Source organism: Silurus meridionalis, chromosome 2 (assembly GCF_014805685.1).
Source record: "Silurus meridionalis isolate SWU-2019-XX chromosome 2, ASM1480568v1, whole genome shotgun sequence".
NCBI lineage: Eukaryota > Metazoa > Chordata > Actinopteri > Siluriformes > Siluridae > Silurus > Silurus meridionalis.
The window spans coordinates 33,971,766-34,089,294 of NC_060885.1; the positions used below are offsets into that span (position 1 = coordinate 33,971,766).

A 117,529-nucleotide genomic window follows, 5' to 3' on the forward strand; every position below is an offset into this window, starting at 1 on the left:
AGGTGGATGTATTTGTTGTACAGCAGGTGGATGTATTTGTTGTACAGCAGGTGGATGTATTGTTGTACAGCAGGTGGATGTATTTGTTGTACAGCAGGTGGATGTATTTGTTGTACAGCAGGTGGATGTGTTGTTGTAGAGCAGGTGGATGTATTTGTTGTACAGCAGGTGGATGTATTTGTTGTACAGCAGGTGTATGTATTTGTTGTACAGCAGGTGGATGTATTTGTTGTACAGCAGGTGGATGTATTTGTTGTACAGCAGGTGGATGTATTTGTTGTACAGCAGGTTCTGTATTACTGAGATCAGGTGGAACTGTTAAAAGTAATCTTCTGAAAGGTGGCCATGTGAAAGTATAGAATTGTGTAATAAAGTTTCTGACTCTCTTCTAGTAGGAAACCAGTGCTGCAAATCAGGTCAAATAAACAAACGGATTATGCAGAATAATAATAGCCTTAATAATGTCCAGGAGATCAACATAACAAACAAGACATGGCTGTGTTTTACAACCAGAACTATTTATGGAAAGGAAGAGGATCATTAATGATGAGTATTTGTTTGATTAGATTATAGGGATTGTAATGTCAGACTTCATGGGTTGGAGGCTTGGCAGTTATTGGTGATGAGTTGTTCATGAACGAGTCTTTAATGCGACACAAACGATTCATTTTATTTTTTTTACTGGATGCACACGAGCAAAGCATCGCAAAATCTCCATAGATTATTTACAGGAAACAGAATTGAGTAGTTCACCTCTTGACTCTTCTAATCCGAGTCATTCGTTCTTTTGTCATGTGACTCCCAGAGACGCAACACAATGCAACAGATTACGGGTTTTTTTTGGTCTGAGAGGAAAAACCTATCAGACATACTGATTAACTTTACACAGAGCAACACATCCCCGGAAATCTTCCAGCAAAAAGCTCTCGTCTGAGGCGAATATTAAAATTGGAAATGAATTATCGTGGTCAGTGGAAGTGCGTGGTTTAGGGTTCACTAGCGACAAGAACATTTTCAGTAAAAACGCCACAACTGCCAGATTGATTGGATATTCTTGGGCTGGAGCCTGTTTCAAGTCATTTTGAATAAAAGCCAAATGAATGAACACGGCCTCCTCTGTCGTTCAGGCTCACGGCGTGTAACTCGAGGTTCGATGTAATTTTCTGGTGAGTGCAAGATGTCAAGATCAAAATGATACGATTTGAAAGAATGTCAATGGACCTGATCAAGAGCGAAGAGGCTGAGAACCAAGTCATCACAGTAGATCCAGATGAACACAAAATCCCAAGTATGCAGTAATACAGTCAACTAAATCTTTAACACACACACACACACACACACACACACACACACACACACACACACACACACCAAAACACATTGTATTTCTAAAAACCTTCACCAAACTATCCATATCTCACAATCGAATTAATTAAGATTAAAGGCCTTCACACTTTATTTGTGGTCTTGAGGAGAAATGCATCAATATTATTTTTACATTCCACCGTTTTTATTTATATTTACTGCAGTTTGGCAGACACCATTATCCAGAGCCAATTACCATAATAATCTCATCGACTGAGCAGTGGATTAAAGTGGCTTTATTCAGAATTAAACCCACAACCTTCTGATCCATCATCTTAACCACTGAGCCACCACTTCTTCAATAGGATCATTATTCTTCTTCTTCTCCTTTCAGCTCTGTCCTCTACATCTGCCCCTTTCAAACCAACCACCTGCATGTCTTCCCTCCCCACATCCATAAACCTCCTCCCTGGCCTTCCTCTTTGTCTCCTACCTCAACCAAATCAAACCAGCTTTCTCACCTTGTCTCCAAAATGTCCTACCTGCTCAACCCCTTTAAATGAACTCACTTCTAATCCTGTCCATCCTCGTCAGCATCTTCAACTCTGCCACCTCCAGCTCTACCTCCTGTCTTTTTCTCAATGCCACTGTCTCTAAACCATACAACATCTCAGAGAAACTTTCCCTTATACTCTTGTAGATTCCCTTCTATCACAGATCACTTGAGCTTCTCTTCTTCACCCACTCCATCGTGCCTGCACTCGTTTCTTTACTTCTTGAACCCAATAGGATAATGATGCTTCATTTTTTATAAAAAAGGTGAAATCGTGCATGGAGTTGCTCGAGACACGCGACCTGGGGCTCAGTTTCAGTGGTTTAGCTTCATGCCGTTTGGAATGTAGAGCCGAACCCAGATCTGGTGTAGATCCGGTCCAGAGGTTGAGGCAGCTTAAGCACTTTTAGGCTTAGGCCAAATACTTGTGGACCGATTGTGGTTCTGGTGTAGATTGTTCCAGGCTTGTATTTATATAGTAGAATTGTGTTTCCAGGATACGATTATGCTCTGTGTAAACAGGTTTGAACAACGGTAGGCTGCTGTATTTTTAATAATTTATTTTTTTACTTGTTTTCTTTTGGTACGAACATAAACTTTGAAGGAGAGCACTTTTTATATTCACAGCACGCCAAAGCCCATATAAGGATATATAGTCATGCGGAACAAGAAGTGCATTACTCACAGTGCAAGGGCTTGCATTTAAAAGCCATTAAATGGGCGGTCTTCGCTCTCTGTTACTTAATGGAGTGCCCTTTTACAAGACTATATTACTAAAATTTGGCCATTAGTTTCCTTTTTTTTTAAAATGTTCTGTAACCAAGGATACCCGTTTATTTATTTATTTATTTATTTATTTTTCTTTGCCTTTCGGGGCTTCTGCTGCGATATGAAAACAAATACTCCCCACACTGTGCCATGCTTCATGCTGTCATGTTTTTTTTCCCCTGGTGTTGCCCTTTACCAGCCGGCTGCATATGAATAGCGCTGACATAAATTACTGTGACAGTCGCTGCTCGCTGCATGTGCAATGTTGGGAAAGAGACGGTTTTGTTTATGTTCTACCGGCTTGTTTGGTCTCGTTCTTCTTAAGTCAAGTTTCATAAATGCTTTCGCTTGACTCAGAACAGAATTTGTAAATTAGGGTACAAACCGATATTTCCTTACATACTGTTATTTCTAGACAAATATATATACAGTATACACATAAGTACTATAGCAGTGTAATACAGCAGTTATAATCATAGCAGTAGAATTAGGGAATATTATGTGTATTTACAGTTGTTTTATAATAGATAATGACTTGTATTTATGTTTACAATTTGCTTAACCCTTTTATAAATGTTTTAAAGATTTATTAGTAATGCATTAGAGCTTAGTGAAGCTGATGAATGCTGCATTTTGAGATGTGAAACTGAACGGACACTGAGAGAGTGAATGATAGTCTTTTCTTCAGAGGTAATAGAGATTAATGGCGTATTCCCTGGAGACTTTAAAGCCTTAATGGCATTTAATGACTCTCATCCCAGTGTGTGAAACCTTCTTATAATTATTACTCATCATCACCATCAGTAACACGAGTATTACAGCTATAAACAGTCACCTGACCCAAAAAGTAAAATTGGAGTAAAATTGACAAATGAGACCAATAATGGGACATTTTTAACAGGATGTATTGTATGAGCTGGTGATATTTACACCATATGGCTAAAAGTGTGCAGCGTAGTGACTGAATTTTGGTCCCATTCCAAAACTGTGGGCATTAATATGAAGTGTTGTCCAATAGATTTGGGTCCGTGGCTGTAGTGAATTGTAAAGGCCCTAGTGAAGCTACAGTAAATGTCATAATTGTGCACAGGGACGTTGTCATGATGGATCAGGCTTCACTCTCCAATAGTTTGCTCATCAAGGATAAACAATTTTAATGAACTTATCGGCAATAAACCTACACATTATTTTATACAGCCTTATAAGCTGCTTTGAGACAATGTCCATTGTAAAACACGATTTACAAATAAAAATGAATTGAATTCTTAGTTCCAATGAATTCAAATCCTGATGCTCCAGCATACAATAACATTCAAGATAACTGGGACGAATAATATACATTTTAGTAGCTCTCAAGTGTCAGCCATATAGTGAAAAATCTGCAGGTTCTCTTCTCAAAGCCGCCTTTAAACCATGCATCATGATATCTTCATCCCTCTCCTCTGAAGGTTGTCACTGATGTCACACTCACTGGGTTTTTTACCTTCAAAACCCTACACAATGTTTCAGTCATCAACTCATCAGCTGTTTTCCTCTGCCAGATGTTTCTGTCTGATGTCTGTTTATAAACACGCCAGTGGTTTCTCTGCCTAGTGTTTGTGTAATGCTTGTGAAACTTTTCCTCCTGTTTTTCTCCTTTTCAAAATGATCTGTTCTTCTCTGCCTGGGCATCATTTTGGTTCATACATCTAAGCGATGTCAGGAGGAGGAAAACCCAGTGCATGTGAACAGAACACACTCACATGTAGTCAATGTTTAATCAGGTGACGTAACAGGACACACCTGGGCAAGAAGGAGCGGCACCGGTCAGTCACATGGTCACTTGAAAAAGGGGTGGGATCAAAAAGATGCAATTATAAACGGAAATACATGGAACCACAACATGCAATATTTAATAATCGCCTCAAAAACAAAAATTTTTATTATCTACGAAAACACAGATAATTTGAGAGGAACGTGGCGGAGTTTAAGGAACGAAGGAACCATATGTGCGAGTAGTCGTTTCCTGACCGAAACCATACAGTGACGCACCTCAACTTACTTCCTGTTTACAAGTCAATCTGACAGCCATTCATTTTTAAAACCGAACTCAAATCCGGTTTCTTTCATGCAGCATCGAAAACATTTAAAGTCATGATTCCTTACACTGTAAACATTAAACTCGCTGCACGGACTCTCACCGGGACTCTCAATCTGCAGAACAAAACTGCAGTGGACTGGTGAGCGGTGTTTCCTATGTAGCATAGCGGCTAATCGGTGCTTCTTGGTTTCAGATCTGCTCGTGCATAATGTTTTATTATTATTATTATTATTATTATCCCTTGTTTAAACCGTGAGCGATGCTGGATCATTCTGAGATCCGTGACAGGTGTGTTTTCAGCGTCTATGAACGCTGTCATTCTGCGTCTGTATCATGTTTTCCATCCAGCTGGACTCATGGACGTGTTTCTAAACACCTGCCATTTATTTACCTTCACTTTATTATTTAATTTATATAGAACGATTCTCTGAATAGAGCTACAAGTGCTGTGTTTCAGTGTCAGATGATTTGTGATGTTTGTTCAGAGTTCAGAATGGGAGATGAGATCAGAGATCAGTTATTTTCTTTATTTCTTTATTTACCTATCCATCTTTTAATCTTGTGTGTATATATATAGTCCTTGCTGCAAAACCAAAATAGAAGTTCCTAACCCGGATATAACAACTCCCCAAACTGAACAGGCTCCGCCTATGTGGGCGGGGTTTAAATAGTGATGATGTTGGACTCCACCCCTGGACTATTTTCTGAATAGTGTATGCAGATTTACTCTAATTATTATTTTTTTCAAGTTAGTCTATTATTGATATTTTAGACACCCGTTATAAAGAGGTTTTGCAGGCAGTTGGAATATATAAGTTTAATGCCTATAAGTGTGTTCCTTATGAGTGAAAAAAGGGAAGAAACCTTAAGAGGAACCAGGGAACCTGATCCTCAACACTGAATGTCCATTTATTACAGTTCCACCTTTCTTGAGATGTCATGTTCAGTAACAGATGCATTCACATTTACTTGTGTCTTTATCCAAAACAACTTACTTTTATCTCATTTATACAACTGAGGAATCGATGGTAAAGGGCCTCGTTTAAGGGCCCTGCAGTGGGATTTGAACTCCTGACCTTCTGATCAGAAGGCCAACATTTTACACTGAGTTACTGTTTCTCTTTTTCTAACATTTCAGGTTAAAATTCTTTACAGATTTAAATTGAACAGAGCCAAAAAGAATAGAAGGCAGTTAAAAGTGTCGAAACTGAAGTCATGTTTTGGTTCAGATTCTGTCCAGTTTGGGGGCGAAGAAATTCAAAACATAAAAATTCTTGTTGTTTTTATTAACACACTTTATTATTATTAACATTTGTGAACATCAACAGTTTACATTTTTTAAAACAATTTTAAATAAAAAGCCTGCTCGTTTAAAAAATTATAATAATAATAATAATTATATATATATATATATATATATACACACACAGTACAGACCAAAAGTATGGACACACCTTCTCATTCAAAGAGTTTTCTTTATTTTCATGACTATGAAAATTGTAGATTCACACCGAAGGCATCAAAACTATGAATTAACATGTGGAATTATATATGGAATTATATACATAACAAAAAAGTGTGAAACAACTGAAAAATGTCATATTGTAGGTTCTTCAAAGTAGCCACCTTTTGCTTTGATTACTGCTTTGCACACTCTTGGCATTCTCTTGATGAGCTTCAAGAGGTAGTCACCTGAAATGGTCTTCCAACAGTCTTGAAGGAGTTCCCAGAGATGCTTGGCACTTGTTGGCCCTTTTGCCTTCACTCTGCGGTCCAGCTCACCCCTAAACCATCTCGATTGGGTTCAGGTCCGGTGACTGTGGAGGCCAGGTCATCTGGCGCAGCACCCCATCACTCTCCTTCTTGGTCAAATAGCCCTTACACAGCCTGGAGGTGTGTTTGGGGTCATTGTCCTGTTGAAAAATAAATGATGGTCCAACTAAACGCAAACCGGATGGAATAGCATGCCGCTGCAAGATGCTGTGGTAGCCATGCTGGTTCAGTATGCCTTCAGTTTTGAATAAATCCCCAACAGTGTCACCAGCAAAGCACCCCCACACCATCACACCTCCTGCATGCAGAGTCCATCCGTTCACCTTTTCTGCGTCGCACAAAGACACGGTGGTTGGAACCAAAGATCTCGAATTTGGACTCATCAGACCAAAGCACAGATTTCCACTGGTCTAATGTCCATTCCTTGTGTTCTTTAGCCCAAACAAGTCTCTTCTGCTTGTTGCCTTTCTTTAGCAGTGGTTTCCTAGCAGATATTCTACCATGAAGGCCTGATTCACACAGTCTCCTCTTAACAGTTGTTGTAGAGATGTGTCTGCTGCTAGAACTCTGTGTGCCATTGACCTGGTCTCTAATCTGAGCTGCTGTTAACCTGCGATTTCTGAGGCTGGTGACTCGGATGAACTTCTCCTCCGCAGCAGAGGTGACTCTTGGTCTTCCTTTCCTGGGGCGGTTCGCATGTGAGCCAGTTTCTTTGTAGCGCTTGATGGTTTTTGTGACTGCACTTGGGGACACTTTTAAAGTTTTCCCAATTTTTCGGACTGACTGACCTTCATTTCTTAAAGTAATGATGAATGCAATGATTTATATATTTAACAAACTCGTATTTTATTCACAAAAGAACATAGAAAACATTTCGATTGTTTAAACAGAGGAAATGCACCAGTATAAGGAGCAGCCTGCTGTAGAGCACCAACTCTGTTACAGATCTTTGGGATGAATGTGAATGTGTGGAATGAGAAGTTTAAAAACTGGTTGTTTGTGATGGAGACGTGTCTTTAATCACACGTATTTTAATGATATTTATGTTTTAACATATGAATCTGCTAAATCTTTACTGACAAATCAAAATGATGAAATCTGACCAGTGTGGAGTTTAGATGGGATTTACTGGTCATCTTAATTCCATTAAACCAATACTCCTCTTCTTTCCTCCTCTCATCTTCTCTCCTTTTCTCTCCTCTCCTCCTCTCATCGCTTCTCTTCTCCTCTCCTCTCCTCTCCTCTCCTCTCCTCTCCTCTTCTCTCTCCTGCTCTCCTCCTCTCATCTCTTCTCCTCTCCTCTCCTCTTCTCTCTCATGCTCCCTCCTCTCATCTCTTCTCCTCTCTCTCCTCTTCTCTCCTGCTCTCCTCCTCTCATCTCTTCTCCTCTTCTCTCCTCTTCTCTCCTGCTCTCCTCCTCTCATCTCTTCTCCTCTCCTCTCCTCTACTCTCTCCTGCTCTCCTCCTCTCCTCCTCTCATTTCCTCTCCTTTCCTCTCCTCCACTCCTATTCTCTCCTCTCCTCCTCTCCTTTCCTCTCCTCTCCTCTTCTCTCCTCTCCTTTCCTCTCCTCTCCCAGGGGTTGGCAGGGTTTGATTGCTCAGGGATGCCACTCCAGCATCCTCGTTATCGACCCAAACACCGCTCAGACCATTCAGGTCCTGGAGAGACACAAAGCCAATGTTGTCAAGGTGAGTTTGAATCTCTCTCAGCGATAACAAGGTCGAACAGAAGTGTGATTTTATATATATTTACATACTGAAACGGGCAAAAAGATTTAGAGTTCAAGAAATATGCAGTTTTGCTGTTTTAAAATTGGGAGTTTTTATAACCAGGATTTGTTCAACAGGACTGTACACCAGAGAGAATGTGGGATTCATCAAAATCCAGTTATTTGTGAAAAATTTACTTAACTTGAGATGAGATCAAATCGGCAACTCCATAGAATCAAATAAAGACAATAGAGACTCTGTAACATGTCGTAGTGTTGAATGAAGATTCTTTTATTTAGAATAAAGATTCCTTGAGAGAGAATAGAAACCTTGAGAGGAACCAGATTCATAAAGGAACCCATCCTTATCTGAGTCACACTGAATATTCATTAATTATAGTTCCATCATTGTCGAGGTTCTCATCTGTTCACTGATAGACATAAGTTCACCACAAAAGACATTTGTCTCCCTTTAGCTTTGTTCTCCACGAAGAAAGAGATTAAAAAATAAGTAACACGAGTCATATCGCTGTGGAGAACATCTAAAGAACGTCCTGAGAGAGAGTGTGCTCCAGGTGTGCTGCTTATTCCGATCAGCTTGTTTCAGCCGGATGTGTTTTCTCTGTGAGTCTTCACGCTGAACTGTACCGTCTCCTATTTATTCATTTGTGTTTATTAAATCAGGGCCAGTGTTCGGGAATTAAACGTGACTTTAATGTTATCCGGCATGACAAACGTCCCGGAAGAATTAATCCCGTGTCATTTACGGTCACGAGCACCTTCTGCACTTTATCACTACCTTTCTGGTGCTGAAGGGGTTTTGTGTGTGTTTTTGTGTGTGTGTGTGTGTGTGTGTGTTCCCATGAGTAACGACCCATAAACTAGCCGCTGTTTATCAGAGACGGTTTCGGGCTCCGGCTGCTATTTCTCACCCTGCCATGCATTTTAATCCTGTAAACCTCAACACCACTACGGTGCTCCATTTCTCATCGTCATCCCGTGAAAACACGAGCAGGCAGATGGGAAGAGCAGACAAAACATGGCCCCCTTGTGTTTACTGTTTCAGCATGATCCTCAAACCCAACCCTTATGTTCTGTTCAGGTCATCATGATGTTGTCCATGTGTGTGAAGTGAACAGAAAAGTTAAAGAGCTCCAGCAATCCCACGTTTCCACCTTTACTGCCCGCAGTGTTAAAGCCGGCGCTGATCTTTCTGCTCCTACACTCATTTTGGGAGTTTGCCAGAGTTCGAAAGCCCAATTTTCAAAGTTAAATGAACTGCTTTTAAATCTTATGTGTGTGTGTGTGTGTGTGTGTGTGTTTAGGTGAAATGGTCCAGGGAGAACTACCACCACAACCTAAGCTCACCGTACTCCCTGCGCCTGGCCTCGGCTGATGCCGCAGGCAAAATCATTGTGTGGGACGTGGTGAGCGGCATGGCACATTGCGAGATTCAGGAACATTCCAAACCCATCCAGGGTAAGACATGAATCTAACATCTAACCCTTCAAAATAGTCTCCTTGCACAGCAATACAGCCTCCCAGCGTTCTTCTGGAGCGTGTCCTGAAAGGCTTCTTTTCCTAGCGTGTCAAGCACCTTTTGCATTTCGCGCCACGGTGTCCATACTGCGAGCCTGATCTTTATCTTCGGGTATAGGGCGAAGTCCGTAAATCTGGCGAGTAGGATAAATGTGGAAGTGAGATCATGTTGTTTTTGGTGTGAAACTCACGTGTAAGGAGGGCATGGTGACAGTGCGTACGTGGTCAGAATAGCAGGCGTGGTAACACGTGATGAGAACAGCACCAGCTGCACAGTGCATGTACACAGGATGACGTCTTTTTACACACTGACTTATGAAGGTCGGTGCTCCCTGTGACTGTGCGTGCAGCCTTGTGCTGCCACCTGTTGGCATGTTACAGAACTAGTCTTGAATATTTTTAAAACCACCTCATATACACAGACAGGATAATATAAACCACAAAGGTTTCTGAATCAAGATAAAGCTCTTCTAAAGTAATGGAAAGGCCAGAGTTTTGCTCATATACCTTCAAGTTTATCTGTCAAGCACGGAGGTGATCGTATCATTCTTATCAGGGATTATGTCAAGTCAAGTCAAGTCAAGTCAAGTTTATTTGTATAGCGCTTTTCACAACAGACATTGTCTCAAAGCAGCTTTACACAAATCAACAGTGATGGTGAATGGTGTGCATTTGTCCCTGATGAGCAAGCCGTGGCGACTGTGGCAAGGAAAAACTCCCTTAGATGTTATGAGGAAGAAACCTTGAGAGGAACCAGACTCAAAAGGGGAACCCATCCTCATCTGGGTGACATCAAGAGTTTGATCATAAATCTTTCAACAATACAGAACACTGGAGAGTGGGAACTAACATGATTACTGGAGTATAAGATTATAAGTAATGTTCTTTCTGCAGTCTTAAACAGTCTATATGGTTAGTAGCTCCGAGTTTTATAAGCTCAGCATTTGTGATCACCACAGATCCAGCATCAGCTTCTCCATGCCAGAGCCTTTAAACACTCCAGGAGGTCCAATGTCAAAACTCCACACATGTAGCGGGATCCAAATGGCACTGGTACGTCTCTAGATGGTTCAGGATGTTTGTGAGTTCGGCATCTACTTCTTTAAAGGTCCGTAATCATCACGAGGTGGGAGGTGACTGAGCTGGAGCAACCTCAGGATGCCTCGGGATGGGGAGAGAAAGAGAAGCAGTGGAGAGGAATTAGCGTAGCTGCTGTTCATGATATTAACAGCACAAGTTGATAATGTGCATGTGATCAGATGTTCTGGAGCACAAGGTTATGATGTGATGTGTGTTATGTGTAGGCTTTGCTAAAAGATACGTTTTAATCTACACTTAAATTGGGTGAGTGTGTCTGAGCCCCGAACACCGTCAGGAAGACTATTCCAGAGTTTAGGAGCTAAATGTGAAAATGCTCTACCACCTTTAGTGGACTTTGCTATTCTAGGAACTACTAGAAGCCCAGAGTTTTGAGATCTCAGGAGCGTGGCGGATTGTAGCGTGTTAAAAGACTGGATAGATACACGGAGCCAAACCATTTAGTGCTTTATAAGTGAGAAGTAATAGTTTGTAGTCTATTCGAAACTTAACAGGAAGCCAATGTAGGGACGATAAGATCGGGGTTATGTGATCATATTTTTTTGACCTTGTAAGAACTCTGGCTGCTGCATTCTGGACTAACTGAAGCTTGTTTATTAATGAAGCAGGACATCCACCTAGTAACGCATTACAGTAGTCTATTCTGGAGGTCATAAACGCATGGACGAGCTTCTCTGCATCGGATATAGACAACATATTTCTTAGCTTAGAAATATTTCTAAGGTGAAAGAAGGCTGTTTTGTAACCTGATTGATGTGATTTTTGAAAGACAAGTCGCTGTCTAAAATAACACCCAGGTCTTTTACCGTTGAACTAGTGGTTACAGAACATCCGTCTAAATGCAGGTTGAGATGCTGGAGCGTCTGTATACCAGTTTTGGGCCGATGAGCAAAATCTCAGTCTTATCAGAATTTAAAAGTAGAAAGTTATGGGTCATCCAATCTCTTAGTTCCTTAACACACTCAGTCATCCGGGTTAATTGAGCTGTATCGCCTGGTTTAGATGAAATATATAGCTGAGTATCATCAGCATAACAATGGAAGCTAATTCCATGCCTTCTAATAATATTTCCTAACGGAAGCATGTATATTGTGAAGAGCAGGGGTCCTAGAACTGAACCTTGCGGCACGCCATAATTTACTTGCATTAGCCTGGATAGCTCTCCATTCAAATCTACGAAATGGTAACGATCGGACAGGTAGGATTTAAACCAGCTTAATGCCTGTCCCTGAATGCCGATGTAATTTTGTAAGCGATCTAGGAGGAGATCATGGTCTATAGTGTCGAATGCAGCACTAAGATCTAGTAAAACCAACAGCGAGATGAAGCCTTGGTCTGAAGCTAAAAACAGGTCATTAGTTATTTTAACTAGAGCAGTTTCTGTGCTATGATGGGGCCTAAAACCTGACTGAAATTCTTCAAAGATATTGTTCTCTTGCAGGTAGGAACATAACTGTGCAGCGACAATCTTTTCTAAAATCTTAGACATAAATGGGAGATTTGAAATTGGTCTGTAATTTGATAACGTGTTTGGATCCAGATTAGGTTTTTAATGAGGGGCTTAATAACTGCTAACTTGAGGGATTTAGGGACGTGACCTAAAGATAGTGAGGAGTTAATAATATTTAGAAGAGGCTCACCAGTTGTATATAACACTTCCTTCAGTAATTTAGTAGGAATTGGATCTAACTGACATGTTGTCGATTTAGCTTTGGCAATAACATTATACAGCTCTTCCTGTCCTATACATGTAAAACAGTGGAGTTGTGGAGTTGAAGGTAACACTGTCTCAGGAGATGCTGTAAGAGGTTGAACTGCCACAATTGTTTTTCTAATGTTATCTATTTTTTCAGTGAAGAAAATCATAAAGTCCTCACTACTAAACTGTGATGGAACACAATTTTCAGAGCCCTGATTTGTAGTTAGTTTAGCTACTGTACTGAAAAGGAACCTGGGATTGTTTTTGTTGTTTTCTATAAGTTTGCTCAGGTGTTCAGCTCTAGCAGCTTTTAGCGCCTGTCTGTAGCTGAGCATACTGTCTTTATACGATTCTAAATACCTCCAATTTAGTTTTCCTCCATTTTCTCTCCAGATTACGTGCTGTTCTCTTGAGGGCATGTGTATGACTATTATACCAAGATGCAGGTGCTTGGTCTCTAACCTTTTTTAACCGGATAGGGGCAACGGTGTCTAATGTGCTAGTGAGGATAAGGTCTATGTTCTTAGTTATCTCATCAAGATTAATAGTAGTTATGGGTTTAGTGAGAAATTGAGATAAATCAGGCATGTTTTTTTTGCGGTGCCTTGAAGATGCAACCTGGCTCAGGAAGGACCAATGAAAGTTGGGAAGCGCCAAAGGTGCGGCTGCTGGGTTTTATTGCAACTAAGCAGGAGCCACACCAGACTGGTTAAACAGGTGGAATCAGGTGTGGGTTCAGCTGGATTAGAATAAAACATCACTCTGAGGATCACATTTGATACTCCTGACCTAAATTAGCAAGATGTTCATTCAAACCTGTTCCACAGAAGCTCTGAAGTGAAAGCTTTGAAAAAAGTCTGAGAATTGATACAAGTGCAGATTTTACTTTCCTACAGACAGATATGAAGCTCACGGACTTCATGAATCTTCATCCTTCATCCTTAGTACTTACCTGGTCAGGGTCATGGTGGTCCTGCAAATATCCCTGAGAAGGTACTTGAGAGAGGTATTCCATGTTGAAGAATTTATTAGAGACAGAATCCACCCTCCTCCTGACTTGTGTTTTTCCATCTTCTCTTTTTAGTAGTAGTGGTAAAGTTCAACAGCCACAGGTGCTAAACTTAAATACCATGGAGGTGTTGGGAAGATCGTTCTTTACCTGTGATTATTGCAAGCTGTATTCCTAAACCATAAACCCAAAAAAAAGGCGTGATGGTGAACAGTGTGACGGATGATTAGGTCTCATGACTATACAGTGCCTCGCTATCAATCTTCTGAAAATGGTTTTATTTGTTTCTCAGCTGAGGTGTGAATTGGAACTGCACACTGGTGTTTTAGAGAACTGTTCAGCTAAAACCTCCTGAAGAAGAAAAAGTTGATCTCATATGGACGCAGATCAGTCTTTACCATTGCGAGACGAACACCATGTAACACACCACATCAGACATTCTGCTGCTGTTGTCTGTCTTTGGATTGGATCCTTCATTTTGGTCTGACCTTCTTAGTCTTCAGACGTTTGGAGAGTATTTTGAACGTCTGAAATCTGGCAGATGTCAAGAAGCAAAGATAAGTTCAGCTCGAGGTTGATCTGGATGTTTGGAGACTGTTTTAAACACAACTCATTCTCAAGTTATAGAAACTTGAAATTTTGTTATTTATTCCTATTGAGTGAGCCAGAGGCTCAGGTTCAGGGAAAAGCTTCCTGAGAAGAGGTGAGGACGGAACCTCCAGAGATACAACCCTCAAAAAGGTTGGGGATTTTTAGGGTTGGATCTCTATAGATGAGATCTTCTACTCCATGGAGCTGGCTTTGTGCACAGGGAAATTGTCATGCTGGAACAGGTTTGGGGTCTCCTAGACATCCAAAGACCTCCAATATGACTGTGTGCCTCAAACTTGTGATAACAGTATGATGAAGAACGACATGCGTCTAAAAAAATCAGGTGTCTCAATAGTTTTTGTCCATACTGCGTATGTATGGATCTAAAAACCAACATAAACTCAGACCTCATGTGCCTTGAAGATGATCCATGGCTCTAAAAGAACATCACAAATGTAAAGTGGATAGTATCCCAAATCTCTGCCTCTTTTTTTTTTTTTTTTAAATAAATGTTTGCATCATTACTCCAATTCTGATCTTTTTTATCAATCATTTTCTTCATGGTCGCACAAAATTCTGATGAAGCCAAGATCATGTAGTTTGAGTTTCATTCCGATGTATTAGGTACGGATACAAATCCAGGTTTCCGAAATTTTCTGATTAAAATCTACGATGTGGAAGATTTTCTCCAAAGGAACCGACCAAAGGGGGTGCTGAAGTTCTTCTTTGGTGCTTAAGCTCAGCATTTTGAACATTTCAGCTTTTAATAATCTCACACCAGTTCAGGACACAGTTGTATATGTTGGGTCCTGTGTCTCACTTTCTTTCTCTTTAAAACGCCTCTTGAATCTTTTTTCATTTTCCACAGAACAGCCTCCTTATTACGTTCTTCAATTTACACAGGCATTATTCCCTATAAGCAGATTTAGCAGCTTTGGAGACCTATAAACTCAGTAGATGCAGGGCTCAGAGGAGATTTGTGACGGTTATTGCATTCTCTCTCAGTGTTGTGCGGTAATGACTTTGCTTATTTTTTACTCTGGCGCATTGCCACTGCATTGCTTTTCTTTTTTTATAGAGACACGTGCTGTATGAAGCTGTAATGATGTGACTGGGTTTTAATTTTATCCAAAACAATGTTGACTTTGATGGCAAGATTGTCATAATTTATAACACTGTGTGTAGCTTGGATTAACCCAGTCGTGTGTTTCCTCAGGGCCGAGGCAGTAACACTGAACGACTGTCTCCAGTTGTCCTACATGCCCTCGAAGAAGAGTCACATGTTGCTGCTGTACCCCAGAGAGATTCTCATCCTGGACCTGGAGCTCAGCCAGACGGTCGGAGTCGTGGCCATCGAGCGTTCCGGCGTGCCCTTCATACAGGTCAGTCCGATCCCAGTCTGATTCCAGTGTCAGACCTGTCATGCTTTCACACAACACCGCCCCCTAGCTGTTAAAATCTATGCACAGCTAATAGTCATATAAGAACCCGTCAGGGGTTCGCCTTCAATATGATTCACTGATTGACTCCGAATACTGAAATAACACATGGTGGTTCAAACAAAAGCTTTTTTTTTTTGTAAAGAAAAACGATTCGGTTTATTTGTGAACATAAACATTTTGCATTTTGTAAATAATTTAAAACAAAATGCCGCTATGGTTAAATAATATAGAAAATAATGATTTAATATTAATAATTAAAAAAAAAGGAAAAAAATTCAATAGAATTCATCAAATTAATCCACTAAACGAACTTGCGGTCCGCCACTTAATACCTTCCTGAGGGAACTCTGTTTTAAACTCTGTTCCGGGGGTTAAATAAACATAAAAAAGGATTGCATTTGGTACACATGTGCACCCAAATAAGTTTGGTACAAATATGTGTACCGTTACACCCCCAACAAAACCCCTGGAAACACACACACACACACACACACACACACACACACACACACACACACACACACACACACACACACACACGCACACATGCTGTTCTGCAAGAATATTTTAAATTGAAATGTAGAAAAGGTCAGTGACCCCTGTGGTGTCGTTAAAAAAAAAAAATTGATTCGAAACTTAACACACGACACCATTAGAGTTTTCCTGTAGACGTGTATATGATTAATGGGCAGAGGCGGTGAGTATTGATTGTTCTGACTCTTGCAGAGTCTCTGGTCTTTGTTTCTATAGTTACAGCAGACGCTGATGAGTGCAGTACATTTCATACCAAGTGAACAGTGAATTACTGTAGCCTACTTTCATGATGTGCACATGACTTTACACCACTTTTATGAATTTTTGATGAAGATTGGTTTGTGTTTTATGACCATCCCATTCCACATTTAGACCCCATGTTCTGTTATAATGAGCTCCACTCTTCTGGGAAGATGTTCGAATAGATGTCAGGTAGTGATGTAGGTGAGAAGGTGAGGAGGGCTTGGGGGGTGCAGTCAGCGTTCACATTCATCCCAAAGGTGTTTAATAGGGTTTATTGAACGAGATCTTCCTCTCCAACCCATGTAAAGCAGATCTTCATGGAAAAGTCAGTGCACAGGAGCATTGTCATGCTTGAACAGGTTGGAATCTCCTAGACATCCAAAAACATCATGTACACTTGGGTGCCTCCAACTTTGTAGTAATAGATTGATGAAGAATCACGAGTTAATATTTTTTGTCCATATTGTGTAGGGATCTAAAAACCAACATGAACTCAGATCTAATGTTTCTCCAGGATGCTCCAAGGATTCATAAGAACATTAGGTAATGTCCATGATAATAAACCTAACCTCCATTGAAAAGTATCCTATATGCATGTGTTAATCAGGAGGTCTGTTGCATCATTACCCAATTCTGCTCTTTCTTATCCTTCATTCTTCAATTTTCCTTCATGGTTGAACAAAATTTGATTGGAGCCAAGATCATGCAGTTTGAGTTCCATTCCACACACATGCAGAAGGCGTTTGAGTTCTGATTTGATTTATTAGATACGGATACAAATCCAGGTTTCCGCACCTCATACAAAAGTGTCTGAAGTTGGAATTCAAATTCTGTGATTGAATTGAAAGAACTTAAGTGTCCTGCATGGATCCTCATTTGGAATGAACTGCACCCACACCCTCCTGTAGCTGAATATGCAATAAGTCACGTTTTAAAATTCAATGTATGGTCTTCCCTGAAGAATGGCTTTTATTATAACCACTACATGTGGGACAGTATTATGGGATGTTATGTTATGGGTTTAGCTGTATGGCATGCGGTGTATGTCCTTATTTTATTAGTCTTTTAATTTTATTTTAAGTTTGAGGTTGTAGGTCCTGAGTTAAGTGCAGTGACACACACACACACACACACACACACACACACACACACACACACACACTAGCTCGTGGGCTCGACCTCTGTATCACCGCGTGTTTTGTAGGTGCTGTAAAGCTCGTGTCTGTCAGGAAGAACATTTGCATGACTAATGGTGCAGCTGCAAGAACAAGGCTGGAGCGAGCGATCGATCGTGGGAGCGGGCAGCTGGTCAAAAAACCGACACACACACACACACACACACACACACACACACACACACACACACACACACAACCCTCTTTCTCTCAAAACACACCGTTTTTCCTTTTTTTTGGCTTTGGACTTTTCCTCATATTTCCCCTTGATTAAGATAAGCACATGGAGCGAGAACGCGTCGTTAACCAGAGAAAAGATGTTTTCCTGTTTCCTTAATGACGTCATAATGTCAGGTCCGAGACCTTCGCCTGTAGCCACATTGAAATGATATAAAGATATTAAAACGCTGTTATTCAGACAGCTATCGTCAGCGTTTCGATGGAGCGCACATTAAATTCTTTACTATACGCAGCTCGGGTACTAATAAGTGGACTCGTGCTTTTGAAATGGAAAACCCAAATGACCCGAAAGCTTTTAATGCTTTTTATGCTTTTTTTGGTACCATCATCATGTCTCTGCACAGAACGAATGCTGATCGAGTCGCAATCTTGAAAAAAAAATTCATGCGGCAGAATATATTCGCTTTGTGGAAATGTTTAAAAAATAAAAAACGTCATCTTGATCATAAATCGGTATTTCCTGTGTTTTCTATGGTTATAGATGAATTAATTACAACTTTCATTTAGCTCCGCCCCCAGGATGTTTAATAACCCTTAGAGTCTCTATGGAATGAGCAGGAGTTCCCACGCTATGTTTTTGCGTCCACGCAGGTGATTCCTTGTGCTCAGAGGGACGCTCTTTACTGCCTGCACGAGAACGGCTGCATCACGCTGCGTGTCTGCCGATCTACTGCTCTATCAGCGGAGGAACCAGGCAAGAACCTTCACACCTTTTTAGAACTTCCTTTTTCTTTTCGACCTGTAACAGTTACAGCACCATAATCATCCAGACTCTATAGTGATGGAGCCACATGGTGGAATGGTACTTAGATTAGATTTGAGCATTTTATTTATTTGTGCTGAGTTTTCACAATGTTGGAATATGGTATTTGTTTTGTACAGAAAGATCACCACGAATGCAACGGTTACATTCTTCTAATTCATATCATCTGTTGTTCATTTCTGAGCAGTTATGATACGAATTGTATCTGTATATGTTTCTTTTGGGCCAGTGATCTTATTGTAATTCTTATGACTCACTTGATAAAGTCTAGTGGAAATCAGTAGAAATGAAAAGCCTACAGTTTTAAAACCCGGAATAATAAAACTGTATAATAACGATCTCTAAATCTTCTCTCAGTTTGGAGTCTGAGCTGTAGACTGAAATCTCGCCCCTGCTGTGATTACATTCCTGCAAAATATCGACTCGGGATTTAATGCTGCGAGCTGGAGAACATGACCTCCAACACGACCGCATTGTCAAAATAACCTTAAAGGCCACTTTAATTATCGCCTGCCGCGGCACTGCTACGGTCTGATCCACAGGAGCCCAAAGTTTTTTCTACAAAGGGCCAAAAATCCAGCTTGAGTGAGGGGCTGAGAATAAAGTTTGCCAGATTCCTCTAATTTATGATTTTTTAATATTTAAAAATTAATAACTAGAAAACACCTCGGTACAGTTTTTATTTATTTCGGTTCAAGTTATGTGAAACATGAAGTACAATAAGAAACAATTTAACTAATTTTACAATTAAATTTAAAGCCGAATACAGTTTATTCAGTCACTTTCAATCAGAGACATGAAGCAGCTTCTTATTTTCAAAGGTTTACTATAAGCAATTTTTTCCTAAAAAAAATTTTTAAATTAAAATTCAAAGGTCACCATGGCCCTGGTTTGGCCCCCACAGGCCCTGGTCTGGCCCCCACAGGCCCTGGTTTGGCCCCCACAGGCCCTGGTTTGGCCCCCACAGGCCCTAGTATGGGCATCTTTAGTCTAATATATCTCGGGTTTGAGAGAAGCTTTGGGCTGAATAACATCTAATGAAAATGTATGAGCAAATGTATGAGCAAATGTATGAGCAGCGATGATCAGATTCCAAGCACTTTATTTTTTTATTCTAAAAAACTCTAGATTATGTATTATTTTGTATTCATTTATTTTATGTTCTTATTCCATCTGCAATAAATTTGCATCGATTTCCGTTTTTTTTATTTTGTATTTTTTTATTTTTTTGTTTTAATAACGATGGTAATAAAACTAATATTTTAATGCATATTTTATATTAATGCATTGGGATGAGTTTTTATCATTTGACCCTAAAATTTAAAGATATTCGTTTATTAATATGCAAAATCTGATTAATGATATGCAAAAGAGATTTGAAAAAATAAATGTTGTACTTACTTGTGACCAATAGGTAGCGCTGTTTGTGGTTATTGTACAACAAAGATTGTTAGGAACAAGCATTTCAAAAGACATAGCAAAAATCCTTTATATTATACAGTGAAAAATAAAAAAGTAATATTTTTTATATAGTAATAAAAATGTAACTTGCTCAGCTGCAGTGGCGTCTGAGATGGAGCAGGGAGTGCAGGAGCTGTCTTATGATCTGCGCTCTCAGTGCGACGCCATTCGAGTGACCAAAACGGTGCGTCCGTACCGCGCGGTGATCTGCCCCGTCAACGAGAACAGAGCCGCCCTGGTGGTGAGCGATGGGCGCATCATGCTCTGGGAGCTCAAAGCTCACGTCGGGAAAGCATCCAACCCTGGGTACGTCAGATTACACCCTCATACACAAATAAGCATGATTAGATTTCTACCATGTATCTCTTCATGAACCCTGTGACTTTCATCATTCTTTCCGCATCTTTGTTTTGGACTTGCCTAATTACCGGCTTAAATCAGGCAGGGTCGCATTAGATAAAACTCACACACCATAACTGTCCCTCATATATCGTAGAGCCAGACTTCCTTGTGGGAAGGAGGATCAACGTTGGATCAGACTTGCAGTTGGTTAAGGACCATTTTCTAGATTAATCAGATTTTTTTCTGTGCAGGATGATTAAAATACTTTTTTTGAGCTTGCAACCTGCTTTTATTGTTCATCCTGATTACTGATGAGCAGTTGGGTAACATTTATTGCATAAATATGTGAACGGAAATAAATATGAACATATTCACTAATAAATATAATTTATAAAAGATAAATAATAAATATAATATAGCGTGCAGTGTGCAGCGATTCGCCTCTAGAGGCCGCTTTTGTAATGACGGTAGGAGCCGGAAAAACTATCTATGGATTTTTGTCAATAGCCAATAGTGCCAGCGATCAACTCTAACTTGTATTTGTCCTGCGGGCGTTGTTTAACCCCTGCGGTAGGAAAAACAGTATAATTTAACTAATCGGTCCAAAAAGTGTATCTGACTTTTTTTTTCTTTCTCTCTGTTTTTTTCTACCTCTTTCTTTGTTTGCTGTTTAAATACAGTTCAGGTTTGTCCCCGCTCTACTCCCCAGTTCATTTTTGTGGGACTCCGTTGGGTCAGAACCAGAAACGAATCCCAGACCTCTCCCTCAACACTATGATCGGTGAGTCTTTCCTGCTGCAGAACGACGCTACACTCATTGAAATGATTTGTACTAGAGCTGGAGAGATCTGAAAATAATAAGCACCACATTTATATATGAACATATTGTGATAATAGAAATAAAGGAGGAAAAAACCCCCGGTGAGCTTCACTGACATCCGATTATATTTATTCTGTTACCCAGGATTCATATAAACACTTGGTGAGAGAATTCACCCATACAGAAACGTCTAGACATCAAACACTGTTTTATGTTTCTGCAATTATATTCACTTCTTGAACAAGGATGGTTCTTCTTTATACTCTGGGTCAATAGTTTCCTCATGGAAAAGACCTGTTGGCAAATCAAGTAAAATAGACTTTAATATCCAGAAGCAATCCTTACTGTGATCCAGATATTGTAAAAAGAAATCACTCATTTACTGAATTTTACAAAACCTGGTCCACAGTGGGTCATAGTGAATCAGAGTGGGTCATATCATAGTGGATCACAGGAGATCCCAGTGGGTCATAGTGGATTGTAGTGGACCGCCGTGGATTACCGTGTCTCACTGAGGATCACAGTGGGTCATAGTGGGTCACAGGCTATCACAATGTGTCACAGGGGATCATAATTGGTCACTGTGGGTCAAAGTCGATCACAGTGGATCTAAACAGAAACACTCAATAGGATTGGAGCTTAATAGTGGGAGATCTTCCACTCCAACCCATGGAAAGCAGATCTTCATGGTGCACAGGTACATTGTCATCCTGCAATAAGTTTTTGTCTCCTAGTCCAAGTGAAGGGAAACTTGAATTCTACCATGTCCAGAGACACCTGATACAAATGTGTGCCTCCAATCGTGTGCTAATAGTCTGAGGATGGAATATGACTGGAAAAGTCAGGTGACCAGTCATGTTGTGTATGTAGTATGTGTGTGTGTGTGTGTGTGTGTGTAGGCACTGAATATAAAGGCTTACCTACATTACTACACTACACTATGAGAACGTAGACAAGATCAGACAGGATCACATATTAATTTTACTGATAATATTTGAGTTTCTTTATACTGAAACTTTGGCCTGAACCTGTTATAAGACACTTGAAAACCTTCTTAATGAAAAGCCCCCCAAAAAATCCTCCGTTTGTGGAATTTTTGCACCTAAATAGAAAACAACCAGGTTTCTTTTCCTCCTCACATTTCTTCTTTATCTCCAGCTCTTCACTGACTCCTGCATGGAATAACATTAAGCATCTTTCTGTACAGTATCTGCATCTCACCCTGTCTAGCTGCTCTCTCTCTCTCTCTCTCTCTCTCTCTCTCTCTCTCTCTCTCTCTCTCTCTCTGTCTGCCTCTCTCTCTCTCTCTCTCTACCATGGTCTTGCTCTCTCCAAATCTTTTTGTTCCAGTCGGTGGCCCAACACTGATAACCTTCTCAAAGATGGAGGGCTCTTTTATCTTCTTTATCTTTTTTTCAGCTTTGTTACAGAACTGATACTTCCTGCTATTTGCCCTAAGGTTATACTAGCTGTGTGTGTGTGTGTGTGTGTGTGTGTGTGTGTGTGTGTGTGTGTGTGTGTGTGTGTGTGTGTGCACATTGGTGATCATTATCACATTTATAATCTTTTATCTTTCGTTGTTTATTCCGCTCTCAGACTTACAGTGTAAAATCCCATTAGCAGGATCCGGAATTTTTGCTGTCTGTAGCATTTTTTTTTTTAATTAAGTTACTATCATTATTTATATTCTTCTTTTTTTTACTATGCAGTTTGATATCTAAGTCCATAAACCCCAACTTTTTTAATCTTGCATCAAATCTAATGCCATGCCTGATCCAACACAGCGTCTAATCTTACACAGAGTCTGACCTAACATCACTACATTTGACACAGGTTCCAATCTGATCTATCCCAGTCTCTGATCTAAGAATATAATGGTGTTAGATCAGACATTACGTTAGATCTGACACACGGCGAAGTCAGATAAGAACTTCTGTAATGAGGAAGTGTTTGATCAGACACAATGTAAGGTAGCGTGAGATCAGTCATGGTGTAGACGAGATCACAACCTCCTATATGTGGTGCACTCCTAGATTGGAATCCATGCAGAACATGGTGTTTGACCAGACCCAGTCTTTAGATTAGACACAATGTTTTTAGATTGGACTGGGGAGTTAGATCAGATCAAAGCTTTGTCACGTGGAGCGGTGCAGGATCAGCTGTTGTGTTAAATCAGACGTATTGAATCCTGTGATGATCCTATGTTAGATCTGACGGTGGAATAGATCAGATTAAAACCTCTGCCAAATAATGTGGTGTTAGATCAGAAAATAAAGGTTTAGATCAGATCAGAACTGTTCTGATGAAGTGTTGGAACAGATGCAGTGTAGTTGGAGGTGGTGTTTGAATAGTCAGAGTGTTGGGTCTGATCAGAGGTGGAGTGGTGTAGGATTGGACGCACTGTTGATCAGACACTATCTAATGTGTGTTTTCCTGAGACGTCTTGCCTCAGACTGGTTGCTTGTTAATAGGTTGTAGTAATGAAAGTAATTTTTCCACCATATAAAAGTTTTTTTTATTTTATGTCTCTCTTTATCTCTTTTTACCTGGTGCTCTTACACAAGGAGCTTTTAGTGTATGAAATGCCTTTACTACGTCTCATCTCCTTTTCCCCCTCAGGTCCCACTCTGATCTCGGGTGTTGATCCCCCATATCCACAGTGGGGCAGCAGGAGGTGCAGCTGAAGTTCCTACTGACAGGGTTGTTGTCTGGTTTGCCTCTGCCTCCCTTCTCGCTGCGCATGTGTCCTCCGTTAACCACTAAAAATATTCAACATTACCAGCCGCTGCTGGCTGTGGGTGAGTATTAAACACTGCAGCAGATCACATCAGAAATCGTGTATGTAAAAAAATTAGTTCTAGTGTTGCTGCCAATCCTTCCAAATCCCTCCTTTTCTGCTTTCATTACTTCAGTTCCTTCTGAATTCTGAATTTAGTGGTGGTTTATGGAGGGTTATTAGACAGCCAGGCAGACCTACTGACTGATTGACTGATTAATTGATTGATTGATTGATTGATTGATTGGTTGGTTGGTTGGTTGGTTGGTTGATTGGTTGGTTGATTGGTATGTATAAAGACGGATCTGTACAAATGACTTATACTTATCTACTTAATACAACTAAGCAGTTGAGGGTTAAGGGCCTTGCTCAACATGTCATTGAAAGGAAGAAGAAAACTGAAATGACATATTTTAATTAAAGCACAAATACACAGGCACAAAAACACACAAAAAAAGTCCTTAGAAAACCGTATCATGACCGAATTTATCACGGTACAGATGATGAATCATTTAATCGTCCAGCTCTACACAAGTAACAACGTCTAGTGACTTTTTATGGTAGAACAACAAGCGATGAAAATTTCTCTATTTGTACACAAATTTGTCCTTTATGTTAGCAGTGGCGTGTTCACGCAGCGGAAAGCCGAACGCCATTAAACTGATAGAAATGAGAGCGGGAGGAATAAACGAGACCATCTCTAACGCGCCCCTAATGACCATGTGGGACCGGAGAGCGTATGTTAGGGGGTTGAATCATCAGACAGCACTCCCAACATGTTCATACTGCTTGATGGATAAACCATAGGATAACAAGCAGCTCTTATAGTATTTCTCTGGTCTCACAGAGTGATGGAACAAACGACACGAATCATCTGTTCATTTTCATCTCAGGGTCTAAGAAACTAAAGCATCGTCATGGAGGAGGGAAAAATATCCAGTGTTCTGTTAATCTGTCTGCCACACACACACACACACACACACACACACACACACATCCCTGTGACCACAATCTGTAAAATAATTGAGGATGTGCTTGGATATTAAAAAAAGATTCAAACGTTCCCTTTATATAACATTTAGAACAGGAAGGATTTCGTTATGAGCAGCTGATTACTGTATTTCTGGGTGAGGGTGTGCTGAGGAATGACATGGAGATGTGTAAGATCATATAACAGGCCGAGTGTAGTTTTGGTGTAATTTGGTTGCAGTGTTTCATAAAGTTTATTTTCTAGAGAGTTACAGTACAGAAACTAATTCTCAGTTGAGAACATGTTTTAGAACAGTAGGAAAACACTTTCTACATATTACACTAACAAACAGTTGCACAAGTTCTCTAGAGTTTGGTGTGCACACCAAACTCTAGAGAACTTGTGCAGTTGTTTGTCCAATTGTTTGTTTAGACAGACAGACAGACAGACAGACAGACAGACAGACAGACAGACAGACAGATGAATAGACAGACAGACAGACAGACAGACAGACAGACAGACAGACAGACAGACAGACAGACAGAAAGAAAGACTGATATACAACCAGACTGAAAGATGGACAGACAGACAACAGACAGACAGACATACAGACAGACAGATTGATTGTATGACTGATTGATAGACAGAAGGATTGACAGATCATTTGACAGGCAGACAGACAGATAAAATAATAAAATAAGAAATATAAACTGTCAATTACAGTAATATTGCACTTGTTATACTGTATACACACACACACACACACACACACACACACACACTCACACACTGTGCATTATTTCAGTAAAACAGCACAGTTTTGAAAGTAGCTTCTGTCTATAACATAAACAACATGTTCATATTAATGCACTCGTTTCACTACATTATAGTTAAACAGCAGGTAAAGAAAAAAAAAAAAAAGAGATTTTTATGTTAATAATCAGGGTAAAACATTCCGAATTGCCTCAGATAGCAGTTAAAAACCCCACAACAATGTAAAATCTCTTTAGAAACTTGAACATGATAATTATAAAAATAATATTCAGCACATCTACTGCACCTGATCATTAACTGCTGAGTGGAACAAGGCGCTTGAATAAAATCAGAATTACAGAATCAGTGTACTGCATGTTGCATCTTAATCTGGAAAATAAAAGCCGTGCTGGATATCAAAGTATGTAATAAAATATGTTTGTGGCAATGAGGTTCCTCTGTTGTTTTATAGAGACAATTAAGAGAGAGACAGAGAGTGAGAGAGAGAGAGAGAGAGAGAGAGAGAGAGAGAGAGAGAGAGAGTGTGAAAGTGAGAGAGAGAGTCCACAGTGTTGCATCCATCAGATCTTCTATTCATTAACTTCAAAAGACATTGGAGAAAAATTCCAACTGCAAGATGAAGAAGGACACATTTACAGAAGTTTATTTGGGGGGAATGGTGACAAAAAAAGATGCTGTAATGGTTTTCTTGACATCTTTTCCAAGTGACTGAGCTCGCATTGTGCACATAAAGCACTCGAATCATTTTCCTCCTTCTACAGTCAATTTCCACTCAGATCTCCTGTCGGATCAGCTCTGCTCATCCCCCGTTAAAGCTGCGCAGGCTTCGTGCAGCACCATGACGACGTTCACCTCCAGATTTCACGTCTGGGAGAATTAAAATTCTGGCTGATTATCATGTAGAGATTAGTGTGTTTTATTTTTGAGGAGTATTTGATTACAAGCTCGTAGTCGGAGACATGAATGCAGAGAGATGCCGTGGCTCTAGAAAATTACGTTTTCACTCAAACGAACAATATGATCGATCGATTTTTGTTATTGTGTGGTTTGTGTTTAAATTTACAGCATGTAGCAGATGTTCTTATCCAGAGCGACTTGCATTTATCTTATTCATACAACTAATCAGCTATTAGGGGCCTTGCTCAGGGGCCCAGGTGTGGCAGCTTGGTATGGCTGGGATTTGAACTCAAGACCTGTGGAGTCAAAGTCCAATGCCTTAACCACCAAACCACCACCTCCATCACATTCACATTTCCTCAAGCCTCATCCAGAGCAACTTACAGTTATCTTCTTTATACAACTAACCAGTTAAGGGTTCAGAGCCCTACTCAATGTTTAAACTTCTGATTGGAGTTCAAATCCCAGCACCACCAAGCTGTCACTGATGGGCCCTTGAGCGAGGACCTTTACCTGGTCTGTTGTATAAATGAGATAACTGTAGGTTGACCTTGATAAGGCCGTCTGCCAAATGCCGTTATTGTGAACTGATGTGAATGTTTTGATAAGGAAGTGCTGGCTGGTGGTCAGGAGATAGCAACTGAGGCAATTTCGGGGAAAAAACATGATTACGTGAAGACTCGAAGTATTCGCTTCATCACAGCCGTAGTGCTTTCGATTAAACGACTTGTTTGTTAGGAGACAGAACCAACGATATACTGCACCTTCAAACATACGACAAAGAGTTTGAACGAAATTATGATAGTATACATGAACTTTTTCTTGCATTTCGAGAGCCTTTATGATCTCGAGTGATGCAGCTGAGGATGAGAAACTTTCATACCCAGAAAGTACGGTTCAGGCTTATGGGGCACCTTATCATGAAGTTTCATTTCATTGCTCCATGTTTTACTTGATGACGGAATCTATGCGAATCAGTGCGAATCAATACGAGTCAGTGCGAATCAATACGAATCAATACGAATCAATACGAATCAGTGTGAATCAGTGTGAATCAATGTGAATCAGTGTGAATCAGTGCGAATCAGTGCGAATAAATATGAATCAGTGCGAATCAATACGAATCAGTGTGAATCAATGCGAATCAATACGAATCAGTGTGAATCAATGCGAATCATTGCTAATCAATGCGAATCCATACGAATCAGTGCGAATCAATGTGAATCAATACGAATCAGTGTAAATCAATGCGAATCAGTGTGAATCAATACGAATCAGTGTGAATCAATGCGAATCAATACGAATCAATACGAATCAGTGGATCTCTGTTGAAGAACATACCGTTATCAGAACGCATGTTTCTTGTGTAGACCACTGCTGAACTACTTTTTCAGACTTATCTTTGCATGGTACATAGGAACCCAGAAATAAGTTGTCGTACAGAAAGTACAGAAATAAGAGATGATTTCCTGCAACACACTGTTCTGGAATTGCCTTTCTGTGTGGAGGTTGTGAGAACATGCCAGGAACCTGCACCTGAACAGTGCGGGTGGAGAAGCTGTAAAATAATCAGCTTGTCTTTGAAAGTGTATTAAAAGTCAGAGCATTAGCAGGATGTTGTGTATCTGAACTCCGTCAGTGTGCAGCTGCTCCACACGGTTCAGTGGTTTACTCTGGAAACTTGAGACCAATCGCACATTTCTGGATCAATTCATCCCGGGACGCATGCGATCGATATATATATATATATGTGTGTATTTATCTATCTGTTGTGGTTGTTTACCCAATTATAATCATTTTTTTTCTAATGAACATTTCTTACATTTTTTTATATCTGTGTGTATGAAGTGACTGTTGATTTTTTTGTCATGTAGATGTTTGATATTTAAAAGCCACTCCATGTTGCTCTGAAGGTCAGGACATTCAGATGATGACTATCGATTGAACCAGTGTGTGCTTGTGTATTCTGCAGGTTCGAGTAATGGCTCGGTGCTGGTGTATAACCTGACGAGTGGTCTCCTGCACAAAGAGCTCAGCGTGCATTCATGTGAAGTCAGGTGAGTAGTGTTTCCTTCTCTTACTTTTCATCACGTGAGCATCAGTGTTGCATATAAAAATGTATGCATTTTATTTCTTTATTTTTTGTAATGTTTAGATTTTTTTTTAATAAAAGAAAGAGATTCTTTTAGCACCAGTCAGAGTTCAGTTGTGCCGTTATATCGACGGCGCCGGGTTTCTCAGTGCTCCCACATTTACTGACTTTTCAGTAATCATCACAGGGGGTGAGAGAAGAAAGACGATAATAATGACCATGTGCAACGCTAGGTTTGAAAGAGATCTGACGTGGTGCAGAAGCTGTCAGTGTTGAAAAGAAAAGCCCATAATTAAACCTGAGTGAAAGTCGAAAGAACATTGCATGGTCGGCCCGACTCTGTTTTTTTTTTTGTTCTCCTGAATTTGGTCCCCATCTGCCAGCTCTTCCTGATCAGACCATAAGCCAGGGTGAAGGCAAACACATACCTTCTCTGAGATACGGCCAGCTTTTAGCACCTTTTCAAACTTCTGCTCATGCAGCAGAACAGATTCTGAGAAAGTGCTATCTGCCGTCTTCTGCACAAGCGAGCTCACACGTGATTGGCCAGTGTTGCTGTGATTGACAGGCAAGAGATCCCGCCCATGCAGAGCGTACAACCAGGTTAGCTTGTTTTTGGTTCTGTCTGGATCAGAACCTGCTTTCTTCAGACAGTAAGGCATTTTTTCCTGTTGAGCAGAAGATTCATAAATTCACACAAATATGAGTCTACAGAGTTTTTTAATGTCCACAGGAAAATTTGCTCTTTTTGATTGTAGTTTTTTTTTAGAGAATGGTGTATGTTAGATATTTCATACAGTGAAGATTTTGATGGGTGCTGGTGATTCTGGTGTCCTCAGTGTGCCTGCATCTATAATTACATATAATACATGTAATCACATATTAATAATTACATATTACAGTGTGAAGCTTTGGAATGTGATAAAGTCACACACACCCACACACACACACCCCTTTTTTCTTTTTTTTTTACTAATATAGACTTGTTAATATTCCACCTTCACACCAGGTGGTTCCACCTTTCCATCAGCTCAGACAACCGCAGCCAATTACATGCAGAGTAAAGCGCTATCAGCCCTCTTCCACATACATGAGCTGACAATTGACTAGTGTCTCCGTGAATGAGAGGGAAGAGCTCATTTATATTCCCTCAGCTCTCTAAGCTCTGGCATCATCGGGGCTCGAACAAATCCTTCAAAGCGCTCCACTGTTTCTCTCTGTTTTTTATTCATCAATCAATCATTAGCACAGAAAATTTTTTTCCAACTTTACTAGCTTTCTGCCGCAATATAACCTCAGCCGAACAAAGCATTAGCATGGACAAGCTTAATCCTGGTCCGTGCTCATGTGCAGAGCCGCGGCGTATCGGCAGAGCCTCGGCCTCATTCATTCCCATTCTGTTAATGAGCGCGCCTACGATTTCGACCCTCATAATGAAGCCGGGAGATCGAATCAGTTAAGTCGTTAAGACACTGATTAGAAATAAACACCATCTATTCTCTCTGTGTCCCATTAGTGACGTCGTCCACGCAGCCGATTATTCAGCTCTGTACCTTCAACTGATGCTTAAAGTCCGGGAGAAGACAATTAAAAACTCTTACAGCTCAGAACATACAGATATTACAGCGTTCAGATTTACTAAATAGTAGCATAGTAAATTAATAAATCAATAAATAACTTCAGGAGCAAGTGCAAATTTTTTCCCTGTCATTATTCTGAATAATGCAAATGTTGTTCATGACAATTGGGCCTAAAAAATAGAGAGTCTTTTTAGATTTGTTTTATTAAAGAAATGCGTATGCAGCCTGTTGTTGTTTCTCTTATAATAATTTTTGCTTTAGCATTTCTCTTTACATGGGTTCTAATGGAAGATCTCCTGCTATTGAACACTTTTGGGATGAATGTGAACTCTGACTGCACCTCAGGAACCTCCTTAACCTTCTCACCTACATCACAACCTGACTTTATTAACACACTTGTAGCTGAATGAATCTTCACAACAACTTTTCCTAGAAGAATAGATGTTATTATGGGATATTTAAAAGGTCGTTAATCTGAGTTCCACAGCGGTGTGGATGAAGTGTGTATATGATTATCGCTGTACCAGGAGCAGGTTATTACAGTATTTTACCTCTGGATTTGTGTTTTACTTTTTGAAATCTTTATTTTGTGTAATATATGAAGTAAATAAATATAATCCTGTTGATGTGGTTAAACGCAGAACAGCGGCGCTCAGGCAAAGGCGTGTAATTAGTCTAATTGTTGTTTTGCTGATGCGGCGCTGAGTCCTGTTGTGCTCCTGAACTGAATATCGGGGGTAGTTCTGTATACACGTGTGCTTTTTTTGTTGTTGTTTTTTAACTGTGCTTCATTCTGCAGGTCGTATATATCAGTGTGTTATGTATTTGGCGGTTTTTACAGCACACACACTGGTTTTGTGACTTGGAATTAGACCTCAGTGCCAAATTCAATCAGAGTTTCTTTTTGAACTCGGTATCAGATCATTAATTCATGATGGAAATACTGTACATTGAAAGAGCGCAGGGTTGGTGTAATACACTGGTCATGATAGGACACCGGGGCCTTTTTAGCGCTGAGGAATTACGCTTTAAAGATACGATTGAAATTGATATATGAGGTTTTAACCTATTCAGATTGAAATTCAGCTTTGAGGCTGCCTTTGCATTTAGGTTTGTAGTGCGTACAAAACTTTCAAGCCGAGACTAGAGGTCGACCGATTCATCTGTTTTGCCAATTAATCGGCACCGATATTTAATTCCTGGATCGGTTATCGGTAAAAACCCATACCGGTAGTTTTTCTGGGTTGCGTCCGTTGCTCGAGCTGCTGAGAATGACCGCTGTTGTTACGAGAGCGGCCTCTAGAGGCGAATCACTGATGCCACGTGCTGTTTGTTTTTACGTCAGACCTCGCGCTGCACGGAGAGTGCTATATTATATTTATTAATTCAAATTAATATATTCATATTTAATTTAGCACATTTTCATGATTCAGTACAGTTTATTTATTTTACTTTTTATTAAATTTTAAATTCGTTTTTTTCAATCCACAATCTATTTTTAAAACTTTAAGTTAATTAATCAGTTTATGGCAACTGCGATACAACCTAGCTATCAGTGCCTCTAGTCGAGTGAAGTTCAGCGCATCTTTGTGATGTTTTTTTATTTTTACCCAATTCGATTTTCCAAAATTGCATATTTTCCCCATTTCTGCCCAGTTTGTCAAATCTTCACCAAATGTTATCCTTAGAATAATCCTCATAAAAATCCGTCTCATTATCAGCATTTTCAGCTCACAAGTTTGGATCTTACATTATATAAAGTGGTGTAGTTCGTCTTTGGAATCATGATTCCAACAGAAACTTCTTGGAATGATCTCCAAGAAGATTTTGATTAAATTCTATATCCGCTTTTCATTTACAGCCAAGCAGGGAAGAATTGATGCTCCCAAAATAATCTTATCTTAAGGATATTGTTGGTTCTGGAAGTCCATATTTGCATCAACTTTCAATGCAGAGATCTTCCTGTCGGTGTGGGAACAGTGTGTCTCCGAGCGATAAAGGAAAAAGCAGGAGTGTGTGGGAGTGTTTTGAGGCTCTGTAGGCTTCTATAATGTTCAATAGCATGATTTGAGTTTTGTGTGACTAGTAGCAAGAACGACACACAGCGGCCAATGGGAGTCATGAAAGGAGACAACGTTCATCTCCTGTCCTGCGCAGCAGATCCCTGAAACCGGTTTATTGACACCAGGCGCGTCTGGACCTTATTTTATATATGACTCTCGTTTTTATTAAAAGTGATTGGAAAAATAACATTATTATAATAAATTGCACTTTTAATGCTTGGTTGCAAATCCACTTAATTTCGGGCTTCATTGTATTGCATATGACTTGTTTATTATGTCTCACAATATATAAATGACTTTATTACTTTAACTGTCCCTCCATATCCGAGGCACAAACACTTGCTCTGGTTACAGATGTTTTTGTTGCTTTGGCAAACATGTTTTTTTTTTTTTTAAGTTGACTAGTTTCCAGCTCTGATGTTTCACATGCATGTTTAGCTCCTTTCACTCTTCCCATTGTTTTCCACTGGACTTTTAGAAGTGTAGTTTGATCATTTGCTCTGATATCAAGCAAAGAGGCCTGGCACGTCATCAGCGTTCAAGTTCTTCTCAAAGGTGTTCGTTGGGGTTGAGGAAGTCATGACTCGAGTTCTTCCATTCCAGCGTTGGCGAAACACGTCTTCATGGTGCTCACTTTGTGCACAGGAGCACTGTGATGGTGGAATATGCTTTTTATTTCCAGTTGAAGGACACATGTAAAGCAATCTATATGTCCCAGGAGGTGGTATCTCAGAGTTTAAGATGTTGGACTTCTGATCAGAAGATTGTGAGATTGTGAGGACCCCAATCTTCAACTGCTCAACTATAGTATAAATGAGATCACTCTGGATAATAAGAGTGTCTGCAAAATGTTATGAATTTAAATGTGTGTATATATATATATATATATATATATATATATATATATATATTTTTAATGGTCATGTGTCCACATACCTTTAGTCATATTGGGTATTTTTATAAAAATGAGTTCACACACCCAAAACCAAAGCAGAACTCAAAATCTTTTCTGCCTTTTAATTTCTTTTTTTCCTCGTAGTAAATTCCGTGAGGATTCAGCGAACACTTGGTCTACACTCACTCATAGTGATAGCAGTAGTAATACGAGCAATCGTGCAATTCAGATGAGTTTCATCAGCAGAGCTTTTAACTTATTTATCTGGCACAGAAACTGTTTCAGATACAGAAGAGACTCAGTGGCTGGCTGGAAAGCTGCCCTGCCTGTAGGGAAAGCCTTTCTCTTAGTTGGAGCTCTGTGTTCTCCAGCTGCCTGAGCTGAGCTGAGCTGAACTGTCTTCCTGTTCTTCCCACAAGACCGGGTCTATACTGCTACTGATTCCGGCCTCAGGGTGATGAGCAATATGTAGATTAAGATTTGATGAGTTTCATGCAGATCTGTTCTCATGCCGTATAAACAGAGAAATGTCTGGCTCTGGTGAATTCCAAATACCAAGCATGATGACTCATTCAGTTTATTTCAATTCAATTCATTTCAACTCAATTCAGTGCAATTCAATTCCATTCCATTTTATTTGTAGAGCGATTTTATTTTAACAGTGAACGTTGTCTCAAAACAGCAGCTTTACAGAGATTGGGTTCTAAACTTGGAGTGTATACGTTTATTGCCCATAAGTTTGTTCTTTATAAATGTATGAGCCAGTGGCGTCTGTGGTGACGGAAAAACTCCCTGAGATTTCATGAGGAAGAAACCTTGAGACTCTAAAGGAAAATAGAGACACCGAATGTCCATTCATTACTGTTCCATCCTTGTTGAGGTCTTCTGTTCAGTGATGGACGCTTACATGCAGAACTGTTCATGCAAACTGTGGTCCTGAATCATTGTTGCAGACTGTAGAATTTTTTTTCCAGTGCAAATTCATCCTCGTCGTCTGTGAGTTGCTTAGTAAATCTATGGAGCTTTGGGCTGTTGATGGAACCATCTTCACACTGAGTGGCCTCTAATTAAGGAGAACTCTATCTAGGAGTAGGTGTCAGAATGGATCAGAATTCGTTCTGTGAGAAGATGTTTTGGCATTCACAAAATCTACAGTCTGATATTAAAGGCTTCTCGGGATTATCTGATCATTTATTAAAAAAAAAAAAAAAAAAGAAAAGAAAAAATAGTCCATGCAAGAACAATCTCATTTAGAGCAAAATGCTGTAAGTCTGTTTACCTGCAGGTTGTATTGGAGGTTTGGAACCCTGGAGAACCCAGTAGAAACACTTGCGGAAACTCTGCACAAAAGTATCCTGAGCTCAGCGAACCAAAAGCTAAAAGTTGTAATGAAATCATTATTTTTCGATTTTTCGCACTTTGCTGACCTGCTGGTAGGAGACCTGTAATTATTTCAATAGTCTTCTAACTTTAATAAGAAATTGTGTGAGAGAGCGAGAGAGAGCGAGAGAGAGAGAGAGAAAGAAACATTTGTCTCGTTTTTTATTCTTACTTTTCTATTTCACTTTAATCTCATTCTTGCTCTTATCTTTCAACTGTCTTTCTGGCTCTCATGCTCATCTCTCTCGTTCTCTCGCTCTCTCTCTCTCTCTCTCTCTCTCTCTCTCTCTCTCTCTCTCTCTGTCTATCTCTTTACACCTCCAAAACACACACATGGTGTGAAAGTTGCGTTTGGTTCTTTGCCCTCATTCCATGGAGAGCCTCATTTCCATATCATTTACATCTTTCAAAGAAAACTGGGCTAATTAATCATGTGGCCGTTTTGCATCTCGTTAGCGCTCGGCGCCGGAGCCCTGGCCTGTGCTGGCATGCCGCTCGTCTCTCCTCGCTCTGATCTCTATCCCTTTTCTCCCCTTATCCTCAGAGCTCATACTGAGCCACGTCTTCGTGGGAGTTTTTTTGTGTTTGTTTGTTTGTTGTTCCTGTAGTCAGCGCTGGTCTTCAAGCTGAACTCATTTGTAAAATTCAGTCAGTTAAAAACAAAAGGCCTGTAACTGTGACTCTGATGTCAAAGCAGCAGCAGATTGTGAGCGTAGACTTTATTGGGACAGTGGCCGACTTTAAGAAGTTGATACTGCAGGTTGGATTCCTGTAGAGCTGATATCATTAAGCAGGGTTGCCAGGTTTCAGCCATGTTTTCGCTCATAAAAACTTCTCCAAAAGCCTGAAGGATTCAGGACAACTTTTTACTTACCTTTTTAGTATATGAAGAACGGTGGTACACACACATTTCTGAAGGATTGCAGTAAAGCCACTTTTTCCCTCTAAGCTTTGTAATGCATCTAAAAAGAGACTGTACATCAAAAACACACTGTCTGCACTTTCCGCCTCTGTTTGTAGAAATGCATCACTTTTATTCCTGAAAATAAAGATCTCAGTGACAGCTGAGTATCTCTGAAAACCCAGTCATTAATTTATCCTCTTTGCTTTCTTTACTTCTTCCAGTGAATATTTTTTATTATTTTACTTATTTCATTCCTTTGCATTTATTTGACTGTATTTTACTTTTCATTTTCGTTTGGCATGAAAGTAATTCAGTGGAGTAAATTAATTGAAATAATTTGTTAGTTTATTAATATTAACATCTGTTCAACAGCTGTCATACTATATGGATAAAAGTATTGGGACACCTGACTTTTCCAGCCAGTTGTGGTTCTTTCCTAAACTGTTACTACAAAGTTGAAGGCAAACAATTAAATCAGACGTCTTTGGATGATTATTATTAATCTCTCTCTCTCTCTCTCTCTCTCTCTCTCTCTCTCTCTCTCTCTCTCCTGTTATAGAGGGATCGAGTGGGTTAGTCTGACCAGCTTCCTGTCCTTTGCCACCTCTGCAATCAATAACATGGGACTTGTGAGGAATGAACTTCAGCATGTGGACTTACGCACAGGTGAAAACCCCCAGATCCATACAACTGATAGTAAAAGTGCCATTCTGACATGAGAGATGTTTATTTAGCATAAGTAGGTTTTTAAAAAGATTTGATTTTCTTCCAGACTTAGTTTTATAAGCAGGACTCATTTAATGTTTACAGAAAATGGTTTAAACTACTTTATTAAGACTGAGTAGGATTTATTAATCTGGGGTGAATTACAGCGAGAGACCCTGCCTGTGAAATCTAGTTGCGGTTTTAATTAGCATAAAGTAACTATTATTAAATAAAAATAACATTACGTTGTATAAATTTACTTCTTTTAGTAGATCATTTTCCCCGAATACCTTAAGATTTTCGCTGGTGTCAGAAATTTCACTGAAGTAATGTTATCATTAGTTGAGTAGAAATTCGTATCATTTACTAGCATACAAAAGTGGCGATGTTATTAGCTCCCCGGATGTGTCCGACTTCAGAGACGTCTTTTTATCATTTCTACATGTCTGCATGGGTCATTGGTCTTCAGTTACAGACGTCAAAAATGATTATTGATGAACTTGGAATTTTTAAGCTGCTTGTTTTAAAGCACAGAATCACAGGGTTTTGTGTGGTGCTAGAAGTCCTCCAAACGTAGATGTGCACGTCAAACTAAAAGTGTCTCATTCAGATACCACTTACATAAAAAATGTACAGGAGACGAGCTCCTGTAGCTCAAACTGCTGAAGAAGTTCATGCTGTTGCTTGAAGATTCACGACTGTTTTAGCAGCAAAAAGGAATCAACATTTTTCAACATCAACTTTTAAACCTCATAAAAAAAAAACCAGACAAATGCACATGATTGGCTCAGGTCACTCTGATCGACAAGTGCACGCCGTCTCCATCCGTCTGAGAGCATGACCATCTGCTTACTTTAAACGCCGGCTACGAGCTACTGTTCCAGTCCAGAACATTCTAGAAACTCCAGGCGCTGCATAACTGCAGTGTGAAGGTCTATAGCAGGCCTGTAAATACTGATTTGTTTACTTTCAGTTGCTCAACTAATCTGTGTCCATCCAGCAGGAAGCCATTTTAGCCTCATCCTGTTTCACTCAGTGGCGAAAGCGTGTTCTTTCAGCCAGCTTTAGAGAATAGATGGAAAAAGGCAAGAAAAGAGAAAGATGGAGTCATTAGTGAGATGTTTGAGAAGGCAATGGCCCACTGTGCTCGTTACTTCTACCCTTTTACCAGCCACATTTTGGAAATGGGGCAAAGGACATCACAATTTGAGACAGAATTATTGCTAACTAGCATTCTGTTTTGCTTTAATAGCGTTTTTTTCCCCCGAAGTTTTGAGGAAGCCTAATGACAACAGAACGCAGCCTTTTTGTTGTGCGTCGCTTTGCGGTTTGTAAGAAAACCTCCCGCTGGCTTGGGATCAACCCGAAAGAGATTTCCAGGTCATTGTCACGTGCCGCTGAGCTTGTTAATTCAGACAAACGGCACGTAATGTAGCGAAGCGTTCCAGTTAGCTGAATATCCAAGATAAGAAAATTCTGCGAGCTGAAAAGGTATTGAGATAAATCGTAGTCTAAATGTCTGAAATGGTTGATAATCGCACAAACACACAACTCTGAGAAAGGAATGAAAAACCCTTTTAAAACACCACAGAGTCTGGGAAGTTTAGAGGTTGTCAGTAAAATGCAGATTCTCAAGAGTGCATCTAAAAAGAAATACAAAATATATATTATATTATTTCTTTTTTTTTACTTTAAATTGCTCTATTTATTAAAAAAAACTTTTTTGCTCCCCAACCTTCGCCCACGTTCTCTCTGACCTTCTCTCAGATGTTTGTACAGAATGTGTTCTGATTATGTCTGAAAGCAGGTGCAGACACCTTGTCCCATCAGGTGGCTGTTGTGTCTGAGAGCAAAACTCTCCGGGTGTGTTATTGAGATTCTTGGCTGCCACTTTATTCAGTACTTTGGCAGCAATCGCACCTTCAAGTCCCGACAGTTTGATTTTTTCCCTTCTGTCTGTCATTGATCTTGTCTGAGACTAAAAAAAAGCATCCTCGTAGCATCACGCCTCCACCACCATGCTTCACTGTGAGGGTGGTATAACCAGATAATTAAAAGTTTTATATATACAAATACTTATATTAAAATATGACAACAGCACACTTGAATTTGAATGTCTTCTAGAAAGTTTATTATTTTATAATTAGACAGTAGAAGGTCTACATTTTGAAGATATACTAACTATTTAACTATCATTGGAGTAAGTTTAGTTTGAGAGCTACCAGATCACTGTTTATCCGAGGCGTGGAAACCGACCTGACCCTCATGAAGAAGAGCTCAACCTGCTGATGAAGTGCGTTGTGTCTAAATCTGACAAAACAATTGCATATACCTTAAAAAAAAAAAAGATGTGACATGAGAGAGTCAAACCAGTGTGTGTGTTTATCTTATTTCTGCATGTTGGTGTAAAATGAGAAGCGTTATTACGTAATTTACAGTTTAAAATAAATGAAACAGCACAAAGAAAGTGTGTTTTTGAGATTCCAGTTGACGTCTCTGGAGATTACGGAGGGAAAAAAAGCCAAACGAACATAGCTGCAGGTCAAACCCTTTCAGTATTTTCAGCCATGATTGGAGGTGAAGGACACCTTCAGTGTCCTCCTACAGATTTTCCTTCTAAACTTATACTTGCAAATGCAGTGTGTAGAGGAGTGATATCATGTGCTTCTTCCAGCCGAACACACACACAAACCGAGTCTCAGGGCATCCGAAGCGAATCGCTATCCGCCCTCTGCCCTCTGCGTGCGATTGTTGAGTGTCACTGTAATTAACCAGCAGGGTTTCTGCAGGGTCTTTTTAAAAGTTTTAATTTTAGGTCTTAAAAAAGTCGTACATTTGCTGCTTTAGGTTTGAAATCATTTTAAACAGGTCTCAATTTCATGATGTAACGCCGCCTCTGATGCTCATTAAAATGCACCATTTTAGAATGAGTTTTTTGTTTGTTTGTTTCCGTGGTTGTTGTAGTTATTTCATTCTTTCTTTTGTTGGTCCAAATATAATTCGCTGTATTACGACTACAAATGAGACCATCATGCAACAGCCAATCAGCTTTCTGTTAGTGGATTGTACAACAGAATACATTTTTCAGCGATGGAGAAATGTAAATTTTGCGACCCTTGGCTTGTTTAAGGCCAGTCGCTAACAACGTATTTGTGTGTTTTTGATGTTGTGATATTGGTCTTCAATTTCCTTCTTAATGGTCATAAAAGAGTGTTAAAAAGTCTTAAACTTGACTTGTTGAAACCTGCAGAAACCCTGGACAAGGGTGATTGACAAGTGTATGCCTTCTCCACCCCTCTGAGAGCGTTGCTAGTTCTGCTCGCTTGGACCACCAGCTAGAAAACTTCTGTTGCGCACTAATGGTCTCCTGGACACTGTTTTGTTGTGCCGCTCAGAACTGCAGTTTGTCTTGTGGCCATTCTTCTAGATTCAAGTCATAAACTTCCAAAGCATGAAGTGAGATATTGTCGTTGGAGCAGCACAGCGCTGAAAAATATACAACTGCAGCATTAAGTAGCAAAAAGTACAGCGTGTCCCATGGCACATTATAAAGTGCCCGAGGATGAAGTGATGGCAGGAGGAAGGTGGGTTGGTTTGCGACTGGTTTGATTGGTCCAGGTGGGAGTTGGGAAGCAGCAGTGTGTTGAGTAATCTGACCACTTCAGGAATAAAGTCTGGTGTGATGATGGTGATGGTGGTGGCATGGATGCTCCAGGACCTTGTCAGGAGAAGGCTGGGAGGAGACCATAAACCCTTCTCAGCTTTACTCACAGTTCTCACCCTCTGGTCTCAATGAATAATTAACACATGGTTTAACATAATCAGCACAGAAAGCCATTTTATATCTAAACCACTTTGTAATGAATGTAGATGTTCTAAAACCAGAGAATACTATTTATTAACTTATTATTATTAAACAAACATAAAACATCTACAGGTCACATTTTCTTTCTCCTCCAGTTATCTATAACCGAGACTTCGACCAGTCTTCTGTCAGGTCATTAAAAACCCGTAGAAATCGATTGGCCACAGCTGCAGACTCGTCCTTAATGATGATTAACTGGTGGATTGATAGACCTTATAAAACTAAGTTTAAGACTGGATGTTTTTTTGTTTTTTTTCTGGAAAAAATGTATTCGTTTTTGCTGTAGAGAAATGAGACGATAGATCTGAACTTCAGTATTCATTTCCTGATATTTAATTTTTTTAAATAATTTTTATTTAATTTTCATCTTTGTGTTAAACGACCTCATACACGGCTTCTTCTATGGCATGTCATACAAATATCAAAAACTGAAATAATTCATCCAGTTGGATTTCTGATCAAAAGTTCAGATCCCAGCACCACTTAGCTGCCATTCCTGGGCCCCTAAGCAAAGCCATTAACCTTCAGCTGCTCTGTAAACTTCTTTAGTTCCAACTTTGTACTGCAGCTTCTTTTATTATCTTTGTTTGTAGTATTGTTTGTTTTGAACTGAGGGTCTACTCCTCAGGTTCCTCTATTAGGAGCAGAAATGCTGCAAAATTGTGTTAAGATCTAGAAATTAACTTGAACAATCTAAAACTTTTCTATTTGTTCTCCCTGATAAAGTATTTTCTTGAGTTGGCAGTTTGGGGTCTTTATCTTGCCGTATGATGAAGTTCCTTTTGTTCCTGCTGCTATCACAAATTACTTCATTAAGGGTTAGTGAACCATTTCCACACAGAACCATGCAGGCCAAGCTAGCATTAATGTCACTGTGCCTGACTGATGAGGTTGTGTTTTGGATCATGAACATATCCTTTCCTTCTCCACACTTTGGACTTTCTTTACCTTGGACTTTGGACCTTTACTTCATATTGTTTTGTTGTTGTTGTTTTTTTGCTTTTTTTGTGAATTATGAGAAAAATCTGGCCATTTGATTCTTACTGCAATGAGTAATTTTCATCTTGTGGTATAGTCTCTATTTTTCTGCTCCTGAAGTGATATTTTTCCCTCTGCTCTGTGGAGGTCGTGGTGATTTTAGTCTGTTATCAACTGCTATTTTTTTTTTTGGCCAGTTTGTTACATGCCTGATTATTAGTACACCATTGGTTTCTTTCTTTTTCAGGATGTTCCTAATTGTTATATTGGCCGTGCCCATTGCTTATTCAGTGCTTCTAAAAGATTAAAATGATTTTTTTTTTTTTTAGGTTTTCATTTGGAATTATTATTTTGAACTACACATGCAGATTTTACAGGTGAAACCCAGGACATGTCAGGTGACCAAACGGTGATGTGTTTCTGTTGATTAATGCCAATAGTGGATTTTACCGATAGCGATATCTGGGTTGGATCGCACATGCCGATAACCGATTAATCAACCCATTCGTTTTTTTATATAAATACTGGTTAAAAAACAAACAAACATTCTCCATGTGAAATAGTACAGAACATTATTACAAAATTAAAAGCAGTACTGATAAATTAAATAAATATGAATATATTAATAAATATTAAGGAAAATAAGATGTGTTCAAACTACAACAAAAAGTAACACTTCAAATTATTAGAAACATCCAAAATGAATAAAAAAGATTTCAAATGAACAGCACGGGGCATCAGTGAGTCGCCTCTAGAGGCCGCTCTATATGTATAGCGCGACCCGGAAAAAGTATCTGTATAGATTTGGTATGGTATGGTATGATATGATATGATATATGATATGAAATGGTCCATCAATATGGTATGAAGTATCGGTGCTGCTATAATCTGCAAAACCAATTAATCGTTCCACCTCTTCGTATAAGGATTACCAGGAGATGAAATCTATGGTCTTCTGTTCATGTTTTGGTTCTCAAACCCAAATCAGACGTCGGCATATATAAAAAGGATCGGCCTCACCCTAATATAGAAATTTTTTTATCTCAATAAAACACTCAGGCTTCTCCAACTAATCCTGATAATTAACATATTGTAGTGCTGTTCCATGTGACTTAATCCACAGCAATCTTCATATTAAAAAAATCAATCAAACACGCTGTAGGCTGTTAGTCTTTTAACAGAAAAACTCACCGGGTGGGAAATAAACATCATGAATATGGAGCCACACATTAACAAAATCCCTCCTTAGTGACTTGAACATTAATATTTAGCATTAACACCGAGATTTATTTTATAACGAGTTTCATCGACATGATGATGTATTTTCACTTTGGGCAACAGTTTCCTACGTGACTCACAATGCTGCTCCATACCCGCTGATAGTGGGGCTGCTGGGACGTAGTGGGATGAAGGGTTGAAGCTCATGCTTTATCTCTGCCTGAAGAGAGGATTTAGCAGCATTTGAGTCATTTAGTCCGTACATCAACCTCCGAAGCTTCAGCTTTCATGCTAATAACGGCATCAATGCCATCTGCTGACTACCTGAGGCGAGTTTCTAGTGTAACTCTGTCCAACCACGACGTATGATTCCACAGCTTTCTCCTGTGCAGCGTTTGCTCCTATTTGATTTTTAGTTAGTATGAAATTGTGTGTCTGCTAAATGGAATGAACAAATGCAAGTCGTAAGGGTTGGAGTTCTAGAACAAGCTTCTTCTAAGATACTGATGGTGTACGAGTTGGGACTTTTGGATTTTAGTCTGAACTGCAGGAACCAGAACTCATTCTTTCAGTTCAGATGTGAGTCTAACTAGTTCAATGAAAAGGAAAAGGGGGCGGAGCTATGCTACAAAGAGAATGTAGCACGTTGGAGAGGTTTATATTTGTTCAGGAAACATAATCCTAATTAATTAGTATGTAATAATTGATGTTGACCTTCTGTAATAAACTTAATGACTGCAATCTCAGCATTTGATGAAACAGAATATAGCAGAAAACGTAATATCAGCTGTTTGAGGTGGACATAATTATGCTCCTGTGCACAAAGCCAGCTTCATGAAGATCTGCTACACATGGGAAAGTTGGAGTGAAAGATCTCCTGCAGTGTGAACGCTGACTGCACCCCAGACCTCCAGGATCAGAATAATCATTATGATAGAGTAATAATTATAATAGTTGTTTTAATACGTTATAGAGCTCAAAAATAAAAGACGACCTGAATCTTAAATCCTCTGTCTGTCTCTCTCTCTCTCTCTCTCTCTCTCTTTCCCTCTCTTTCCCTCTCTCTCCCTCTCTCTCTCTCTCTCTCTCTCTCTCTCTCTCTCTCTCTCTCTCTCTCTCTCTCTCTCTCTCTCTCTCTCTCAGGCAGGTGCTTTGCATTCCGGGGCGAGCGTGGCAATGATGAGCCAGCCATCGAAATGATTAAAGTGTCGCATCTAAAGTGAGCAGGACCCACAAACACACTTTTCTCATCTCTTCTCTCCTCCTTCTCCTCCTCAATCCCTCCTGGATGATTGGGAGATTTGGGTGCCGAAGGCTTCCTTCTCAGAGTTGGCTTGTGATTAATGTCTCTCATTTCACTCTTGACATACACACGGGAGTATTTCAGAAAGCAGGGCGCCCCAGACATGAGTTTAATCAAGTCACAACTGACACCAGGGATGGATTCTTCAACCTACACTCACTGTTTGACATATTTCAATTTGTCACAGAAGGTTTTCCCGCTTCATTCTGCCTTCAAATAAAACATTCCTGGTCCTTAGTGTTTTCCAGAATTGAAGTGTTTATCCCGAGAGAACTGATCCTACTTGATCAATTTCAGACCCAGTTCTTTTGGACCACGCATGGGTACTAATCTAGAGCTGGTGTGGATCTTTAGCTTCTTTGTTAGATTAGATGCCGTCTCAGGATCGGTGCTCAATAAACATGGTAGGACGCCGTTTCTGCGCAAGCCTTCAGAGTGTTTGTCTTTCCTGAATCTCCTTACTTTATTCAGGAACTTCATCTGGCTGAGTCTGTACACCTGATCTCCATAGAGCTCTTAAAAAGACTTAAAAAGAAAAGTTAAATTGTGCTTAAATAAAAAGAAAATACTGTGAGAGGAGTTTAATCTGTAAATAAAATTTAAACCTCTCGATTGTCTGTTCACGTTGCTTGTATTCATTTCGAAATTAAAAAACAAAAAGAGTCCAAAAAACTCCAAAAAAACTCAAGAACATGAAATATGTGATATTTTGAGCAAAGTTTTGAAAGTTATTTTATCATTTGCTTTTGATTTTCAGAAGGAAGACCTTAAAGTGTACAACATTTTATTTATTATTCTGCTTTCAGCTTATTTGATATTACAGCTTTTTATAAATACAAGCAATCTTGTTTGACCCGAGTCCCCACAAGGATAGGGAAATCAGACATTTTGACTGCCAACAATGAGTTGAACAAATAAATTAATCAATTAAATAGAGCTGAAAATGTTGCTTAGGGTGAGATTAAGGGGAAATACATGGTCTTGTCATTAGGTCCCCATAAACATTGCATATAGTGTTTATATAAATGTCCTCACAAAGCAGTGTGATTTGTTTTTAATTTTAATCATATGTTAAATGCATTAAACTGTGTGTGTGTGTGTGTGTGTGTGTGTGTGTGTGTGTGTGTGTGTGTGTGTGTGTGTATGTGTGTGTGTAGGCAGTATCTGGTGGTTGTGTTTAGAGACAAACCCCTGGAACTCTGGGACGTGCGAACCGGAACCTTGCTGCGTGAGATGGCCAAGAACTTCCCCTTAGTTACTGCTCTGGTAATGTGTGTGTGTGTGTGTGTGTGTGTGTGTGTGTGTGTGTGTGCACCCTCTTCTTATTATCAGTTGAGGAATCTGTCTGGAAACCTGGCTACTCTCAACAAAGACTCAGACTTCATTATCTGGCAGGAAAACTCATAAAGAGCTTTTTTTTTTTTTGGTGTATTTGTGATGAGCTCATGGTGCAGGAGCCAGTAAACAGTGTAAGCTCTCGAGTGAATTCCAGTAAATAAGCAGCACAATGGGGTTAATAATTAATGCTTCTCTCCAGATTACAGCCTGCTGTTTATTAGCATTTCGATCGCACCCTCTGGGTAGATATCTGCACCCCTTTCCTGTAATGATCAGGACCTGAGTTATAACCTACTGCTGCTCACAGGTTTCGTGTGTGTGTGTGTGTGTGTGTGTGTGTGTGTGTGTGTGTGCGCGCACAGAAGGTCCTCACAAGTCGAGCATTTGTGTGTGTTTGTGTTTAGGAGTGGTCTCCATCGCACAACCTGAAAAGTCTGAAGAAGAAGCAGATGGCGGCGCGAGAGGCCATGGCCAGACAGACCACGCTGTCGGATGCCGAGCAGACCAGTGTGGAGTCCTCCGCCATCAGGTCAGAGGTCAAAGATCATCCTGTGACCCGACAATAACCCAAACACGCGATCTTTGCATAAATCTGAATCCACGTCTCTTCTTCACTGCCTGCGAGCAGAACAATCGATAAACTCCAGCGATGTGCTCGATTAAACAAAAAGACCCAGAATGCTTTGGGACTTTAGAATGAATTCTGTTCTTTGGGACATCTTCACTGTTGTGTTCTAGATTTTACATATAAGACTTGGAGGAACACTTTTTCTAAATCTTCTCTAGAGCAAGTTGTTCTCCAGTCAATTTGCAGGTGCACGAGAACTGTTCGGTTTAAGCCACGCCCACTTTTTGTTTGCAGACATTTGGAAAACTTGAAAGAAATTCTTTGCGTTTTTATGTCATTGCTGCATCGTTGTACATTAATGAGCAGTTAATTGATATAAATGGCTAATTCCGTCATGCTAATCAGTATTTTTGATTCTTTCTGAAAGTCTAACAGTCGGATCTTTTGCAGTCTGTTGCAGGATGCCGAGAGCAAGGCTGAGACGAGTCAGGGCATCTCGGCCCGCGAGCACTTCGTGTTCACAGACGTAGACGGCCAGGTCTTCCACATCACTGTAGAGGGGAACACTGTGAAGGAAGGAGCGCGCATCCCTCCCGATGTAAGTGACACCAATTTACAGAGCTGAACTCGAGTTACTCAAGTGTTACAGCTGGAATGAGTAAAAATTACGAATACGTGACATAAATTCCTAATACCTTATATACATTTGTGTTTATTGCTTTAGTTTTTAATGAAATTTAAAAACTGTCTTTCTCAAAATGTAAATGAATTTGAAATTCTGCCTCATGTAGAGTTGGTTGGGTTTGTGTTCAGTGGTTTGGTGTTGAACACAAAATGAAGTTCAACACCAAAGTTAGACAATCGGGGAGAATCCGGGGTTGTTATGTGAAAGATTTGGGCTTTAATTCAGCAGAAAACAAATTCTGATAATATGATACAAACTAAAGCAGCAAAATCAAAGATCAAAGTGAATCTAGTAGAAGGTGGGCTCAGGGTGGACTGGGTGGGCAGGGTGTGCAGTGTGGGCAGGGTGGGCAGGGTGGGCTGGGTGGGTAGTGTGGGCTGGGTGAGCAGGGTGGGCTGGGTGGGCAGTGTGGGCTGGGTGAGCAGGGTGGGCTGGGTGGGCAGTGTGGGCTGGGTGGGGTTGTTCTACAAAAAGCTCTCTTGAAGAATCTGGATATAAAATTGCTGATGAACCTTCAGCATAGAATCAATCAATGGCTTCATCCAACATTCTGGCTTCAATCAAAAGATCATATGGACGTTTTTGTGTTTTTCAAACGCAACCAGAGAACAAAAGGAAATGGGAGTCAGACACACGTTTTCTTCTTACAGTTTTATACCGTGTACAAAATCTCCAGACACTCATTAGAGAATCTCCACATGCTAATGATTTGGAGAGAAATTCTTGACTCTTGAATGAAAAAGTCTCTCGAGTGAATCTTTTTTAATTCACTTTAATAGTTTTTAACTCACAAACACTGAACACAGGCTGCTGGATCTCACCAGCATTTCTGCACATACGGTTTAGTGTAAACCGCAGCAGCTTTAGTGCTCTCAGTGTGTTCTCCATCTCATCAGCAGCACGTGGCTTCAGATTAAACATCTCTTCCATCATACGGCGCCATTCATCAGAGTGTGATTTTTTTATTTTCAGGTGCAACAGATCAGTTGTTTTCCAAAGTGTTGCTGATCTATAAGCTGGTGTTCTCTGAACATGTCTGAGAAACCGAGAAACGAGTTCTCACCAGAGAAACGAGTTCTCACCAGAGTATCGTTTTCTGATCTTCACTTTCTTTTTCTGATTCTAAACACGAACACATGCGATCGACATCTCGAACCTCAGACTTACCAAGACTGACTGCGATCTTTACTCCAGCAGTTTTACACCAATTCACACCTTTAGCCGTGTAGTGATCGTAAATTAGTGCACCCTGGACAGGCAGATTATATGGAGCTTTTACATTCTGTATTCTGTAAATATTACAGTGTGGCGCTGCAGCGATCGTTATTTTAGTAATCACATATTCTACCGATTATTCTGTCGATTAATCGGACGAAACTTACTTTTGTCAAAAAAATTGATTAATTAGACAAAACGTGCTTCTGTAAAAAAAAAAAATTGTACAGGTCTCTTAAAATTAACGTCTTTTTTTTTCCTTTTTCAAATAATGTCCTTTTTTTTTTTTTACTGAAATTGCAATCTGTGAAAACTACACCCAATTTAACGCATTTCAGTGCCGTATTACATCAAAATACGAATAGAAATCAAAAATCATAAATAAATATACAAAAATATATTTTGAATTACTTTAAAAAAAGGTAAACTCGCTCCATTTTTTATTCTGCAGCATTTCTGTGTTACCTGTCCAAAGTGCTCCAAAGTTTAGCGTGTGGCGCGTCATTAATAATGGTCCGTGGGGAAACACAGTGCTCGGTGTGGAGTTAAATGGTCTAAACAAAGAATTTTTCTATTAAAATTACTCGAGTTACTTGAGGAATCGTTTCAGACCTACGACAGTCACCAGACAAACAGCTTTACTACCTGTTCAGAGGATAGAAATCGTATCTGTTCAATCCTTATCCATTGTCTACACTCTAAAATCGATTGAAGTGACTAGAAAAAAAATAATCGCAGTTTATTTTCATGCCTTGTAGATGTTGCGTGATTAATAAGTGGTCAAAATTTTGATCACCCACCAAAGATTGAACGAATAGCGTGAATGGTTGCCAGATAAATCAATAATCCACAGCCACCAATATCTTATTTCTAGCAAGTAATCAGAATGTAAATGATTAAAGGTTTTCACACAAGGCGAGTGTGAGCACAGTGTCTATGATGCACAGGGACATGTTTATTGGAAGACATATTTGAGAAGGGAAAAATATCAAATATGGTTTGCACATTAGAAACAGAAGGCACAAGGACTAAAGTATTGGGACACCTAGCATTTCTAGCCGAATGTGATTCAACACAAAAAATGTGTTTAGATGCAGGAGCATGAAGTTTTCCCTTCACATGAACTAGGAGACCTAAACCTGTTTCAGCATGACAAGGCACCTGTGCACAAAGCCATCTCCATGAAGATCTCCTGCTATAGGAAACCGCACCCCAGGTCTCTTCATCTCACCTACAATCAATACCTGACTTTACTAAAACCCGTGTGACTGAAATCTCTACAAACACACACAGGAGTGCTGTACGCACTGCAGTCAGCATTCACATTCATCATAGGGTTGAACATGGTTCATTAGTGTGCAATATATAAAAATAACAGTGCACATCTCCATCGTTTCATCAGTTTATAAAGAAGAGTAAAAACAGTCCCGGCAGCAGATGTGACTGCGGCGTTTAACGACACGTTTGCGCACGAGGATGAGCACATCAGAGGCAGTGGAGGAAAATTTTGTTGCTCTTTTCATCTTAAGGAAAAAAACCGAAGGCAATAAACAAACAAACGGAAGCCCACCTCTGTGCACCTTGGGATTTTTTTGCCTTCTGAAAGAATTAATGATGTACCAAGTGTCACATCAGACCTACTAAGACGCCATTTCCATGCTTTAGTTCTTGGCTTTAAACATCACAGGTTGCAGTTTATGGATGGATGTGAATAGAAGCGATACACATGACATCCAGATGTAGATTATACACTCGAGATCAGCCGCAACATTAAAACCACCTGCCGAATCCAAAAGAGAGAAGGTGCGCTGTGGAATCTGATGTTTGGCAGCAGATCCTTTAAATCGTGTAAGTTGTGAGGTTGGGTCTCCATGGTCTCCATAAATCGGATTTGTTTGTCCAAAACGTCACACAAACGCTTGATCGGATTGACAGCTGGGAAATTTTTTTAGGCTGAGTCTTCAAACCATTTAAGAACCATTTTGTTTTTTGTTTTGTCCTACAGAAAGAGGCCACTGGTCCTATGGATTAATGTTACCATGAAGGGGTGTAACATCAACTTTTGGTCCTTTTTTTTCCAGCAGTAATTTGGTCCTTTTTAAAGTCTCTTGAACTTTTGTTAGTTGACCTGATTGACTTCACCTTCAGTAGTTTTGGCTGATGGCTTTATATTTTTCTGACGCCTCTGTGCTGTATGCTGTAGGGGAGTATGGGCAGCATCGCCTGCATCGCGTGGAAGGGAGACACACTGGTGCTGGGAGATGTGGACGGCAACCTGAATTTCTGGGATCTGAAAGCTCGTCTGTCTCGGTAGGAGAGTTTTTACCTTTATTGTTTTTTTTTTCTTCCAGATTATGCACTATTGCATCATGGTCTAGTTATAGATAAGAGACATGATGGACTTGCGAAATCATTATTAATGTAATAGTACTTTGCGTATGTAGTACATCAGTTTTAAATGCAGTAAAATGGTGACGTTGGCGTCGGACTTCATTTTCATTATTTTTTTTTTTTTTTACCTCTTAGGGGTATTCCCACACACCGTGGATGGGTCAAGAAGATCCGTTTTGCTCCTGGAAAGGGCAACCAAAAGCTCCTGGTGATGTACACTGACGGAGCTGAGGTGTGGGACACCAAAGAGGTGAGCTTCAGTTCTCTTTCCTTCCTGCTGAACCCTACATGAAGTGTTTTTTTCTATTTTCTGACAATATTTTTTAATGATTTTATCTTCGGATGTTCAGGACGTTGAGCGACACAACACAAATATTACACAAACTTTTTGCTTATTTGGGAGTGTGAGGGAGCCTAAGATGGTTTTTGACTTCTGAATTCTGACTGGCTGGAGGGTGAGGGTTCAAACTGTTAAATATGAAAGCAAACAATAAACTGCTGTTTGTTTTATTCCCTCTTTGTGTTCTGGATCCCCTGAAAGCTTTTCAGAAGGTATTTGTCCATTTTTCCATCTATTTCAGCTTTTTAGTGTTTGGCTGTTGTTAGTGCCTGAAGAGCCTGAAGGTCCAAGTGTTGCTTATGAATGGTAAAGCAGCCTCTTTCAGTATTATATAAACTTCCTGTAAAGTCTGAGAGCCTGCAGGTGGAAAAGAACTTAAATCGTGTGAGTTTAGCAGATTGTTGGTTTGTACAGGAAATGAACCCCCATTTGAACTGATTCGGTGAAAACTGCATCCAATCTGCGTTTGCCGTATCTGTAAAGATCTCTAGCCTTCAAAAAGCCTTCAGCAAACTGAACTTCAGGTCACTTATATTACATTTCAGGTCAATTTCACAAAATGAATCACTAAAGTGCAAATCAGTGGTGATGGTGGTGAGGAAAAACCTCACCCTCCTGTGTGCCACATGAGGTTCTTCCCCAATCTGTTACCACAAAGTTGAAGGCACACAATTTTATATGACTTCTTTAGATGTCTAGGAAACCCAGACCTGTTCCAAGACAAGGTGCACAAATCCAGCTGCATGAAGATCTGATTTCCTTAGGCTGGAAGATGTGGAAGATCCCATTCTATAAACCCTATTGAATACTTTTGGGATGAATGTGGACGCTGACTGCACTCCAGGAACCTCCTCACTTTCTCACCAACATCACTACCTGAGTAGTGTCTGTGCTGAACATGGTTACAATCAAAACTAAAACCAGCAGTGAAAACTTTTATAAAAAGAGTAAATAAAGTGATTTTTAAAAATCTTTTAAAACTGTATTTTTTTTGGGCTGCAACTGTGGAGTTACTCTCTAGAGGACAGTGGCAGGCTGTCAGTGTCCACACACACACACACACACACACACACACACACACACACACACACACACACGTCTCCAGGAAGACAGTGGAAACACATCACTGCTCTCTTGACAATGTGGCTTCATGGAAACAACACACACACACACACACACACACACACACACACACACACACACACACCAGCCTTTGCACTGAATTTTTCAGCAGGATGTCAGTGTACTCATATTTACCAGCTAATATTTCCTTAAAAATTGATTCATTTGGTTGCACATGGATGTTTTTTTTATTGATTTTTATTGATATTGAGATTTTTTTTTACCTTTAATAATGATATAATAATGATTTTATTCACATTAAATCACAGCTTGTTTGCCTCTGATGATGTTTGATTAAATAAACCAAACTCAACTCAGCAGCATTCGGGTCAAAATCAGTCATTACGAGGAAACCAGGACCTGAATGTCGCTTTTGGTCTCCTGCAGGTGCAGATGGTGAGCAGTATCAGAGCGGGACGCAACGTCAGCTACCGTATCCTAGACATCGATTGGTGTACATCAGATAAGGTGGTTCTGGCCTCAGATGATGGTTGCGTCCGAGTTTTGGAGATGGCCATGAAGTCTGCAAGCTATAGGATGGATGAGCAAGACCTAACAGGTGTGTGTGTGTGTGTGTGTGTGTGTGTGTGTGTGTGTGTGTGTTTATAAGGATTTCTTGATGTTTTTCAGTAAAACAAGAACCAGCAACGTCTTTCTTTGCCATTTAATTTATGCCACTTCAGGTAAAATCAGCCGATCATGCAGCATCTACACGATGTATAACTCCTATTCGGAGATTAGAAGGATGGTAAAGTCTTCCAGGTGTGCTTTCAGGTTCCTGATGTGGTTCCCTGCTTTTGAGGTTTAACCACCCCAGGGTTTTGTGCATTCTGAGATGCTTCTCAGCTCACCACAGTTCTCACAATGGATATACGAGTTACCGCAGTTTAACCCTGTCAGTCTGGTCCTTCTCTATCTGTTCTTCATTAACAGGACGTGTCTGATCTCTATTCGTTCTTCATGGACAGGACGTGTCTGCTCTCTATCTGGTCTTTATGAACAAGCCGTGTCTGATCTCTGTCCGTTCTTCATGAACAAGCCGTGTCTGATCTCTATCTGTTCTTCATGAACAAGCCGTGTCTGATCTCTGTCCGTTCTTCATGAACAGGACTTGTCTGATCTCTATCCATTCTTCATGAACAAGACGTGTCTGATCTCTATCCGTTCTTCATGAACAAGACGTGTCTGATCTCCAGAGGTGGATAGTAATGAATGACATTTACTCATGTTACTGTCACCTTTTGTGTACTTTTAGTTTTTAAAATTAGAACAAACTAAACTAAAACTCACAACTGAAAGCGAAAGTTGTTCAGCGCATGCGCTCGCTGTCTGTGTTCTGAATCTGCATTCGTGATTTCACTCATTATAATAGATTTCATTATAACAGCAGAATTTTTTTTTTTTTTTTTTTTGCGGAAGTGCAGAACTAACGTTAGACTCAAGTCCATGGACTGTAGTGTTTTTTTTTATTGCACTTACATTTGTGTTCCTTCAATTAAAAACACCTCATTTGAGATTTATATCTGCTTTTCCTTTTTGAACTTCACTCGACCTTTAGTAAAATTTCATTGCAATAACAGTAATTTTTACTTGAGGTGAATATTTTATTACACTTTCCACCTCTGCTGATTGCTGACCTTCTGCTCACATTTTCCTGATTTTCCGTATCAGTTTCTGAAGAATTTGCACTGAACATGTAACTGAATAAAATCCCACTCCTACATTTCTGATGTCCGAATATTGTGTGTGTGATCTAAAATCTCGTTACCCGCATCAGTCTGCGTCTCCCGCATCAGTCTGCGGCTGCCGCATCAGTCTGCGTCTCCCGCATCAGTCTGCGTCTCCCGCATCAGTCTGCGTCTACCCCATCAGTCTGCGACTGCCGCATCAGTCTGCGGCTGCCGCATCAGTCTGCGTCTCCCGCATCAGTCTGCGTCTACCCCATCAGTCTGCAACTGCCGCATCAGTCTGCGTCTCCCGCATCAGTCTGCGTCTCTCGCATCAGTCTGCGGCTGCTGCATCAGTCTCCGTTTCCCGCATCAGTCTGCGTCTCCCGCATCAGTCTGCGGCTGCTGCATCAGTCTCCGTCTCCCCCATCAGTCTGCGTCTCCCCCATCAGTCTGCGTCTCCTGCATCAGTCTGCTGCTCTTGGATAATTGCAGGAATGAGCAGGGACACTATTACACTGAGTGAGTGTATGTCAGATTTGGAGTAAAACATGTAGAAGCGATTATGACTTTTGTTTGGTTTTATTTTATCTGCGTCGTTTTCGCCTGGTGCTTATTTATTTATTTTAGTCTCTCTGCGTCGATCCTGTAGAAGGTTGTGCACAGGAGACGGCGCCGCCGTGTGACAGATCTGGAACGAAGAGTGGGAGAAAATTTCAGTCAGGATGTGCCATGATCATAGACTTTGATCCAAACACACTGTAATAAAATCAAATGGAGCTTCAAGCAAGTGTTAGTGGCGTGCGCACTCACGTGTTTTTGACGTTTTGACGATTTGGTTCATTATATTGAACCAAATGGAACACGTGCGACAGAAACTATACGTATCCGCGGGTTAATTGAGGCGCACAAACACGTTATACACTCTGTTTAATGGCAGCAAATGGCAGCGTCCACGCCATTACGCCTCGCTACAATCTCAAAACAGTTTCATGGCACTATAATAATAATAATAATAATAATAATAATAATAATAATAATGTGATTTTTTTTCCCCAATCGATCAGATCCAGTGTGGTGTCCGTACCTGCTGCTCCCACGTGCCGCTCTCACCCTGAAGGCGTTCCTCCTGCTGCAGCCCTGGTCTGGAACCTTCACCATGGACATCACTCAAGTGTGCGTGTTTAAACCTGATTCAATTGCATTTCATTACGTGACCTTGATTAGACTTTTTATTCACATTGCTCTTTGTTTACTTTCGAGTACGTCATGTGGAAACAAATTCTTTGATACGAGAAAAGGGAAAATCGCCCTCGGCAGTTATTTAGCCAGACAGAAATATAGGAAAAAGGATGGTTTTACTTCTCGGGAATGTTGTGGTTCACACCAGTTGCTGGAGTAATATGTAATTGTCATACATGCAGCTGATCATCACTGATAAGGAAGAGAAGTTGAAGCTCAGGAAGTATTTTTAGACTGGTGATGTAGAAGCATCTCCACAGCTGTTGTTCCACAGAGTTGTGTGCAGTGTAATCATGGAGGTCACACAAAGTCCTGCAGATGTAGGTTGAGTCCATGTTGTTATTTCAGTTTGTAAAGTGTGTGTGTGTGTGTGTGTGTGTGTGTGTGTGTGTGTGTGTGTGTGTCAAAATCAAATCAAATTTTTATTTGTCACATACACATACATACAGGGTACGACATGCAGTGAAATGCTTTTAACGACGGTCCGGCATAAGGGAATAAAATAGGGTAAAAAGGGGAATAAAAATATAAATATAATAACAAAATTTAAGAAAAATATAGTAAGAAAAAGAAGGCAGATAAATAAAGATATAAAGATATCTAAATATATATGTATATATACATACATATATACCTATATATACACATACACAGAAAATGTTTATGGCAGTGTGCAGTTAACCAGTAAACAACAGTAAACAGTAAACAAGTTAGGCATGTTTTTGATTGTCCATAAGTGTCCATGTGCAGTAAGGTGTGGTGTAAAGTGTCCTTGTGTGGAATGGTGTGGTATAAAAAAAGAATATAAGAAATATGAAATAAATATGAAAAAGAAAATGAAAATATGAAAAGTAAAGTGCACTGTGCTGTGCAAGTCCAGTGTATAATGTGCCGTAGCACGAAAAGTGTGATTGTGCAGGGGAAAAAAGGGTGATGATGGAGAGAGTGGGCCAGTTTTTAGATCCTGGGTGTTTCCTGGTTTAAACACCGAATGGCCTGCGGGAAGAAGCTCCTCCTCATTCTCTCTGTGTTCGCCTTCAGGGAGCGGAAGCGTTTCCCCGAACGCAACAGAGAAAAGAGTCCATTGTTGGGATGGCTGAGGTCCTTCACAATCTTCCTGGCTCTGGTCCTGCACCGCGTGCTGTAGATGTCCTGCAGGTCAGGGAGCTCGGTGTGGATGGTACGTTCAGCTGAGCGCACCACCCTCTGGAGGGCTCGTCTGTCCTGCATGGTGCTGTTCCCGAACCAGGAAGTGATGCTACCCGTCAGAACACTCTCAATGGTGCAGGTGTAAAAAGTCTTAAGCACCTGAGAGGGTAGTTTAAAGTCCCTTAAGCGTCTCAGATGGTACAGACGCTGCCGGGCCTTCTTCACCAGGGTGTTGATGTGACAGGACCAAGACAGGTCCTGTGTGATGTGAACACCCAGGTACCGGAAACTGTCCACTCTTTCCACTGGAGTCCGCAGATGTTTAGCGGTTGGTATGACCGCTCCTGCTTCGTGCTGAAGTCCACGATCAACTCCTTAGTCTTGCTGACGTTCAGGAGAAGGTTGTTCTCCTGGCACCATCTCTCCAGGTTTTTAACCTCCTGTAGGTAGGCCGTCTCGTTGTTGTTGGAGATCAGGCCCACCACAACGGTGTCGTCAGCAAACTTGATGATGGTTGTGGAGTTGGAAGTGGCCACACAGTCATATGTGTACAGTGAGTACAGCAGGGGGCTCAGAACACAACCCTGGGGAGCTCCAGTGCTGAGGGTGAGGGTGGATGAGGTGTGTTTTCCCACCCGTGCAGCTTGTGGTCTGTCCGTCAGGAAGTTTGAGATCCATTGACACAGCGGCAGGCTGAGTCCCAGGACCTCCAACTTAGAGGTGAGTGTGGAGGGAATTATGGTGTTGAACGCTGAACTGTAGTCCACGAACAACATCTTTGTGTAATTCCTGTTTCTTTGGTCCAGGTGGCTGATAGTGTGTGTGTGTGTGTGTGTGTGTGTGTGTGTGTGTGTGTGTGTGTAGGAAGGATGGAGGTAGTAGACACCTCTCAGGATCAGAGGGTATTGTATTGTATTGTACTCATGTACGCCTCCGGGTATCTCATGTGCTGCAGATGAGGTCAGAAGTTTGTAATCGCTTTGCAGAATTCCACGAAACACAATAATGAATTAACACAAAGGAGCAGTTTGAATCATTTACATGCGCCATATTCTTCTATATTACATCTGCTGTTACCTCGATAATCAACAGCTGCTTTTATATTTTTGTGACAGTCCTGAATCTTCTAAATAGTTCTTCAGGAACTGGTTATTATTCGCTTTTCCAGCATCTTCTCCAAATCTGATCTCTTTATAATGTAGAGTCTTCAGGACCAACTGAGAGACTCGTACACAACTATTACACACCATTTATTCATTGTTTTTCCTTTTGATGTCGATTTGCCCTTTAGAAGCTCTATGAGATATTTACATCATTTCCAGAAGGCAAAATAAAAACAGCTCACACTGACCATTTTGTTCAAAAGTTTACACCCCCTTAATGAATCTACAGTGTAATCATATAGTGACTATGGGAAAGGAGAATTGAATAGAAATGCAGAATATGAAATAGAAAACCAATTAATGGTCCATTTCTGGAAAATTTATTATTTTTTCAAGAAAAAATGATCAGTTTATCTGCACACAACACACAAGAGATTTATGAGCATCTACAGATAATGCTATCAGCTACAAGAGCTCATACACCTCCAGGTCTGGATACTGTTTCTGAAATTAACATGATTTAGAGAGAGAGAGAAAAGAAAGAAATAAAAGGAAGAAAGAAAGAGCGTGGCCAATTTTGCTTCTTTGGTTTCCATCAATTGAACTCAAACATAAATATAACAATGGATGATGGTGGGCTGTGGATTCATAACTGTAGCAAAATAAAATCATGGACCACCTGCGTTTGCTTTACGGAACCCAATTTAAGGGAAAAAACAAAAGGAGCCCTGAATGTTTTGGTCCACATGGGAGGTTGAACTTGAAAAGAAACTACGAACTCACAGTGTGTGTCTGAACTTTTTCTGTTTATTTCAGTGACTACCAAGAGAAGGACGAAATCAAAGGCTTGGTGCAAGAACAGCTGAACTCCTTGTCCAAGTGAGTAATGGGTTATAAGCAGCCATGGGGAAAAAAACAGGAGCTATTAACCAATCAGAGCTCGTTGGTTTTTTTTTCTTTGCTTCAGCACCTCTGCAATTTCAAATCATCTCTTTTCCCTTCTGCCTTCACACTCGCTCCTGTACTGAAGCAGGGAAATAATATAGACTTCAAAGGGAGAAATGACAGCTGAGCAAACACTGGTTTTTCCTTTTCTGAGCAGGTTTAGTAACAGGCAGGTGTGTGTGTGTGTGTGTGTGTGTGTGTGTGTGTGTGTGTGTGTGTGTGTGTGTGTGTGTGTGTTTTAATTACTGTTTCTAAACCTACTAAAATTCACTGTATTCTGCTTTCCTGGCAGTGACACCAAAAACGTTTTCCAGGACCCAGAGCTCAATCTGCTCCAACGCTGCCTCCTAGTGTCCCGGTGAGTGAGTGGGTTTGGGTGTGGGTGTGTGTGTGTGTGTGTGTGTGTGTGTGTGTGTGTGTGTCTGTAACAAGTACAGCAAGGACGAGACCGGATCGCGTCCCTTCTCAGTGCAGATGAGCGTAATCGCTCTGCCGTCCAAAGGTTTTCTATAGAGGTTAGAGGGAGTTTCTCAATCCATTCTCTCTTCTTTCTAGTGAAGAAATCGGGTGGTCCAGGTAGAGACAATCTTCTCTCATTCCTCCCAATTATCCTCTCAAACACCCCAGAGGAGACCTTGAACCTTCCCTGCTCACCCTACTGATGTTACACGTGCAGTATCTCAGTGGTTAATATGTAAGACTTCAGGTTAGAAGGTTATGAGTTCAAATCCCATCACCAACAAACTGCTCAGTTGTATTAAGAAGGTAATTTTAGGTAGTTTAGGATACGGGCATCTGCCAAAAGCCAGAAAAGTAAATGTTTGTGTGTTTTCTGCAATTAGAAGATGTTCCACTAGATTTTGTGGAGATTTGTGGAGATTCCTTCATCCACAAGGGTGTTAGTAAAGTCAGGTACTGATGTATAGGTGAGGGTGCAGTCAGCATTTACATCCCAAAGGTCTTCAGTAGATCTTCATGGAACTGGCTTAGTGCGCAGGAGCAGTGTCATTCTGGAACAGGTTTGTGCATCTCCAACATGGCTGGAAAATCCAGGTGTCCCACTAGTTTAGTGCACAGAGAGTACTTTTATATCTATTATATATGGACAAAAGTATTGGGACACCTGACTTTCCTAAATGGGTGAAACTCAAGGAAAAGCATCTTTAGGCTGATTTTATGTTTTAAAAAAAACACACACAGTTTAGAAGATCCTTTATTGACAATTCAACCCCGTTCCATCAGGCTGTTTGGTGATGAGTCAGACCTGCAGTTTTGGAACGTAGCGGCGCATTACATCAAGTCTTTCGCCCAGGCACGACAGCTGAGCGTGCCCACACCTGATGGGCAAACACAGCCAGAAAGCTCCCTGAGTACCAACCAGTGCCATCTGGATATCTGCCATGATATCCTGTGTGAAAGCTCCTTCTTTCAGGTACAACACACACACACACACACACACACACACACACACACACACACAGTAAGAAGAACCTATCGGAGGATGACTGTATTTCATGCTATTTATAAATATATGGCAGAAGAAATTATGTGATTAGATACCGATAGTGGTAGAAGTTTCCTCCATCACTGTTGCTTCTGGATTCTCTGGACCCTTATCTTAGCTCCTTCTCTTCACATATTTTTTTTTTTTATTTCCCAAATAATAAAAAAAGCAGCAGTGTCAATTTATTTATATTCCACACAGGCAAGTGGAAGAAAAGCAGCATATTCTTTGCTGACTTGCTTCATTTAGCTTGTAGACAGTGAATAAATCATTCTTCTCAATCTTGTCCCAGGTCTTGTTTACTCACCTGAAAAACACACCATTTTTTTTGTGCTGGATTTGTGCTCTTTTTTTCCTCCCCTGTCGTTTACAGTATAACTGCTTAACTGACAAATGATGGCACTTCCACCTGATTCATTTCCACCCTAATTACCACGGCACAGGCATCCCCATATTGATCAGTTCTTCCTTCCGTTGTCTTCACCATCGATCCAGGTCTGATGTAACGGCCAAAAAACTGCCATCCCGTCTATACGATTAGGAAAACAGTGTCATTATTATAATAGAAAGCAGCTTCTGGGAGCCATTTGTTTGGATGTTATTGTTAAATGTGTATTTGCTCTGCTACTTTGTTCTAACACTTATATCAGGTGCCTGCTTAATGACTGACCAGATCTCAGTGTGGAAAGAGTTAGTATGCTAAAGAAATCGATCATATAACAGCGTTGTCAAAATATTGCATTATGTGAAAAGTTAATTAAATTGGAAAGACTTGCTGAGATTTTTGCTGAGGAATTAGATTACTGATCTTTGACATGATAAATTCCTGAGCCTGCAAAACTCATAATGAGATTCTTTATTGCTCAGAAGTTTTCATCATACTATATTGTAGTATCCAGATTACAGTGGACTAAACACATGTAAACATATACACCATATATCATTATTTTCATCTATTTTATGAACATCTGACCATAAGAGAGTGACATACTTTTTTTTTCCAATTCGTTATACACTTCCATTAGATGTGTTTTTTGAACATCCTGTTCCACATTTAGTCCCATTTGCTGTTATGAGCTCCACTCTTCTGGGAAGATTTTGAGATTTGTGTGGATTCATTCAGCTACATGGGTGCCAGTAAAGTCAGGTACTGATGTAGGTGAGAAGGTTCCTGGGGTGTAGTCAGTGTGAAAAGTTCACCCTAAAGGTGTTCAATAGGGTTTAGAGCTTGAGATATCTTTCACTCCATCTCATGAAAACCTTCTCTCCATGCAGCTGTCTTTGTGGCACAATTGCATGCCTCCATCATCGTGGGAACAGATTGAGAAAGAAGGTCACGTGTCCCAATAATTTTGTCAACTAATATAAACTCATTGCCTATAAAAATGAAATTGTAAATGAGGTGGCCAATGGGGCTTCAGCACATGGTTGCCATGGCCACTCCCCGGCTCCTCCCCCGAAGCCAAACCAAACTAAAGTTCTCAAACCTTGATAGAACTTAAGAGAAAGGCCGAAGTGGTGGTTATTTTGGGTCTCTTACAGTTAACGGCTTTTTTAAATACACCGCCGTTTCGTTTGTCGGAATTGAATATTGAATTTTATGTGTCTTTATTTAATTTTTATTTAATTTAGTGTGTTTTCTTGTGCATAAATTTACACACCCTTTGGGCTACATATTGGATTTGTTAGAAATATAATCGTGATATTGTAATACTTATGTATATGTGATTAAATGTCAAATATTAGAAGACACTTCGATCTTATTGGTTTATGTGATTCGTATTCAGAGGAAAAACCAGGAGAGAACTCATGTTTATATGATGAGACACAGTTTGTAGAGAATAAAGTCGAACGCCAGCGATGCATTTGCTCATGGACTGAATGTGAGCACTTATCTCTGAAATAAATCATAACTAATTTTTAGTGTAGTGCAGTTGTGGTCAGTCCAGGAGCAGGACAGTTTACTACATTTCAACCTGCTTTAAAGCCAAAAAACAAAGATATTATAGCGAGTATCATGAAGTCGCCTTAGAAAATATTTAATATAAAGGAAATATAAATTGCAGGATTGTTATTTTATTTATCGAAACTTTTAAGCGCACTATGAATTACTCCACTGCTGCTCTACTTCTGTACACACACTATTTATACCAGCACTAATAAGCTGCTTTTGTGTGCTTTAAAATATTCTCCTTGTCTTTCTGTGAACACTTTCATTTTGTCCCTTTTTTGCTTTTCTCCCCCCGTTCTGTTCATTACTCCTTAATTGGCTGTAGGGCTAGCAGCTACCGGCTAGCGGCTTGGGGTTTTTTGGTTTTTGTTTCAGTAGCAGGAATAGAAATGTACCTCCAGAGATGTGCATCAGCACTGAGGTCATGTATACTAATGATGGATCTTTATTTCAAACAGATTCTTTCCTTTTTAACAAGGAGAACTCCATGGCCAGTGTTAAACAGGGCTGAACTTTTTAACGATTTCTGCTACTTTTTTCACTTGTGCCACTGGTTTTATGGTAAAAGCTCTACAGCAGTGCCGTACCACATTATATTATTAAACCACTGAATTGGAATCACAAGTTTTCTGAGATGTTTCTCGGAGTTTATCAGTTGAAGCTGATGCTCGAATCTTTAATATATATATTTTTCTTTTATTACAGAGATTCCAGTTAGAAAGAGTTCATCTGCAGGAGGTGAAGAGGTCCAGCTATGAACACACCAAAAAATGTGCAGATCAGCTACTTCTTCTGGGACAGGTTTCCTCATACTACATCACACCATCAGATCACTACAGCAGTGTGGAGTTACATTTATGCCAGAAGAATTATGTAACTGTTCATGAAAACTGTATACAAGAAAATGAAAGCATAAAGTATACTTTATACTACAAAGTGTACTGTTTACACTTCAAAACCTTTTCATGAATGTGCTACACATAGATATATAAACGAAGGAATAAATCAATTAATAAATCAATTAACTCATTAATAAAGGAATAAATGACGTGATGAGTGAATTGATTAATGCAGGAATGAGTGAGTGAAATTAATAATCTTATCATTTATTATTTTTGATTGTTTATGGAAATAATAAATAAACTCGTTAAGGAACGCATTTGTGATTTTTAAATAATCAATCAATTAAATAATTAATTAGTTTGTTTATTGAGTGATAATTAATTAATACATGAATGAATTTCCACTACAAACACTTTGAACACCGTCCAACATTCGCTGAAGTCTTTACTTCCACTAATTAGTAGCCAATTAGAATAAAACATTATTAAGCCCCGCCCACCACAACACGTTTTTGTGACATAATGACTGAAAACCTTTTATAACACGTTAATAATCCACGTTGCCAATTAAACAGCTTCACACGTGACTTAGATGCTTGGTATAATATTTGAGAAGAACTAAGCAGCAAACTAAACCAAAACCATGGTCCATCAGAAGCCTTGCATCCTGCTGCCTCGTGCATTCTGACAGTTCATTTGACGTTTATTCGAGTTGTTCCTTCTGCCCGAGCAGCTGAGGAGAAGGAATAACGTCCTGTACTGCTTTTTATTTGACAGACCTGTTCATCTGCGTACCTCATTCTCTCCCTCAATATCCCCCTCACACACTCTCACACACTCTCACACACTCTCACACACACACACTCACACACCTTGCAGACGATCTCATTTACAATCCCTCCACAACATGGTGTCTGAAGATGAAAGGACACGTTAGTAATTAAAGTCTTTTGCGCACGGATGAACTAAAAATGTGTTTTCTCATACGTTTCTTTGACATTATAATCGAGTGTCAGGAAGCGGAACATGGAAGTGATTTGTATTTTTATTGATAGTGTTTAAATTGTTTATTGTGCAGTTTGTGAAGTAGCGAAAAACGTTGCTTAAAAAAGTTGCTAAACAACAAATCTCTTGTTTTTGCTACAAACCAAATGATTTTCCGTTGCCTTGCTTTCTTCAGACGGACCGCGCGGTGCAGCTGCTGCTGGAGACGAGTGCTGAGAACCCGAGCTACTACTGCGACTCGCTTAAAGCCTGCTTAGTGACAACTATTCCTTCCTCTGGACCTTCTCAGAGCACCATTAAACTGGTAGCCACCAATATGATCGCCAGTGGAAAGCTAGCAGGTACACTGTCTGCTTTTTCTTCGGATTGGAGGCTGAAGGTGATTGGACAGCGCTATAGGAGTGATGATGTGTGGTTCAGAAGAAAACATTTGCCTTCTAAATCGGATAAATGTTTTATTGTTAAAGGATTTAATGGCGTTACACTACCATAGGCTTCTTGGATTGAAGAAAAGGGTTAAGGTTGTAACCAAATATGTGGATATGATAATTTTTTATACATTATTGATCTAAAAAGTTAGAAACAAGGTTCATAACTACAATGTGCTCAGGACCACAGGTCACACCTCAACAATGATGGAACTGTAATGAGTGGATTTCCGTGTTGAGGATGAGGATCTCTTTTCCAGTCCTTCCTCATTACATCTCAGAGAGTTGTTCCTTCACCACAGTCGCCACTCATACGTTTGGGACGAACTTACACATTCTTTTAAAATTAATAAACACGGATTGAATCGAATTGAATTTGAAAGAAGGCTCGGTCTTTGCATGGTACGACTTTGCGAGGAGCAGTAACACACCGAATTAATCAAGAACTAACACAGGATAGGTGAACACAATCCCACAATGAACCAGTGACAGGAACTAAACTGGAACAGGTATCCGATCCAACACAGCCACCAGGTGTCCCTTGATATGGGACAGAAGGTGCGAGTATGGAAAATGCCCGAGGAACCTTTTCGCATGGTGATTAATTTCACAGTGTACAGAATTCCTGTAGTCGAAAGTGGGTGTGGCCACAGGAATTTAATTCATTAGTGTAATTCTTCTCCTGAACTCGTTAACTAATTACCAATTTGTCCACGAGCTGAATGTGTCTGTATGATGGATATCTGAGCAGGTTCAGGTCTTTATTTGCTTCTTTACATCACAACTAAAAACCAACATGTGGTGAATATAAAGTGTAAGACTGTTTATTTCATTCAGTCACACATTTCCCTGCCAATCTGTGCACTCTGGAAATGAGCTGCCTTTTATAGTGTGTGTGTTAAGCATCATTCCAGACCTGACATCGCTCACACACACACACACACACACACACACACACACACACACACACACACACACACACATATATATATTTGTGTCAAGAAGAGCTGTTATTGGTAATTGATTATGCTATTGTACTATTTCCCTCTGTCTCTCTCGCTCTGTCTCTGTTCAGAGGGCGTGCAGTTGCTGTGTTTGATTGACAAGGCAGCAGACGCCTGTCGTTATCTGCAGACATACGGAAAGTGGAACCGCGCCGCCTGGCTGGCAAAGGTATTCCCCACGGACCGTACCAAATAAAGCCTTTTTGTACCAGAAACGTGCAAAAAGGAGGCAAGTCGAATGGGTTTGTTGATAATTGTATACTGTGGTATAAATAGAACACATACAGACTGTCAGAATGCATTCGGATCTCTGGCACACACAAACACAGTGCCAGCCTTCGAGCCAGAAAACACACACTGCATACCAATGCACTGTTAATTTTGTTATCACGCGTGCCTCGGGCTCTGACCTGCTGCTACCCATCACGCTGCCAAAGTGTTGCGAAGTTCCTGGCTGCAGAATTCTTGCTGATAATCAGTAGTTTTACCGTCTAATGGGATTTATTTTTTACCAAAAGTATGTGGACACCCATTCATAAGATGTGCTTTTTTGAGCATCCCATTCCACTTTAATTCTCCTTTTGCTGTTATAATAAGCTGTTGCACTCTTTTGGGAAAATGTTCCACTAGATATTGTGGAGATTTGTGCTCATTCAGCCATAAGTGTGTTCACATTCATCCCAGTGGTTTGTAATGGGGTTCAGAGTCTCTATACGAGGAGATAAATTAATAATGTTTCCTGCACGCATTTTATCTAATTTAAATCCATCCATTGAGAATTACATGCAGTATTTTAAAGCATAAATAAATCCTGGGGTAGCACTAATTCCTCGCTATCACCAGACCACAAACCCCTTAATCTCTCACTCTATCACTCTCTTCTCTCTGTTCATCAGGTGCGTCTGAACCCGACCGAAGCCTCAGACGTGCTGAAACGCTGGGCCGAGTACCTCTGCTCTCCTCAGGTCAATCAGAAGTCCAAAGCGATCCTGGTGCTTCTCTCACTGGGCTGCTTCCAGAAAGTGGGCGAGATGCTCCACAGGTCCGCAGTACATTTGTATTTACGTTAGGCGTGTAGCTACTCGAGACCTACGTGTTCATACTTCCAGAAGTGCAGGAGTCGACAAGAGACGAATCGAGTGCAGTCAAGCTGACAGAAACATGTTTACAAGTGCAGGAAATGAGAGTAGGTGTTGTAATAACCTGCAACAGTGTCACACTGTGTCAGGTAACAGCAAACCACTACCAACCAGAGACAGTAGAGACAGAGACAGCAGAAACTGAGACCGCGGAGATGGAGACACCGGAGACGGAGACAGAAGAGATTGCAGAGACCAGAAACTTATCCTAATGGTTTCAGGACTGTATTCACAATGACCTTGACAGTTTTTTGGCCTTAATTATAAAGGAGGTTTAGTTTGACGTTTATGTTGCTGATGCTTTTGTGCAAAGCAGCTTTTCTTTACAATGCAGTTAAGAGTTAAAGATTTTGCTCTTGAACAGCAGCTACATTGGAGATGCTGAGATTCACCACTGACAGTCACTGTTTATTCAGCAGTTCAGTGCTGTGTGTTTATATACTCTGCATGCTTCTGTATATATTGTACATTTTTTAGTTACAGTTTAAAATTAAGCTCAGCAGTTACACATTAATGCTTATTTATTGTATAGGAATATTATAGTAATTCAATATTTACTATTTTTATTTATTATATAGTTATGTATAAATGGGATTTTGTTGGTTTTTGGGGGTTTTTTTTCCCAAAAGTTTAACATAGAAATTTTATTAAACCTACAATATGTATACAATTAGTTCACTTTATATTTATTTATTTATTTATTTATTTATTTATTTATTTAATTGTTTATAAAAACTTTTTTTGATAAAATAATAGTTTAACTGAGCAATTACGCTTATTTTTTATTTATTTGTTTGTTTATTGTACAAATTGTATTTATTTATTTTTGGTGGTTTCACATCATTTTATTTATTCATTTATTTTTTATTTAGATTCTAAATTCTAACTATGCGTCTGTCTCCCTTCCTCATGTTCCCCTGATCAGTATGAGGTATATGGACCGAGCGGCGCTCTTCATCGAAGCCTGTCTGAAATACGGAGTGATGGAAGCAAACGACACGACTAATATCCTTCTACACAAACACCACTGATACAAACATCAACTCTGAGTGTCGCGTAATAACAGTTCCAGCTGCAGACTGTAATCATGAAACTCATAAGAAAACCTCAACACAGAACCCATGAACCGTTTTGTTCCTTTTTCCACATCAGTCTGTCATTAAAATCCCGTCTATTGTGTACGAGCGACAACATGCAGTTACACCTTTGTGTTTGTTTACTTTTGTGTTGCGGTTATTCTCCTCCTGAATCACTGCTTTTTAATGAAAGAGTTAATTATAGAATCATTTTGAAAGCTTTATGTTCTGCAGCTCGGTGATTATAAAGTGTTTAAGGTGTTTGTTAAATTGCTCCATTGAGTGTGTCGTTTTTTTGGAAAAAAGAGAAGAATGAAGATGTTCGTGTCCCATCATATTCACACCCTGATGTTTCCTTAACACTTTGCCTGTTTACATAAACTTATAGGGGCGGCGTTTTCCTCCTACGCCAGCCTTCTCCACTCAGTGGGACTGCGACAGGGAGCTGCTCTGTGGGCCTCGAAGGCTGGAGGAGCTGGAGAGGAGCTTTTGGAGGAGCTGTTCAAGAACAAAGGATCCGGCTCTGATCTCACAGCCGGCATTGAGGAGAAGAAGATCAGCCCAGGCGTCACTGAATCACTTTAAAGTAGAGAGAGGGAGAAAAGGAGTTCGGGTTTAGTGGAGGTTTAGTGTATAAATGTGTGTGTGTGTGTGTGTGTGTGTGTGTGTGTGTGTGTGTGTGTGTGTGTGTGTGTGTGTGAGAAAGCTTGCACTTTGGTGTTCTTTGTTCTCTTTCCATTAAGTGCTCATGTTTCTCTCAACCTCGTCTCTGAAAAAAAGCATCGTAATCAATAACTTGCACTTTTTATTTTTTGACCAAACAATTCATTAGAATGGAACAATAAATAAATGGGGTATAAATGATATAAATAAAGTTTGATTAATGTTTGTGGGAATAAAATTAATTGATGAACTGGTTGATGATGTAAAATAAAAGATAAAGCAAAAAGGGTGCAGTATTCAGTGTTTCCAACAAATGCAAATGTTTCCATTTATCACTTATATTATAGCAGTTATTAAGACTGAAAATGTACAAATGATTCGCAGTGTTTAGTGTTTTTTTGTAGGACCACTGACACTATATTAGTTTAGTTTTGTTTATATGTGTTTGTGTATTGAGGAAGAGCAGCTGAGCTTCTTTTAGCATGTAACAAAACTCTTTCATTCCACAGACGAAACCAAACACATGCGAGAGCACAGAGCGACTCCACAGCACTGATTACAACTTCAACTCTCGTGGTTTTTTTTTGTTTAATTGCAGCAGGTTAAATGTCTAATCATGAGCACAATAAGAAACTGTTCATCAATCATTAATGCTGCTCCCAGAGCCACACTTTTCCAGAAAAGAAATCACTTCCTGATTTGGGAATTCCGCCGCCTCGTGGTGTTTTAGAAGATGCTTCTCTAAAGAGCGATGAATGAAGAAATGTTGGATTTTATTTGTATTTTTTTATATATAAGAAGAGATGTATGGAATACAGAATGAAAGATTTAAGCATTTAGAATCAGTTCTAGAGCTACTGAATATAGAAAAGTCGGGGATTAAATGGCGGAAAAAGTAAAGAAAGAATAAAAAAAATAATAATTGAAAAAGGAAACTCAACATAAACATGAGAACTGTGTGATTTGGGATTTTGTCAATGCTGTATCTGTGTATTATCTGTATTTGTGCGATTTTTTCCCCAAATAGTTTTTCGGGGTTGTTCTGTGAATAAACACATCCCTGTGCTGTTCTTTATACGTGATCCAGAAACATTCATTCCTGCCTGCTTTTTAATTTGTTTTTTTCAAAGCAAATATAACGACTGATTATTGTAATATCTGATGTAGAATAATCCTGAATTTGTGGTGTTTCCTGGTAAACAGTGGCATGTGGTTTCACTATGATTTTGTGTACATGTCTGTATAGGAAATGCAATAAAAGTCTATAAGGTTTAATTGTGTCTGCTTTATTTTATCCCGGACATGTTTTGTTGAATCTGTGATATCGTTATACTGCATCTCTATGTGATGGTCTTCTTTTGTTGAGTCTCCTACCTCTTTATTAAACTCTGTGCACTGTCACGATCCAGAGGTGGCAAAACCAGAGGTGGCAAGAGGTGGCAAAAGTACACACATCCTTTACTTAAGTAGAAGTACAGATCCTCATGTTTTAAAATACTCGGGTAAAAGTTGAAGAACTGATTATACTTTTTTACTCAAGTGAAAGTAAAGAAGTTTTGGCTCAGACATGTACTTAAGTAAAAAGTAGTTATTACTTCTACCTGTTTTAGCTGTTAACTGGACCTCACATCATATTGGATGGATGGATGTGATAGCCTAGTGGGTTAATGTCAGGGTCCCCACGAGGATGAGTTTGAGATTTTGATTCCTGCTCGAGCTGGTGGTTTCTGTGTTTGAAATAAAACTTCTGGACCTTGTCCACTCTGAAAACATTCCAATTCTGTGTTGGATTAATTTCTTGATTTCCTGGTCTTTAATGAAAGATGTCTCCACCAAAAAAAGGCACTTCTGTGGTAGCTCAGTGGGTTAAGGCTTGTGCCTGAACATGGTCCTTAATATAGTCCACGCTGGTGATAAGGTTTTAAAGCCAGTCCTACATGCCTTCTTTCTTACTGCGATGGCATCAAACAAAGTATGAACCCTCCAAAAAGCACACATGCTTTTCAGCAGTGGTCGCTCAGTGGTTTAAGGCTTGTGCCTCATCTAAACATGCATCCCAGTCTGATCTCTTCCATGGTTCATCGGATTAAGGCTGGTGCCTCGCTGATGGTGAGGATCAGGGTTTGAATCCTGCTAGTTGCGATGTCGGTTATGTTCCTGCTTCCTAAATATTTCTTTAGCTTTATATGCTTGTGTTGATGGTTTAAAGGTAGATAGACCTGCTCTAAACAAACTTCCTGACCTGTCTTCTCTGATGGTCCAGTGGATTAAATCAGGTGTCATGCTTTTGGTGGGGTTCAGGGTTCGAATCCTGCTTCCTGCCTGCCAGTCACGATCAGGATTCACTTCCTACATCTTTCTTTAGCGATATATTTTTGTTTTTAATGGGTTGAAAAGAAAGATAGACCTGCTCTAAACAAGCTTCCTAGCCTGTCCTCACTGATGGTTCAATGGGTTAAAGTTGGTGTCTCGCTGGTGGTGGGGATCCGGGTTCGAATCCTGCTATTTACAATGTGGGTTCAACTTGTGCTACTTACTTCTTTAGCGTTAAATTCGTGTGTTGATGGTTAAAAAAGAAAGATAGACCTGCTCTAATCAAGCTTCCCATCCTGTTTTTTCCTGATGGCTTAGTGGGTTAAGGCTGGTACTTTGCTAATGTTGGTGGTCAGGGTTCAAACCTGGCTTTCTGTCTGCTAGTCATGAGGTAGGTTAAATTCCTGATTCCTATGTATTCATCTTTTTGTTTTGATGGGTTAAAAAGAAAGATAGACCTGCTCTAAACAAGCTTCCCAGCTTGTGGTTCAGTGGGTTAATTCTGGTGCTTCTCTAATGGCGTGAATCAGGGTTCAAATCCTGCTTTGTCCCTGCTAGTCACGATATGGGTTTGCTTCCTAAGTTTGTCTTTAGCATTATGTTCTTGTGTTAATGGTTTGAAAGAAAAGATAGACCTTCTCTAAACAATCGTCGCAGCCTGTCCTTCCAGATGGTCCAGTGGGTTAAAACTGGTATTTTGCTGTTGGTGGGGTTCAGGGTTTGAATCCTGCTTTCTGTGTTTCTTTCTGGTCTGAATTTCTTGCTTTGAAGCACGAAACGAAGGATAAACCCCCCAAAAAAAGAAGGTGAGTTGTGGGACTTGATGGCTTTGTGGTAAAAGCCTTGCCTCTGAGCTCAGAGGTTGCTGGTTCAAATCTGGCTTGTCCCCACACTGGGTAAGTTGTGTGGCAGTTAGTGTGTGGTGAGCAATGGAGTGGGTGACTGAGCAAAGGGTGTGAAGACCTGCTGGGTTACAGGCTCAGAATAAGAAAAGAAAATTAATTGAGAGTGGAAGTTTTGCATTTAGGGGAGGAGAAAAAGGCTATTTAATAAATTTTTTGCCAGGAGCCTATGTTGAAACTTTTTTGGATGTTTTTGCTTCATAACCCCCTGTTTTCAGCTTCTCAGCTGCCAGGGGGGCAGACGCCTGATTATTGCCCCCCTGGTTCAGGATACGCCCTCTGAAACCGTCCACAACTGACCTTCCATGCAGCCATTTCTGACACCTTCATCACTATTGTCACCGGAACCTTCCATGCTTTTAACTTTGAGTCCTGGCTGGGGTTTGAACCAGCAACCTCTCAACCCAGAGGTAAAGCTCTTCCAATTGAGCCACAGGACCTCCTGCAAGAACCTGATTTTTAGGCCCTTTTTTGGTTCTTTTATAAAACTTTTTAAACAATTTAAAGGAAAGCTAAGGGGTAGGAATTGAACCGGGTGAGTCAGATAGCAGAGGCCGCATCACTAACCACTACACTACCAGAGGAGTGACAAACAAGGCTTTGCTTATTGGACTCTTGGTTTTTCTATAGTTAAGAGACCACTGTTGTCTCTTAGATCATGATGGTAGAGGGTCAAAACTTCTCCTTCCTGTACATTCTCTCAGTTACTCGAAGTCTATGAGAAGTGACTCAGGTACAAGAACCACATCTCCAACACCTGCACCACTGATATACCATGATTTACCAGCAACCAATTTTAATGACCTTTTATTGTTCTGTTTTTAAAAACTTCTTATAATGTTCAATATGAAACTAGAGGTAAGAATCCAACCAGGAAAGTCTTCATCATAGATCACTAATGGCATTACTTCAAAACTCAAAACTTTGTTAGACATGTAAATAAGCAGGAAAGACAGAGACAAAGACAAAGAGACACAGACACAGCTTTAGAAAGAGTGAGAAACAAATAGAGAGACAGCAAGAGAGAGACATATACAGTGAGACAGAGACATTTACTAAAAGAGACACAGAGACAATTAGATAGAGAAAATAGAGAGACAAAGATAGCGAGATATAGCCACTTCCTGTTAGAAGTGTTTCTCCCAGCGACTCTTAATGATCTCATTTACTAAATGAGCAGTAGTGAGTTAAGTGCTTGCTCAGGTGCCCAAAACTGGCAGCTTGGAGGTGTTAAACATGTATCATATTTACAGCATGTGATATGTATGTAAGCATATGTACAGTGATTAAATATAAAGGCTATATCAGTGCAGAGACGTGTGGACATCATTAAGAGCCTTTGCTATGTTTCCACACGGACAGTTAATGAGGTGACACCGGAGAGACTGCACCTCTTCAAGTCAAGTCAGGAAGCTTATATATATAAAATTATAGACATTTTACAGATTTAAATGATGTATTGTTTTTATCTGTACGATCAATAAAGACAGTCATTTAAGTTCGTGTCGCCATTATGAGGGAAAAACCCACAAAACGCCCCCTAGAGGGTAAATTGTGTAAAACATGGCGGATTTGGTGTTTGATTTGAGACTTGGCGCGGAAATAAAACAAAAGTTTACTGATTAAAAATATTTTTTATCTGCAGTTTATTTATTTATTTTATATCTATTTTATATTTTGTATCATTTCTGTTTTACTATATATATATATATATATATATATATATATATAAATATATATATATATAAATACAAAACTAATTAAAATGTTGTTATCTAATGATTGTATCCAGGCTGAAGATCCACATATAGAACACAAGCAGAGAAAAGATGATGATGATCAGGAATGTCTCTGTTCTCAGTCATGTTCTCATCACTGACTCCCTCTGTCTCATCCACATTAACCCCAAACTTCTTACTGCTTCTGCCTGCTGATTCTTATCTCCATAAACTAGTCTACATCTGTGGTGAGTGAGAGTCAGGACTTTATACACCAGCGGAGTGAAAAAGACGCGCAGTAACAGGAAATCAGTTGTTCGGCTGAAATCGATGCACAGTGAAAATAAAAATAATATTTCACCGAATCAATGGATTAAAACTAAAGTAACGAGCCGATTTTCCGAAAATGTAAGAAGTAGAAAGTACAGATATTTGTGTAAAAATATAATGAGTAAAAGTAAATAGTGGAGTAAAAGTAAATAGTGGAGTAAAAAACTGATACCAGAAAAATCTACTGAAGTACAGTAACAAAGTATTTGTAATCCGTTAATTCCCTCCTCTGGTGATCATATATATCATGTAGAATTAATAATCAATAAATTCTACACAAAGAGAAACACGAAGAGAAAATCCAATTATAAATCAGATCCATGTCTCTAGGAGTCCAGGAGACTTTCCTGATGTCTTACATCACTGTAATCCCTGGATACTAATACGCTTTTTTTAAATTGCAGTTACATTTTTCTTACATTGTCAAAGTTTTATCTACACTACATGGAAAAAGTATTGGCACACGATACTTTTCCAGTCACATGTGGTACAAACCACAAAGTTGGAGGCACACAATGGTGTAAGTCTTTTCCCTTCGTTGAACCACGAGACACAAAACTGGGAACAGCCTCCAAGTAGAGTAGAGGATATTATTAAAGCACATACTGATCTTATGCTAAAGTGTCCAAAGACTTTTGACCACATTGAGTGTATATAATCACACAGGTTACTGTCCTTACATTTAAGCTAAGCTGAAGAAATGACAATGTTCCAACTCTGGAGTTTTATTTTGGTGTAATTTTCCTCATCAGTCACAATTACAGCTTTCAGATTGTGTGAAACACGAAGGTTAATAAGTCTGTAAGTGTAGTTTGTTGCTCTGACCACTAGAGGTCAGTAGCATTAAACTGTCCTGACTTGAAAAACATGAACCTGCTGTCTGATTTTGTGTAGCTGTTCTTATGTTTATTCAATAATAATTATGATTAATAATAATAAAATAATAATAATAATAACAATAATAATTATTATTATTGTTGTTGTTTTAATATTATTATTGTTATTTTTATTATTATTATGATTGTTGTTGTTGCTGTTGCCATCGATTTTATTGCCACTGTTGAAGTTATTATGTGCATTTTTTCCCACTTGCTCTTTTTTGGATCTCTAAAAAAAAGAAAGAAAGAAATGCAAAGTTGAAAACCAGCCATTGTTGCATGACTTATTCCAACTAATAAAATCATTTAAAGGAAAACCAAGTAAAAAAAAAAAAGATAATTTCATAAATATTACCATAAGATAAATATTTCATAAATATCTTTACAGTTAAAGGAAAACTCCAGCACCGGCCGTGGTGCGTCTCGAAGTATAAAACTGGTCATTTTGTTATTTCAATGATCAGTTTCTCTACTCATTAAAACACAATATAACTAAAAAAACTGTATGAAAACAAGAATCTATGTTTAAAATAATGAGTAAAAGCATCATGGAAAGCGTTAGTTTAGTTCTATAAAGTGCTTCATGTTGATTGTCAGTATGACACTTTTCATGTCCTTCAAACTCAATGACTTCCTAAGAAGATGTTTTATTAGACACTCTGTATTCCCAGGAACAACAAAGAAGGCATTTACCATGTTTGTGTGTGTGTGTGTGTGTGTGTGTGTGTGTGTGTGCAGGTTCTGTCTGGTGCTCTGTATATCTCTATCAACAGAGAAATAATAAAAGAATCCTCCTGCTCCACAGTCCAGCTGCTCGAGAGTGTTTGCTGATTATACGGCATGTCATGGTATTTGCCCTTCACCATGTGAACAGCGAGGGCAACAGGTTTCCTCCCATCTGTAACATGTTCATTTCTCAAAAACAACCACTTCATGACAGACACGCTAAATATCACGTGATAAAAGCCTGAAGGCCACGGCAGAAGGTTGAGATGCTGGATCAGGAAAGTATTCCAGGAACAAGTTCTACGCCCTCAACAGTCACATTCACACACTTTCAGACTGAAGGGACAGTGAGGGTGTAGAACTTGTTCCATGTGTGTGATTGTGGTTAGTAAAGCCAAGAGACTCACCTGCATGTTTCTGATGTGGAAGGAAACCAGAGAATCCTGAGGGAGAAGGTGATTTCTCAGAATTTAAGGTGATTGTAAACATAGCTGTGAAGCTTGAGTACCCTCTGGTGGCCAGAGACGGGAATGACAAATACACACCTTGTGCGCTATGTATAAAAATTGATGGTATAAAATAACATTAAAATGTATGCTGTAAAGCAATTTCTTAAGGGAAAATACAGAGAAAATAAACATATAAATAAACAGTGCCTTTTCTTTTTAATCTGATGAAAATGAAGTTATATTATGTACGCGAAGGCTTGAGTCTGGATCCTACCAAGGTTTCCTCCTCATATCGTCTCAGGAGGTTTTTTTCACTCACCACCATCATCTCTGACTCTTTTATTACTGATAAACTTCTGGGAACTAATTTATTAATTTTACATTATTATTGTGATTTTTTTTATTCTATTTTTTTATTCTATTTATTTCTGCTTTGTGATGAGGAAAATTTTAATGACTGTACAAACATCCAGTTACTGTTTCTGCCTCTTTAGAAACAAGTCAAAATGTTCACCAGTGATAAAACTACAGGTGTATAAATGTAATAAACATCACGAACAGGACGCGTGTTTATGCTCTGTACATATTTACAGAGTAAATCTGCACTCTGAACCTGTCATGTGGATAAAAGACAAATCACACCAGACACCTAACATGCTTTTATTGATATTGCCAATGCTCCACTCCATCCCTCCATCTTCTCCCACTGCTCTACTGATCCCTCCATCTTCTCCCACTGCTCTACTGATCCATCCATCTTTTACCCCTGCTCCACTGATCCCTCCATCTTCTACCACTGCTCCACTGATCCCTCCATCTTCTCCCACTGCTCCACTGATCCCTCCATCTTCTCCCACTGCTCCACTGATTCCTCCATCATCTACCACTGCTCTACTGATCCCTCCATCTTCTACCACCGCTCCACTGATCCCTCCATCTTCTACCACCGCTCCACTGATCCCTCCATCTTCTCCCACTGCTCCACTGATCCCTCCATCATCTACCACCGCTCCACTGATCCCTCCATCTTCTCCCGCTGCTCCACTGATCCCTCCATCCTCTACCACTGCTCCACTGATCCCTCCATCATCTACCACCGCTCCACTGATCCCTCCATCTTCTCCCGCTGCTCCACTGATCCTCCATCCTCTACCACTGCTCTCTCCATCCTCTACCACTGCTCTCTCCATCCTCTACCACTGCTCCACTGCTCCCTCCATCCCTTTACCACTGCTCCACTGCTCCCTTCATCCTCAACCACTAATCCCTCCACCCTCTACCACTGCTCCACTGCTCCCTCCATCATCTACCACCACTCCACTGATCCCTCAATGTACAAGACATGTTTTTTTAGACTGATTGTATTATTAAATCTTGTGTCCTAATGAACTGATATCAGGACATATTTATTGATCGATACTCTAAAATTAGCTTCAGCACATAGTTCAGTATATGGAAGCATATCATTTTTTCTATAAAGCGCGTTTATTCCCACTTCGTTATCTTAACCAAATAGTTACTGTAAGTATCGTAGCCTGAAAGGGCATTTTGTGAAGGAGTTTCAGTGTTCAGTGTGTGTTGTAGCCACTGTTCCTGCTGACTGTAAAAGAGAGATAAGCTCTTGGGAGTCAATATTTGCTATTCTCAGGTGTGCCACTGCTGGGAACATGTGTATCAAGAGAAGAAAACATTGTTTGACATTAAGAGCTGCCAAGCCTCAGCATTTATTAACAAAAATACATCAAATAAAGCGATGCAGGTCACAGTGTTTTACTGGAAGCATGAAGTTTGGCAGAGACTTTGTTATTAAAAACCTAAAACTGTCTCTGATTGTGTTTTTAGCTGCTGTAGGTTTTCAAATCCTCATCCTTTATCTTGCATCACTCTGTAATCCATGATTGATTTATTCTTCTTTTCTATTTATCTATATTTTTGCTGCTATTGTTGTTTCATATCCAGAAGAAATGTTCCTGGTCTTCAACATCTTTGTCTTAGTCTTTAGATCTTTCTGGAAATTTGGTTGGTACATAAAAATCACATAATAATCAGTTAGGATTAAATGAAATAACTTTTTTAATGAACTGAACTGAATTATTTATTTAATGTTTATTAATTACTGAAATTAGCCTATTTCAAGGGCTACCAGAATTCCTACTGACCATCACTCTCTCAGTTATACCTTCATAAACAGAACCCTACAGTAGATACTAGATACAGTATGCCCTCTCATGTACTCTCTCAACCCCACCCTCTCAATATTGCCCACCCCCTCATCCCCCTCTCAATAATGCCCACCACCCCTTATCCCCGCCCTCTCAATAATGCCCACCCCCAACCCCGCCATCTCAATAATGCCCACCTCCTCACATCCTCTCCCGCTCAATAATGCCCACCCTCTCAATAATGCCCACCCTCTTAACCCCGCCCTCTCAATATTGCCCACCCCTTATCCCCACCCTCTCAATAATACCCACCCCCAACCCCGCCCTCTCAATAATGTCCACCCCCATCTCCACCCACTCAATAATGCCCACCCTCTCAATAATGCCGACCCTCTCAACCCCGCCTCTCAATAATGTCCACCCCCATCCCCACCCACTCAATAATGCCCATCCTCTCAATAATGCCCACCCTCTCAACCCCGCCCTCTTGATAATGCCCACCCTCTCAACCCCGCCCTCTCAATAATGCCCACCCTCTCAACCCCGCCCTCTTAATAATGCCCACCCTCTCAACCCCGCCCTCTCAATAATGCCCACCCTCTCAACCCCGCCTCTTAATAATGCCCACCCTCTCAACCCCACCCTCTCAATAATGCCCACCCTCTCAACCCCGCCCTCTCAATAATGTCCACCCCCATCCCCACCCACTCAATAATGCCCACCCTCTCAATAATGCCCACCCTCTCAACCCCGCCCTCTTAATAATGCCCACCCTCTTAACCCCGCCCTCTCAATAATGCCCACTCCCTTATCCCCACCCTCTTAATAATACCCACCCCCAACCCCGCCCTCTTAAAATGCCCACCTCCTCTCATCCCTGCCCTCTCAATAATGCCCACCCTCTCAATAATGCCGACCCTCTCAACCCCGCCCTCTCAATAATGTCCACCCCCATCCCCACCCACTCAATAATGCCCACCCTCTCAATAATGCCCACCCTCTCAACCCCGCCCTCTTAATAATGCCCACCCTCTCAACCCCACCCTCTTAATAATGCCCACCCTCTCAACCCCGCCCTCAATAATGCCCACCCTCTCATCTCCGCCCTCTTAATAATTCCCTCTTTCTCGATATAAAAACCTTTGTTTCTAAATATGAATAAACCTGCAGTGTTTTTGAAAAGAATGCAGGTGCACAGGAGCAAAACCAGACGCATTCTAAATCAATGATGCATTATTATACTATTATATTATTACACTATTACACTAAGCAACTTGACAGTCAAACAATAGTCGTTTCTGTACAAAACAAAATCAAGTTCAGCAACTGACATCGAAGCCATTTTCTCTAATTATCAACCTACTTACATCTTACCTCTCACCTAACTTGTTGTTTTAACTATTATATCTCACCTGACGAGCAGGTTGGGCAACAGCAGAGTGACAGCTTCATTAGGAACTCATTTGCCTCAGGGTTCTGACCTCATCCCCTCAGCACCTGGGCTGTGTGAAGCTTGCCACTGCACCACTGGGTTCAAGTTCAGTCTTGGAGAAGTGAGATTCCACACATTCAGCCCTGAGGGCTTTCCCGAAATTTCTCTTCGATCCCCTGACTGGAAAACTCTATGGCAAGACATTTGCTCATAACTTTCCCGGGCGTAATGGCCGTATAGCTAATGGCCAGGATTAGATTTCTATTCAAGCAAAGAAGGAGGGGTTTCATTATGTACAAATGTGTAATGCTGCTTGTTTCTAGTCACAGTGAGCAGGTCAGAGACTGGCAGCTTTAAAACCACAAGAGTAACGAGGAAGGAGAGGCGCAATTCAAGACTCGTAAATACCACACTGAGTCAGGTCATTTTTATAATGAATTCAAGAAGAGTGTATCAGTAGGTCAAAGGTTCACCGTCTTTACATCTCATATACACACATTTATCTACCAAACCTAAGGACATTATCCTCAGACCCTCTGCCCAATGTTGCTCCCCCGGCCTCCAGAAGCTCATGTTTTAGCTACAAGACCATCAGAGATGTTGTGTTTGAAGGTGTGGTGTCCTGCTAAGGTTCGCAGATCTTCCTCGGATGTTGACGAATCAGCGTACGAGTGTTGGGGAGGTTATTGCAACATTCTGTGCTCAGTTCCCTCCGTCAGATTCAGAAGGTTTGACAGAAGATTACAGCTCTTACAGTGTGTGCATGGGGGAGGCATGTATTTATATCCTGGTGGGGGAACAAAAATTCCCACAGGGAAAGGAATATCTGAGCACATCGCTGGTGCCCATGTTGAGAACTGCTGCTCCAGCTTTCTCTTGAAAACTAAAATAACCAAGAGGTTACTGAGGTTAAGGTCTGAGGGTGGACTGATTATCTGCATGAATAGACAAAATTAAAAATATTTAAATAAAAAATTTATAAATAATAAAGCATTATTTTTGTTGGATTTATTTATACATTTAGCAACAAAATTATTTATTTATTTATTTATTTATAATTCCATTCAACTTCATTGTTATTTTTGTAGAGCTTTTAATAATGAACATCAAAGCAGTTTACAGAAATAAATAGATTACAAATTTCAAAATGTAAACAAAGTTTATAGTATAAAATTCAATAGTTATTCAAAAGTTATTTATATTTATTATTATTTACAAATTACTGATATTAATAATTGATGTTTAAATTTTCTTAATTACATTTTTTTTAATATTTAGATTTTTTTATGAATTTACTATTAATAATTATAAATCACATTATAATTAAAATATAATTGTAAACAATGTATGATTTTTATTTTTAATCAATTTTAGACCAATAATAAGAGGATGTATTATTATTATTATTATTATTATTATTATTATTATTATTATTATTATATTACCTCTTAATGTCTGATGTATTTTTTGTCTTTATTATTCATGATGATCATGTAAAATCTTTTGAAAAATGATTAGACCTTCGACCTCCAAACTGTAAACGACTGATAAATGGGAATGACTTTAAGGTGGTCAGTCTTCTATCTGGGGAACACATGAACCTTGTTGATCCTTTTTTGCCTCCCAACTTCAGTTTGACAATCCAGACCCAGATGTGACCTTCACCTTGATGGCAGATTGACCAATCACAGTGTAAAAGCTGCCCTGAACACTTACAGACCTCTGTACACCAGTGCTGAGAAACCCTGACAAAATGATTTAACAGTTCTGTAAGCGGAGAAAGGAGGACTTAAAGACGCTTTGCATGAAAACCTACCGCCATACTTATTGGTGTATCAATGCAAAAGTCACTAATAAGGACCTCTAAAAGGAAATGACCAGTCTATCCCGTGCACTTCGTACATTTGTGACACACTTGTGACTCGTTTAGCGAATAACAGCCACCGAGAGACTCCATCAAGCCCGTTTCCTGTTATTACTTACACTAAAAAGCACAAGGAACAGGAGACAGGAGCAAAATGAAAAGGCAGAAAGGAAAGAAAAATCACCTAAAGCCACAGTAATGCACACCAACCCTCAGTAACATACTCAAAATAATTCCAATAATTGTCCTGCAAAATCCATCTGAGAGACTAATAGCAGCAGTGACTACTGAAACTCAAACATCTCAACTCGTATCTAAAGCAGGTCCAAAGCCACAAAATACAGCAGTGAGGAAAATCTATAAATCGAGAAGGAGCATGTGTCTGATGAGCATTAATACGGATCACTGTTTATGTCCCATAACATTAACATTAACGTAAACTAGGAGATCCAAACATTCTGTTCCAGTATGACAAGTCCTCTGTGCACAAAGCATTCTCATTAAATATCAGGTTCACATGGTCTGGAGTGGAAGATCATCACCTACACTGACTGCACCCCAGGCCTCCTCACCTCACCTACATCAGTACCTGACTTTTATTTCTTCTCTGATGACATGAGTGCATTTCAAGATGACAATCTTTGGATAAATCCTGCATGATGACATTTATCAACACAAGGTCTTGGTAAGAAATTAATGCAACTGGACAGAAATAAACGTTGTGATGTTGCATTGCTTCCTGAAAAGATATGAGCATAAATACATGAAATAAAATCACCCATACATTCGCTTTCGTATCATTTTCACATCCGTACATCTGAATAGCAGCTATGAATCTCCTGAAGCTCATAATGAAGAAACAAAAAAGAGTCTCAGAGCTTCAATGCTTTTCCTCTAAAACAATGTGCTTCCTGTGACTGGAACATCCTGCATCACATCTCTGTTCCGTGTCTTCTCACTCGAGATGAAGACCATTCACACCAGCAGACAGTGTACAGGAGAGGGTTTTCCTCATACATCGTCGTGAGAGATTTATCAGCTTCCTCTTACTCTTTACAACAAATTTAGTTCATCCACCTCCAAACTTATCTTCTATCTCCTCTGGTTTTTGTCTTTTTCGTGTGCTCTCTTTTTTGGCAAAGCATCTTCAGGAAATCTGTGTGGTGCACTCCTGAGAGGGGTATTAAACACCCATCTGCCAGAGCTCAGCATTTCTGACAAGTGCTGATAAAACACCATGCAGAATCAAACAATTAAATAGTGTATAAAGAAATGGACATGAGACATGGTCGCTCACAGATCTCACGCCACTGAGCTCAATGAGATTCAGTTCCAAAGAATCTGTGCAGAACTTCATGTCTATGTAGGTGGAAAGTCTACACTGAAGATCTTCAGTACTTTAAAGTGTAAAGTATTGGCACAATGGTTGTATTTATGGTCCGGTCTACAATTAAATAAAGTGTAATTGCTAAACATTATTAGTATTTTCATTCTATCACTATGACTTGCCATGTCTGGGTTTTTTTATGTTAGAAAATATAATTTTTTTTTTTTGGGGGTTTGAATCCCGTCTCTGCCTTGTGTGTGAAGAGTTTGCATGTTCTCCCTGTGGTTTAATGGTTCCCCTGTAGATACTTTGACTTCCTCTTCCAGTCCAACAACATGCACCGGCATCCAGGCCAGTTCACCTCGTGACCCTGTGTAGGATAAGCAAAATAGTAAATAGATGAATGGGGAGAAAATGCCATTGTGAGCATATGCGTGATGTTAGGAGTTGGTAATTGGATTAGAGTGTCCAATAGTTAGGGCAGAATTTCCCAAACTCGGGGTCGTAACCCCATGTGGGGTCACTTGATTTCCAAAAGGCAGTTAGGAGAGAAACTCACAATGTCCTGTTATTAAAAAAAGGACAAATTACATTTAATAGATTTGTAACAATCTTGAGTGAAGAAACAACAGAAATAATGTTAAATGCAAACAAATATATCTTTACAATTTAACTCCCATCTTTTGAAACGCTATGTGAACAACTGCAAGCTCATCCAATCAGTGCAGGGAAAATTCCGGTATGATTAAAAAATGCCGAGATGTTAAAACAGTCCTGAATTATGAAGCTGGACACATTTTAAAGGTATGAGTTTGGGATCTAAATGATGGAGTGTGTGTTTGTGTGTGTAAGATGTTCAGTTCATGAGATGTTTTTATTTTAAGAGAATTTATTCGCAGGTTGAATCTTATAGACCGACCCCCAGTTCAGATTCAGATTCAATTCATCTATATTTACAATTATCTTATTTATACAATCGAGCACTTTAAGGTTAAGGGCCTTGCTCAAGGGCCCCAAATTTAACATGTTACTCACTTGAACAGTGGAAATAGTCCCAAAGTGGATATTGATAAATTTGTAAACAAGACAGAAATTATAGTGACAACAGAAAAACTGGAACAAGACTCAAAACAGGTTCCTCATCAGAACCCGTTTAGACCCTAATACACAGGTACTTCTACTACTACACTATAACACTTACTGCTTTCAGTGTACACTTTACAAACGATAAATTAAGACTCACCCTGACCCAAACCCTGGCCTGGATAAAGCAGTTACTGAAATTAACTTAGAGTCAAATAAGTGCCAAGTACTTCCTTTTCCTCCTAAAGGAAGTTCAAGGAGTTAAAACAGGAAGTACTGGTCATTGTACACACAATTATCATTTTCCCATTTACTAAAACCCATAATAATTGGCACTTGTTTAGCCACATGCTTAACCCGATTCCCACGAAGCCCCAGACGTCAAAACGTGTACCTCTTTTACGGAACAACATTTTTTTCAGATTGAAGTTCAGCATCTGGCTTCTTAACTGAACCCAGGACACACTGACCTCACAGAAACGTCCTCCTGGGAAACATTAGCAGCTTTTATTTGTATATTTGTACAGATTTGTAAATTTGTATATTTGCACCAGATTTCCTCCGTGTCCTCCGCATTCTCACTTGGCAGCTGGACTGAAAGCTAGAAAGCGATTTCCGTGTACGCTAACCGAATCACATTGTTGTTTTTGTTGACAAAGGAAGAAACCGGAACGAGAGAAAGGAGAAGGAGAAGGAGGAGTGCAGGGTCAAAAGGGATCGTTAAGCTGCTCGATAAATCACTAAGACGTGGCTTAAATACTAATTACCTCCTATTTCACTTGACTGATAACGATTTTTTTTTTTACAAACAGCACGTACAGTAAATGCTGGACTCCCGACCGGAACCCTTGAGTTTTGATAAAAGGCCATGCGTGTGTAAATACACCTAGAAGCCTTTTGGCAAATGGCTGTGAGCGGTAATGGCTTCCAGAAGGCTTAGAACCAGCAGCAGGGTATTTTAAAGAGAGATAGAGAGAGAGAGAGAGAGAGAGAGAGAGAGAGAGAGAGAGGAGAGAAAGAAAAAAATAATTATATTTTCTTTTTATGGCCTGTAAATCTCCTTGGTTGCCAGATATGTAAATGACAAAGACAAAACAGACACAGTGAAACTGTGGGAAAAGGAACACGCATAAAGAAAATGATCCCATCCAGTAAACATTAGTAGAAGATCCAAAATATGCAATCGGAGCCTATCGATTACAGCAGGCAAAATCAGAAGACGGCGTTGTAGCTGTGATCAGTCAGATCTAAGACATTCCGTACGTGACGCAAGTTTCTGTGCCTTTACCTTTTTGTTCACACGTTGTCAGCGATCACGCTACGTTATGCCCAAAGCCTTTAGAGAACAGTTCTGCTTGTTGTGGAGGACAGCAGTGTGTGTGCCACTTCCTGTGCCGCTGTGACCTGCTGCTCTGTTTCCAAACACAGCTCCACTGGGATGTGGCACGTTAATGAGGGTCAGCTGAAGCTCCGGCGTGAAGAGGCATTGAGGGGTTAAGCCGCAGTCTCATGGCGAGGGGAGCTCGCTGACCTCTTTGATCTCGAGGGGCCCTTCAGCAAGTCCACAGAAATCTGTGCGCTGCCTCGCAAAGCCACATAATCTTTTTTAGGGCTCAGCTTTGCATTCCTCCGATTGTTTTTTTTTTGGAAGGAGGCGAGGGTGGGGGGGGGTGTTGGGTGGGGATTTGAACGAGGGATCTCACCCACTCGATTGGGGAAATGAGGGGGAGTTACATAATGAAAAACAGCCTCCCTTGCTGAGCTCTTATTCACGTCCACTTCTGCTTAGGCTTTTATTTATTTATTTTCTTGCGTGTCCTACAGAACTCGACCCACGAGAACTCAAACCACAAGAGAACTCGAAGCACAAGAGAACTCGAAGCACAAGAGAACTCGACCCACAAGAGAACTCGACCCACAAGAGAACTCGACCCACAAGAGAACTCGAAGCAAAAGAGAACTCGACCCACAAGAGAACTCGACCCACAAGAGAACTCGAAGCACAAGAGAACTCGAAGCACAAGAGAACTCGAAGCACAGGAGAACTTGAAGCACAAGAGAACTCGACCCACAGGAGAACTCGACCCACAGGAGAACTCGAAGCACAGGAGAACTCGACCCACAGGAGAACTCGACCCACAGGAGAACTCAAGCACAGGAGAACTCGACCCACAAGAAAACTCGACCCACAAGACCCCGTCCTACTTGATTGAGAGAGTGAAGGGATTAAGTTATTGTCAAAAGAAAGAAAAAGTCGCATATGCAGCAATAAAAAAACATATATTTGTGTTTGTCTAAATATTATTGATATTATTATTATTAGGGGGAAACACACAAGGTGCTTGTTATCTATTGCTACAAGGTGATTTGTTTTGAGATTAATGGTGTAACTGGTGCAGTTCTGACTGCGTGCATTTCCAAGTCTACGATTTCCTCATGCAGCAAGTTGGAACAAAGAGCAAATGTGAAACTGTGCATGAAACTGTGCAAATCGGCCACGGAGACGTTTAACATGACATACAGCAATGCAGGAAATAGTTGTTCCAGGTGTTTTGAATGTAATGTGTATAAACATAGCTAGATTGGACTTGAAACCTTTTTTGATACCACCTTGTATTAAACATTTTTTGCTCTTGTTCTGCTTTTTGTTCTTCTTAAATAGGGAGTCTGTTTTTATTATTATTATTATTATTATTATTATTATTATTATTATTATTCAAAGAAAAATTGGAACAACTCAATTTAGATACAAAGAAAATCCTCCAAACAGAAATGTACTTTGTTATTTATTTTGAAAGGGAAAAAGGAGATAAAAATACACTTGCTTAAAAATAAAGACACCCCTGAAAACCATTGCCAACCAGATGACAGCACAAGTTTCTGTCAAGATCAGCTTTTTAACCGTCAGTTTTGATCATATAACCAAAGCAGTGCAAATGATGTTTTTTACAGAATAATTATAGAATTTTTCCTTTGCGACAGTGGTGCAATTCACTCATCTGTCTATTCATACACTTTTAAAAAAAATGTTTTTAGAGAGGGATTACAGTCTTGAGGCATCTACTTTATCACAATTTCTCACACACACACACACACACACACACACACACACACACACACACACACACACACACACACACACACCCCACTAACTATAACACCTGCTATCTCTTCTGCCTCTCCATCTCTCCCTTCTTTCTTTTCTCGTTCCCTTCCTGAGAGACTCTTCAGAATCTAAGAAGAATGCTCTGCTGCACTGTCGGCCTTTTTGTTGTCCTTCTTTCCTTCTTCTTTACGTTTTTTTTGTGCCTCACCCTCTCACCGTCCGTTCTTTTGTCCAGCCGTGTTTGCTGTAGCTGTGTAAATGGTGCTGCGCTGAAGGGGGCCACACCAGACCCCTGATAAAGTGGGCATTAGGCAGCTGTGGGGCCCCAGAGAGCTCAAACATGACGCCACTGAGTAAACCGTGCACGGATCTTTATCACAAGACCCTGAAACTGCCTTCGCCGCCTGTTTTGTGCTTTGTTTAGTTTTTTTGTTAGTTTTTTTTTTTTACTCAGAATTTCAAGGACTTTCTGGATGGAAGAGGAGCGACACAAGGAACAAATGTGAAAATTAAAAGTTTATTGTTTCATCGTTTCATCAATGCACTCTTTCATGTGACTATAGAAATATATATATTTTTAAATGAATTTTATAACTAGTTTCAAGCCAGAACTCCTCTCAGCACCACCTAGTGGTGGAATGTGTTCTTTGTAATATTTTGTTTTTTCCTATCATTTTGAGCCTCTAAAACACGGCCTGGTATTTGCGTTAGTAAAGTAACTAACCGTCCTATTTAAGTAAATAAGTAAAGATACCTATTATGGGAAACCCCTCAAATCACTGCGATATCTGTTATATTTTGCAGTGTCAAAAACAACAACAAAACAGATTTCTTCCATCTGCATTGCTTCGGATATTAGTGTGTTTTTATACTAATAAATTGACACATTAGTGACATGTGACAGTCATGTGAAGGGGCAGTCACTGATGGAAATCATAATCCAGGGCCATAAATCCTGACAATGTGTGATGATTATTCTCTTTTATACAAGAAAAAATCCAGAATAATCTTGAAACTTCAGTGTTTCTACTTACATTCCAGGAAAACTGGTTATTAGTAACACATTTTTTTAAATAGCACATGCAATGCGTTTATTTTTCTCTATAAAAATAAAAGTATTTGAAATCATTTAATCATCCAGGAATATTATAGTATCATTAAATGCCAATAAAAGATCATTTAGTTCATGCAATGATGAGCGCAGCCCAGTTTTCTCTTCCTGTACAGATATGGGGGTGAATACTGAGGGCCTCGGGGGCCCAGTGAGTTATAGTGGGAAGCGAGAAGTGTAAACACATCTAAACAACTGTCAGTCGGGTTCCTGTGCTTTACTACGGCCTGCTGGAGTACAGCACTATTGTACATATGGCACCGTTACCACGGCAATGACACCAGGCTCTGGATCCCGTCGCAGCTCAATAGAGCGTAATGGACTTCATCCTCACCGAACCCCCCAAACCCCCTAAAACACCCCAAAACACCTCAAAAGTATCATTTTATCGGTATTCCTTCTGCAATACCAAAAATTTATACAAAATTATCATGGGGCATGAAACATCATCCTCTGTCCCTGTATACGGTCTTCTACAGGATCGCTGGTGCATACATGTGGAAAAAAAATCAAAGGCCATAAATTCATTTAAATTAGAATTTTTCAAATAATTGTTTCTTTAATGGAAAATGTTTCCTTTTGGCTTTGCATTAACTCCTTCTTATTACTGGCCTTTGCTGTTTCACTAACCTGCATCACACTATTGCAATTTAGCCAAATAAAATAAAGTTTATAGACTGACTGCCCCCAGATTAATGTTTGCATCGCTCTTCAGTATCAGTGCAAATGCTAAAACACAAGTCTTGCCGGTTTGAAGTCTTTTTAGAGAGCAGAACTGAGACTGATTGTCATCTCGAGAATTCTTGAGCGCGTCTGACAGCCTTAAAAAAAACGAGTTATCTCTGTCTTGTACACACAGCAAGGAACAAGGAATCTCAGTTGGTCCTTTCATTGCACAGTGTTTTGCAAAACGTGCAATTAGACGTGTCAACGGTGCTGTGATATCGGCAGTCTGGGATCCAGATTAAATTGTTTTCACGTCTCCATTAAAACGAACTTTGCAAAACCCTCAGTGCTCCGAGAGCAGAGGCATTAGAATGAGAAGTGAATAAACATTGATTGTGAATGCAAACAAATCCAAGAGCTTTCAGGAGACACACACACACACACACACACACACACACACACACACAGCCAAAACAAACACACCTTTATTTCGACCTACAGTGAATAGATTAAGGACATAAATATTGTCCGAGTAAAGTTGTTCAATAGTAAGTTAATAAATGAGACTCTGCAGGTGAGCTTTTCCACACAGAAAGTTCTTTTTATCTGTAGAAGAATGCAAAAAATCCTGGTCATCTGATCCCCCAAAACACACTCCCATGAAGGAAAGAGATAGTGATAATTATTTGGCATGAACTGTTTCTCTCAAGCTGTCAAAACACATTTACATCAGTGTGCTGGAATGGCAAGTATTTTTCTGGGACTGTGGCTTCTGCTGACACGTCCTGAAGAACCGATAATGTCTGCTTTATTTCATTCCACCTGTTGTTGTTGTTGTTATTATTATTATTATTATTAGTATTGATAAATAAAGTCGAATTTTGTTGTGAACCTGAACAGATCATTGGCTTGTATATTTAAGTCTTTGGATGCAGCATGAAATTTTCCCTTCACTTGAACTAGGAGACCCAAACCTGCTCCAGCATGACGATGTCTCCTTGCACAAAGCAGTTCCATGAAGATCTGGTTCAAAGTGGAAGATCTCCTGCGTTAGAGCTCCAACCATATTAACACCGTTGGGATGAATTTGCAAAAACCACAAACCGAAATCTTACGCTTGAAAACTCATTAAAAAGACTTTAATACGGGTGTAAATGTTTGCAGTGCAACATTATGGAGTTGTGAGGACTTTAGGACTTACAGTTGTTACTTATACACTGTAAATATGTAGAAGTGATTGAACAAAAGTCGATGGACTGCTTTAGAAAACTAACCTGCAAATGTTTTAGGGACTCGTATAAGTACATGTTCCACATATTAGACATTTTATAAATAATGTAAACTTTGGGCTTCTGTAAATTTGTACCACTTGAAACTATGTTGGTTTTTACAGACCCTTTTTACAGGCTAAATCGAGGAAATACAATATGACCAAAATGAAGAATGAGAAATGATTCAATATTTCAGCTCCCAAACACACAGAACACAGAGGTCTTGTGGTTTCTCATTCCACTTTTACCCTCTTCTGGTTCCCCATCATGCCTCACACTTTCCTTGGAAAACTTCTTATTTGACGTGATGTCATTTATATACAGTGTTTTAAGCCTACAAGTGTGTGTGTGTGTGTGTGTGTGTGTGTGTGTGTGTGTGTGTGTGTGTGTGTGTGTGTGTGTGTGCCAGTGACCTGTAGGCCATCCTTGCACAGTGAGTCCTTTGTGTATGTTCTGGGTTTATAACACCTCTCACTTTTGCGCGCACACACACACACACACACACACACACACACACACACACACACCCACACACACACACACACACCAGCTCCTTCCCTCTCTCCTTTCTGTTTCAGCACACCACCTTCCATCACTCTTGAACACACACATCAAAACCAGAGGTCTGCTTTTTTTCCTTTTTTTTATTGGACGCCAGACTCAGTCAGATTTTCCACCAAAATGAAAATGTCATGCTTTCGAGGCACCGCTGCATGGTAGCGCTTTGCAGTGTCACCCATAATTCAGATGCTCTGTTTTGTGCTTTTCATTACAACCAGCTTTTTTGACATTTATTGTGGAGGCGTGTTTGTCATAGCGAACAGAAAGTCTTGCTGCCAGAGCTGCAAGTTCTCAGGAGACACTCGATACCTGTTTTACAGACGTCCTACATGCCATTTTTATTTCTTCTTCATCTTCTTTTGAGCACATGTGGACCGTATTCACCCTTTTCAGTACAATGTTTTAAACTAATCTTTCTATCAATATTTCCTAAATGTCCACGAATGCCAGGTCTAGGATTTTTTTATGACTTTTTTCCGGTTGATTTAAGGCATCGGATTGCCGTTCCATTTGTTTTTATTTTGCACAAAAAAGCTTGGACATTTATTCATTCTAGTGTGGCCATGAAGCTCATTTTATATACAGCACTGGATCCTCTACATCTCAAACTTCTCTGTTTTTTTTCTGAGTGTCATCATGTTCTAAGACTTTCAAGACAAACATTTGACGTATAAAGAGTCAATATTCGTGTCGTTATTATATAAATAGCAGATCCCCCAATTCAGTCCAGCTTTCAAGAAACGTTACGCCAATAAGGTTGTAGCTAGATCTAAAAACTTATCTTGATGGAGTATTTTTAATGTTTCTATATAATTATCATGTATAAACCCTCTACTATTACTACTGCTGCTTCTGCCTGATAAACTACAAAATCATATCAGACACATAAAAACCTAATGTTTATTTATAATTATTGCCTTAAATCATATTTAGTAATGCTCCTAATACCGGCCTGCATCAACCCTGCCAAAACAAAATGTTTGCCATGTGGTGTGCTCATGAGACACATCTGCTTTTACACCTGACGTATTTGAAAATCTCCTCAGGTTTCATGGACTCCTGTACTCTATCTTCTCACTGAAGTATGACCAGCTGTTCTATACGGGTGCTTTCCAAACGCACATGTTTCAAGAAGACAGTTTGAGCTCTGAAACCCAAACACACCTTCCTGCAGGCCTGAGACCCAATCTGATGCTTCCACACTCCTTTATTAATGGATAAAATCACATAGAACACAGAAAAATACAATTAGATTAGATTAATGCCAAAGCACAATTCGTCTTGCTCCAATTGTTTGCCAATACTGCATGCTGATGATGTTCTATACAACTAACATTTTTATACTCCCAAACCGCTTGATGATGATGTTCTATGCACTAGTGCATGCTGGTGATGCTGATGATGTTCTGTGCACTAGTGCAAGTTGATGATGTTCTATGCACTAGTGCATGCTGGTGATGCTGATGATGTTCTGTGCACTAGTGCAAGTTGATGATGTTCTATGCACTAGTGCATGTAATGCACTATACTTCAAGTGTATGCATTTCTATACAACTAATGCATGCTGATGATATTCTATGCAATAATGCATGCTTATGATGTTCAATACTATTAATATTTCTATACTACTAGCACATGCTGATTTAAGCTTTTTCTATACTAACGTGTCACAGCCGACATTTCAAGATGTGACACCATCATCATCATCCTCATCATCCTCATCATACTGTCTTCATACATGTCATACCCAAGTTTATTAGATTCATGTTGTTCACATGGTTTTTTGTAGACACACCACATACCCCACCTACATTCACTTCCACCCCCACATTCAAACCACCTCACTTTCCTTCATCTCACTCATTTCAGAAAGGAAAATGATATAGAAGTGATATGCAACCCTTAATCATGATCTATTTGGACTAATCTGGTGACTAATACACCTTTAAGGGAAAGGCTCTGTTCCTGTTCTGGCTCTGTGTCAAAATAATTCTCTAACTCCTGTTAGAGAAAGAGTTTGCAGCCATTATAGTTGGATTTTGAAGCATTTTATTGCTGCATTTCCTCATTAAAAAGGGGGTCTGGTGCTGTCCTTGGGTTGTTTACTCATTTAATATCCACCCCAACATCATTTACTACAGTTCTAGTGTATAAGTGTGTACTATATGTCGATATGATTGAGCAGGAGCATTGTATATTTATAACGAATAGAGAGTGTGTGGAGGCTGGGGCGGTGTAGGAGGTCATGTGTGGGCATATTGCGTATATGTATTCAAACAGAAAGAAAGAAAAAGAAAGAAAGAGTGAAGAAAGATTTATTGTGCTCCTCCTTTAAGTCAATATGGGTTTTGGGTTACATCAGTGGGGCTGCCCAGATTTATGTTTAATAAGCTTCAGGTGGTTGGGGGAAAGTGGAGGGAATGTGGTGGGGGGAAATGAGAGCACTGTCAGAGTTCTTGGCCGCGCTTCAATTTACACGGCAATGCCACGTCTGGAGCAACAGAGCTACCTTTGTCCATAACACACGCCTGCTGTGAGCTGAGCTCTGGCTGACAGCAACCAGATTTAAGGGCTAATAAATAGGCAATAATCAAACTCAGGATGGAATGTTTATAAGAAGTATGCAAAAGACAGACAGACTGACAGGGCAGTTATTTTTGGGTGGGTGGTGGTGGAGTGGAGGGTTTCTTATAATATTATTCTGTCTCTTTCTCTTGCTCACACACACACACACACACACACACACACACACACACACACACTCTCTCTCTCTCTCTCTCTCTCTCTCTCTCACACTCTCTTATTTGATTTTGAGCCTTTGTGTTGTTCTTGCTTTCTTGTTTTCACACTTTCTCTCTCTCCCTCTCCGTTTCCCCTGAACTTTTATTTTGCGGCCTGTTGACTGACAGAATGCCTCCTGCCCAGGTAGCAGAGAGAACAATGCCCCCTCTGTGTGAAGGAAACAGGCAGGGTGGGGACCGAGCGAGGGAGGGAGGAAACCCTTGGGCTGAAGGAGGAGAGCACGTATGAGCTCATGGAGAGCGAGGGCAGGCTAGAACGAATCCGATCGCATTGGGTGGAACGATGAAAGCGGTGTAGCACAGCGTGCTGTAAACAATACAGTGTGAGGGCTGATACACACTCGGCCATTCACAAGTTCACTCGAGTATAAACAGCAGTGCTGACGAAAGAAATGTGTACTTTGTAGAGAAACTGTATGAGTTTGTATGAGAAATCCTAAAAGCCAAACATCTCAAATTAAACTTTGTTTCTTTATCAAATACAAACTGAAGTGCAGCCTATAAATAATCCAGGCTTCAACTGCGGTGTTTCCAAAAACACAACTTTTTTCAAGTCCTTCAGCATGCAAAATGCTTCCCGAGATGAAACCAGTCATATTCTATTCCATTCTATTTTTTCATCAGTTATCCTTCAAATCAAACCTCAGTTTGAAGAATGCCAAAGTCTAAAACTAATGAGAACAAAAACACACATGAATGCTGAGATAGGAAACTCTATACGAGTATAACAGTATCGCCCGGAGTGGTTTCTCCGTCTTCCTTTCACTCGTCCTGTCACGAATCTTTCTCGTTTTCTTACTCTAACTGCTTTCCCACAGCGTGTCACCGTGTGTAGGCAACACTTACCTCGATCCACTGTGTCCATACTATCATTCACACCATCATCTCATCCTCCATTGACCACAGTGTTATAAATAGCACAGGTGAATTCATAAAAACTCAAAACCATTTAATAAAGATCTCAATGTCTAAAAAAGATCACTGGAGTAGTTTCAGCCTGTACTTCGGTCCTGTGATGATGAAAAGTTTAATGCCAATCTGTGTGCCATTATAGAGAGTTTGAGATGAGACAGATATGTATATATACTCTATATATATAAATTATTGGACATCTTTGGATGCAGTAGCATGCAATTTTTTCCTACACTTGAATTAGAAGACCCAAACCAGCTCCTGTGCAAAAAAAAAGCTCCATGAAGATCTGCTTTACATGCTTTAAATAAAAAAAAAGATATATGCTATAGATCTCCAACACTATTGAACACCTTTAGGGTGAATGTGAACGCTGACTGCACCCCAGAAACCTTCTCACCTTCTCATCTACATCAGTCCCTGACTTTACTAACACACTTCTAGCTGAATGAATCTCTACAGAATCTAGTGGAACATCTTCTCAGAGGTGTGAAGCTCATTATAACAGCAAATAGGGACTAAATGTTGAATGGGATGTTCAAAAAGCACATCATTTTATGGTCAGGTTTCCACAAACTTTTGTCCATATAATGTAAAACAAGCACACGTTTATTTTTTATATTAACCTTGTCATATTAAATGTATACAATCATATTTTGAAGCCGGAGAGCTTTTCATTCCTGAACAGAGACTATCTAGTGTTCAATTTCATGCGCTAACATGATATACCTTTTGTTTTCACCACTGGTTTTTTGCGTGCACGCTTTCTGCAGCTGGTTTTGTCCAAAGCAACGCACATTTAAAGCACACAATTCAGACATAATGCTGAGCAGTTAAGGGTTAAAAGGCTTTGCTTAATGGCCCTGCAGAGGCTCACGGGGATTTTGAGTCATAACCTTTCTGACCGCTAGCGATGAACCTTAACCGCTGAGCCAGCGCTGCTGTGAGGTTCATTTGAAAAGATCTCACTAAAAACACACTGAGTAAGATAAGAACTGAGAAAAGTTTTTAGCATTTCAATTAATCATGTGTCAAGAAGTGGCTGCGGTTTTCTGGGTTATTGTGAGACATTTATAAAGGGTACGTAGTGATTCCTATTTAATCATCAAGCTCACACTCAGAGTCCAAACAAAAGCTCAATTTTCCCAAAGGGCTCCTGGAATAGATTACCTTCATCAGGGGAGCATTCAGTGATGCCTGCACTGTCATCTGTTACACTATTATATACTTTTCCCTACACATACATACTCTAGTTAACTTTAAGACACATTATTCCATTTTTATTCTCAAAAAAGGCAAGAATTAAATCCAATTCGTGATCCATTCTGTCAGATCAAAACGCGTCTGAAAATCTGCACTGCAACCCGATGCTTTCGATACAGCCCTGATCTCTTTACAGGTGTGAACACTAATTCGCTTATTTCTCACCTGCTAACACGGGGATTACATTCACCAGTCTATTCTCCTCAACAACCTGCTTTTAAGCCTTTTGTGAACAGTTGTGTGTGAAGTTACAGCACTGTTTCACTCATTACATGTACGGAGGTACTGTTAAGGCAGGACATGGAGTTTTACATGAAATTTACCTGAAAATATGTGTGTAACACAGTGCCATCGGTGCCGTGCTTCAGGGCTGAATTTGGCTGTGACCAGAAAAAGTTTTAATGTGCCTCAAAATGATGTGAACTGGCAGTAATGTCAGCATGAATTCCTCAACCTCAGCTACATCACTCGAGGTCAGAATTAAAGACAGGACAGGACGTTCATATCTTAATTTAATCCACCGTCATCCAAACCAGATTAAGTGAATAAATGCAGTTCTGCAATATTTAAATTTGTGGACCTTCTTTGTCCTGTGAGCTTCACATCTATCTGTTTATTTATGCCGCTGCATAAAAGCCAAATCAGATCATGCTCTCTGTCCAAAACACGTTATGTTCGTATTGGTGTTCAATTCCATCTCTGATAAGAACAACCTACGTGTCTGACATTTTTTCTACATTATTAACGAGATTATTTACCCAGATAATTTATTACTTCATCCATCTGAGGATGATTTGCCTTTTGAATCTGGTTCCTCTCAAGATTTCTTCATCATAACATCTTAGGGAATATTTCCCTCACGTACAGGGACTCATTTATGATGTCAAAATGTTTATTTGTCATTATTTATTTCTGTAAAGCTGCTTGATGTCCATTTAACTGAATTGAAATGGTTTCCAGGTTGCTGGAGATGGAAGCAGACAATAATCGATGTACAGGCTTCAATAAAATCTCGTGCCATCATTTCAAAGACACTCTTTGTTGATTTGTGAGGACTCTAAAAGTGTTTTTGAACACTTGACATTATTGTTGATCTTGGCATGATGCTTATTAACACACACACACACACACACACACACACACACACACACACACTATGGAAAGAAAGGAAGTGCAAAAGCCTGCTTCTACAATTTTCCATCACACTTGAAGCACTGCCATGAAGTCCCCTCTTTTACACCTTGTGTATATTATATACAAATCAATCAGAGTGCCTTGGCTGACATTAAGCAGGTCTAATTCACCCTCTTTGTGAGGACACCAACCATAGCTTTATGCTGTCTCCTGTTTCCGTTGTGTTTTGGGGACAAATCTGTTCTGCGACAAAAACCAGGGACATGATTCTCTGTAGCCAATTCTATACACAGTATGAAAGGTTTAGTGTGACAATTCTGTCCTAATTTCATCCTGCTTAATAGTCATGTCCTTCAACCTGCGAGTCACAAACACACCGATCACGTATACCAACATTTTTACAAAAACAAATACACAACAAGAAATAAACAGGTCAGAATTTCGATGTCTTTAGTTCGTGTTGGAGTGTTTGTGCATGTCCATGCCTGGACTTGTAATTCTGATGCGTTATGAATGGATTACTCCGGGCTATGAGGAGGAGCTGTATTCTTCATCTTTTGTAAGCCATACTATAACATTTTCCACCAGTGCATTGAACAAATGAAAAAAAACATACATTTGACTGAATAAAAGGGCTGCGCAAGACCTTTGTGACAGCTTCGTTTAGAGACATGCAACCAAAGACCAGCATTATGTGTGTGGTTTGGGATCCATCCCAAGTATCAGTCTTATCTTCAGAAATGATCGAGGAATGGCTTTCAAAGCGCATACATTCCCTCGCAAAGTCATTTAGGACAGAATAGAGTAACTATATGAAAAGTCTCATTGGGTATTTTTAGATGTTGTGTCATTGTGCTAATGTTTATTTCTCATAAAGCACAAATGACTTTTCAGCCTGAACTATTGTCTTTTCATACCTGGACAAGTAACTAAGGAAGATCAGAAAAAGAAACAATCTTAATAACTTTAAAGAGAACGTCACTGTTCAGACACACCCATGGTTTAAACAATATGTGGTATGTAGATATCACCTGAGGAACTAAATCATGGGTTGAACTGTTAATACAATGATTTGTCTCTAGAAGAAATATCTCATCTTAGGTGCACTTCTCACAGCCAGAGTTTTCAGAGATAGGTTTTCTATGCAAGATCATCACACCAAAACAAATATTGATTTAAATATAAATATTAGGAAGATAAGAAGCTACACTGTAATGACAAATATTTGTCGACACCCAACCCAAAGGATTTTAGAAGATCCCATTTGACATTTAGTCCCCAATCGCTGTTTTAATAACCTCCTCTCTTCTGGGAAGATGTTCAACTAGATTTTGTGGAGATTTGTGGAGATTCATTCAGCCACAAGGGTGTTAGTAAAGTCAGGTACAAATGTAGGTGAGGTGAAGAAGCCTGGGGTGCAGTCAGCATAGACATTCATCTCAATAGTGTTGGAGTTATTTAGTGGAAGATCTTCCACTCCGACTGTGCACAGGGGCATTGGCATGCAGGAACAGGTTTGGGTCACTTAGTTCAAGTTAAGGGAAAATCGAAGTGTCTCCATCTTTGTTTCCACATTAAAAAGCCGTCTCCTGGATGCTACTTTTACTAAAACCAAACGTATTCAATCCACATCATCTGAGTTTATCATCTGCTGCTTTAATCAGTCCCATATTTGCAGTTATCATGGATTAAGAGTGACGTGAATAAATGTGGAAGATTAGTGCCTAGTGGAGAAACCTAGACAGAGCAGACAGACTGATTAAGATGGGAGAGAAAGGGATGTCCTATCATTTGTCACAGCGGGGGGAAACTCAAGCCCCCTGGCCGCCCATAGGGGTTGGGGACTTATCATTGCTCACTGAAAAATAGGCACGAGTGCCCCTGGCTGCCTGAGATGGGAGAAATGTGATCTCTTCATAAGTCTCATTCATCAGTCTTCTGCTCTCCTGCACTTGCCTTCCTGTGGAGGATTTCTCGCTGACAGTTCTTCTAACATTTTGCCTTAATGAGTAGGCTTTCATTGAAACCTTCACTGGATTTTATGGTTTTGTGTTGATGACAATTCTATAAGCTCCACTGGATCCAGACTTACACTCCCAACTCTCTGAACCTTCCAACTTTATAAATAATTCATAGCAGTTACTGAATAATGTGCTTTTTTATTATCATCCCGATGGAATTTACAGTTGAGGCCAAAATTTGGCATACACCTCGGGTTATAGGTATACAATTGTATTTTATTTCACACATTAAATTTCACTTTTGGAAAGTCAATCAGGGTGTCTACGTTTATATTAAATTGGAGACACATTGATTTTTAGCTTTAATAAACCATGTAAGAATTTCAGTAGCTCACGTGTGCACCTACAAGTCGACTGTCTCTCCAAACAATTTCCAGACTTTCTGACCCTCAGACACTCCTCATTCGATAATCGGCATCATGAGGAGCTACTGAACAAAGTGACATCTAAGGTTTAACACAAAACATTTAATACTGGAAAATGTTGGATAATCCTAAGAAGCATATAAAAATATTTGGTAAATTGAGTTTAAATTTAATCTCCTCTGTCTTAAACATTGCTGCTAAGCATTTGGCACCAGGTGTGTAGATGTTTGCCAAAAAACTGCCTCATTTTGATTAGTTCTTGAAACTTAAAATGAGCCCACACTGTATTTTAATTGACTTAGAGTCTTCTAGGGTTACATGCATTTCAAAATCTCTGCTTTGTTGAGGTCATACTTAGTACAGTAATATAAAGGCTATGTACATGTATATGTTGTGTGTGCGTGTGTATATATTTTTATATATATAAAACAAAACCCTCCGCTAGAGTGATTTTCCAGGCCTCATAGTCATGTGCATGTTTGTCATCACAAAATCATTGAGCCAGATCCTGTACTTATCCACTGACCTCTATGTGTAATAGAAACCAAGCAACAAAAAAAACCCCAGGAAAGATCCACAGTGAAGGTAGAAACTCAAAAAAACCTGACAAATGATCCATTTCAGGTTCCTTCTTTAACAGCAGTGGATCCTGTAGATATGATTTGATTCGGGTTTTTGCACATCAAATGTAATGAACACATCATAAGGATGTTATTAAATAAAATAAAGCTTTTGCGTGGAAATGTGTTAGTTCTCAATCTGCTGATAAACCACTCAATGTACCAATAACAACATTGGTCTGGTCCTGGTATCTTCAAACGGTACAACACACAACATCCTTCATCAACGTGAGATAAGGTGCATTATTTAATTCACTAACACTGTTAATGTTTTACAGATTTGATTCTTAACTTACAAGTAATTCGATTAGTAAAACGCTGCAAGGGGGTTTGAGAGAGAATTCATTTTACGAATGCTCCAGTCCTCCAAAAAATGCTCCAAAGAAACACCCTTTATAAAAAGCATGCATCCAGAGAATGCATACAAAGCATATATTATTTTGGAGAAAATAAAGTGATCACGTGGCTGGTGAGTGTTTCAGCTTAATCAAGTCCTGGACGCAAAAAGTTGACAAAAATATATTTATGTTTGAAAAGACATACGTATAGCAATTATTTACACTGATATTCACAGCATTTTGCAGACACCTTCATCCAATTATAAATATCTACACACCTGATCAGTGAAGAAGACAATGGTATTGCTTAAGGGTCCAGGAGCAGCAGCCTGGTGGTGCTGGGATTTGAACTCATGACCTTTTCGATCAGGAGTTAACCACAGAGTTACCATTTCCCATTTTAGCTTTTAGATGTATGTGGTATGTTAGAGTGATTTAATCCTTTTTGTTTTCCAGACAAGACGTTCTAGGACGTCCTCCCTCAAGCAGAAACGCGAGCCCAACTTTATTGCACAAACAAAAAAGTTGCTATGATCCTCAACCGCTAAAGAACACAGAGTCTCCTGAATGTTCAAGCACCAAGACGAAGTTCAGAGCAAATCTATCAAATCAAAGCCATACTGTCACGGTCTAGGAAGAAATTTCAGCGTCTAATCAAGGATTACATCCTGAGCTACAGTCGGATCGACAGTTTGACATCGAGAGGTGAATTTGATCGCAGTGCATCAGTACTTTGGTGTCTGAACACTTCAGGATGTCTGCAGAGTTTACTGAGAAAGACTTCCCTTGCTCATGCTGTGATGTTCCTTGTATTTTATGCCCTGTTGCATTATAGAAGAAAAATATTATCTCTTAATTATTTGATTTTCTATTAATGTACAGCATGTTAACAAGCTAAAAGTAATGGTATGTCTGGTAAAGTGTGATTACCAGACATACCATTACTTTTAGCTTTAACTCCTCCTATTGTAACTGTTCACCGAACAGTTCACGGTACAATGACTATCCGAAGGGCTTGTATACCTTCTGGGTGTGATGTTAGAGTGTGGTGTTTGACATGATGGCCATTCCGATGTCTAACATTTCTCTGTTTTTACATGTCAAGGAATGCATTGAGATCCACCTGGGACTTTCCAGTTTCAGCCTGGATCCCTGTTGAATACTTTATTACTTCTTCTAACACTTCTTTCACATCAAATCCCTAATGTTTATGTGTTAAGTGAAAAATATGACATATTTAAAAACTTGTTATGGATCGAAAATGTCATTGATTTGTGCTAATGCTAATGCTAATTTGTGCTAATGCTAATGCAATTTGTGCTAATGATTTGTGCTGATTGTACTAATGCTGACATTGTGTATTACCCTCATATCACTGAAGTATTAACCAGACAGATCTTAGTGTGTACAGACTTCCTAAACGTATCCTCAATCCAACTCATTTTAGGGTTCAGACTGAGATTTACACTGATGCTTTACTGATATTGATATATTGATATACTGATGATTCAAATCACCCGCATGTAATTCACACCTCTATGATCAGCATGTTTTACAGATTAGACGTGTCTGATGTAGCCGGAATAATCATGGAAAAGTATTAAGAATAGATTCAACACAAAGGACAATGAAAAGTCTTTTTATTGCATATATTTGTGTCTGCAATAATGTATTGCTTTTACAGGTTCCCAGTTGTAATGATCATATAGCTATATTATGAAACGGCAGTTATTCGAGTGCTTATTACAAGATAATATCTGGTTTATCATGTGTTTGAAGGATGTAGGCTATTTATTTTTTTTTATTAACTCAATACATTCTTTAAAGCATTTGATGAATTAGATATTTTTTGACTTGTATTTGTTAATGCTTTTTATCCATTGTTTATACTTTCATCATGTAAAATAAGATATAATCAGTGCTCCAGATTAAGTGTCTGATAAAAAAATATATATTGAAAGGAATTTTGTGCACGTCTTGTGGATTTTTTTTAGCTTTTTAGAAGGGTTCTATTTAAAATCCCTGCTTTACGGTTCTACTTGGAGAAAATAAAAAATGAATTGAGTGAAGATCGTTGGATTATACAATGCTACAATGCGTACAGTTTGATTTAGGCATGTGGTATCTTATTAATGAAAGCATTAGATTCAAAGGTCATGAGTTAAAATCCCAGCCACACCAAGAGCCCCTCCTGGGCCCCTGAGCATGCCATTGGACCTGATAGTTACTCAGTTGTATGAATGAAAAAAAAGCAAATTACTCTGGATAAAGGCAACTGTAAAATACCTTAAATGTAAATGATTTGTAAGATTCCAAATTGTATATCAGAACCACTCCCTAAGATAGCATGAGGAGTTGAGAGGAACCAGAAAGGGTGAGAGCAGAAACACATCCTCTTCTGGATGACACCGGATGGTGGGATTATAAATCATTATCGTACAGAGAAAAGGCAAACTGTACTCAGCGTGTTGAAAAGATACAGAGTGCTCTTTGCCTGAACTAGCTCGTGAATTCATGTGCCTTCTTGCTGTTTGAGAACATTCAACCGCGTAGATTTTCCCATCATGCCTGGACACGGCCTCATCCTGCACCGCCCCCAATCACTACCCCCTGGCGATGCTCAACATCTCGCACCGCTGTCTGTTCCAGCACGTCTGAAATCGGTGCCACAAAGAAGCGCTACCTGAAATGTAAACACTCCCAGCGACGCTTAAGCGCCTCAAATAACACCTTCACAAAGACTCGTTATTCTTAATTTAGCAGCTCCGAGCACTGGGTCAGGACAATGTTCTACGGATTAGGAACAATGAGAAACCACCATCGAGCTCTAATCATGGTTATGTGTCTTGACAGGGCCAGAACCCACACAAGAATCACAGTGGAGGTGTGCAGGGTTATTCCGGTGTTATAAGAGCAGGGTGTGAAAAGGTACTGATGGCAGGTGTGGGATTTTTACCGCTAGTCTTTCATACTTTCAAGTTTTGCCCTGCAGGCTACACGCGTGTTTGTGATGAGTCACGTGCTGTTTCTGTACAAATCTGAGCTTATTTATACTTCTGTAGACCGAGCAAATAGACAAGGCAAAGAAAATGATTTTAGCTTGAGTTTGGGGGGGGTTGGTTAAATCTAAAAGTTTCAACACTAGTTCAGTAACATGCCAACAGATGGCAGCACAATGCTGCACGCACAGTCAAAGGGAGCACCAACTTTCATAAGTCAGTGTGCCAATAGACATCGTCCTGTGTACATCTTGAGCTGTGCATCTGGTGCTGTTCTGACTATGTGCGTTACCACGTCTGCTATTCTGACCACCCTGTCACCGAGCTCCTCACACGTGAGATTCTCGCCGGAAACAACATGATCTCACTTCCGCACACACCCTATTAGCTAGATTTGGCTCCCCCGGACTTTACCCTTTCGTGGAGATGAAGATGCAGCTCAAAGGTTTCCTTTTTTACACACATGATCTCTTCCAAAAGAAGACTTTAGGACACGTTTCATAAGTAGCAGGAACACTGGGGGCTCTGTATTGCTGTACAATGAGACTGTTTCTGAGGTGATCGTGTGGAAACGTAGATAAATAAAGCACTTTCTTTTAAACAGAGCAAATCTGCAACTAATATATTAAGGGGAAGATGCCCTTAATCATAACGACTTGCATTCAGTTGAAGGTCAAGGCGCCTTACTCAAGGGCCCTCAGGGGCAGCTGATGATACTGGGATGTGAGCTCTCAACATTCAGATCAGAAGTTCACAACATCTTGACCACTGAACTTTACACTTCAATAAATACAATGGTCTGCTTTATAAACAGCAGTCTAGTAGACTGAAAAGTAACAGATCCTGCAGCTCTACTTTACTTCTGTCCTTCCTTCAACATAACCTGACCTTCTTTTAGGAGCTACAAAGAGTCTAATAGTCCCAAAAACATAAGCATTTTTTGTCCATCTGTTTCAAGTCATTATTATTGTTGTAAATGGCCACATAACATCCATCCTCCTCGTCTCATCTGAACCTCTGACATTTATGCTCGATATGAAAAACTGTGTTACAGAAAGATGTCCTGTTGCAAAAGAGAAACTCTTCCATGTTTTCCAAAAGACAAACTTTGTCTCCATTAATGAAGTGTGTGTGTGTGTGTGTGTGTGTGGCATGTTTCTCCATCTTAATTGTTTAACTTCTAGTGTTTATATGCAAATGATTGAGCGCGCAGGACAATAGCGTCCTTACAAGCCAAATATTTCAAAACAGATCATTATGTTTATTATAGAGCAGGAAGTGAAAAGTACATGTTAATCCTCCGAAGACCAAAACAATTATACACTCTTAGAAAGGGTTCAGATGGGGTTTCTCAAGAGTGCTTTGGGTCATTAGGGGGCTTAGCTTCCTAAACAGGGTTCAGCTTTTCCTGAAGTGGATCTAGTGGGTTACAGGAAATTTGTCATGAGTTTTTTTTGTCCCATCCCAAAATACCGTATTAAAAGTATACACTTCTTAGCTGCAAACGTACTGGGTCGAAAAGCTCCTGCCACGCTGAATACGTTTACACTACCACTGAGGGATCTCCAAGCCGACCTCATAGCCGTGCATCGCATTAAAGCACATTAAGCCTCACTTTCCCTCACCTCGTTTTATCTCTCTGAGCTTCATTCTCTTATAGCTCTCTCCCAAATCCACAAATATTCGCAATACCAGAGAGAACATCTGATTCACATCTCACAAAGCTCTCGAATAATGGAAGAAAGACCCCGTTGTAATCAATTTTATTATTAACGTTTGACTTTCGAATCCACAGATTGACCTCTCAACACCCTCTGGACCCTCGTTCCCCAGACTCCAGCTCAGCCGAACTTGTTTGTTTTCTCACCTGCAGGATAGAAAAGCCTATTCAAGACCTTTAATCCAGATGCAGCCCCGTCTGCCCTGCCCTTAACATGTCGTTTTTCTTTTGGTCTAAGAAAACACACGACTCAGGGTAGCAAGCACTTACAATAAGAGTAAGGTCAATGTCTGGACAGATACTTAACTACTAGATACTTTTAGAAGATACATTTGGTTTTTATTTTAGGCTGGAAAAAGGTCTTGATTTGGATTAAATTGAACTTTTTTTTTGTTTGGTTTCAACCCCTTTTATGCTTAATAGTGAGTGGCTTCTCTGGCTTTCGGCTTTAGATACAGTTCTGCTGAATTTGATTGATCGCAGGCAACTGAATAAATTGTGCTGCTTTCATCTGTCAAAAATGATACTTCTGCTTTTTTTCCCCCAACGTTTATGGAAACCAAAAGTGGACGAAGTACATTATTTTTGTAAAAGGATGAAAAGTGAAAGTAGTGATGTATGAGAACTCTCGGGGAATAATGGATGCGGTTCAGTTTTCCATTCTCCTGCACATCAGAAGGTTTTCTATAGTTACACACAGTGAGAGAATCCTTACTGCACACACACACACACACACACACACACACACACACACACACACACACACACAGATCCATAATTACTACATCCAGTCACTAGTGAAAATGCTTCTATTTTGCATTTCTTTTTAAAAGGGAAAAAAAAGAAGAAAGAAGAAAGAAAAGGGATTTATACTCCCCCTTTACAGCACAGTGAGAATCTTCACATTGCCCAGTAAACTGTGGTCAGAGTGCAGAGTCTGCCATGATACAGCACCCTGGACCACAAAGGGCCTTGCACAAGGGCCCCAAGAGTGGCAACTTGGCCATAGTGGAGCTTGAAACCCCGACCTTCTGATCAGCACCACAGAGTCTTAACCACTGCTCTACCACTTCCACCAGAAAGAACATGAATTGAGTGAAGCGTAGAATCGCAGTATTACTGTGACTTGTGCCGGCAGACCCCACAAGCATGTTCACAATCCTGATGATGTGTGTTAGATTCAATTCTCTGGGGTGTTACCTGAACACAAGCTTCACTGGAGGAGGTACTTCTCACTGGGTGAAGGTGAAAGTGGATGCAGCCTTTTATCGTCCATGCTGTTTAAAAAAAAATAATCCAAGAAACATGAACACTGGACTTGACGGTCTTGAAGAGCTTGATGATGAGATGTTCAGGAACCAGGACTTAATTATAAGGTTTGATTGGGGTTAAGACAGGACAGCTGTGAGTGCACTATGACCTGTAAGAAAGTCATGTGACATGCAGGGACTCATGGGTAATGTCGAGTCCGTGATACATGAAAGATTTGAACTTTTTTGCATGAACATGAAGTCAATAGAAAATGTTCGCTCGTTCTGTAATAGAAATAGAATAAAATTTTTTGTATATTTCCAGTTTCAGAATGTGGCCTGTGTATGGACAGCGCTGTCCTGCATGCAGATTATCGCAATATAAATTGTTATTCTGATGTAACGTTTGTCGTATGAATACACATAAGTAAAACAATTCAGTTAATTAATATCAATACATATGGTGAAATATGTACAGAAATTCAGCTATGACTTATTCACAGAGTCCCAATTTCCCCATAAAGAGCTTTTTTACACACTTCTTTCCCAGACTCAGGACAAAAACCAACAACGTAGCTGGTAATATTTATGACATTAAACCATGATGACACTTATGAAGCGTTACACAAGTCTGTTTTTGCTTTGACAGCAGTTTGGACAAATCACTTGGAAATTTGAAAATCTCTTAATGTAAGCTGTTCCCTGTGTGTATATGTGATCCCCATACACATATACACAAACAGTCCCAGTCTCCATCCTCTCACCCTGACCCATGGTGTGTGTGTGTGTGTGTGTGTGTGTGTGTGTGTGTGTGTGTGTGTGTGTGTGTGTGTGTGAATTATAAACCCTGGACACAAATTCTCGCTGACTAATACACCTGTGGTTACTGAAATAAGAAAAAAAACACAGAAGCTTTGCAGTGTTTCAAGATTATAAATATGTAGTGGTGATTTATAGGTTTTTTGTGTTGTTGTTTTTTTTTTGCTTGCATTTAAATTGGGGATAATTTCATGCAGCAGTCATTACAGTGAAATGCTTTTCTATAGGGTTCAGAGAGCGGAGAATCTGATAGTCAGTTTTAGGGTTCATGCTGAGTGCTGTGCCATTTCCTGCAATTAAGCAGCTGTTAGAGCTGAAGATAGGAAGAGATATGCACTGGACACGGTGTAGACGAAACCCTCATATTTATTATTTTAACAATTTTCTTTTTCATTCAGGAAAGTCAAGCCACCTTGTGGGTATTCATTTCATTTCAGTTTTATTTGTAGCGCGCATTTAACAATGAACATTGTCCCAAAGCAGCTTTACAGAGATGAAGTTGCAATGCTGAAGTATAAAGTTTGTTGATGTGGAACCACAGATTGATCTCCACTTTAGGAGAACTCCATCCAAGGGTAGGACTTCCTAAAGATGATTGAATGAAGTTCGACTAAAACTTTACAGTATTATTATATAACACTATTATAATTTTCAACAAGAGATCGAGACGAATCCTTTTATTCAACTGTTTGAAGTCTCTGTTCATATTCTCCCCTTCAAAGATTCAGAAAATGATGTCTATTTAAACCACAGAAGTGAAAACAGATCAGGTTTATATAACAGTTCTGACACCTCATTCATCACACTGATGGAGAGGATTAGATCATTACCACGACTGAGGGTTCACTCTGTGGTGGTTTTTTTGTTGTTGTTGCTGATCCCTGCTCTTAAATTTGTTGGAACACGAATCTGAATTTCCATGAACGTTAATAAGAAGGGTTTTAATGCACACATCAGAGAATGAGATCTTGTCTTCTTTAATTTTAGGTTTCTTATCACTTCTTTTATCACAACACTTATAGACAAATACTTGTTTTATATATATATTAGCTTTCTATTACATTAGCGAGATAAACAGTCGACTCAGAAATCTCATTACTGTAAAATCCGATTTTAGACAAGAATCAGTTTCCTACGTCGCACAGCAGAGAACGATAATGTAATTCATGTCAGGGATTTGAAGCCATTTTAACCCTTTATTTTCACTTTTCCGCTCATACTACCAGGACACAGAGTGTTTTTTTTTTTTTTGTGTTTATGTCCAAATTAAATAAATTATATATTTATATTTATAATTATATATTTTTGGTGTTTATTTCATGAAGAATAATGGTAAGATGCTACATAACTCCAACAAAATTATATATTTATATTAAATGATTTTGTAATGATGAAATTAATGCGTAAATGTTCAGTGCATTTTGCAGCTGAACAATAAAAATAATAACGGTAGTAGTTGGAGTAATAATAATACAAAATTAATAATAATAATATCAAATATATAACAAATTAAATTCAAATTTGATCCGATGGTGGCGCTAAAGTGTTTGAAGCACTCAGCCTAAATTTGGTCCAATTATTTATTAAGGTTTTCTGAATCATTGTGACAAATTTGACCTTTTTACCAGATGGAAACTGGTTATTATTTTACTACTAAATAAAAAAAAACAGAAAAAAGTCTCAACCTTTATATTATAGTCTATATTTTAATTTAATCTAATAATATTTTTTATAGGCTTTATTACTAGTGCACAAGTCCATCTCAGAGAGGGTTTGGGTTAGGGTTTATATAACTTTATAACCTCTTCATCTCTGTAAAGCTGCTTAGAGACAATGTCCATTGTTAAAAACTCTACAAATAAAACTAAATTATTGAATTGAACTGAAATGTATATAAATATATATATATATATTTTATCAAAAGAAATTGTGGCTTTTTCAATATAATCATTTTCGGACCGCCCTTACTTTCAAGCACAACTGATTTCTGAAGGGCATTGGGGTCAGAGCTTTCATTTAAGTTAACTAGATAAATATTGTGCTGACCCCTGAGCTTACTTCATTACTCAGCTGCACCGGGGGTTGGTGGTCGCTTAAAATGGTCTGATTGTACCAGGCACTCCAAGGTGACACTGGACCTTATTGTCCCATACGAGTTACTATCAGATGGTATGGAACATTGATCAACCCTTCACCTCAGCTCTGAATTCTCCCAGTCAAGGCTTGAGCTTATTTGGTAATTTAAGACCTGCGAGCAAATAGTAGAAAGCCTCTGGGGGTCAGGAAGCTCACAGGAATATCACTGAGAGTTGATCAGGTGGTGTATTTGTTTGAAAGGCTGTAAAAAAAAAGTGGGGGCAATCAAGAACCAAGTGCGTAATGTGATAGCATGGACTTTATTGCGTTCTATGGGTTTAGTTCTTCATAGTTTTTTTTTACATCACACCAATAGTATATTTCTCTACATTTTATCATGCAAGTCAAAGCCTTCTTTTTAAAGGTTCTACATAAAAACTTAATATAGAAAGAAGGCAAATGAAAGGATCAAGGTTATACAGCTAATAGCGAGTTTGCATGGCGCGTTTCATGGCTCTGCTGTAATCACAATTCTGACTAGTTCATTGTATAACAACAGCATTGAGAGCAGTGAAGGTCAACATTGAAATCACAGGTTCATATTAATGCACTTTCTAATATATTACTGTTGTTATAGTAACAGTTCACACTCAGGGTCTTGTATAGTAGATGTTTCATATAATCTAAAGCTAAAAGACAAAGTCAGTTGAGATTATTTACTCAGAAGTCCTCTATTCAGCTTGTGAATGTCAGAACAAAACGCATGTTTTTTCAGGTCCTTGGCGCAACACAAGATCATTACATTTGCAGCATTTGAGAGATGACCTCATATAGAACAACACATTCATTATCGTAATTATAAATGGCTAAGACATTTTTTACATTGTGTTTATAAACACAAGGTTTATCTCAGCCAATGTCATCGCACCATAGGTTTTTATTTTCTGAATAGGTTTTTAGTTTTTCCATTCAATGTACAGAAAATATCACGGTACATTCATTTATTCATTCTTCATCTTCAGTTACTGATTCATCCTGTTTATACTGGTGATGGATTCAGGAACCTATTCATGTAGCACTGTGCAGAATAGGAAGTGCTAATACTATTGATATAGTGTATACAGATAGAAGTTTAAGGAACCAAAGACCATGTATATATAAAATAACACCACCACCATACTGGCATGGTACTGTGAGCTAGGAGTAGACTAAAAAACCTAGAGAACCCAACAAATCTTCAAATCAAGCCAGAGATCTTGGAGCTGTGGGGCAGGAAGCGATCATGCCACCTTCATAGCAAGTCAGAAACCCATCCCTATACAGCAACATAAAGTTTGAGGAAAACAAAACGAAACTAAACAGTTGTTGAGCTTCTCCTCGACACGTCCTTTTCAAAAATCCGAATTGTTTACAGTCGGCGGACAGTTTTTTTCTTAACAATCGACGTTGAAGTGGTTTTATTTCTCATCTGTAGAGCTGTAAACATTTATACACATGCCATTATACAAATCCAAATTCCATTAGAGGAATAAACAGAAATATACGTATTCTTTTAAGCAAGCGTATCTGTAAATTAAACAAAAGTTATCTGGGAGAGAAAAGAGTTCAACCAAACGGCACCATCTGGTCCACGCTCTGCGGTGAAGAATGAATAATGTTCTGTCTTTGCATCATAGTGTTTTATTTTTCCCACACCATCCACAAATGCAGCACACACACAACTCTTGACTAAACAAAATGAAGTGGGATTTAGACAATAATAAAGAGGCAATAAAGAAATCTTGAAGGATGGGAAAGTTGCAAAGTCAGAGGAAAACCGAATGTACTAAATTTCCCACTTTTTAGAAGGATCACATTATCTAAATCTCACTGTTATGACAGAGAACCGATAAATAGATGGACAGGCACATGGGCAGGCAACGATAAGCCTATGGTTAATGGTGTGTCCTGGATGTCAGCTATCACTGCCGAAAAGAGTGAATCAGATTTCCACATTTGCTGATCCAGAAATCAGGATGAAAGTGCAGTATAGGGCAAACACACTGCTCTCACTCACCACATTCTACCCCAAACAGCAGAAACATAAAAACCAAATTTTCCATCATTCGAATACATGATCCGGCATTCATCCGGCCCACATTCCACCATGGTTTCCTCCTCAGATCCAGAATGCGCTGGTGTGTGGAGGAAGCAGGAGCATTAGACCCTATTATCTGGTTCCGGTGGCTTTGTGGCACCACAATGTCTACATGGAATGGGCTGAGGAGGCCACAGAAGATACCATCGATGAAATACAGCCACTCTGTTGCTAATTGTCCCATAAACCTACACCATTGGAGGCCAGGGTTTATTGGGGTTGGCAAGGGGTGATATTTTGCCCACTATACAAATAGCTGTAATTATGGCTAAGAGGCTGCTTATGAGAATTTCCTGATCATTAGACGTGTGTAATAAGCAGTTTTAAATATAAATAGAGAGAGAGATTTGGAGTTAGGGTTGATGATTGATGGACACATTAGGAGATAAACAGCTCTTATATATATAATTAAAACTGTGTGTAAAAAGTGTAAAAAGCTGTAATGTTTTTTTTAAGCCCTTGAGTCAGTCACAGCTAATGACTAAAGGATTTCAGTAGACACAAATCAAATATCTTACATGTTGTTCTGCCATATACCTGCCCACATGCACCTCCTGATAAAAAGATCATGTTGAAGATCCTGGTTACTCGTGGACTCTTTGAATGCCAGCAGCTCTGTAACTTATGACATCACAATTCTGACCCATTCAAATGATGTTATTAGTCTTATTCAGATTTGTTACTGAAAACAGGACCTGAAATTCCTGAAATTCCTGAGCCGCTACTGATGTTGGTGAGTTAAAGGTGGCAGTCTTATGATTAAACACTTCGACTGTGACATCACACCCGCAGGTATTTCAGAAAATGCTATAAAAACAAATGAGCTCCGTTAGAGGCTGGAGACTTCAGACACATGTGTGAAATGCGATTGGAGAGTTGCCAGATCTGTTTTTTTTTGTGTGTGTTTGTTCTCATTAATTTGTCACCATGTGCATTTCAAATGGAAGGTAAACCCTGTTTAATTTGGCCGTGTGGATGTAGGGAAAAATATTAGCTCTTTAAAAGCAAACACATATTTCACACTTCCTACCCCAAAGCTGGAGGAAAAACAAACATCCTTTAGCATGAATCTATTTTCCAAACCTCTCTCTCTCTCTCTCTCTCTCTCTCTCTCCACACCATTACACAAAGTCTTTATATGCTTATTCCTGTCAGTTCTTTTAGATTTCGTTTGTGACTACTTAAAGGTTGAGGAACATCTCTAGAAAAAGAAACATGTTTTGCATGTTTTCAGTATTTAGTAAAAGTAAATACTACGCATGTGCACACAAAAACCGGCCTACACCCCACAATATGGCTTACATCTCTCTCCTCACACCTCTGTTTTACAACATCAGTCTTCAATTTATTTGCTATTTTGGATAGGAGGAATACCAATAAACTCCAAACTGATTCTCGTTGAGGTCAGAAATTCTTCAGTTTCTGCTTATTTCCATAATGAAGAAGAAACAGCTTGTTTACGCCAACCTTCATTAGGCCTGGTTCAATGTTAGCAGTGACCATCAGAGACGTTTGACAAACGGTGATGCTGCAAAGAGTCGTTCAAGAGCAGAAGAACATCACTGGAAGACCTTCAACGAGCTCCACCCCATGAAAATTTTGATGATGATCATCGGAGAACGAGCCACAAGATCTCACTTCCGCACTCACCCTACTCTCCAGATTCAGCTCCTGGGGACTTCGTCCTCTTAGATAATATCTTAGACATTTTTATTGAGTTCCTGGTTTTGTCAGTCGTGTCTGTGTTTGTGTTCAGAATAAAACTGGTGGTGTTTTTGCAAATTTTGCAAAAAGTCAGTTTGTTGCTTTTGTCATGCTGTGATACTGAAATGCCCCAACGTTGCATTCCATAAAACACTTCTCTGCTCTGATGTGCTTATCAGAGTCAGGAAGCGAGACAGGCACTGCAACCACAGAGAAGGTGGGAGTATACACACAGAATTATCGCTTATCAGTAGCCTGGAAACACTGTGTCTGTACTGTAACAGTAAAGTTTAAATGATTTACTGGAGATTAAGTGATAGAAAGATGAATGTCACTAAATCATTATGAGTTATTATGCACAAAATAAAAAAACAATGCTGAGATGCTGAGATACAGTGGGTTTTTAGTAGCTGTGTGTCGTCTTTGTGTCTTTTCCTTTATTAATGTGGCTTTAATTGGCATCGATATCTTTTCGCATGATCGACTTGGATGAAAAGACCAAGTGACAAATGATAAAGAAAATACACCTGAATATACAAGAGCTGGTTAGATGTGTTTCATAAAGCAATCTTAAATGTGTCATCATGATGTGCATTGGCAAGACTTCGAGAAGCACAAGAAATTCAAAGGTAAAATATATTCAGAATGTAAAAATGAAAATAAAAAATCAATTATGAAATGAAGATAGAGATGTGCATGAAACTTTTCCAAAACAGAAGCACATGATGCTGTTGCCTGGAAAAGAATTGCTCCTGACCTCAGGATAGGATTATATGAAGAATATGAGTTTAAAACGAGGGAAAAGAAGAAATTATCGCGAGATTGTGGCAGATCGATCTGTCTGAGATACATTGCATCATGCTAAAGGAAGAAAACGTAACCCTGACCAGACCTTTGCTCAAAAAACAGTTGCTAGTCTAGATTGCACATGGCAACCCTAATAGAGAGAAAGATACAAAGAAAAGCGCCAACCAGAAAGGAAAAGGAAAGATAACCCAATATAAGACAGTATTTCATCCAATCAAATAAAATCACTTAATATCTGGCTACTATTTTTTCATCAGAGATGAGCAGGTTTGAGTATCTCAGAAACTGCTGATCTTCTGAGACAATCACAAAAACACTGAGACATTTTAAATCTTCACTTCTGTCAACTTCTCCATCATGTACATACCCATTACACTCTGTCAGATCCTTGAATATATATATATTATAGTAAATCATAACTATATTTTATATATCCTATTTCTATTTACATGTTGAACAGTCATAAAAAAACATTTCACTACGTCGTACTCTGTATGAATATATAATATTTTTACACGACAGTCTTTATTTACACAGTAAACAGTTTTTTGGCTGGAAATGTCAGATTGTTTTAAACAGCCAGAAAGAATAAAGTATCTCAGCATGAACAAAACATCAGACCTTGAGGTGGATGAGCAAAAAAGAGCAGAACCTGATGTGGTTCTCTGTGTTTGTAGCTTATCCACCTCAAGGGTAGATGTCTGAAACATTCTACAAGGTCGTAATCATTTAACAAGGTCTCTCTTATGAACCGTTTAACCTGCAGACCATCAAAACTCAAAATATAGTTTTTGTTATTGTTTTTTGATTCTTCTATGGAAACTCGAGAGTCTATTGTATCCTGAGCTCTGGTTACTGACTATGCAGACAGGTTTCCTCCAGGTTCTTATTACACCTCCCAAAAACATGGTGGATGGTTGAGTAGGTGCACATAAGTGTGTGAAAGAACCCTGTGACCAATCGGCATCCGATCCATCCAGGCTGCATTCCTGCCTCAGGCTCAGTGTTCCTGGGAAAAGCTCTCGATCCTCTACAGTGCAAACCAGTATTTCACAGTCACTGAAGATTAACGAATGAATGAATGAATGAATGAATGAATGAATGAATGAATGAATGAATGAATGGATGGATGGATGGATGGATAGATGGATGGAAGAAACATGCTCTGTAAACCTACGGTATACAATCCACCACATTAATAAGATTGAGGTGTTTACAGGTTTCACAATTTTACAATTTAAAACAGTGTTTTTGCAGCCATGTATGGATTTATGTCCTGTACAATATTTATTGTTCAGATGATATGTTTGGAGCTTTTGGAGCTTTTTACCTGTAAAATGATTAATGATGTAGCTTGTGATTTAAAACACTGTAACAGATTTATTTTGTAATTACAGACCCCTTTATCTAAGCTTTACGAACCCCACTTTGAGAACCACTACAATAAAACTAATATGATAATCGATAATTATGCTGATCTGCAGAACCCATTGTTCCACGGTGTTTTCCATTTACACACAATATTACTACCAGACACGCGATTATTCCTTTGTGTGTCCAAGGCTACACGACTGGCTCGAGGAGAAACCGAGGACTTTTCACTACGCAGCAGGTGTTAAGCTTCAGCTATCAACCGAGTGCTCGTGTTTATAGTGTTGCACTATGTAAGTCTTAAGAGTGGAGATTATGTCATTTGCTGGCCTGAATTGGGAGGGTGAGCACTTCAGTAAACAATGAAGTGATGAAGTGTCCTCCAACACCACTGACATACAACTGGGACAGATGAAAGATTTCCATATGTATTAACACCTCTGTGATATTGTACAAAATCTTTTTCGATTTTTTGAATTCTTCAGAAATGCTTTGCGGATTTACATTGGTTTTATTTGGAATTATGAAATTCTACAAAGTCTAAAAGTCAAGGCGTATTTATTCTTTATTCTTATAATTGCTCTTAATAGTTACTAATAATACAGAATACAATTGTTGAGTTTTATAAGCGCTTTTCCTTGTATTTTTCTCTGTTTTATATAACAGAGTTGGTTTTTGGATGTGTTTTTGTGTCTCTGGGATACCTCTAATGATATATAATTTGCTTGGTTTGGGCTGGGGATCTACTTGGTGATGGATCAGTGGCCAGGGGGCTTCATGAACGATCTTCACTATACAGCGACAGAGCAGAGCGAAGCGATGGATGTGAAAACATGATTTGCATGCACACTTTGTCAATGCTCTTGCTAACATTAAAACTCATGGAGACCCTCTTCACTTCTCTCTAGTCTCTGTACATGTGTGAACCAGGCAGCTGGAAACAGTGAACGGATATCATTTTACTAGTCACGACTTAAACTCTTCAGAAAGAACACAAAGACGGCAGAAACGAGGAAAAGCTCTGCGTGCTCGCCGCCATTTTATTTACCTTTCTTAACTGTAGAACGGTTTAAAACAGTACTGCTGTTGACGTTGCGTAAACACTGTGCAGCAGTACAGCGCTGCATAAACAACATAAATCACTTCTGACTACTTTCATTCATCCAACACAAACTTTGGCGTCATTTGACTTCTTTAACCCCTCCCTCAAAATAAAGAATCCGCTCCAACTCCTCTTGGCACATGCCACCATTTTAATGCTTTTTTGTTGACAGTGGGAATCAGGAGAAAGCTAGGTGAACACCACAGACCACCAATATGTGCGCCTTCACCACATCGTGCCAATGAGACACTGGCCTTCTGCCTAGAAGCTCAAATGCTGACAGGCCTGAACCTCCTTCAGCCTGGAGACCAACACAAAGCACCTTTTCAGAGCGAATTCTCTTTCTCTGACTCTTTCCCTCCTCCACGTCGCCTTGGTCCAGTCACCTCCCAGAGTTTGGAGGCGAATGTTTGCAAATACGGCGCAGGATTTCCATTACAGGTTTTTCAAAACATGTTGTCAAGACAGAGCAGGTGAAGTGGGAAAAAGCTTTTACCTTTCATGTGTGCGTCTTTGGAATTTATTCATCAAACGTCATTTTATTTTTTCACTTGGAATAGTAAATCTACATCAGAGTTCTCTCTAATGGATTAGGTTATAAGACTTTAAGCTCTAATGATGACAGTTTGTATTAGTCATTTTTCCCTTTGGGCTCATAATAAGGTCATTGATATCAAGTTTTATATGAAAAGTCCTACCAAAGAGTTGTTCTCCAGACTCGGTTAAAGTTATTCATTTGTTTGTGTTGCCAGTTTTCTCCCTTGAGTTTTAGTTAATTCCATTGGTAAAATAGAGAAAAAAAACAAGAACTGAAAAGAGACAGAATTTAGTCATTGAGTATAACATCATTATAACAATGTAGGAATCAAACAAGAACCCCAGTGGTTGACGGCATCATCAATTTAGTTAAGTACCAGGGATTTTCTAGTATAAGTCAAAGATAATGACCTCAAACATCCACCCAAATCAGCACAAAACTGTTTACTGGGACACAAACTCTGTTTTGTAACCAGTCCCAATTTTATTCTAGAATGCAGGGTCTTTTATTGAAAGTATTATGACATTTTGTGTGATTTGCTGGTATGGAAATGCTTCCGAGGCTCAGAGGAGGTCACTGGGGAAGGTGGGAAAAATATTAAGTAAATTGTTAGGGGTAAAGTTAGGGAGCACGGAGTATATATAACGAAAGAGTACTGAATAAAGCTAACAACATTGCGGATGATAAGAGGCATCATTTATCTTACACCTTTAAATTGCTACCATCTGGCTGACCCTATTGTGTTCTTCGATGATTGAAAAATAGATCAAAATGATCTTTTACTCCCAAGCAATACAATTTTTAACTTCTTCTTTCTCTAGTGGTGAATATATTTGTATTGTATATATGTGTATGTATATATATAACTGTGAGATTGTTAAATGTCTGTGTGAGTATGCTATAAATGTACTTTCCCCCACAGAGATAAATAAATAAATAAATAAATAAATAAATAAATAAATAAATAAACTGAACTGAACTGAACTGAACTGAGACTGAAAAGAGAAGGTGAAGTCGATATGCACGAAAAAATATCATAAATGTTCTGCATGGATGAATGTCCAGAGATGGATGAATGCATGGATGAATGCCCCTCATTTCCAAACTATGTTGGGCAAAATAATTTAAGACAGCACTAAAATGTGAAGTGAGATTAAATAAAAACAAAACTAAGAAACACCAATCTGAAAGATGACAAACACAAGATTTCCCATTGTCTTTGTAGCCTGGTCTAAAGTTGCGGGATATTCGTAGTTTTTTTAATTATACTGTAGTCTTACATTAAGCACAGGCATGCAGGCTGCACATTAATTACCTACACAACAGACAACTGTTTGTAGAAAAGGAACACAGAAGGTCTGATAAAAACCCCACAATGGTGTATTTCATGTGAGCATCAGGACTTTTAATATATTTTTAGCACATGTGGAGGCTGTAAACTACATCTTCGAGTCCGAAGTTAGCGTGTTGTCCGAATATGTTTATAGAACCTCGACCCATATCTTACACAAACATCTTTCTGAAAAGATTTCGAGTTTTCCGGTTTGAATATTATATAACTCTAGTTATATATCTCTAGTTCAAGTTTATGCTAAGCAAATAATAATGACATAACAGCCCCAGAAGGTTAATGCGAAATGCACCTTGGGCCTTTATTGACTCTGAAAATACTGCATGAGTTATGAGGAAAAATGTAGCCGAGAGATCTACGTCCCAGAGGAGCAGCTCTTCTGCACAGATTCAATTAGAGATCGTTTAAAACCCGGTGCGTATTTACTACTAGTTTTATTGGCGGAGGATGTCATGGCAGTAACCCCGAGTCTGTTAAAGCTCTTATTTTTATATTAGATATGTGTCCTTGTATGTTTTACACCTTGACGTGGTGCTGGAAATCGCAGGGAATCCTATCGTTCTGCGTTCGTGAGGCTCTGCACAATTACAGCTCAGTGGTTATGGATGAATGGCTTTGAATTGAAGAGCCCACGTGTGGTGTATGGGGTCAGGTTGTTCATCGTGGCCTGTATTACTGATTAACTATTAACTTTAAAATGGCCAACACCATCCCTCTCAGATCCTGATCCCAGCCAGGTCTGACTGCTGTTGACATTCCAGAGTGAAGAAAAAGAGAGATAGAGAGAAAGAGCTAAAAGTGCTGTGCAAACACTCGATCTCTCCCTAGCAGAAGATGGTTCAAACCAAGGCAAAGTCGAAAGGATTTTATGGACAGTTGGATGAAAGGGTGTGAAGGTGCTCAGTCTAAAACCAGATACGTTTACGATATATAATACTGCACGCATGAACGTATCACGTGTATTTTTACCTTTTGATGCATGCAGTTATACAAACAAGCAGTCATGTTGGAGCAGCACAATGTGTACGATCATGCAGATGAAGGTCATTTCTTTACAGTTATGGGATGTGAACTTACATTTGTGCCATATTTTAGAACATCTCTGGATTTTCCTCAAACAACAGACTCTAGAGTTTAAACAGAGTGGCGTGGAAAACAAAAAACATCCAATGAGTAGCAGGGAAACATCTTGTTGATGATCAGAGGAGAAACAGTCAGGCTGGTTTCAGCTAACAGGTCAAAAAGTTAAAGCAGAAAATCATTTAAAAACACAACCTGATCAAATATTGCAATATTGCCTGAGCTCCAACAGCAGAAGACCACACTGGTTTCCCCTGCTTTTAACCAGGAACAGGAATCTACACCTGGACAGGATTTCAC

At 39.6% G+C, this 117,529-nt stretch overlaps 1 protein-coding gene across 1 annotated transcript; it reads left to right on the top strand.

The window, feature by feature from the left end:
* The first annotated feature begins 4,534 nt into the window (after positions 1-4,534).
* wdr11 (WD repeat domain 11) lies at positions 4,535-68,197 on the top strand. The gene is given in 28 exon segments (XM_046873015.1): positions 4,535-4,845; positions 8,058-8,169; positions 9,515-9,675; positions 15,342-15,507; positions 18,351-18,453; positions 20,085-20,289; positions 21,006-21,106; positions 23,765-23,796; positions 23,799-23,943; positions 28,535-28,619; positions 36,036-36,142; positions 43,386-43,461; positions 44,703-44,811; positions 45,288-45,412; positions 45,902-46,049; positions 49,555-49,661; positions 49,878-49,992; positions 51,592-51,763; positions 53,939-54,047; positions 57,182-57,244; positions 57,603-57,668; positions 58,553-58,742; positions 61,471-61,566; positions 62,788-62,953; positions 64,116-64,213; positions 64,941-65,086; positions 66,109-66,188; positions 66,636-68,197. Coding segments are annotated over 28 exon segments (3,378 nt in total). The 5' UTR covers positions 4,535-4,759; the 3' UTR covers positions 66,845-68,197.
* Positions 68,198-117,529: the final 49,332 nt, after the last annotated feature.